Raw genomic sequence first — 139871 nt, forward strand, 5'->3', positions numbered from 1 at the left:
GAAGAGCAGGCAGAAATTGTGTATTGCGCACAAAGGAGGACGACCTTTCCCTCGACGCGGGTCAAGAGGCAGATCTTCCCTTTGAGAAGATCAAATCATTTGCGAACCGATCTAGGTTCGTAACATTACCCAACCACACAATCATCTTTATTAGAAGTGAGATATTCTAAAAAAATTTATTAGAAATTTTTTCTATGGAAAATGAATTTATCAGCACTTGGCTAGGCTAACTCATTTTCTATGGACTTTTCCGATAAAAAGTTTTCCTTGTCTTCAACGAAAATTGCAAATCAACTAGATCGTGGAATATTTATTTTCAATCAAGAATTTATTTTCTATAAAATTCTTTTCCCCGGGTTTTGTTATTAGGAAGGCTCCCGAATTCCTTCTATTTGTGGCAGAAAGAAAGAAAGTGAAGCAAGCCGCACTACAAATCAGGATCGGCAACGCTCATATGAATGAACAAAATAATGTTCCAAAATAACCTTCATGGCTAGACATAAATGAACAAAATTATGAAGGTCATTTTTGTACATTGGCACATGATCTAAAATAATGTTCCATCTCAGTGTTGAATGATGAAAATGAGCATGAACAGTCCAATTAATAAATAGACAGTGAATTAAAGTTACTTGACGCCAGTTGGAAAGAAATCATTTCTCCGACCACTCAAAAACCTATGAATTCTCCTCTGTTTCAGCACTAAGCTTGCTGTGGATTTCCAGTTTAGGGGTTTTTGGAGAAAGTGGAAATGTTTTCCAGAAGATTTTGGCTTGTTTTGATTCTTGCTCTGAACTGCTTTGGAGTGTTTGGATCTGGACCTACTCTCGTGCATAACGAAGGTAAGCACAAGAGAACCTATTTTTTCCACTCTTTATCAGTATCTTCTGGGTTACGATTTCATATATACTTGTTTGAAAGGTCTGAAAGATTTTGTTTTTTGTTAGGTGGATAAGAAGATTTTTTGTTTCCCTCAAAAATAGGGAATTCTTTTTATGTGTTGGAAGCATTTCAGAAAACAATTGAAGTCCAATAAGTTTTCTTCCTTCTTTCAAAAACCGCAGTTAATTCTTACTTATAATTAAGAACATAAAGAAGATGCTATTTTTATCTCTTTCTACAATTGCTCTGTATCTTTCTATGTTTATCTTTTTTGAGTGTTCTGTGTATAAACACTCATTAGGCTCTATGTAATTCAATTCAAGATTAATAGAAATCTTCTATTTCATCAGTAAATGCCTAAATTTGTGTGTGCCAGTACTAAATCCTCGAAAAGTCTCTAATAACGCTGAAACAACCAATAACTCCAAAAGCTTAAGCAGTTGGTGAAGGCAATCGCCGGTAAACCATGCGCATCGGTTTGCTCTGATACCATGTGAATATTTTATTATTATTGATGACATACGGTATCCCCACCCCAATTTTTATCGTCCCTACGGATGTGCGCAATCACCCATAAACCATGCGCATCGGGTAAGCCCGGGCGGATTCGAACTTGCGTCAATGGGGAGCATACCATGACTTAAAGCCAAAGAGCCACACCCGTATTGGTTTTTACCATTGCGCCACGAAATTTACCAATTACTCCAAAAGCTTAAGCTGTTGGAGAAGGCGTTATTTAATCTTCTATACTTTAACAATGACATTCTAGGATGTTCTCCAACCATTGGCTTTTCTACTTGTTAATGCAGTGGAGACTCTTCAACAAATCGGCAAGACACTAGGGAAGACGAATTGGAATTTCAATGTGGAGTCTTGCAGTGGAGAATCGGGTTGGATAACCCCTGGCGCAACCAAATATTACAATAATTCTGTCATATGCAACTGCTCATTCGCCGACAATACCTCCTGTCATATCATAAGCATGTAAGTTTTCTTTAGCTTCTCATTCGTCTAATTATTATTAGAAATGCTAAACTGAAGGGCGCCCATGTGAAAACTTGGTCATACAGACCCCCCATTGGATCCACGCCACCCAAATGCATTTATCATTCTTTTAATTTTGTATTTTTCATTGCCGTTATAAAATGCATTTTGGTTAAGGGCATATTTGGCAACCATGCAAAATTATTTCATGGAATATTCATGGGCCCAATTATAAAAAAAGGGGCATAGAAAGAGAGGGGAATCAATCTACTGATTACGGCCTTTATTCTTATTGCCATTACGCCCCCTTCCATATTCCCGTGAGTTACAAACGCACACTCCCAAACTGTTACAATAAGGCCATTGTGGCCACTTACCATAACATCTCCCACTTGGCCACATTGGCTGAGTAAATTCCTTTATATTTCTGGTTGGGATATTTCTCCCAAACACTTTTCCTTGACTTAGACATTTCTAAGTCCCACTAAGCTCACATGCTCAATGAATTCCGCAAGCTGGGATATTCCTCCCAAACACCTTTCCTTGACTTAGACATTTCCAAGTCCTACCAAGCTCACATACTCGATGAATTCTGCAAGTTGGGATATTCCTCCCGAACACCTTTCCTTTGACTCAAATATTTTCGAGTCCCATAAATCTATACGCTTAATGAATTTTCGCACGAACTCCTTTTACCTAAGGATCAGCAACTCCCTCTGGGCTGTTTCTCCCAAACAATTTTTCTCGACTTAGATATTTCTAAGTCCCATCAAGCCTACATGCTTGATAAAAGATTTCGCATGAACTCCTTTCGTCAAAGGATTAGCAATCATGTTACAGCTAGGTATATAAGTTACTTTCATTTCCTCCTTCTCCAATATATGGTGATATTTCACGCGTATATATCTTCCTTTAGATCTATTCGCTCCGCTGTATATCAGGCTTATTACCGTTTGATTATCACAATATAACTCTACTAGTTCATCAACCAGACCAAGATCCAAATTGACAAAAAATTGTCTAATCCAGACGGCATGAGTAGTCTCCATGCTATAGGCTATGTACTCAGTTTCCTGTTTGTATCTCACCGCACAACCATGTTTCTTGCTAGATCAAGAAATAGCCGCTCCTCCAAATATAAACACATGTCCGGGAGTGGACCTACTGTCAGAGTAACCATGAACTTCACGCTTTTCCACTTGAAAACACAATTTGAAGTGCTTGGTTCAGTTAATGTATTTCATTATTCTTTTCACCGCTTCCCAATGAGCAGGGCCGGGATTAGTATCTACTTACTAGACTCACCGGATAGGCCAAATCCGGTCTAGTACATAACATCACATACACGAAGCTTCCAACCACTTGAGCATACTGACCATTAAGTCTTTCCTGTCCTTCACCTAGACATTGACTTATGGACAATCTCATGTCTACGGTCTACCACGTCTATGCGGGATTACAATTTCGCATTTGAAAACGTTTGAGTATTGTATTCAAGTACATTTATTGATCTAAACACAACGTTTTATTCTTCCTGTCCCTAGTGACTTTAATCCCGAGCACATATGATGCGTCTCCCATGTCTTTCATCTCAAACCTTACGCTAAGTTCTGACTTAGTTCTATCAATCATTTCTAAGTCATTTCTTGCTAGGAGTATATCATTCACATAGAAGGACACGATTGTAAACTTACTCCCACTTTTATGGATATATACACAATAGTCTAACTACAAAGCCAAGTTCAAGAATAAACCGGTGAAACATCAAATACCATTGACGCAAATATTGTTTCACCTGAAAAACCCTCAGGTTGGTTCACATAAAGAGTTTCCCTCAATTCTCCATTGAGAAAGGCAGTATTTCATCCATCTGGAAAGTTTTTTTTTTTTTTGGTGAGTAATCTGGAAAAGTTCTATGTTCAGATGAGCCACCAATTCTAGTATAATCCTTATTGAGGCAACTTTGGCAACTGGCGAGTAAGTTTCTTGATAGTCTATGCCTTTTTTTTATGTAAACCCATTTGCAACTAACCAGGCCTTGATGGTGTCAATGGACCCATTAGACTTGTACTTCTTTCTTAGCACCCATTTATACCCTACAACATTTCTGCCTTCAGGTAATTCACATAGATCCCATACCTGATTCTTTTTAATAGAATCAAATTCATCTTTCATGGCCTTTAGCCATTCTTCTGACTCACGTGGTTTAATCGCTTCATCAAAGTTCATGGGATCTATAATCTCATATGTGTCTTAAGCTGCCAAATAGGCACATTCCATACACATATTAAGGTAATAGTTGTCTAAATAAGATGATGGTGCCTTTGTTCTCTTGTTGCCAAACAACATGGGTTCTTTGTTAGAAATTACTGATTCTGTAAGTACACTAAGTGTACTGACATACAATGTTATACCTAGTGCCTTTCCCAAAAATACCTTGGGAATACAGGAGTGCGATAGCACAAAGAGCAGAAGCTGAGTGTGCTTCATTGTGAGGCATGGTGAGGAGACACTGACAAGGCTTTGCTGTACCAACGGCACGACTAGGAGAGGTCGAGCAGGCTTTGGCATTCTAGTGGCCTAGTTTTCACTCCGATCACAAAGCACCGTAGGAGATAAGAGACAACAAACCCAAGGAAAAGTCTAGGAATTGAGTATCTGAGTTGATTAGAGGCGGATTTGCATGATCTACGGCCGGGATCACGGTTTCGTTCGGATAAGAATCGGGCCTTTTAAACTGGATTCGTTAACCTGTACTTCACAGTAGAGGCGATAGCGTCCTGCGTATGTGATCCGAAGCTTGTGACCTGTGCCGGTGTCTTGCAAGTAGAAAATCAATCGAAAATGATGGATCGGTGCTGGGCTCTTATACCAATAAAGGAATCTGAGAACTGATAAGAAGAAGAAAAAGATTTTGCAATGAATGGGGGCTACATTGGCAATCCTCAGGGAGTTTCCTTTTAGTTTTCAAGGCATATCAATCTACCGAGTACCGATTCATCCTGCATTCCAAACGCACATACTCCCCAACCGTTACAATAAGGCCATTGTGGCCACTTACCATAACAGAGACATGATGCGACAGAGTGGCAAGAGTATGGAGGGAGCCTTTAAAATCCCTGAAAAACAATGAAAACTAATTCGCTACTTCGGGAACTAATTTCTGGTTGACAATCTGAAAGGTTGGTTAAGAAGTTAAAGAGAGGACCTTCTGCCATGGATATTGTCTGATGGACAATCCATATCTTATAGATGATGGTTACATGGATGAAAAAAATGCAAATGCAAATTGAAAATAAAATGAGAGAAAGGAGAGGGAGGGGCTTTGCGTTTCTTCCAATAAGGAGCGTTTGTGTGACAGTGGCAAAATGCTCATTTGAATTGAATGAATTGAAAGGGGATGAAGAGGGTCTTTTTTACAGAGCTTTCCACATGACGTTGGTCATCACGACCACTCACAAAAGCCATTCAGCACACCCCGACTCGCCCGCTCCCACTGTTTCAGTGTGACGGTTAGGGAAACCGGTTATAGTAGATGCATGTAACATATACGCTAGTTGGTCTCTTCTTTGTTAAAAAAATGATTTTTTTGGTTGGTAAAAAATGATTCCTAGTCCTTGGTACAATGATGATCTTGTTCTACTGGGCTTGTTCGTTCTGAATTTTGAGTCCAATAATCACTTTTGAACTTAAAATCAATCCTCAAAGTCTAAAGCAACGGCCCTTAGAATAAGAGCCTAATATACTTGTGGTGCCCCATGCAGCATAATATACTTGTGGTAGCCCATTAGATCAACACATTAATTCACCATACAGGACTAGGGTGTCTCATTCGTGCTTTGTGCTTTGTGCTTTGGTCGTTGTTTGTGACCTTGAGGCCACAGGTTCCATCCAGCTTACCCACCCAAAAAAGGAGTGGAAATGTAGTAGTTATTAGGAAAAGACAAGCAAGAGGGGTGGAACACATTGAAAAAGAGGGTGTGTGTGGAGATATGGTTTTTATTTTCTCGAGAAATTATATAGCGGACGACCGTATTGAAGTCCCCAAAAGCAGTGGGGCCCACCTAATTTGGGTGATCCAAACCATTCATTTGTTGGGCCCTGATGTAGATAAGGTGTGCCTAGAAAATCTTCTCCATTGGATCATCCCAGGCCTCCAATTCCCGGAGGTTTAAAATGGACGGTACAGTATGGAAGTCTGGGAGGGTTTGGATCATCCTATGAAGAAGATTTTCTGGGCACACCGGTATAGATCACCCAAACAAGGTGGGCCCCACTGATTTTTTTTTGAGCTGCATGTGCATGCACGCCCAACTACCATACAAATTCTCATTTCTAAAAGTCCTGTTCTCTCTTTTGGACTGCAGAGTTCTGAAGCGTCAGAATCTCTCGGGCGTTCTTCCACCTGAACTCTCTGGACTTCCCTACCTTCAGGAAATGTAAGTTTCAATTACCAACGCCAACGGCTCACGTTAACTATTATTGACGCTTCACGTCTAAATTACGCCTCTAATGGGAAGCCCTTTTTTTTTTTTTTGCCCGTTAACAACTATCTTTCACTTTTGGACACAGTGATCTCTCTCGCAATTTCCTCAACGGTAAAATACCTCTCCAATGGGCCACCTTGCCTTTGCAGAAAATGTAAGCTTTTTAACTGCCTATTCCATGGTAAGTGTAGAAAATCATAAACCCACTTTTCTAAAGTTAACCAAAGGAATTTTTTTGCAGCGCTCTTCTTGGAAACCGCTTATCTGGGTCAATTCCAAAGGAAGTTGGAAATATTACCACTCTCAAAGAGCTGTAGGTTTTGATTCTTTTCACAAAATATCCGAATTTCTAACTGAATTTCAGCTGGCTCGGTTTACATTTCGAATTTAAAGGAGACTACTGGATTTTCAGACTCCTAGAAGCCAACCAGTTTTCTGGGGTTCTTCCTCCAGAGCTTGGGAATCTGACCAACTTAAAGAGACTGTAAGACCTTTTATTCTTCTTTATATTTGGTTATGCTTTCTGGGTTGAAGTCACCCTTAAAAGTAGGGTTGAAACTTGGGTCAGGCAGGTTGGGTTTTCCAAAACCCTACACTACCCGAGATATATCATCTAGGGTCGGGTCTAGTTTTTGATAGGAAAACCCGAGATTCATAAACCTGACCCTACCCAAGATAGTTTCTGGGTCAAGTTTTATTTTTTTAGCGTAGGATGGTGACTAATTTTAAAGATTGTAGAAAAAAGAAATCTTCATACCAAAAATCTCTTCATTTATGTCATCAAGTGTATAAATTTAAGGAAACTATATTTTCACATCACAAACATGATCTCAATGCAAACAATTATATCAATATATTGGCAAACAATTTGCTATGTTTTTAAGAAAGTTAAAGTACACCTATATGATGATTCGGGTCGGGTTTTGGGTTTTTTTCTTCTCTCTTTAAACCCGACCCTACCCAAGATTGAGTCGGGTTTTTCAATCTAAAACCCGGCCCAACCTAAAACCCAAGATTTATAAACTCAACCCATGTTATTTTTGGGTCGGGTCGATGCGGGTCGGGTAAAACCTGACCCAAGTTGCAAACTTATGTAAAAGCTAACCATTAAGGGGAGGGTGCCCTAGTCCTTATAAGCACTTCAACATCCATTCACTTTTCCGATGTGGGATCTTTGCTTTCGCACGGAACACCAAACAATCTCTACAATTTTGGCATATTTTTTACCGTTGAATGCCTTATTTTCATGCGTGCAGTTTGCTTTCCTCAAACAACTTTAGGGGAGAGTTGCCGAAGACGCTTGCTAGTCTCACGAACTTGAACGATGTGTAAGAACCTCTTTGGATTCCTCTAAAATCATTTGCATATAATCTTATGTGAAAATTATTTTATATATTATTATTTGTAAATAATTGTCATAATAGCTTTAGAAATGGTATAGTTAATGGCTTCCAAAGAGGTCTTAATGTCTCATTGGCAAATAAAATAAATAAAATAAAATAAATATTATTTGCAAATAACCGATTTTGGTGGCCTCCAAGCTTTTCTATTCTTTTCCTTTTACACACATTGTTCAAGCCTACAATTACTTCTTTTGGGGGCACCAATGCAGTAGGTTAAGTGATAACCACTTCACTGGAAGGATATCTGATGTCATTCAAAACTGGACAAAACTTACAACATTGTAAGCATTTCGTTCTTCTGCATTTATGAACTTTATTTGGGTAGAGGTTCTAAATTGCATTCTTTATCCCTTATTTTGTTCATGATCCATCATTGGCAGAGAATTATATGCAAGTGGCCTCGATGGACCTATTCCTTCTGCCATTTCTGTTATGCCTAACCTAACCACCCTGTAAGTAGAGCCTTCTGAGTTCATGTCATTAGTTGTTTTAAGTCTCAAGACGTTTCTCATCATCATGGGATAGGCAAAGAAAATTGAAGGGTTCTGATTTCTTTATAGTAAGTCTTGGGGAAAGTTTGATACAGGTCGATCAGTGACATAAATGGAACAGGGTCGGGTTTCCCTGATCTGGGTGAAAAGAAACTTTTGACGACCCTGTGAGTTATTGTTTAGCTTTAACATGTTCTATATAATTAATACCTTTTAAGCGTATTGACGTACATACATCTGATTCTATGTTGCAGGGTATTGAGGAATTGTAATATTTCTGGAGAGGTCCCTAAATATCTGGCGGAAATGCCACACCTGAGAACTTTGTAGGTCAATTATTAATGATAAGAAAAAGATCTTACTCAGTTTTGCACTTCTTGTCTAGTTGCTCTAGTGATTCTTTTGGGACAAAATTGTGATTTTTCTTAGCAGAGACCTCAGCTTTAACAAGTTGGTAGGAACAATTCCGAACCTTGAAGCACTGAAAGAAGTTGTTTTCATGTAAGACTTCTAATTTCTCAGAATATATGGTGACTGTTATGATTCTATTAAAAGCTGATGGTCGATCATTATGAATATACTATTTGTCTTTTGGCTTAGGTACTTCACCAGCAACTTGCTAACTGGGCCTTTACCAGACTGGTTGCTAAAGAAACCCTACGCTACGTATGTTTATCTTCCTTGATGTTTTTATGCCTATTGTTGGAAACTGGATCAAATTTCATATTTCATTTTCCTTACTTACCCTCACTTGAGATGCATTATGAACATGAACAAAATTACCTCACTTAAGATGCAAGAAGTAATAGGGACAAAATAACCCTATGATCGCAGCAAAAAATAAAAGAATAAGTGCCGAGAAACATACCTTTAATAATAATCACATCCTTTCATATTTGTATGCATGCTACATTTATAATGAGATATCATCTCTCTAATATGTACTCTTGGGTTTTGGTTTTTGTTAATCTTTCATGTATCCTGTTTGCTTAATGCAACTATCATTCTTGTCTTTTATGCACTTTTTTTTTTTGAAATGGCAGAGGTATATTATGAAAGGGGAGGGGACCAAGATGGACCCCACCCAAAATTCTTGTGATTTTTTGAAATGGCAGAGGTACAGTTGAAGACCTAAGTTCTTGTGATGGACTTCTCGATGAATGCATTTGGAACTTAATACTTAGAATTATCGAGTCAAGAAAACTACCCATCATATTGTTTAGGTTGTCAAGAGGCATGAAATGTGTGGCTAATGGGAAAGCACGGTTCCAATAAATTGTAAAATCTATAATAAGTATGCTAATGAGATTGAAGTGGACAATTTTTAGGAAAGGAATTCATGAATTAACGCCAGTATTCTCCCACTTGGTCCATATTGACACACATTTAAATTTTGAAAAGACACCTTGGAGTGTTAGATATTTATTTTGAAAAGACGCATGGCCGTACGATTTTGGAAAACCTTCAATCCCAAATTTCCTCAATCATTGTCCTTATTGTACGTCCTCATATTGTTTCTCAAAAGTACGAATCATAGTGGTGCACACCTCCAACCGGAAATGTTACCTTCCATGTATCACATACACCACTAATGTAAACTTTATGTGTGATTTAGTACTTTATTGAATAGGCCTGCAATGCCCATTTGGGTCCACCTTTATCTATCCTTATGGACAAGTAGACCTGGCAAACGGGGTGGGTTGGGTTGGGTTACACACGGGTCATGCGGGTTCTGGTCAAACGGGTTGGGTCAAAAATGACCCGCATCCCTACGGGTCAGCTCTTAGGTGACCCGCCCCCTCTGCAGGTGGGTTGCGTCAACCCGCAGGTAACCCACAATTTTTTGCCAAAGAGTATTTTTTTGGGTGAATAAGGAAATTATAACAACAAAAACAGAATAAGAGACTTAGAAAAAATGCCTGGAGTACCCCCATTTCAAACGAACCCTTGTCGCTTTTATACTAGGTTGCATTTCCTCTTAATCTAGACCGTCCATTTCTCTTTTTCTTTGATATGGATTTCTTCTCAATGAAGTAACACAAAATGCCTAGAGTACCCTCCAAAAGAGAGAAATCCCCTCTTTTATCCGAAAGCTGCCCTTTGTTGTGAGTTAGGAAATGCGGATGGTATCTACTCGAACCAAAAAAGAAAAAATGAAATGCGGGTATCTGCGGGTTCACCTGGCCCAACCCATGTTTTGACCGCGGGTCAATTTTGATGGGTCACTCAAATGCCAACACATACCTGCAAATTTACGGGTGGGTTGGGTCAACCCGCGGGCACTGGTCGATTTTGCCAGGTCCATGGAAAATCAATGGTTGAGACTTTGTACCTCAACCTAAAGGTTTTGGGTTCTATCCCAGCTTACCTACGAAAAAAAAAAACAATCATGATTCCCAACCTTTTCACAGACAATGTGATAGTCAATCTCAATATGGAGAATTATCGTATGAGATAGCCTGATGGCACTTTGGTTGTTAAGGGAGATAGCTTGGTGGCACTCTGGTTGTTAAGGGAGAAGTATATGATCTCAAATTAAGTTCTGTTGTAGTGGAAGCCATAGCTCTATATTTGGTCTCTTCATTGAATCTAGCTGCTATCATCTATTTCTTGCGGCTCTAGGAGATTATGTAACCATTCACTCAGATGCAAAACGTTGTGAATTATCTTCGTTGTGAATTATCTCCATGTGTCTGGATATCTTGCCCAATCAATATTTGAATAGCCATACTATGACAGTCTTCTCGTGATACACTTTATAAAGCAATCCATGGTCTATTATACCTGTAATATCCCTCATGATTCATTTCAGTGCTTCTAAGTGGCATAAATCATGTTAGTCCTCTTGAAGGTGAGATACTTAATGACTCCATGATGGGACCAACCTTCACCAAAAAAAAAAGAAAAAGAAAAGAAAAGAAAGGAAAAGGTGCACATTAGGAGTGCATTAGGGTTTTCTTTTACTCTTAGGGGTATAATTGTCAATTAATTTCATATGGGTATTTTTGTTATATAGAGTTTTCAATTTTAATGTAATTTTGAGGGTTTTAGTTGTTTATGTTAATTAGAAAGTGATCAATTATTTCTTTGTTTATGAATGTTGTTATTAGAAAGATTGACTTAGTTAATTGTTTTAAATAGGACTGTTAGTAGATTGTTTTGGGAGTCTTAGTTACGAAGTTTGTTTAAGAGTCTATAGCAAGTCGTTGTGGTGAAACCCTATATACTGTAAGGCCTAGGGCCATCAACGTCATGAAATGAAAGAATGAGAAAATAGTTTTTACAAGTCTGCAAATCGTGGATGTGATGTCTACTTCCCAAGGTGTGAGGTCTTGACCTTTTAGTGTGATGCCTTGGGTTTGCTAGTGTAATTCGAGCCAATACACCTATCCTTGATCTTATCCGGTGTGATGCCGTTGGAACCCCTTGGTGTAATGCTTTGGGTTTTGTTAGTGTGATGCGAACACAACTATCCCATTCATTTATCCAGTTTTTTCGAAGGTATTTGTGAGATCCCACATCGGAAAGGGAGGAAAATTTTATGGGCTATATCTGTGTATTCTCCCTCTCCCTGTGTGGACGCGTTTTCAGCATCTCCAAGGGCGCGGGCGAGTGGGTCGGGCACGGTTAGTGCTGCTGGAAAACAAGACCGGGGAGGGTGAGAGACCCAAAACCGGACAATATTTACAGAGTGGGGTCGGGGCGTGACAGTATTTGTATATGTTTTCTAGTTAGTTTTGTTTTATATGTGAGTCAATCCTGAATTCGATCTTTCTTTTCCTTGACCTTTTCCATTAGATCTCTAGTTTTCAACATCTAGGACAAAATCTTCTATTTTTTTCCCTATGAACTGTTTAGAATCCTTTTCAAACCCTACTATCAGTTCACAAACCTGAGTTTTCTATTCTTTATTATAACCTATTAACATGACATTCCTTACTTCTTCTATATTTTATTTTTTACTTCCAAGAAATGATGGTTCATAAGGCTTGCAGTGATCTTTCCTACAATAATTTTACTTGGGGAAGCTCTGGGCTATCTGATTGTCCACGAGAAAACGTGTAAGACTAGTTTTGTTTGCTTTAGTTTTTCCTTTACTTTGTGGCTTCATACATCTCTCTCTCTCTCTCTCTCTCTCTCTCTCTCTCTCTCTCTCTCTCTCTCTCTCTCTCTCTCTCTTGTACTACTGAAAATTTTCACTGTGTATCTACAGCAACTTATTTGAAAGCTTTTCTACGGGGAACAGTTCGTAAGCTTCTAAATCCCTTAATTTGGAATTTCAGTAGAAGTTGTTAGAGATAATTATTCGTGTTGTCTAACAGCTTCTTTTGTTTATTTGGAGCATTAGAACACTTATTTAAGTAAGATGCTATAATTCTCACCTGTTCTTGGCAACATTGTTGATGTAGAAATGGAGTTTTTCATTGCTCAAATACTACTTGTCCACAATGTAAGTATGCATCACTTTAAACTTTTCTCTTTGGTTCACAAGTATCTCTGGGTTTCTCTTTAATATTTCTTTCAAAGTATGCAATCAGCATCATCCATAATTGGACCAACCACAAATCCTATTAGGCTATAACTCACTCGATTCAGTTGAAGGGCCAAATGGGCAGATCGAGGTCCGATTAAGTGAAACATCAAAATCTAGGAAGATGATAAAAGTCGGGTAAATATACCGTAATATGGAAATCAACAGTAATCTTTCCACTTACCATTAAAAAAAAACAGTAATCTTGCCATTTGTAAAACAGAAGGGGTCACATTGATCCACAGTTTTTTTTCAAAAACTGTAACACAGAGATGAGAGAATGTGAAATTGTCAAAAAGGTCCAAAAAAGTCCCCCTTTCTCAATTGTCCATTCCTTTTATATTTACAAAAGCAAATAATCTTTAATAAATGACTCCTCCCACAAGCAACTACTGCAACCACCAATAAAAAGTAAAACTTAAGAAATCATAAAATCATAAACTACTAACTGATATCAGCTAAAGATAAGGATAAAATTAGAAAACGAAATCCTTCAGATAAGTAAGTCTCTTAATACGTCATTTTGGCTGGAATATCAGCAAAGGAGTCTCATCTGCATCAACTGTTCATACTTCATACAGAGTTTTTCTCATTTGAATATTAATATGGAGTTTTTCTCATTGTGGCAGATTATCATTCATTACATATAAATTGTGGTGGAGAGGAGGTAAAGATAAACAAGGACGCCACATATGAAAAAGATGACAACCTAGGTGGTGCTTCCAATTTTGTTTTAAGTACTATGAAAAATTGGGCATTTAGCAGCACTGGGAACTTCTTGGACAATAACAGGGATATTGACATCTACACAGCAACAACTAACTCTAGGCTTTATATGCCTCAATCAGAATTGTATACCACGGCACGCCTTTCTCCACTCTCCCTTACTTATTATGGACTTTGTCTGCAAAATGGGAACTACACTGTGAAACTCCACTTTGCAGAGATAATTTTCACAGACGACAAAACATATAGCAGCCTCGGGAAGCGTATATTTGATGTTTATATTCAGGTGGCTAATCACATTAAATAAAAGTTTTTCTTTTATTGTTCCAAATTCAGAATTGTTTATATTTGTGTACTGCAGGGAAAACTAGTACTGACAGATTTCAATATTAAAGATGAAGCCGGTGGTTCTAATAAGGCAGTCATCAAGACTTTTACTGTAAATGTGAGTAGTAACAGTTTGGAGATCCATTTCTATTGGGGTGGAAAAGGGACAACAAACATCCCTACGAAAGGGAACTATGGTCCTCTCATATCAGCCATTTCTGTGGATCCTGGTATGTTGCATGTTTTGTGTCAGAACCTTATTATTATTAATATTAATATTGTTTTTGTTTTAGTCAAATCAATGAGTAAAGACTAACTTGACCAGACTGGACATTTCTCCCTGTTTCGGCCGGAACTGACCGGAAAACACCGGAATGGACCGGAACAGGACGAAATCTCGGGAAAAACAAAATAAGGGGGTTGTTCTGTTTTCCGGACCGGAACGAAACATTTGGTTTGCTTCGACCGGAACGGAACAGAATTCATAACTATGTTTGAGCTCATAATCTGAGCTTGATGGTGATCCAATAGCTCTTCGTAAAGGTAAGAGTGATTGTATTGATCATTCTGTTTTCGAATTTTTTGTCTTATGATGGTCTTTCTTCAAATTATTTTCAATTTTCCTTGTCTATTTCTTCTTCCGTTCCTTTGTCTGATCCGAATGCCATGTCTCATCCTGGTTGGTTTATGGGTATGTAGGAGGAGATATCTGTTCTTTGCATGAATTAGACTTGTGAGTTAACAATTCTTCTTCCTGGTAAGAAGACTATTTGTTGTTAATGGCTGTATACTACTAAATATAATCCAAATGGCATCGTCGACTTCTTGGCATCACTCAATCCTATGGCATAGATTACTCCGACTTTTTTGCCTATTAGTTGAACTCCGTTTGATTTGTTATTTCTATGCCTTTCTTTACAAAGGACTTGCTGAAGAACTTTAAATTAAGCAACCACCTGGTTTTGTTGCTCAGGGGAGTCCGATAAAGTTTGTAGACTTCTCAAAGCTATATACGGGTTAAAGCATTCACCTGGAGCATGGTTCGACAAGCTTCGTCATGTTGTTACTTCGTATGTGTTATGTCTAGGTGAAGTTGAATATTCTTTGTTTGTTTGATATACTAAAGCTGGTCATATCATCCTTATTATTTATGTTTGATCCTTGCTGAGAAGATATTTCTCGGTTTTTCCACAACAAGAAACTAGATGATCAAGGTGAACTTTTTGATAACCCAAATATGTATAGACGGCTAGTTGAAAAATTCCTATACTTCACCATTACGAGGCCTGACATTTCCTTTGTAGTTGGTGGTGTTACTTTATTCATCCAAGCTCCTCAACTCCTTCATATGGAAATTGTTACTCGTATCCTAAAGTCTATCTCACTGATCGTGTCGACTTGTGACTGTTTGAGGAAGGTGGTTCTGAGGATCATATCCGCTAGGGCGTTAGGGCATGCAACCGATGTTGTACCTTTGTTCCAAGAAACCTTGTTACTTGGAGGAGTATGAAGCAAAGTTTAGATAGATCCAGTGCTGAAGCCGAATACAGGGAAATGACCATTACCACATGTGACAATATGGCTTAAGTATTTAGTGAGTGAATTCGGATTTTTCGTCAAAGAACATATGCAGTTATTTTGCGATAATCAAGCCACTACACGCATTTCCTACAACCACGCTTTTCATGAAAGCACAAAAGTCACAAAACATATTGAAAGATATTTTCATTTTATCAGATAGAAGGTTGCTTCCAAGATCATCTCTACTCCCTTTGTAAGATCCTCTAGTCAACTTGCTGTTATATTCACAGATACTCTTAACAGAGTTCAACTCGAGAAGATCGAGTCCAAGTAAGGGTATTAACGATATCTATGCTCCAACTTGAGGGAGAGTAGTAAAGACATGTTGGGTAGTATTTGTTTTTGAGTAGGGTCCACACCTTTGTTATTTCAATGGTTTTATTACTTTTGTGTTTAAAAAGGGGGAAGGGGGGTATTCTTTTACTTACACGTGTCACTCAAATTATAACCTTTTTTGAAGATTAAGAAAGTGACTCCCCACTTAAATTATAACTTAAATGACTTGTTTATGTGAGTGGGACTCATTCTCTTGGGCTTTGGGTTTTCCTCCCTTGCACACCATAAATAGAATTCGTGGGTAGGGTTTATCCTTTTTTTGAATGGCAGCAATTTATTAGTAAAAGAGAGATAAGGACCAAGATGGTCCACTACAAACTGAGGTGGCTTTTTACATGATCTCTTTACAAGGGGTTATCAGTCAAGAGCTCCAGCCCCTGACTATTTATTCCAAGGCGAACCAATCTGCCAGGATACGCTTTCCTTGAGATGGCCTTTTACGTAGTCCAAGTTAGGTATAAATGATATCTATGCTCCAAGGTGGCCTTTTACCTGGTCGAAGACTTCCTCTATAGCGTTAGCAAACCTCCAAGGATACGCTTTCCTTGAGGTCAATTACTAGATCATGTTTAGGGAGTCTCCTTCACAATGAGCCGATCTTGGTCCCCTATCTCTACCAAGCGAACCCCTGTCAAAAGTGTTTGCACCTCAGCATCCATTGCGTATGTAATTCCTAACGGACTGTACTAAGCTTTATTTGTGATGTCGTCCGACCTACGGAAGAGTCCTTGCTGTCCTGCTAGCTATGGGTTGCCAAGGCTAGATCCATTGAAGTTAAGATTAATTATGCTAGTGGGAGGAGAATTCCATCTGGGTGCAGTTTTGGTCTTGCACACTTTTCTGATCTTCGTCCATGATCTACGCATAGAGGATTCTAAAATCCCTCTAAATTCAAGAAGAACCGTAGACCACATGACAATAAGAGATGGTGATAGAAAGAATGAACAGAGAACTCCCCACCATGGTTCCAAATCCACACCCGCCTATCTTCTCGAGACCTCCTGATGTAGATCTCTTCCAAATCACCGGAGTTGAGCACTCTCTCGAATTATCTATTCGAGAAAGCTTTGCGAAATAGAACAACCCAGGTAACCTGAATCACCTGATATCCTTCCCTAACAAAAGAATTTAGCTATCCTATCCAGATCCAAGGAGACTGCAAGGGAACCTGATTTTCAAGCGGCTATTTCCGCACCACAGGTCGACCCAAGCTTCTAAACCCAGTACCCCCAAAGAATCCAGTTAAACCTTTCATAATATCTCTCCAAATCATTTCCCTGCTATCTTGTAAAGGTCTGTTTGTTGCCATCCCCCCAAACCTGCTCCATACTTAACTTGAACTACTCCCCTCTGAAGTAAACTTCTTTCCACTCCAAAACGCCAAAGCCATCTGTGGGTAGGGTTTCTCCTATAGCACGAAAACTTTCTCCTCCCATCTTCTCCTCTTCTCATCTCTTCTTGTTTTCCTTACATCTTTTACTTACATCTGTGGTGGGGGGTGGGGGGGGGGGGGGGGGGGGGGGTGTGCACGAAAAAAATTATCTCCTTAATTTTTTTTTCCCAGATAAGGTTAAATTTAACCTTTCAAAAAAAAAAAGGGTTAAATTTGGCTCTGCCAATTGAAGTCCAATCAAGTCTGGACAGATTCAAGGCTGCTTTCCAGATGGATTTGCTTCAATTTGATCAGTAAATTGTGTCAGACATGAAATTTTTTGTGTACTGCACTGTAATTGGATGAATCTTGTATGATCAATTACCCTAGGGGGGGGGGGGGGGGGGAGGGGGTGTGCACGAAAAAAATTATCACTTTAATTTTTTTCCCAGATAAGGTTAAATTTAACCTTTCAAACAAAAAAAAGGGTTAAATTTGGCTCTGCCAATTGAAGTCCAATCAAGTCTGGACAGATTCGAGGCTGCTTTCCAGATGGATTTGCTTCAATTTGATCAGTAAATTGTGTCAGACATGAAATTTTTTGTGTACTGCAATGTAATTTGATGAATCTTGTATGATCAATTTTTCTTTCACCAATCACCTCAATATTGTCACCTGATATTCTTTTTCTTCTTGCAGACTTTCCAATACCAAAAGACAAGAAGATTCCTTATGGTATTATAGCTGGGATTGCATCTTCAGTATTATGCCTTGTTTTCTTGGTTTTGAGCATACTCTGGAGAAAAGGCTGCCTGAGAACCAACACCAGAAGGGACAATGGTGAAGCTTAATCAAATGCTTTATTATCCACAACCATTAAAAGAAAAATTCATGCAAATTCTGCTAAGTTCTGTTCTCTAACAATTAGCTACCAGTGGCATCATCAGCAGTAAATTTTCTGAGCATGCTCTTCAATAACCCTGCTTCCCTTAATACATGATGATGGTCAAAACTTGTGTTTCACCGCATCTAGTATATTACATCATATCAGTATGTGAAGTATTTTTTCGATCATGTTTATTACTATATGCATCCACACATGCAGAAGGGATTGCTAAAATTGGCAATATAATTTAGACTACATATTTGAAAATAGGTGTCGTTTCTAAACTTATCTTTCATTTTTCCCGTGAAACATACAGATGAAATGATCAATTCTAGAACCCATGATGTAGCTCATGTTTTTTCACTATATAAAAATTGTGATTTCCCAATTATGGAATCTAATCACTACAAAAATATCAGGACATTCTTTCCTATTTTTAATATATCGATTTTGATGGAAAATCAAGATTATTATGACACCCTCTAAAGATCGTATATTTGTATCATTGATCTAGAAAAGCCAGGTTTATCGCGTTCTTTGAAAGGGGGGATGCACCAACCGTTTCTGAAAAGCTTTTGATCATATTATTTACCTAAATTATATTGTTTTACATTTATCTTATATTACATGCCTAATGGGAAAATATAAATATGCCATAGAAGTTGGGTCCCCTAGGAAAATATCCATGCGTATCTGTTTCCCCCTTGGTTGCTGAGATTCTTTTTTAGTCTAAAATTAAGTCATGCTAAATTAGATCATGCTTTCCAGCTACTTATCTTGTCACATGCCTTGGAGAGCTTGTTTTTTATTCACATTGTAATGAATAAATTATTGAATGCATCTCACTAGTAATGTGTTATTTATCTTCTTACTAAGAAATGCTTCATTGTCTAACTCTTCTCGGTGAACAGATCTCAGAGATTTAGATCTGCAAACAGGCTCATTTACATTAAGACAGATTAAAGCTGCCACTAACAACTTTGACATTTCAAACAAGATTGGAGAAGGTGGTTTTGGTCCTGTTTACAAGGTATTTTACCCCGGACTACTTATCAATATTACTTATTCAGATTAAAGTTTACATATCAGATATCTCATAACTACTTAAATGCAGGGTCTGTTATCAAATGGTACTATAATTGCAGTGAAGCAGCTTTCTTCCAAATCAAGTCAAGGAAACCGTGAATTTATCAATGAAATAGGCATGATTTCTGCTTTGCAACATCCAAATCTTGTGAAGCTTTATGGGTGTTGCATTGAAGGGAATCAATTGTTGGTAGTATATGAATACATGAAAAATAATAGCCTTGCCCGTGCCCTGTTTGGTAAGCTCACTGTTCTTTTGCTTGAATTAATTTTTTTTTCACATCAAGATTACATTGTCCAACTAAAAGGCATACCATGACACTTTTTTGTCAATTGTATGATTTATATAGGTCACAGAGAATGTCAATTGAAACTGGATTGGGCAGCCAGGCACAAGATTTGTGTTGGGGTAGCAAGAGGTTTGGCTTTTCTCCACGAGGAATCAAGAATAAAAATTGTTCATAGAGACATCAAAGCCACTAATATACTGCTTGATGAGAATCTTAACCCTAAGATATCTGACTTCGGTTTGGCCAAGCTTCGTGAAGAGGACAAAACTCACATTAACACTCGAATAGCTGGAACAATGTGAGCCCTCATTCTCTATTTTCCTCCTATTATTATCACTTATGGTAAGTGTAAGCTATACTTTTATCCTTTGTTAGTAATCATCAATTTATGGTGCAAACAAACAAGTTCCACTCTCTCTTTTTTGTTGATCTTTTGAATCAGCACTGGGTAAATTTGTGGAGCCTTGGTATCCATCAAAAAGTTCTCCTAGAGTAACTACGAGGTTAAGCCTGAGATGGAGAACCAAGGGGGGTAAGCCATGTTAGTGGATGGGCTATTACCTAGAGAAGCCATACAAAATGATGCATTGTCAAAATGAGGAAATTTGAAGGGAACTGAAATACCAGTCTCTTGATATCACTTATTTGACTCATTTCAGTTGTCTCCCATTTGGGTGGTCCACACTGGTCTGGAATTAAGCTCTTTACAATCTGGTTTCTTTGATCTGTAGATAGTCCCACATATTGAGAGGTTATTAGATACTGAAATTTACGCTTAATGGGAATTGACTTTGTTAGTTACTCTGTGCATACTAAGGAGCTGATTAGGATTGCTTTCCTTTTCTTCCAAAATTTGGCTATATCCTAAGGATTCTGTATTTTTGATTCATTGTATCAGAGGATTATACGTTCAACAAGTTCACAAATTTCAAAATTTGTTTTGGATTTTTTCAATTTCCATGATATTCTTTTGGCTTCTCAAAACACAAGAATTTTATGTAAAAACAAGGTTCTTGGTTCTATTATTCTATCTAGAAAGTATTTGATTTTCTGAACAGAATGGGCACATGTCATTTTATCCCTGATTGCAAGATCAATTGTCTTTGGCTTAAGTACCCATTCGTCTGACTGAATTGGCTTACTGTGATCACAAACAAGCATATAATTAACGATAGTATTGATATTGCAGAGGATATATGGCACCGGAATATGCATTACGGGGTTACCTGACTGACAAGGCAGATGTTTACAGCTTTGGAATCGTCGCGTTGGAAATTGTCAGTGGGACTAGTAACACAAATTACATGCCAAAGGATGATCAATTTTATCTTTTGGATTGGGTATTTTAGATCTCCACCCGAATCTTCACATTTTTATCAGTGTTTTAACTTTAAATTTCAACATGAGAAAAGTAAGTTACTAATTTACTCTGGATATTGCAGGCACTGGTTCTGAAAGAGAGAGGATGTTTAGAAGAACTAATTGATCCAAAGTTGGGATCTGAATTCAACAAAGAAGAGGCAATGGGGATGATTAATGTTGCGTTATTATGTGCTAATTCATCTCCCAAGCTTAGGCCTACTATGTCTGCTGTGGTGAGCATGCTTGAAGGGCGTACAACTGTTTATGAACAGATTTCGAGCCGCTCTAGCTTTGATTTGAGACTTACAGCCTCTCATAATTCTTATCAACAAATTGGCGAGAGCTCAAGTGAAAATCAGGCACTGGTTATGTCATTGCATGAGGCATCTCCCGGTTCTACTCCACCCGCATCCCTGTCTTATTAATCTACATTCTCAGTATTGTAATAACAGAGTTGGACGATTCTATATACTCGATAAAATATAACTTGGCAGACATATAAAGAGCACTCGGCTAGTGTTTCAGCTAGAGTTGCATCCCTTCTCAAGCTCTGGGGAGATCTTCAGGGTCTGGACGTGTGACTTGCCTCAGTTCTTTTGAGTAGAAATCTTTCAAGAACTTCTCAACGGTTTCCCTCCTGAACAGTGGAGGGTTTTGTGGGTTGGTCAGACTCCACGCGGGGCCAATCTCCGTCTTTAGATTGGGACTGTAGAATGTAGCAATAGAGAGCCTTTCTTGTGCTGAATTTACTGTTGCCCTGTGCTCCAAGCTGTGATAGACTCCATTGCTTACTATCTGCAACAACGTAGAAAGCAAATTTGTTTTGATCTGTAAACGCAAACCCAGATCAAATCATTAAAGATATAAAAGAGAGTAAAGCAGAAACCTCGAACATCACCACATTATCTAGGTAGCTTAAACATTTTTTCTGCATCCACATTGGAGGGGAAAATCTGATCCAATTTTGTTGGGAAGTAAGACCTTACCGTGTATGAATCAACAATTAAAACAACTAGTATATTCAAGTGTCTAAAAAAATAAATCACATCACAACTAAAGAAAAGAAAGATTAGAAAACAGAATACAGGATACCCTCAACTGAATACTGTACTACCCTGATGACCAGTCACAACAGAATACAGGATATAAATTTATTACAACACAAACAGTGGATGATTTCAAAGGGAAGGTGATTTTTTCGACCTCCCCCGCCCTAACGATTATGAGGCCCCCGTTTTAAAGTGAGTTGTGGCAGACTTTAATGCTTTTTGATGTCAATTCACATTACAGGGGGGTGCATAATCCTCTTTGGGGGGGGGGGGGGGGTGAAAAAATCATCTCCCTTTAAAAAATAAAAGAATGTTGTTTGATAAGATTTACCTCCAACATGTACCCTATGCTGACGACGAAGGCATTTGGGAATGGTTTAACAGGAACCCATAGCCCATCTTTCCTTATCTCAAGGCCTTGAGCTTCATTAACTTGAGGATGATAGTTAGTCCTGCAGCATCAGAGTGAGGTGTGAGGCCAACCACACGCTCTGGTTGAGGACATGGTGGATAATAATTCATTCTCATTCTTTGATACCCATCTTCAAACAAATCTCTCATTGCTTTAGTATCCATTGCTAGAGCTATGGCCATCATATCCAAGATAGTCATGGCCAGCTTCTGCAACTCCAACGCATAAGCCTCCAAAACCTCTCTACAATAGAAACAGAAACAATTGAGAATGCTCATTTAAAAACATGTGTCAAGAATCTATATAGACATGAGCTGACTATATTACAATAAGATGTCGACTCAGTTCAAAACACTTCCAAGTTGAGTCGACTCACTTGCAGAACCAGGCTATGATGGCCATTAATTATAAAGTGAAAATCCCACTATAAATATGGGTCTACAGTTTTTGAGATTTTATATGGTGTGTAGCAGTCTTTGTTTTTTTCTAAAAATTATTGTAGGGCCACAGCATAAACATAGCCTGTGCGCCAAATATTATTTCCTAGCCCTCCGATCTATAGGGGCAGGGGCAATGCCAGAAATTTTGCACAAGGGGGGCAAAAATTATAGTAATTTTTTTTCTCCAAACAAATGAAAGTAATATTACAGTTTCAAAAAAAAACCCTCTATATATTCCATCACCAGCGGCGTAAACATCACTTCGGCTAAAATGCCCTTGGCTATATATTTCAATCTTGTTCCGGAGAACAAAACATATTCAAGTGAGGAATGATAGAATGAAGTGCGGCATACAAAAACCAGCTACAAGGGCGCCTCCATTGGTCCAATCTTAAGAAAGTGAGAAAGTGGATCACTTTCTTAAGATTGGACCAATGGGGGCGCCCTTGGAGTTGGTTTTTGCAAGGGCGCCCTTCAGTCTATCATTCGTCAAAAAGTGGAATTTTAAATTCTCTTGCAAACCCCACTGGTGGAACAGGACCAATGTGCATTTATAACTTGTATAAGTCAAAGAACAATAAATGGATTCGGTGACATTCACCAATGGCGCGCCCTTTCATATGTTTTCTGCATTCGGTGACATTCACCAATAAAGGTATATTTGTTCTTTCCCAAAAAATTAAGGGGAGCAATTGCCCTCCTTCCCTTACAAGTGCCGTCGCCCCTGTATAGGGGGCTACACATTTTTGGGGCACAACCTATATACGGTTTGATCATCTTATAAAGTGGGCCGTATAGTACTTTAAAAAAAAAAAAAAAACCATAGACGGCCACACACCATATAATTTCTCATGGTTTAACCACTACAAATTGGATCTCAAGTGCATTAAAACTTAGTAAGTTCTTTTAGTTAGAAAGATATAGGTATACTAAAAAAAAAAATTCGTCAAGTTTCTATAGAGTCCCCACTGGGCCACTGGCGTACTCGAGTCGACTCGACTTGGCCCACATCCGAGTCGAGTCTTGTGTTTTTGAGTTTTGGAGCTAACCTGAATGAACGGGAAAGATTTTCAAATAGAATGGAGTTTCTGCTATGGGTTGGAAGGGTAATCAAATAAAAAATGTATCCCCAATCAAGTTTCTGCTCTTCTGAGACAACAAAGGCTTTCCATATCCCTGTACATCGTCAGGCTTCTGCGAAAATCTCCTTTTTCTTCCCTTGTAATTTTAAATTTTTTTTCTATATCAGACTTGATTCTCTCAATCAATGAATAGCTAACACCATGGTTTACCAACTGCAAAACATGAACAGGAATTATTACCATTTACCACTAACCAAATTTATCTGTACTTCAATATTTATTTACTGACCAATTCAATAATAAATTAATGTAGAATCTTTGGAGAAAGACCTGAAAGAAACCCCAATCTTTACAAGCGAAGTGTAATTTCTTCAATTCAGAAGGAAGGGATTCCCCTTGAAGCAAACTTTGCATGTCAATGGTTGGAATCGATGGAAGAGTAGTGGTTGCAGAGATTATTGGAGGGTCCTGATCTAGACTTACGTAGCGAGAAGGGACGGCAAGGATTTGATCTCTGGTCAGCTCTTGAACGCTGGGAACTGGCAGAGAACTTCCAAAGATCTCTAGCTTTGGTGACTCCATATCAAATGCAGAATGGGCAACGAGAGATAGGAAATGAGCGGGTGGCTCTAATGCCAGAAGAGTTTCTTTGGAATCCACTTCATTATTTCTATTGGCTGGGCTTTAACTTGTGCTTATTTTGTATTTTTGCAGATTTCAACCCTTCCACGCAAACTAGCAAGAAGTGTCACAATTGGATTACAACTTTTTGAGGTTTTTCTTGCAGCACAAACGACACAAATATCATTGTACAACTTTCGAAACTTTTTTTGACTTTTTCCTTTTTGTAGTTGGATTGTCATCTATCTCTAATTTTTTCCCATGCCTCTTCTTCCTTTTCCCACTTCTCAAAATCCAAAAAATGAATTGGGCCTTAATTTTTAGTCCAATAATCAGTTTTGGACTCGAATTCAATTTAAAAAGCCAAAACGAAGAGTACTCTAGGATTACAAAAATCAAGAATTCAGCTTCTTTGCCTCGTAGATTATTGGGGTAAGTAGTCAATAGGGAGGAGACAAGTATTGAATTTACTTGGAACTTTCCTCGCAGAATAGCGGTGAGTAGTATTTGGTTGTCAACCTCGAAAAGTAGTTTTTTAGGGAGATGATATTTTCACCCCCTGCATTACGCATGAGCTCCCCTTATAACGTGATTCAACGTGAACAGTGAGCAACTTTAATGCTTTTTTATATCAAATCACGTTAAAAAGTGGGGGCAGGGACCATTAACAATATTATAGATAAGAGAGAGATGGAAGAGAATGTGAAACAACCAATCACTCCAAAAGCGGCACTTGTGGCCCCTATTGTTTTGGGTTGGCCACTACGTGTTTACTTTTTTAATATCAAAGAGGTTTGAACCCAGTTAATTCCTCTGGTACCATGTGAAACAACTAATCTTTTATACTTTTACAGAGAGAGAGAGAGAGAGAGAGAGAGAGAGAGAGAGAGATGTGAAAACAACCAACTACTCCAAAAGTTTAAGCTGTGGGAGGAATGAATTATTAATCTTTTGTAATTTAACACTCCCCCCACGTGTGGCCCCTTTCTTTGGGTTGGCCTACATGTGGACCCACTTTTGGGTTTAGCCATTGCATGTGAATTTTGCTATCAAGGAGGTTTCAACCTAGGCATTTGCTCTGATACCATGTAAAACTACCACTTTACTCCAAAAGCTTAAGCTGTTGGGAAAAAGTGTTATTAATCTTTTGTACTTTAACGAGAGAGAGAGAGAGAGAGAGAGAGAGATGGAAGAGAACATGAAACAGCCAATCACTCCAAAAGCGGCACATGTGGCCCCTATTGTTTTGGGTTGGCCACTACTGTCTATTTTTTTAATATCAAAGAGGTTTGAACCCAGTTAATTCCTCTGGTACCATGTGAAACAACAAATCACTCCAAAAAGCTTAAGCCCTTGGAGAAGCCATTATTTAATCTTTTATACTTTAAGAGAGAGAGAGAGAGAGAGAGAGAGAGAGAGATGTGAAAACAACCAACTACTCCAAAAGCTTAAGCTGTTGGAGAAAGGCATTATTAATCTTTTGTAATTTAACACTCCCCTTCACGTGTGGCCCCCTTTCTTTGGGTTGGCCTACATGTGGACCCACTTTTGGGTTTAGCCATTGCATGTTGATTTTGCTATCAAGGAGTTGAACCTAGGCATTTGCTCTGATACCATGTAATGATTAAACAACCACTTTACTCCAAAAGCTTAAGCTGTTGGGAAAAGGCGTTATTAATCTTTTGTACTTTAACGAGAGAGAGAGAGAGAGAGAGAGAGAGAGAGAGAGAGAGAGAGAGAGAGAGAGAGAGAGAGAGAGAGAGAGAGAGAGAGAGAGAGAGAGAGAGAGAGAGAGAGAGAGAGAGCATCATTCCCATGAAATCCAAGCAAAATTCAACATTTTTTTTAGGGCGGGGACAAGGGTAACACATTAGAAGACATGCAATGATTAAACTGGTAGTCTTCAGGGACTTCAATGATATATTGGAAATCCAACAAGGAGCTTTGTTGATGTTGGGACCCAAATGCCAAGCAAATCCTGGTAGTCTCCTGACTTCTGTTGCAGCCAAACACTGATGGAAGACCTAATAAATCAGGGGGCTACAATCATTCCATCATGGTGTGGCTAATGGAACCAAATTTGTGTTCGTCGGTCAGAGATGCAAAGAACAAAGAATCAATGGTTTGAGAAAACTATTTATTACACTTTGCTAAACCGTTAGAACTTATAACATCATGGTGGGCATTGCAGCAGTATGCAAAAACTCTTGCTTCTTTTTGGGGGAAATGGTGAACTTTTATTACTAAGAACAGCCCTGACCAAGGCAGTCGAGGAGGCAAAATATATCATATGCAAAGGACGGGCGCGAAGGTGCTTTCTGCAAAGGAGGCTAGCAAATCCCTTATCATACACTTGCAAATATAAATAGCTTCCTTTTTATACATCTAATTTCTCATATGGTAACACACATTTAGGAAAAATTGGTAGACATTGTTGGGACCCGGGTAGAACTCACCATTAAAAGCTAGTTGTTAAGAGAGTGCCCTAAGTCCTTATAAACCCATCTACATCCATTCACTTGTCCAAAGTGGGATCTTTGGTTTTTGCGTGGAACCCCAACTCGTACAAAGAGAGCACGATTTTTATTTAGTGTTTGAAACTAAGCAGAAGACATACTCTCTTTCAAGACTATATAAGTTGGCATACATATATCCAGCACCATTTTTATTTACTTTTCGAAACAAAGCAAAAGGCATATTCTATTTCAAGACGATAAAAATGTATGCATCCTCAGCTAGTGTTTCCTCCCTTCTCAAGCCCAGGGGCAATCTTCACGGCCTCGACATGTGACTTGCCTATGAGTTCATTTGAGTAGAAGCCTTTGAGGTAGTTTTGCATGGTTTCCCTCCTGTACAGTGGAGGCCTTTGTAGGTTGGTCAGACTCCGTGCCGGACCGAACTCTGTCTTTAGATTGGGGCTGTGGAATGTAGCGATAGAGATCCTCTCTTTCTCTGAATTTACGGTTGCTCTATGCTCCACACTGTGATAGACGCCATTGCTTACTATCTGTTACAACTTTGAAAAATCTAGATTAGGCAGAGCAAATTTATTCCAGACTGTTATATAATCATTTATACCCATCCACCCCCCCCCCCCTTTGGGTTGGCCCCAAAGGTAGATTTTTAATACCAACGAGTTCTAGGTTTTTTTAATCCAGCACCTGCCGCAATGACGCAATCGCTCTCATACCATGTGAAACAACCGATTACTTGGGAAATTTTATCAGCACCACTGTATTTTGATGATCGCACTCCTCACTTTTTTAAAAGTACGGTATGGCCAGCACCGTAGGATGATCCAAACCGTCCATTAGATGGGCCACACCCAAAATAGGTTGTGCCCCAAAAATCATTTCCATAGGTTGATTCTAACCCTCCGATCTGTAGGGGGGACCGAATGATCCTAATACTCTATAGATCGGAGGGTTAGGATCAACCTATGAAAATAATTTTTGGGGCACAACCTATTTAGGTTATGGCCCATCTAATGGACGGTTTGGATCATCGTACTTTATTAAAGTGAGGAGTGCGATCATCAAAATACAGTAGTGCTGATAACATTTCCCTTACTCTAATAGCTTAAGTAGGGCTGCAACTTGAGCCGGGTTTTGCCCGACCCGCATCGACCCGACCCGAAAATAGCCTGGGTCGGGTTCAGGTTTCATGGGTTTCGGGTCGAGCCGGGTTCAGCATTCAAAAGCCCGCATGAATCTCGGGTCGAGCCGGGTTTGAAGGGGCCCGACCCGACCCGACCCGAGTTACATAAGTTATAGTATGTACATTTTTTTCTATTGTTAGTTAAAGGTTAAAGGGATAATTACATTTACACCCCCTCTAGTTTCTGACACATCCACTTCCACCCCTATAGTTTAAAACGTGACAAATACACCCTTGTAGTTTCAATTTGTTTAAGGTAGGCCCCCTCAGCTGAAGGTTCGTCCATAGATTGAAGGGTTAGGATGATCCGATGGAGCTGATTTTTTGGGCACACCCTATCTATGTCAGGACCCATTATTTGGATGATTTTTTGGTAGTGTTTGGATTCGGGTAGGGGCCCACATTATTTGGATGATCCAAAGCGTTCATTTGATGGGTCCTGACATAGATATGGTGTGCCCAAAAAATCAGCTCCATCGGATCATCCTAACCCTTCAATCTATGGATGAACCTTCAGCTGAGGGGGCAAACCTTAAACAAATTGAAACTACAGGGGTGTATTTGTCACGTTTTAAACTATAGGGGTGGAAGTGGATGTGTCAGAAACTAGAGGGGGTGTAAATGTAATTATCCCAATGTTAAAAGTGAAAACCCACGCACCCACTGTTACTGTATGTGAGTGTAATTTCTGCTTCTATGAGTTGAGTTGATTCAAGTGTTTGATTTAGCATTGTTTGATTGTAATTACAACATTGTTTGATTACAGCATTGTTTGATTCAAGTGTGATGTGAGTGTAATTACATCATTGTTTGATTCAAGTGTAATGTGAGTGTAATTTCTGCTTCTATGAGTTGAGTTGCCTTGCCAAACAAGAATTTTTCTTAAAAATTTGCGTCAACGTGAAAAAACCCGACCCGACCCGAACCGAGCCGAGATTTATCATGGGTAGGGCCGGGTTTGGGAATCGTGGGTTTTCCGGAAAAAAACCCGACCCGAGATATTTCTCGGGTAGGGTTGGGTTCTCCAAAACCCGACCCGCCCGACCCGCCCGACCCGAGTTGCAGCCCTAAGCTTAAGTGGTTAGAGTTGGTGTTATTTAATCATTTATATATATTTCAACAAAAGACAGAGAAGAGAGTAACACAGAAACATTTGAACAGTCGTACCTACGTGGGTCAACAATTTTCCTCTCCATCGTGACTCGGAACACAAACACAAGATGATTTAAAAAATAAAAGAGTGCTGTTTAATTTACCTCCAACACGTCTGCAAGGTTGACTACAAAGGAATTTGGGAGTGGTTTAACAGGAACCCAGATCCCATCTTTCCTTATCTCAAGGCCTTGTGCTTCATTAACTTCAAGGAGAATGGTTAGTAATCCAGCATCAGAGTGAGGTGTGATGCCAATCACACTCTCAGGTTGAGGACATGGTGGATAATAATTCATCCTCATTTCTTGAAACAAATTTTCAAACAAATCTCTCATTTCTTTAGGATCCATTGCTAGAGCTCTGGCTATCATATCCAAAAGAGCCATGACCAGCTTCTGCAACTCCAATGAGTAAGCCTCCAAAACCTCTCTACAATAGAAAAAGAAGCAATTAAGGAACACTCATTTAAAAACATGCGTCTAGAATCTATAGAGATTAGGCATGAACCGACTATATTCCTATAACACGTCGAGTCAACTTGAAAATCATCCAAATTGGTTTCAACTCACTTGCAGAACGAGTCCATAAGAGTTTTTTTTTTTAATGGCGAGGCCAGAATAGCTATTAAATTTTTTTTTTAAATCCCACTATAAATATTTGAACCGATGACTTTATATCTGAGGTCTAAGGTTTTTAACTAGGAAAACTTTAGTTAAAATGATACATACTTTATTTGAAAACTGTTTTCTAAATAATCTATTGAGTCCACAACAGATTGCTCGAGTTGACTCGACTCGGCCCACTTATGAGTCTAGTTTTTGAGCTGACCTGAAAGAAGGAGAGAGATTTTCAAATAGAATGGACTTTCTCCCATGGAATGGAAGGGTAACTAAAAAAAACATGTCTCCCCAATCAAGTTTCTGCTCCTCTGAGACAACGCAGACTTGCCCATATCCCTGTAGTTCGTTAGGTTGCTGTGAAAATTTTCTCTTTTCTTCCAATGGAAGTTCGAAAAAATCTTGTATCTCAGACTTGATTCTCTCAATCAATGAATAGCTAACACCATGGTTAACCAACTGTAAAACATCAACAAAAAATGATTACAACTTACCAATTTATTGTATTAGAATATTAATTTACGGATCAATTCAATAGTAAATATTAAGGTAGAATCTTTGGAGAAAAACTCACATGAAAGAAACCCCAATCTTTGCAAGCAGAGTGTAGTTTGTTCAACTCATCAGGCTGGGAATCCCCTTGAAGCAAACTTTCCATGTCAATGGTTGGAATCGATGGAAGAGTGGCAGCCGGGGAGATGACTGGAGGGTCGTGATCTAGTTGTATGTAGCGAGAAGGGACGGTGAGGATTTGATCTCTGACCAGCTCTTGAACGCTAGGCACTGGCAGAGAACCTCCTAAGCTCGCTAGCTTTGGTGACTCCATATCTAATGCAGAAGAGATAATGGGAGATAGGAAATGAGGGGCAGTTTATTTAGTGGATGTCCCTAGTGCCAGTTGGAAATAAAAAGAAGGGACAAAAGTTCTTTTCCACTTGAATGCTTGACAGCCAAGCTTGAGCCTTTTTTAATCTTTGCAAGCCAGATGCCACACAAACGAGTCTTATTTTTATAAAAATGATATCAACACTACCATGTTTTAATAATTGCACTGACTCTTCTTCTCCATTATTATTTAAAGGATTGCCGAAGGATATTTCCGTTCCCAAAAAACTCTCACAAGCCAATTAAAAAAGGGAAAATGACCAAATGAAAGGGCTATCTACTGACTATGACATTTGAAGAGGGGAGACTTGGAAATAACCAATCTATAGTGATGGTGACTGGTTTGCAAGGGTTTAGGACAAAAATACCCTCATTTTTAAAATACCGTCACCTCTCTCTCTCTCATGGGATGATCCCAACAGTCCATTAGAGGGCCACAATGCCCCCTTTCTCTCTCTCTCGTGGGATGATCCCAACCGTCCATTAGAGGGCCCCAATGCCCTCCTCTCTCTCTCCTGGGATGATCCCAACCGTCCATTAAAGGGCCACAATGCCCCCCTCTCTCTCATGGGATGATCCCAACCTTCCATTAGAGGGCCACAATGCCCCTCTCTCTCTCATGGTATGATCCCAACCTTTCATTAGAGGGCCACAATGCCCCTCTCTCTCTCTCATGGGATGATCCCAACCGTCCATTAGAGGGCCCCAATGCCCCCCTCTCTCTCTCATGGGATGATCCCAACCGTCCATTAAAGGGTCACAATGCCCCCCTCTCTCTCATGGGATGATCCTAACCTTCCATTAGAGGGCCACAATGCCTCTCTCGCTCTCATGGGATGATCCCAACCGTCCATTAGAGGGCCACAATGCCCTCTTTCTCTCATGGGATGATCTCAACCGTCCATTAGAGGGTCACAATGCCCCGTAGTTTCGTGCATCTCTCTCCGGTATCCTCTGATTCTGAGTGAACCTCCTCTCACAGGTAGGTAGTCTCTCCCTCTCAGTTGTGTAAACCATTGGTAATCCTAAATAAACAACTTATAAACACTCTAAAACCACTGCTAAGTTTATATAAACCACTTATAAACACTCTAAACCACTGATAGGCTTATATAAACTACTTATAAACACTTTAAGCCACTGATTACCCTATATTAAACACTTGTAAACACACTAAACCACTCATAGGCTTATATAAAACACTTATAAGCACTCTAAACCACTGTTTACCCTATATAAACCACTTGTAAATACTCCAAACCACTGCTTACCCTATATAAACCACTTATAAACACTCTAAACTGCTGTTAGGCTTACATTAACTACCTATAAACACTCTAAATCACTGCTTACACTGTATAAACAACTTATAAACACTCTAAACAACTGTTTACCCTATATAAACCACTTGTAAATACTCTAAATCACTGCTTACCCCTATATAAACCAGTGCTTACACTGTATAAACAACTTATAAACACTCTAAACCATTGTTTACCCTATATGAACCACTTGTAAAAACTCTAAACCACTGCTTACCCCTATATAAACCACTTACAAACACTATAAACCATTGCTTACATTGTATAAACAACTTATAAACACTCTAAACCACTGTTAAGCCTATATAAACCACTTGTAAACACTATAAACCACTGTTAGGCTTATATAAACAACTTATAAACACTCTAAACCGCTGCTAGGCTTACATGAACCACTTATAAACACTCTAACCCAGTGCTTACACTGTATAAACAACTTATAAACACTCTAAACAATTGTTTACCCTATATAAACCACTTGTAGATACTCTAAACTACTGCTTACCCCTATATAAACCACTGTTTATACTGTATAAACAACTTATAAACACTCTAAACCACTGTTAAGCCTATATAAACTAGTTATAAACAATCTAAACCACTGTTAGGCTTATATAAACAACTTATAAACACTCTAAACCATTGTTTACCATATATTATACACTTATAAATCCTCTAAACCACTGCCAGGCTTATATAAAATACTTATGAACACTCTAAACCACTGTTTACCCTGTATAAACCATGTATAAACACTATAAACCACTGATAAGCCTATATAAACCACTTATAAACACTCTAAACCACTTATAGGCTTAGATAAACCACTATTTACCCTATATAAACCACTTGTAAACACTCTAAACCACTGATAAGCCTATATAAACTACTTATAAACATTATAAAGTACTTCTTACCCTGTATAAACATGTATAAACACTCTAATCCACTGATAAACCTATATAAACCACTTATAAACACTCTAAATCACTGATACGCTTATATAAACCAATGTTTACCCTATATAAACCAGTTGTAAACACTCTAAACCACTGATAAGCCTATATAAACCACTTATAAACACTATAAACTACTTCTTACCCTGTATAAACCATGTATAAACACTCTAAACCACTGATAAGCCTATATAAACCACTTATAAACACTCTAAATCACTGATAGGCTTATATAAACCACTGTTTACCCTATATAAACAAGTTGTAAACACTCTAAACCACTGATAAGCCTGTATAAACCACTTATAAACACTATAAACTACTGCTCACCCTGTATAAATCACTTATAAACACTTTAAACCATTGTTAATCCTTATAAACCAATTATAAACACTCTAAACCACTGGTAAGCCTTAATAAATCACTACTGAGGATTCTTAACCAAAGAAGCTATATAAACCACTTATAAACACCCACTTCAGTAGTGGTTTATCGTAGTGAAATAGTAGTTTAACTTAAGAAATTAGTGGTTTACAGAAAAATAACAATGATTATAAAGTGGAAAACAGTAGTTTAACATGGAAAACTTTCATTCAAGTTTATAAACATGCCTTATAATTGAAAGAGAAGGGAGAGGGCTAGAAATACACACATTTCCATTGAATTGAGGCTTTGTGCAATGGAATGATGGTTTCTAGTGAAGATTTTTGCGATTTCGGAATCTAATAACGTTTTTTTGCAATAGTTATTCTAAATGGAGGCGTTTTCCAATGCAATGAAGGGTTAGGGAGGCTTTGACATCTAAAAATGAGGTTTTTAGCAATAGAATGGAGCTTTTGGCATCTAACAATGGAGGTTTTTGGGTTTCAAAAATGGAGGTTTTTGGTTTATTCATACGTACGTAGGTGAGAGAAAGAAGAAGAAGAGAGAAAAAGGTGGGTTTTGGGATTTGTATTCTAAATGTAATCATTTCAAAAAGGTGATTTGATAGAGAGAGAGAGAATCAATGGCATTTTAGTCATATGCACTCTTGATTGGTGATTTACAAAACACCCCTCTTCAAATGTCATAGTCAGTAGAAACCCCTTCTATTTGGTCATTTTCCCATTAAAAAAACATGGTTGCGCTAATATCATTTCCCATAATTTATTTTACTCTTTTTGAAAGGGTTAAGGTGAGAAATCATATTGCAGCCGACTGTGAAGTCCCATCAAGGTGCTACATCAAATGTACCACCCTTGTTATTTTTTTATCCAACATGCAGCATCTTAAAAAGTGGTGCGCTGCTGTTGGATCAAATATCAAGCATGGTACCATTTTGACGGGACTTGATGGTCGGGCACCATATAAAAACTAGGGTTAAGGATATGTCTAGGCAATTTTGTCAAAAGCTCGGGTTAATGTTGCCTTATTATGTGCTAATTCATCTCCCACACTTAGGCCTACTATGTCTGCTGTGGCGAACATGCTTGAAGCCGCGCCGCTCTAGTTTTGATTTGGAATTTAGAGCTGATAGTGAGCATTATCAACAAATTGACGAGAGCTCAAGTTCAAGTGACGATAAGGCGTTGGTTATGTCAATACATCAATCATCTTTTGGTTCTTCTCCACCCACTTCTGTGTTTGATGAATTTGGATCCTCATTATTGTAAATAACTGAGTGGGAAGATTCTCTCTCTCTCTCTCTCTCTCTCTCTCTCTCTCTCTATATATATATATATATATATATATATATATATGGATCTTCATTTTGTTATTAATCAATCTGAGTCTTTCATATTAGAGAGGATGGCTGATCTGCCTCAAAGGTGGTTCGGTGTGGGAACTTCCGTAGTTTATACTTGATAGTGTATTTTCTTGTTTTCCTAGTGGTAAAAATCTCAGATGAAATCTTCCGGCACTTGCTAGGAAAAGGCATTTTGAAGCTGACTTTTGCATGAGATAAGAGCCATGCAGGCCCCCCCCCCATTGACGGTTTTCGTGAGAATGGTTCACTGTTTGAGGATAAATTCACCCCCCTTTAATGTTTGTCTTTACCTTTAAAACTTAATGAAAACTGCAAGGGGGGTACCATTTCCCAAGTTTTAAAGGTAGTATTATGGGCCCGTTTGGATATCTCATATTTTGTATTTGGATTTGGAATTGAGTTTTTAACTGCAAAACGAATAGATCCGGCAGCTCATGTTGAGGGAGTTGAGAGAGAGGGAAGGGGGTACTTCCTAGTGTAGGGTAGATTTTGATGAGCAAAGAGGGTGAAGGAAACTGCCAGATCTGTGGATTTCCAATTTCTTATTTCCACAACAAATTTAGAAATCTGATTTTTTCCACTGTCAGCTGCTGAATTAAAAATCCAAGAATTTAATCCGATCCAAATTACAATGCAAAAAGGGCTGCAAATGTGAGAAATCCAAATCAAAATCTTCTCGGCATCCAAACGGGAGGTATTTTTTCCATTTGAAACAAAATCTTGATGTATTTACAGTAAAAATAAAGAATTTTCAATAGGGTGACGTCAACATTGATTAGCTTTGTTTTTAGGGAAGTGATATTATCACCCCTATTTCTTCATCGGGCGCCCCATGGAATTTTTTGGTAAAAGTTTTAAATGGAATATTAAAGGCATTTTTCTGTTTAAAATGACGTTTTGCTAACTATGGCCCAAATAGACGTATTTAGACTAAAAATAGTCTATCTTCAAAAGGCCGACATAAACATTGATTAGCTTTGTTTTTAGAGAAGTGATATTATCACACTTTTTCCTTCCCTTGCCCAGCTCATGGATTTTTTTGGTAAAAGTTTTAAACGGAGTATTGTAGGCATTTTTCCGTTTAAAATGACGTTTTGCAAACTATGTTTCAAATAGAGGTTGCTATTATTTATTTATTTTTTTGAATAAAGAAGTAGCTATTATATAATAGCAACATGAAGAGGGGGCTGATAAATTCACCCCCTTCTAGGATAAATTCACCCCTTTTACCAGTGGTCGACAACCCGTTCATCTCTCTCTGATAAATTCACCCTCTTCTAGGATAAATTCACCCCTTTTACCAGCTGTGGACAACCGGTTCATCTCTCTCTCTCTCTCTCTCTCTCTATGAACCTTTGGTGGGGCCTACCGGCTGAATTATTTAGATCCTTGAACAAGGTAGGCCCACCCTTACTTTTTTTCTCACAACCAGTACTATGTTGGATATGTCCAAACCATCTTAAGCTGTGCTCTCCCATCTTCTCCACAATTGGTGCCACCCCCACTTTTTTACGAATATCTTCATTTTTTATTTTATCTAACCTTGTGTGGCTGCACATCCATCTAAGCATTCACATATTCACTACACTCTTCTTATGCACATGCTGGTTCTTGGTGGCCCACAATTCTGAGCCTTACAACATGGTTGGCCTCATAGGTTTCTTATAAAGCTTTCCCTTCAACTTGGTAGGGATTTTACGGTCGTAGAGAACTCCTGAGACAAGCTTCCACTTCAACCAACGTGCTCTTATTCTATGCCTCCCTTCCTACGTGAGCATATATTAATAAAGCCTACCTTGTTTTAAGATCCAAACCATTATGTTGTTGGACTCTCCAATATTACTACACTTCACTTAGCTTTCCCTCTCTTCCCTCTCTCTAACACACACTCTCTACTTATTCCCCTATTCTCCGAGCCTATGCCGCACAACCAAACACTACATACCACTATTCTCCAATGTAATTCCAGGCAAATCCCGTGCTTGTGCTTGTGCTACATCCATGGGAGAGACATGTTAGTCCATCGTGCTGATAAGTTTTAAGTTGCTATTTCGTGTTTGTATTTTAGAGGTTCTGTTGAGTTAGGAGTTTGGTGGAGTTAGTTCTATGTTAGTTTTCCTTATTTTAGTTGGGCTGAAATGATTCCATGAAGTAAAAAAAGCATCTGAATTTTAGCATACGCCAGCGTGTAAAACAGGGAGGTCGATAGTTCTCTCGAAGCAACTCAATATTTGTCTTCTTGATTATTCAAGACACAGGGACGACTAGAAACAGCCAACCCGTACCAGTTTGTCTCGTCCCGTTTGATTACTTGTTCAACTACTCGAGAGTCGAGTCTATTCTTATCACCATTTCTATGGGCCAGCCCCCTCATTAATAAGCGTTGTTTATAGTAAAGTGATATTATCACCCCTTTTTTTTTCTCTTCTTTGATTATTCAAGACACATGGACGACTAAAAGCAACGAACCCGTACCAGCTTGACTCCTCCCGGTTGATTGCTTATTCCGCTACTCGAGTCTATTCTTATAAACTTATCACCATTTTTTCTTCTCTGGGCCAGCCCCCTCATTAATTAGCTTTGTTTATAGGAAAGTGATATTATCACCCCTTTTTCGTCACTGGGCCAGCCCTCTCTCGTGTATATATGACCACCCTTTTAAACTACAAGGGGGTGGCCCAAGGAAGAAGAAGGAACGGATATACCATTTCCCTTTTTTTAGTACCAGTCTTCCTGGAAATGGAGCTCAGATACGTCTGTTCATATTTTCTACAGCAACATTTAATTTTCCTAGAAAAATCATCAGTTTGGTTAGCGAAGGGGTCATTTGGAAGGCAAACGATACATTTACCCCGCTTTTCTTCCCGGGCCACTCCCTCGTAGTGTATAAAGAGTAGTCTTAATTATAAATACACTCGAGGCTGGAGGCAGGTGGCCGGGGGGAGAAAAGGGTGCGAATATTTCACTTCCTTAATGTTAAAACTTAGAATCCAGCGCATAAAATCTCATTTTATGAATAGCGATAGATACCTACGTCTTTTATCAACGACTCACTATCGTCCATTATTTCTTCAACCTCGCAAAAACTCATGAATTCTCCTCTTCTTTAGTTCTAAATTTTTTTTTGTTGAACTCCAGTTTTGGGGATTTAGGAGAAGACCTACCAAAATTGGAAAATGTTTTCCAGACGATTTTGGCTTGTTTTGATTCTTGCTCTGAACTTCTTTGGAGTGTTTGGATCTGGAGCTACTCTCGTGCCTAACGAAGGTAAGCACAAGAGAACCTTTTTTTGTTTGAAAGGTCTAAAAGATTTTGTTTTTGTTTAGTGGCTAAGAAAGATTTTATGTTTCCTCCAAAAATAGGGAATTCTTCTTATGTAATGATTAAAAATAATGGAAACATTTCAGAAAACAATTAAAGACCAGATAATTTTTCTTACTTCTTTATACAATTGCTCTTATCTTTCTATGTTTATCTTTTGAGTGTTCTGTACAAGCACTCATTAGGCTCTATGGAATTAAATTCAAGATTGATAGAAATCTTCTATTTGATCAGAAAATGCCTAAATTTGTGTGTGCCAATACTAATTCCTCGCAAAGTCTCTAATGACATTCTATGATGTTCCCCAACCATTGGCTTTTTCTACTTGTTAATGCAGTGGAGACTCTTCGACAGATCGGCAAGACGATAGGGAAGACGAATTGGGATTTCACTGTAGAGCCTTGCAGTGGAGAATCAGGCTGGATAAGCCCTAGGACAACCAAATATTACAATAATTCTGTCACATGCAACTGCTCATTTGCCAACAACACCACCTGCCATGTGGTAAGCATGTAAGTTTTCTTTAGCTTCTCATTTATTATTTGGAGGAATGCTAAACTGAAGGGCTCCCTTACTAAAACTTGGTCGTACAGATGCCCCATTGGATCCACACCACCCAAATATATTTATCATTCCTTTAATTTTGTATTTTTCATTGCCATTAAAACATGCAATTTTGTAACGGCATGTTTGGCAACCATGAAAAATTATTTCATGGAAAATTCACGGGCCCAATTATAAAAGAGAACCATATAAAATTATTTCATGTATTATATGGTGGCTGGTCGTGCATGCACGTGCAGTCCCAAAAAACAGTGGGGTCCATCTTGTTTGGATGATCCAAACCATTCATATGTTGGGCCTAGCCCTCTGATTTCTTTGGATGTTCCTAGCCCTCTGATTTGTGGAGGTTTAAAAAGGATGGTACGGTATTCAAACCTCAGAGGGTTAGAATCATCCTGTGGAGAATATTTTATGGGCACACCTATCTACGTCAAGGCCCAGCAAATGAATGGTTTAGATCAACCAAACAAGGTGGGCACCACTGCTTTTTTTTTTGAGCTGCATTTGCTTGCAAGGCCGGCGACCATAGAAATTCTCCTATTCCCTCTTTCGTTTATTTGTCCGTGCGGGCAGTGTCGCCCTTGATATTTCATCCAACAGCACCATATTTTTTAAGAGGCTACTGTTGGATCAAGATTCAAGGGTGGTACCGGACTTCACGTATAATTTCTCGGAGAAAACGCATAGTGTAAGCCTTTATAGTACCGTATTTTTCTAAAAGTGTTGTACGGCCTGCACCATAGGATGATCCAAACCGTCCATTTGATGGGCCACAATGTAAATAGGTTGGGCCCAAAAAAATTATTTCCAAAGGATGATCATAGCCCTTCGATCTAGAGAGGAAATGAATATTATGGCTACCTCTATAAATGGGAGGGTTGAAATCATCATAAGTAAATAATGTAAATAGGTTGGGCCCAAAAAACTTATTTCCAAAGGATGATCATAGCCCTTCGATCTAGAGAGGAAATGAATATTATGGAAACCGGCCTCTATAAATGGGAGGGTTGAAATCATCATAAGTAAATAATTTTTTGGGCACAACCTATTTATGTTATGGCCCATCAAATGGACGGTTTGGATCATCCATTGGTGTAGGCTCGTATAGTACTTTTAGAAAAATAAGGGACCATAAGGGCTTAAACCATATATTTTTCTCTTGTTTACTTAGAAGAGGCGACTCGTGCTAGATTGATGGAGTAAAAAGAAGTAGGGGCGGACTGAGAACAACTTGGGTAGAAACTGTGAGGAAAGACTTGATAGCTAGGAACATAACAGAGACCATGACCTTGGATAGGATAGGATAGGCTGGAAGAAAATGAATGCAGAATAACCCAAATAATAGAGCCGTTAGAGAAGAACCCGAATAGAGCCATATGAGCCATTTAGCCGACCCCAACTAGTTTGGGAAGGCTTTGTTGAGTTGAGTTACAAGCGATTGTGTGGTGTAGGGTGTATTTCTAAAAGCTCTTTTCCCTCTCATTTGGACTGCAGGGTTCTGAAGCGTCAGAATCTTTCGGGCGTTCTTCCCCCGGAACTCAACGGACTTCCTTACCTTCAGGAAATGTAACTTTCAATTACCAATGCCAACAGCTCACGTTAACTTTTATTAACGCTTTACGTCTAAATTACGCCTCTAATGAGAAGCCCTTTTTTTTGCCCTTAACAACTTTCTTCCACTTTTGGACGCAGTGATCTCACTAACAACTTCCTAAACGGTACAATACCTCTCCAATGGGCCACCTTGCCTTTGCAGAAAATGTAAGCTTTTTACCTGCCTATTCAATGGTAAGTGTAGAAAATCATAAACCCACTTTTTTCTAAAGTTAACAAAGAGATTTTTTTTTCGCAGCGCTCTTATTGGAAACCGCTTATCTGGGTCAATTCCGAAGGAACTTGGAAATATTACCACTCTCAAAGAACTGTAGGTTTTGATTCTTTTCACATAAATTTAGAATTCCTAGCCTAGTTTCATTTGGGTCCGTTTACATTTCGATTTTAAAGGAGCTTACTGAATTTTCAGGGTCCTAGAAGCCAACCAGTTTTCAGGGGTTCTTCCTCGAGAACTTGGGAATCTGACCAACCTAAAGAGACTGTAAGACCCTTTATTCTTCTTTATACGCGGTTCTATTTCTGGGTAGAAATCACCATTAAAAGTAAGATTGCATATATTTTCACATCACAAACATGATCTCAGTGATAACAATTATATCAATATATTGGAAAATAATTTGGAATGTTATTCAACTCAACTCAACTCAACAAAGGCTTTGTCCCAAACTAGTTGGGGTCGGCTAAATGAATCATTTAGAAAAAAATTCATGAAGAAGGTAAAAGGAATCTACCCGGCTCTAATCTTGGTTCTAGTTGGGTTCTTCTACGTGGATCATTTTATTCCATTATATCCTATCCAATGTCATGTTCTCTGTTATGTTCCTAGCTATCAAGTCTTTACTCAATGTTTCTACCCAAGTTGTTTTCGGTCTTCCCCTACCTCTTTTTACTCCATCAATTTAGCACGAGTCGCCTCTTCTCACTGGAGCATCCAAAGGCCTACGTTGGATATGTCCAAACCATCTTAGGTGGTGCTCAACAATTGGAGCCACCCCACCTTTTTATGAATGTCTTCATTTTTAATTCTATCTAGCCTTGTGTGGCCGCACATCCATCGAAGAGATGTTATTCAAGAGATATTTAAAAAAGTCATAGTCCACCTATATGAATTGGGTTGGGTTTTGGATTTTTTCTCTTAAACCCGACCCTACCCAAGATTGAGTTGGGTTTTTCAATCTAAAACCCGATCCAACCCAAGACCCAATATTTCTAAACCCGACCCGTGTTATTTTTGGGTCTGGTCAATGCGGGTTGAGTAAAACCCGACCCAAGTTGCAACCTTACTTAAAAGCTAGCCATTAAGGGGAGGGTGCCCCAGTCCTTTTAAGCACTTCAACATCCATTCACTTTTCTGATGTAGGATCTTTGCTTTCATGCGGAACACGTAACAATCTCAACAATTTTGGCATATTTTTTATCATTCAATGCCTTATTTTCGTGCTTGCAGTTTGGTTTCCTCAAACAACTTTAGGGGAGAGTTGCCGAATACACTTGCTAGACTCGCGAACTTGAAGGATGTGTAAGAACCACTTTGGATACCTCTAAAATCATTTACATATAATCTTATATGAAAATTATTTTAAATATTATTATTTGCAAATAATTGTTATATTATCTTTAGAAATGGTACTGTTAATGGCTTCCAAAGAGGTCTTGATGTCTCATTGGCAAATAAAATAAAATAAATATTATTTGCAAATGAGGGCCAATTTTTGGTGGCCTCCAAGCTTTTCTATTCTTTTCCTTTTTCATGCATATTGTTCAAGCCTACAATTACTTCTTTTGGGGGCACCAATGCAGTAGGTTAAGTGATAACAACTTCACTGGAAAGATATCCGATGTCATTCAAAACTGGACAAAACTTATAACATTGTAAGCATTTTGTTCTTCTGCATTTATGAGCTTTATTTGGGTAGAGGTTCTGAATTTCATTCTTTATCCCTTATTTTGTTCATGATCCATCATTGGCAGAGAATTATATGCAAGTGGCCTGGATGGACCTATTCCTTTTGCCATTTCTGTTATGCCTAACCTAACCACCCTGTAAGTAGAGCCTTCTGAGTTCATGTCACTAGTTGTTTTAAGTCTCAAGACGTTTCTCATCATCGTGGGATAGGCAAAGAAAATTGAAGGTTCTGATTTTTTTAATAGCAAGTTTGGGGAAATTTTGATACAGGTCGATCAGTGACATAAATGGAACAGGGTCGAGTTTCCCTGATCTGGGTGAGAAGAAACTTTTGAGGATCCTGTGAGTTATTGTTTAGCTTTATCATGTTCTAGAGAATTAATACCTTTTAAGCGTATTGATGTACATACATCTGATTCTATGTTTCAGGGTATTGAGGAATTGTAATATTTCTGGAGAGGTCCCTAAATATCTGGCGGAAATGCCACGCCTGAGAACTTTGTAAGTCAATTATTAAAGCTTAGAAAAAGGTCTTTCTTACCCAGTTTTATGCTTCTTGTCTAGTTGCTCTAGTGATTCTTTTGGGACAAAATTGTGATTTTTCTTAGCAGAGATCTCAGCTTTAACAAGTTGGTAGGCACAATTCCAAACCTTGAAGCGCTGAAAGAAATTCTTTTCATGTAAGAATGCTAATTTCTCAGAATATATGGTGACTGTTATTATTCTATTAAAAGCTGATGGTCAATCATTATGAATATATTATTTGTCTTTTGGTTAGGTACTTCACCGACAACTTGCTATCTGGACATTTACCAGACTGGTTGCTAAAGAAACCCTACGCCATGTATGTTTATCTTCCTTGATGCTTTCAATGCTTGTTGTTGGAATCTGGATCGAATTTCATATCTCATTTTCCTTAATGACCCTCACTAGGGATACATTATGAACATAGGCAAAATTACCTCACTTAAGATGCAATAAGTAATAGGGACAAAATAACCCTATGATCGCAGCAAAAAATAAAAGTATAAGTGCCTAGTAACATACCTTTAATAATTATCACATCCTTTCATATTTGTATGCATGTTACATTTATAATGAAATATCATCTCTCTAATATGTACTCTTGAGTTTTGTTTTTTGTTAATCTTTCATGTATCCTTTTTGCTTAATGACATTATCATTCTTATCTTTTATAAACTTGAATACCTAAGTTCTAGTGATGGACTTCTCGATGAATGTATTTGGAACTTAGTACTTAAAATTATTGAGACAAGAAAACTACCCATCATGTTGTTTAGGTTGTCAAGAGGCATAAAATGTGTGGCTGATGGGAAAGCACGGCTCCAATAAATTGTAAAATCTATAATAAGTATGCTAATGAGATGGAAGTGGACAATTTGTGAAGAAAGGAATTCATGTGGAGGAGTCTAAACTCAGTTTCTTCATTCTTCAAAAGAACATAATACAATGGATAAATAACTAAAATACCTCTACTTATGATTGTTGACCATTTCTAACACTCGTCCCCTCAAGTTGAAGTGTTCCTTGGAACATGTTTAGATTATCTACCAAGTTATGGTGTGGCAGTCTATAGTAAGGTCCTTCGTAAAAACTTCATGACTAGTTACAAAACTAGGATAAACTTCACTGTAGAAGAATAAAGTTTTTAGGGTGATGCCCAACTTATGTATGTTGCATGTTTTTCTTTTTTCTTTTCCTTTTCTATTATATTTAAGTGATGAATTTACGGGTGTAATTTCCTTTTTTTTCTTGCTCACTTGAGCTTAAGTGATGTTGGCCACTTAAGTGAGTGGGCCTCAATTTCGCGAGTTAGGGTTTTCCCTCTTGCGCAAATAATAAAAGATAAAAGTCACAGGTTTATGAATAACTCAATCATACAAACACTTTTCTCTCCTTCATCTCTTCTTTTTACACTTCTCTCTGCTCATCCCTAATTCTATATTACTCCTCTGTCCTATTTTGTTTTGTTGTCTACCATGGGTTAGAATATAACATGATATCAAACGAGGTTCTTATCTAGATCTAGATCCGAACACTAAAAGTGGGAAGCGACAAGCTCTAAAGGAACTAAAGAGTAAATGTGTGCCAAGCGTCAAAGAAAGTAAACATTGAGCATGTAATAAGCCTCATTGGAAGCGAACAAGAAGTGCATAAAAAGAATAGGTTGTGGTGGGTAAGGAAGGGTTAATATAGGTAAAGATTACAAGTAGAAAGAAGACTTCACACCTAATTAGAAAAAATCAACATAATTTTCATTTAAAACTTAATATAAGTTTTCAATTTTTTAATGCACTCTTTTTTTAAATACGCTCCTTCGACAGTATCAAAAGGAAAAAATATCCTTTTAGGAAGAAATTACAACTTAAACAGGAAGCGTACTTTCAATTAAGAGGAAACACGTAGGAAGCGCCCTTCCCCTAAATTTGGGAAGCGAGAAGAACTTAGCTTCCTAAGCGAGTTTTCAGGGCTTCCTAAGCGAGTTTTCAGGGAAGGAAGCTTCCCGTCCAACTAGGAAGTTTCCTGCTGGATCTTTATCGTTATTTTGGTTCCTCTAGCCTTGGTTTTGTGCACTAGTTTATATGTGTTTGGATGGGGGTGTTATGAGTTACGAGACCGAAAAGAAAATTTTAGGGATCATAGAATTACTAATTTGAACAAGATGCTCTAATGCTGTTGAAATTTCACCATTGAAGTCTCTAAATGATTTCTTCCACATTTTATAACCTATTAACACGACAGTACTTATTTCTTCTATATTTTATTTTTTACTTCCAAGAAATGATGGTTCATAAGGCATGCAGTGATCTTTCCTACAATAATTTTACTTGGGGAAGCTCTGGGATATCTGATTGTCCACGACAGAACGTGTAAGACTAGTTTTGTTTGCTTTAGCTTTCTCTTTACTTTGCGCTTTAGTTTTTTATTTACTTTGCAGCTTCATACATATGTTCCTCTCTCTCTCTCTCTCTCTCTCTCTCTCTCTCTCTCTCTCTTTTGTACTACTGAAAATTTTCACTGTGTATCTACAGCAACTTATTTGAAAGCTTTTCTACGGGGAACAGTTCGTAAGCTTCTAAATCCCTTAATTTGGAATTTCAGTAGAAGTTGTTAGAGATAATTATTCGTGTTGTCTAACAGCTTCTTTTGTTTATTTGGAGTCGTAGAACACTTGTTTAAGTATGATGCTATAATTCTCACGTGTTCTTGACAACATTGTTGATGTAGAAATGGAGTTTGCTCAAATACTAAATTTCCTTGTCCGCAATGTAAGTATGTAGTCTGGAATTAGAACATGATGCAGTACTTTGAACTTTTCTCTTTCGTTCACAAGTCTCTCTGGGGTTCTCTTTGATGTTTCTTTCAAAATATGCAATCAGCATCATCCACAATTGGACCAACCACTGATCCTATAACTCAGTCGATTCAGTTGAAGGGCCAAATGGGCAGATCCAGGTCAGATTAAGTGAAACACCAAAATTTAGGAAGATGATAAAAGTGGGGGAAATATACCGTAATATTGAAATTAACAGTAATCTTGCCGCCAAAAAAAAAAAAAACAGTATTCTTGCCACTTGTAAAACAAAAGGCATCATGTTTCTAAAATTTGAGCTAAATGCAATTTAAAATAGCAAAACTATGCTCTGAACTCTTGCTACAAGCCACAAAATGATCCATTTTAGAAAAATGATCAACAACCACAAGGATAGAATCGTTACCATACTTGGTCCCAACACAAGAACCATGGAAACATCTTCCCATGGAGCATCGGGTTCAGGCAAAGGTGTGTAAAGACCTGTGTTCTGAGAATGAGCCTTTGATATGTGATGTGTCCTGCATCTATGAACGTATTGTATGACATCCATTCGCAATTTTGGCCAATAGAACTTATCTTCATTCAGAGCCATAGTTTTGCCACGGCCAAGATGTCCTCCAAGGCCACTCCCATGTTGTTATGCGATAATGGCTTGTCTTAGTGAACAATCTGGCACTCAAAGTCTGCTGCCCTTGAATAAATAACCCTCTCGTATGAGAAAATCACCTATTGGTTCATACTGGCAAGCTTCCCAAACGTGGCCAAAATCTGTGTCATTATCATACAATTCCGTCAAGAGCTTGAAGCGATAATGGTGACTCCCATAGTGCTAAGCAAGAGTGCCCTCTTACTCAATGCATCTGCTACCACATTTTGACTTCCCGCCTTGTGCCGAATAACAAAGTCGAAGAGTTGTAGAAACTCCACCCACTTAGCGTATCTTCGGTTAAGCTCTTGTGCCATCACGTTCTCTCAACTCCCACTGTCAATGATGAGAGTACATATCTTGCCATTGGACGCACATCTTGTATGGAAAATATTATGCCACAACCAATCTGGCTTTTCTTCAACTTTGGATGTATTCATAGCATGCCGAATAACTAACTCCTCGCCATGATCACTCCAAGTGATCTCGTCACTCTCATCATCATTATAATCATCAAAGTGTGGTTGTTCATCTAGAATATTCGCTTCGGTAAACTTATCAACTTCTTCGACCAAGTTCACGTACCTTCGATTTGGGCACTTTGTCGTTATATGACTGAAACCCAAACACTTAAAGCACTTAGATGCCCCACTGGTCTTTGGCTGGTTGGAAGGGTTAGAGTTCTGACTAATATCTCTTTGGCCTTCATCCCATTTGTCACACTCTCTACGATCGTTTCACTGTCGAAACGAACTAGTATTAGTCGCAGAAATTGCATGTCGCCTTGAGTGCTGCTTTTTTTGCTTCTTGGTGGTAATGGCCAGCTTGTACACATCGTTGTAACTCAATAGGGTTGTAAGGTCATCACACCCCGAATATCCTTCTATAAGCCTTCCAAATAGCGTGCAACAGTTTGCTCTTCAGGCTCGGTTACTCCGCAACACATTGTAAGTAAATCGAACTCCTCTCTGTAGTCTTCCATGGTCCGATTTCCTTACCGAAGATTATACAATTTTGTGTAGTTGTCTTGAAGGTATTTTCCAGGCAAGAACTTCTTCAACTCCTTCATCTTTTCCCAAGAGCTGATCTTCTCTTTTCCCAATCTTTCGCTACTGATCTTTAATTGTTCCCACGAAGCCGAAGCACGCTTTTTCAACTTGATAGATACAATCTTCACTTTCAAACACTCGTTCAACCGTGTTGAGCCAATCAATGAACTCATCGGTTTGAATCTTTCCTCAAACTCCTGTATATCCACCTTCATATCAACATCACGGTAGGGCTGATTAAGACCCATCCGATCTTGAACTCCCATTTCAGTTGCCTCGTCTTGTGGAGCACAATGATAAAAAAAAATGTTAATATCCTTCGGGACGAGACTATCGTCATTGCGATTCAGAGTTTTGAAATGCGCTAGACATTCCGTAAGTTGGTGGACTTGTCTCCCTAAAATTTCGACTTTGTTGGCTTGGTGATCTGGATGAGGAGCCTCCATAGGAACACCTTGACCGCGCCCACGATTGTTTGCCATGGTAGTCGCCTCTTCACAACAAACACCAAGTATCAACGGTAGCTTTGATACTAAATTGAAGCAACAGAATAAGGAAGATTAGCAAACCCAGAATCTAACATAAAATTTTTGTACTTTGATTCACGGCTTTTTTCAAAAACCATAACACAAAGATGAGAGAATGTTGAATTGTCAAAAACTTCTAAAATGTCCCCCCTTCTCAATCGTCCATTCCTTTTATATTTACAAAAGCAAAGAATATTTAATAAAAGACTCCTCCCACAAGAAACTATTGCAACCACCAATAGGTGGGGTGGTTGCAACCACCAAAAACTTCTAAAAAGTCCCCCCTTCTCAATCATCCATTCCTTTTATTTTTACAAAAGCAAAGAATCTTTAATAAAAGACTCCTCCCACAAGAAACTATTGCAACCACCAATACTCAACTCAACTCAACTAAGCCTTTGTCCCAAACTAGTTGGGGTCGGCTACTGCAACCACAATCAAAAGTAAAAATTAAAGAATCCTAAAATCCTAAACTACTAACTGATATCAGCTAAAGATAAGGGTAAAATTAGAAAACAAAATCCTTCAGATAAGTGGGTCTCTTAATACGTATTTTTGGCTGGAATATCGGCAAAGGAGTCTTATCTGCATGAGCTGTTCATATGGAGTTTTTCTCATTTGAATATTAATATGGAGTTTTCTCATTGTGACAGATTATCATTCATTGCATATAAATTGTGGTGGAGAGGAGGTAAAGATAAACAAGGACTCCACATATGAAAAAGATGACAACCCAGGTGGTGCTTCCAATTCTGTTTTAAGTGCTATGAAAAATTGGGCATTTAGCAGCACTGGGAACTTCTTGGACAATGACAGGGATGTTGACATCTACACAGCAACAGCTGAATCTAGGCTCGATATGCCTAACTCAGAATTGTACACCACAGCACGCCTTTCTCCACTCTCCCTTACTTATTACGGACTTTGTTTGCAAAATGGGAACTACACTGTGAAACTCCACTTCGCAGAGATAATTTTCACAGACGACAAAACATATAGCAGCCTCGGGAAGCGTTTATTTGATGTTTATATTCAGGTAGCTAATCACATTAAATAAAAAAATTTCTTTTATTGTTCCAAATTCAGAATTGTTTATATTTGTGTACTGCAGGGAAAACTAGTACTGAAAGATTTCAATATTAAAGATGAAGCCGGTGGTTCTAATAAGGCAGTCATCAGGAATTTTACTGCAAATGTGAGTAGTAACAATTTGGAGATCCGCTTCTATTGGGGTGGAAAAGGGACAACAGGCATCCCTGTGAAAGGGACCTATGGTCCTCTCATATCAGCCATTTCTGTGGATCCTGGTATGTTGCATGTTTTGTGTTAAAACCTTATTATTAATATAGTTTTTGTTTTAGTGAAATCAACGAGTAAAGACTCCCTGTTTCGGCCGGAATAGACCAGAACTTTCCGGCTGGAACAAGACGGAATCTTGGAAAAACAAAATTACGCGTGGGTGGGGGGAGGGGGTTCTGTTTTCCGGACCAGAGCGAACATTTCGTTTGTTTTGTATAGAACCGAATTCATAACTATGTTTGAGCTCATAATCTGAGCTTGATGATGATCCAATAGTTCTTCGTAAAGGTAAGTGTGCTTGTATTGATCAGTCTATTTCGAATTTTTGCCTTGTGGTCTTTCTTCAAATTATTTTCAATTTTCCTTGTCTATTTCTTCTTCCGTTCCCTTGTCTCATCTGAATGTCATGTCTCATCCTGGTTGGTGTATGAGTATGTAGGAGGAGGCTATTTGTTGTTGATGGGCGTATGCCATACTGCTAAATATAATCCAGATGGCATCATCAATCGTCTCAAAGTGAGACTTGTTGCCATCACTTAATCCTATGGCAAAGATTACTACGACTTTTTTGCCTATTGTTAAGTTGAACTCCATTTGATTTGTTATTGCTATGTCTTTCTTCACAAAGGCCTTGCTGAAGAAGTTTAAATGAGGCAACCACCTGCTTTTGTTGCTCAGGGGAGTCCGGTAAAGTTTGTAGAATTCTCAAAGCTATATATGGGTTAATGCATTCAATTCGTCAGGTTGTTACTTCGTATGTGTTGTGTATAGGTGAAGTTGAGTATCCTATGTTTGTTTGACATACGAAAGCTGGTCATATCATCCTTATTATTTATGTGGATGGCATCGTTGTCATAGGGAGTGACCCGTTTCGAATTGACAGTTTGAAGAATTTCTTGAAGCAAAGAGTCTTCATCAAGAATTTGGGACACCTTCATTACTTTCTCGGCATTGAAGTCACACGGTCTAAAGTTTGAATAAATTTATCTCGGTGGAAATATGTCCTAGATTTTTTTAATCTGAGGCATGCCCTATTGGGTACGAAACTAGTTGACTCACCTCAACTCTACTCAACTCAACTAAGATTTTCTCCCAAACTAGTTGGGGTCGACTAATGAATCCTTTAGAAAAGTTACACGAAGAAGGTGAAAGGATCTATCTGGCTCAAATTGACCAAGTCTAATCCTGACACTAGTTGGGTTCATCTACATGGATCTTTTTTTTCCATTCTCTCCTATCCAAGGTGATGTTCTCTTTTATATTCCTAGCCATCAAGTCTTTCCTCATTGTTTCTACCCAAGTTGTTTTCAGTCTGCCCCTACCTCTTTTTACTCCGTCAACTTGGCACGAGTCACTTCTTCTCACTGGAGCATCCAAAGGCCTACGTTGGATATGCCCAAACCATCTTAAGCATTGCTCTCTTATCTTCTCCTCAATTGGTGCCTGCCCCCACCTTTTTACGAATGTCTTCATTTTTAATTCTATCTAACCTTGTGTGGCTGCACATCCAACTAAGCATTCGCATCTCCGCTACACACCCATGAATCCTAAATGCCTAACTATTGTTGTGCAAATGCCTTGTATTCTGGCATTATACAAACCCTGACAGACTAATGTATGCGGGTAGCTAGGTTTTCTTTGAGTTTCTTAGCCTAGGAGACTTTTGTAGCCCAAACACCGAAATAGTGAAAACTCTTCTCTCGTGGATGTAAGCACACTACCGAACTACATAAATCTTGTGTTTTCTTGTGTGACTGTGTTTCTTTGCATCGTTTCTTGCCGTTTTGCTGCACAATTTGATCCTTGTTTGAGAAGATATTTCTCGGTTTTTGTTTAACAACAAACTAGATGATCAAGGTGAACTTTTTAATAACCCAAATATGTATAGACCGCCAGTTGAAAAACTTCTATACTTCATCATTACAAGGCCTGGCATTTCCTTTGTAGTTGGTGATGTTATTTTATTCAACCAAGCTCCTCGACTCCTTCATGTGGAACTTATTTTATTCAACCAAGCTCCTCGACTCCTTCATATGGAAGTTGTTACTCGTATCCTAAAGTATATCAAAGGAGCACTAGGAAAGGATATCTTGAATAAAGCAAATGGACATCTGACTGCGGAAGCCTATTTTGAAGCGGTTTGTACTAGGTGTCCCCTAGATAGAAAATCTATGAGTGGATGTTGTACCTTTGTTCCAAGAAACTTTATTACTTGAAGGAGTATGAAGCAAAGTTTAGATAGATCCAGTGCTGAAGCCGGATACAGGGAAATGACCCTTACCACATGTGATAATATGGCTTAAGCATTTAATGAGTGAATTTGGATTTTTCGTCAAAGAACATACTCAGTTATTTTGTGATAATCAAACCACTACGCACATTTCCTACAACTGCGCTTTTCATGAAAGGACAAAACATATTGAAATATATTTTCATCTTATTAGATAGAATGTTACTTCCAAGATCATCTCTACTCCATTTGTAAGATCCTCAAGTCAACTTGCTGTTATATTCACAGATACTCTCAATAGAGTTCGACTCAAGAAGATCCAGTCCAAATTAGGTAGAAACGATATCTATGCTCCAACTATGCTCCAACTTGAGGGAGAGTAGTAAAGACATGTTGGGTAGTATTTGTTTTTGAGTAGGGCTTTTGTGTTTAGAAGGGGAGGGGGTATTCTTGTACTTACACCCGTGTCACTTAAATTATAACTTAAATGACTTGTTTATGTGAGTGGGACCCATTCTTGCGGGCTTTGGGTTTTTCTCCCATTCACAACATAAATGGAATTCGTGTGTAGGGATTATCCTTTTTTTTAATGGCAGCAATTTATTAGTAAAAGAGAAAAGGACCGAGATGGTCCACTACAAACCAAGGTGGCCTTTTACCTGTTATCTTTACAAGGAGTTATCATCCAAGAGCTCCAGCCCCTGACTATTTATTCCAAGGCGAGTCAATCTTCCAGGGTACGCTTTCCTTGAGATGGCCTATTACGTGGTCCAAGTTAGGTATAAATGATATCTATGCTCCAAGGTGGCCTTTTACCTGGACGAAGACTTCCTCTACAGCGTTAGCAAACCTCCAAGGATACGCTTTCCTTGAAGTCAGTTACTAGATCACATTTAGGGAGTCTCCTTCCACAACGAGCCGATCTTGGTCCCCCTATCTCTACTAAGCGAATCCCTGTCAAAAGTGTTTGCACCTCCGCATCCATTGCATATGTAATTCCTAACAGACTTTACTAAGCTTTTTTTGTGATGTCATCCGACATACAGAAGAGCCCTCCCAGGTCTAGCCATGGGTTGCCAGGGCTAGATCCATCAAAGTTAAGCTTAATTATGCAAGTGGGAGGAGAATTCCATCTGGGTGCAATTTTGGACTTGTACACTTTTCTGATCTCCATCCATGATCTACGCATAGAGGATTCTAAAGTCCCTCTAAATTCTTGAAGAACCATAGAACACATTGACAATAAGAGAGAAGATTTGTCACTAGAGAGACTAGGGTGACACACCATCGAATATGCACTTGTTCATCTCTCTCTCTCTCCAAATCACCTAAATCACTGCCAAAAGGGACAAGGACCACATAATCCGTTCCCTTTTGGTCCTGGCCTAAAAGACCATCGCTTGAAGAGATCGACAATGTGCTCTAGAAAGACGCAATGCACCACTTCAAAGAGCGACAAGGCAAAGGACCAGATCTCCCCGGCCACTAAATAGTAAATGAAAATATGATTAACAGATTCACCTGCCTTTAGACAAAGGGCACTATGATCGATGATGATTCTCCTTCAACCGCATAAGTGATCTACCGCCAGGATATTGTTGAGGCACGTCATGCAAGCAAAGGTGCAGACTCTCGGATGGTCCAAAATCTTCTGATCCGAAGGTGACAAGAGATGGTGATAGAAAGAATTCTCTTCCAATTCACCCAGCAGTTGAGCACTTTGTCGAATTATCTATTAGAGAAAGCATTGCTAAATAGAATAACCCAGGTAACCTGATATCATTCCCTAACAAAAGAATTTAGGTATCCTATCCAGATGACTTCAAAAAGATCCGTGAATCTGATTGTCAAGGGGCTATTTCCGCACCACAGGTCCCACCCAAGCTTCTAAACCAAGTACCCCTGAAGAATCTAGGTAAACCTTTCATAATATATCTCCAAACCATTTACCTGCTATCTTGTAAATGTCCGTCTGTTGCCAGCCCCCCAAACCTGCTCCATACTTACCTTGAATTGCTCTCCTCCGAAGTGAACTTCTTTCCTCTCCAAAGCGCCAAAGCCATCCGTTGGTAGGGTTTCTCCTATGACACGAAACTTTTTCCTCCCATCTTCTCCTCTTCGCATCTCTTCTCTTTTCTTCTTCTCTTATTGTTTTCATTTTCTTAACTTTTACACCTTTAGTACAAGAATAATTTATTTTTGTGGATGAGGTTAAATTTGGCTCTGTCAATTGAAGTCCAATCAAGTCTGGACAGATTCGAGGCTGCTTTCCAGATGGATTTGCTCCAATTTGATCAGTATATTGGGTCAGACCTGAAATGTTTTGTGTACTGCACTGTAGTTGGATAAAAGATCAATTTTTCTTTCGTCAATCACCTTAATATTGTCACCTGATATTCTTATTCTTCTTGCAGACTTTCCAATACCAAAAGACAAAAAAATACCTACGGGTATTATAGCTGGGGTTGTAGCTTCAGTATTATGCCTTGTTTTCTTAGTTCTGAGCATACTCTGGAGAAAAGGCTGCCTGAGAACCAACTCCAGAAGGGACAAAGGTGAAGCTTAATCAAGTACTTTATATCCACAACCATTAAAAGAAAATTCATGCATATGCTGCTAAGTTTTGCTCTCTAACAATTAGCTACCAGTGGCATCATCAGTAGTCAATTTTCTGAGCAAGCTCTTGAATAAGCCTGCTTCCCTTGATGCATGTTGATGGTCAAAACTTGTGTTTCATCCCATCTAGTATATTAAATTGTATCAGTATGTGAAGTACTTTTTTTTCCATCACGTGCATTACGGTATGCATCCACACATGCAGAAGGGATTGCTAAAATTGGCAATATAATTTAGACTACATATTTGAAAATAGGTGTCGTTTCTCAACTTATCTTCCATTTTTCCCATGAAACATACGCATGAAAAGATCAATTCTGGAACCCATGATATAGCTCATGTTATTTTGCATTATATAAAAAATTACGATTTCCCGATTATGAAATCTAATCACTGCTAAAATATCAGGACATTCTTTCCCATTTTTTATGTATCTAATGGAAAATCTGTGTTATTATGACACCCTCTGAAGATTGTATCATTGATCTAGAAAGGCTAGGTTTATCGCATTCCATTTCTGAAAACCTTTTGATAATGTTATTTGCCTAATAATATATTGCTGTACATTTATCTTCTATTGTATGCGTAATGGGAAAGTATAAATATGAGATAGTAGTTGTGTCCCCAAGGAAAATAGCCATGCATATTTGTTTACTACTTGGTTGCAGAGATTCTTTTTTAGTCTCAAATTCGGCCATGCTTTGCAGCTACTTATCTTGTGACGTGCCTTGGACAGCTTGCCTTTGGTTCACATTGTAATGAATAAATTATAGAATGCATCTTACCGGCAATGTGTAATTTATCTTCTTACTAAAAAATGCTTCCTTGTCTAACTCTTCTCGGTGAACAGATCTCGGAGGTTTAGATCTGCAGACAGGCTCATTTACATTAAGACAGATTAAAGCTGCCACTAACAACTTTGACATTTCAAACAAGATTGGAGAAGGTGGTTTTGGTTCTGTTTACAAGGTATTCTACATCTGGACTACTTATCTTGATCTATTATCTCCTTTGAATTTAACTTATTCTGATTAAGCTTATATTAAATATCTCTTAACTACTCTAATGCAGGGTATATTGTCAGATGGTACTATAATTGCAGTGAAGCAGCTTTCTTCCAAATCAAGTCAAGGAAATCGTGAATTTATCAATGAAATAGGCATGGTTTCTGCTTTGCAACATCCACATCTTGTGAAGCTTTATGGGTGTTGCATTGAAGGGAATCAATTGTTGGTAGTATATGAGTACATGAAAAATAATAGCCTTGCTCGTGCCCTGTTTGGTAAGCTCACTGTTCTTTTGCTTGAATTCATTTTTTCTCACATCAAGATTACATTGTCCAGCTAACAGGCATACCGTGACATTTTTTTTGTCAATTCTATGATTTATAGGCCACAGAGAATGTCGATTGAAACTGGATTGGGCAACCAGGCACAAGATTTGTGTTGGGATAGCAAGAGGTTTGGCTTTTCTCCACGAGGAATCAAGAATAAAAATTGTTCATAGAGACATCAAAGCCACCAATATACTGCTTGATGAGAATCTTAACCCTAAGATATCTGACTTCGGTTTGGCCAAGCTTCGTGAAGAGGAGAAAACTCACATTAGCACTCGAATAGCTGGAACAATGTGAGCCCTCATTCTCTATTTTCCTCCTATTATTATCACTTATGGTGAGTATCAGTATACTTTTATCCTTTGTTAGCAATCATCATCTTATGGTGCAAACAAACAAATTCCACTATCTCTTTTTGTTGATCTTTTGAGTCAGCTCCGGGTAAATTTGTGGAGCCTAGGTATCCATCAAGTTGTTCTCCTAGAGTTGCTACGAGGTTAAGCTGAGATGGAGAACGGAGGCAGTAAGCCATATTAGTGGGGAGGCTATTGCCTAGAGAAGCCATACAAAATGATACATTTTCAAAATAAGTAAATAGAATGGAATTGAAATTCCAGTCTCTTGATATCACTTATTTGACTTCTTGATATCACTTATTTGATTCCTTTCAGTTGTCTCCTATTTTGGTACACTGGTCTGGTATTAACCTCTTTACAATCGGGCTTCTTTGATCTGTAGATAATCCCACATATAGAGAGGTTATTAGATTCTGAAATCTACATTTAAAGGGAATTGGCTTTGTTAGTTACACTGCATACTTTGGAGATGATTAAAGATCACGATTGTTTTCGGGCAATGATATTTTCACCCCCCTGCAGTATGCATTCACCCCACTTTTAATGTGATTTGACATAAAAAAGCGTTAAAGTTGCCCACTGTTCACGTTATAAGGGGGGCGAATGCGTACTGCAGAGGGGGGGGGGGTGAAAATATCATCTCCCTTGTTTTCTTATTCTTCCAAAATTTGGCTATATCCTTTTCTTTGGTATTCACTACTGATTCAATATTTTCGATTCATTGTATGAGACGCTTAGATGCTAGACAAGTTCACAAATTTCAATTATGTTTTGGATTTTTTCAATTACGATGATATTATTTTGGTTTCTCAAAACACAATAATTTTGATTCTCTAAGTAAAAACAAGGTTCTTGGTTCTATGATTCTATCTAGAAAGCATTTGATTTTCTAATCAGAATGGGCATATATCATCTTATCCCTGATTGCAACATCGATTGTCTTTGGCAAAAGTACCCATTCGTCTGACTGAATTGGCTTTACTGTGACTACAAACAAGCATAGAATTAATGATAGTCCTGATATTGCAGAGGATATATGGCACCAGAATATGCATTGCGGGGTTACCTGACTGACAAGGCAGATGTTTACAGCTTTGGAATCGTCGCGTTGGAAATTGTCAGTGGGACTAGTAACAGAAACATGCCAAAGGATGATCAATTTTATCTTTTGGATTGGGTATTTTAGATCTCCACCTAAATCTTTGCATTTTTATCAGGGTTTTGCTTTAAACTTTACAATAGAAAGTAAGTTACTAATTTACTCTGGATATTGCAGGCACTGGTTCTGAAAGAGAGAGGATGTCTAGAAGAACTAATTGATCCGAAGTTAGGATCTGAATTCAACAAGGAAGAGGTGATGGGGATGATTAATGTTGCGTTATTATGTGCTAACACATCTCCCACGCTTAGGCCTACTATGTCTGCTGTGGTGAGCATGCTTGAAGGGCGCGCAATTGTTCAGGAACAGGTTTCAAGCCACTCTAGCTTTGATTTGAGACTTAAAGGCTCTCGTAAGCTTTATCAACAAATTGGAGAGAGCTCAAGTGACGATCACACACTGGTTATGTCATTACATCAGGAATGGCATGGTTCTTCACTACCCACATCCATGTTTTTATGAATCTGCATTCTGAGTATTGTAATAACAGAGTTGGAAGATTCTATGTATTCAATACAATACAAGTTGGCAGAGATATAAAGAGCACTCAGCTACTGTTCCCTGCCTTCTCAAGCTCAGGGGAGATCTTCATGGTCTCGACGTGTGACTTGCCTCAGTGCTTTTGAGTAGAAATCTTTCAAGAAGTTCTCAACGGTTTCCCTTCTGAACAGTGGAGGTTTTTGTGGGTTGGTCAGGCTCCCCGCAGGGCCAATCTCCGTCTTTAGACTGGGACTGTAGAATGTAGCGATAGAGACCCTTTCTTGTGCGGAATTTGCTGTTGCCCTGTGCTCCACGCTGTGATAGACACCATTGCTTACTATCTGCAACAGCATAGAAAATCCCAGATGAGGCAAATCAAATTTTTTTCGATCTGTAAACGCAAATCCAGATCAAATCACGGAAGATATAAAAGAGAATAAAGCAGAAACCTCAAACGCCGCCACATTAACAAGGTGGTTTAACATTATTTCTGCCTCCACGGAGGAAATGAGCATTGTTGAGAAATACGACTGGCAAAATCTGATCCAATCATGTTGGGAAGTAAGGGCTTCCCAGTGTATGAATCAACAATTAGAGCAACTCATAAATGTGTTTAGGCCACACCACAACTAAACAAGGCAAAACCAGAAAGCGGGAACAATAAAAGACAATCAAACCATAAAACCAAAATTTACAGGAAAAACCCTTCAATGTGACATGTGACTAATTGGAGAGATCCACTAAAATAAGAGTCCACTAAAATACGAGTATTGCACCATTTTTCGTTTCAAGTTCTTTGCCCAAAGCTTGAGGTTTACAACCAATATAGAGAAAACAAGCTAAAAAGATACATGATTATCTCAAAAATCACTTTTCTCTCCCTATGAAACACCAAAATAAGCCTTCCAACGAGTTGGAGATGGTCCACTATGCAACCACAACAATACATACTTTCCGAGTAGAAAATTTGGAGGTTGAAGAGAGAGAACTTGCTAAAGCACTGGCGCTACCCTGTGAGGATAGCTCTGATGCAATCTACTCTTCCTCTTCTTCAACATGCTTCAAAGCGGGATTGATTTGGCTTCCAAATGGTTGCATAACCCTCTTGAGAATACACCAAGAAAAAACACACTTTTTCTTCTCTCCTTTCTCTCACTCGTTTTGGTTTTCTTTTCTTCAAGAATACACTATGAAAAATACACTTTTTCTTCACTCACATCAAACACAAGTTTTCTCCCCCCTTAACCTTTTTCAAAGAGGATTCTTGTCTCCTATTTTCTTTCCGGGACAAGATGTCTACGTCCATAGGGTGAGATCTGATCTTTCACTATGAAAATGAAATTATACAAGGATTACATCAGAATTAGGCCAAAAGCCATAAATTGTGACCCCTAGCTTTGGACACCCCCCATCTTTCTCTATCCTAGACATATTAGATAGCATAGAATAAAAAAGGAGGGTCACCTCTTCTTACTTATGTTGGAAACAATAAGCCCAATTCCAACAATCTCCACCTTGGCTTGTTTGGGTGCGACCATGAAGAATTTTTGTTGGCATCTCCACTCGTCTATTGTTGCTGCAAACTACATTAGCCTTCTAAAATTCAACTACACACCATTGAATCATCCTGGTTCTAAATCCACCTAACTTGATTAACACGGCTAATGCACATATGTAGCTGCACCGAGTCAACTTGGAGAGGGACCTCAATCCGTCCTCCCACCAGTAAGAACTGTTACCTCCTCACTATCGTCTATAGCTTGGAAACCTGTCTTAACACGAACTACAAAAGAGACCATGTGTGCACACACTTCACTTAGTTTTTTTTATCAAACATCGAGGCACTAAGAACATCATCTATCACTATGTTCCTCACCAGATGATACAAACTGTCAGAGTTTTCTCCCTTCATCAGAACCATACAACTTGTGTGATTTTCATGGCTCCACTTGCAACTAAATACCTACAAGTCCTAGAATCTAGCTGGTCTAATGACGCTAAATTCCACCGCATTTTTGGGACATATGCAACACTATCCAAAGTGCGCACTGCTTCATCAAACATTTTAATCTTCACAATCCTAAATCCCATGATGTTGTAAGTCAACCTGTCACCTAATACCGTCACACCTGCCTGTTGTCGTGGAACATATCAAAATATTTCTTCATGGATCGTACATGAAATGAGCACTCTGAATCTAGAATTCATTGATCATCAAAAGTGTGATTACCTATTAAGACTGTGAGAACATCTTCAACAAGTTGCACTGCTCATTTGTAACTGTCACCACCGAATTTCCAGCACCATTGTCCGACTTGTCAGCTTGCTTCAAACTATCCGGCTTGGCATGACCATAATCTTTACAATAGTAGCATTGCACCCTTTTTCGCTCACTGTGGATGTCATCCTGCAGATGACCCTTTTTTTCTAATCACTCAGATGCTCTCCTAGAGTTGCTATGAGGTTAGGTATCCATCGAGATGCCCTGCTAGAGTTGCTATGAGGTTAAGCCTGAGATGGAGAACGGAGGGAGTAAGCCATATTATTGGGGAGGCTATTACACGGAGAAGTCATACAAAATGATACATTGTCAAAGTGAGTAAATTGAAGGGAATCGAAATACCAGTCTCTTGATATCACTTATTTGACTCATTTCTTGATATCACCTGACTCATTTCAGTTGTCTCCTATTTGAGTCCACAATGGTCTGGTATTAACCTCTTTACAATCGAGTTTCTTTGCTCTGTAGATAATCCCTCGTATAGAGAGGATACTGAAATCTACATTTGATGGGAATTGGCTTTGTTAGTTACTCTGCATACTTTGAAGCTGATTAAAGATCAGGATTGCTTTCATTATCTTCCAAAATTTGTCTGTCCTATTCTTTGGTATCCACCAAGGATTCCGTACTTTCATATATTCATTGTATCAAAGCCTTATATGTTCGACAAGTTCACAAATTTCAATTATATTTTGGATCTTTTTCAATTACCATGATATTCTTTTGGTGTCTCAAAAAACAAGAATTCTATGTAAAAACAAGGTTCTTGGTTCTATGATTCTATCTAGAAAGTGTTTGATTTTCTGAACAGAATGGCCATATGTCATTTTATCCCTGATTGCAACATCAATTGTCTTTGGCTGAAGTACCCATTCGTCTGACTGAATTGGCTTACTGTGACCACAAACAAGCATATAATTAACGATTAGTCCTGTTATTGCAGTCTTGCAGAGGATATATGGCACTGGAATATGCATTGCAGCGTTACCTGACTGACAAGGCAGACGTTTACAGCTTTGGAATCGTCGCGTTGGAAATTGTCAGTGGGTCTAGTAACACAAATTACATGCCAAAGGATGATCAACTCTATCTTTTGCATTGAGTATTTTAGATCTCCACCCAAATCTTCACATTTTTATCACTGTTTTAACTTTAAACTTCAACATTAGAAAAGTAAGTTACTAATTTATTCTGGATATTGCAGGCACTGGTTCTGAAAGAGAGAGGATGTTTAGAAGAACTAATTGATCCAAAGTTGGGATCTGAATTCAACAAGGAAGAGGCGATGCCTTCCTTTGTAGGCTCTTAGTTGGCGACAATTCGCTAAACTTTGACTCGAGATGCAGCCGTCAGCTACTCTTCTATTCTTCGGTATGCTCCTCATGTTTCCCGCAAAGGGATTGATGTTCGTATACAAGCTAGCTGATTACTACTATTCACCTGATGCATGTCTAAGCGGATGATCCCACTCGCTGATTGCTCGGCAGGTGGAAATTTTTGTAGTTTATTGTGTCTTTTTTTCTTTTCCTATAGATACAATCAGAAAATTAGGCCATGTGAAAAAAAAAAAATTCAGGGATTATTAGTTTGCCAAGTGGTGTGAAAGGGGTAAAAAGAGTGGGAGCGGGTGAGAATTGAGAGGGCAACGGTGAAGAGATGGTGCTAAGTTGTTGAAAAATAAAAATAAAAACTCTATTTTTAGTTTTTCTTTTCCCTTTTTTTCAGCCACTTCTCACTCTCTCGTCACTCATTGCCTCACTTATACCACCTGATAAACTATTATGACATGGAAAAAATTTCAATTGGGTCTTGCAATTGGGTCTTTGTGATTACAGGTTGAATGTCTAATTGTGTTCGTTCCTCTGGAGTTGCAATCAATTTTTGTGTCCATGATGGTGGCTCTAGCTAGAAAGAGTCCATGCTTTTCGCTCCCATCTGACCATTTTTATTCAAAGTGAAGATACTAGCGAATTTTAGATTAGAGATCCCATTTGCATGATCAAACGAGCAAACAATCAATGGTTAGAGAAAAAACTATTTATTACCCTTTTCCAAGCAGTCATAACTTAAAACTATCCGATCATGGTAGCAGTGTGCCAAAATCTAGCTATCTAAATGGCAATCAATTTTTAAATCAAGGACTCAGGAAAAATGTCATTCAGAAAAACTTTCCTAGGCTTATTTTTCCCCACGATTTAGAGGGAAATGATATGATTTTGGCTTATTTAGGGTGATATCATTATAAATTGAAGGCCCCTCTAGATAAACCTTGGACTGCATTAGTTTCATTTTTGTGCGTGCGCGTGCGTGTGTTTGGAAAAAATTTTCTTTTCCAAACTTCTCCAAAAAAATAATACTTGCAGTCCAAACAGGGCCTAAAGGGGAAATTACTAAAACCCCACTTGGCAAAGTTTTCTAACTAAAATTTCTAAATTTTTGTTTAAAAATTCCTTTTACCATTGATCATAAAAGTTATTTTGTGCGTGGTTATTCTTATTGGCTCCATTTGGTTGCAGAGAAAGAGGTGGAAGTCAAATCAAGCTTGGTGTCCTCATCAGAACTCATGGGCAACTGTTTGTTTTTCACAATTATCAAATATAGCCAGTGCCATTATTCTTTTTTATGTGATACAATTTTATCATACACTTGCAAATATAAAGAGCAGCCCTTTTATATAACTACCAAAGGTCAACGTCACCTTACACTTATGCCAAGTAGATGGTGGAGAGCTGGAATAGCAATTCACAAACCACTCTAAGAAATTTGTTCAGAACACACGCATTTAGGAAAGTTGGTAAACATATAAAGAGCACCATTTTTATGTAGTTTTTGAAGCTAAGTAGAAGGCATTCTCTTTCAATATGATATAAGTTGGCAGACATATAAAGGGCACTCAGCTAATGTTGCCAGCCTTCTCGAGCCCAGGGGAGATCCTCATGGTCTCGACGTACGACTTGCCTTTGAGTTCTTTTGAGTAGAAATCTTTCAAGATCTTCTTGACGGTTTCCCTCTTGAACAGTGGAGGATTTTGTGGGTTGGTCAGACTCTGTGCAGGGCCAATCTCCATCTTTAAACTAGGACTGTAGAATGTAGCAATAGAGAGCCTTTCTTGCGCTGAATTTACTGTTGCCCTGTGCTCCACGCTGTGATAGACACCATTGCTTACTATCTGCAACAATGTGGAAAGATCCAGATTAGGCAAAGCAAATTTATTTCATTCTAACACCCAGATCAAATCACAAAACAAAAACTATAAGCAGAAAACTTGAACACCACACCACGTTATCTACTAGGTTACTTCGCAATCTTGTTGGGAAGTAAGGCCTTGAATAGTAAGGCCTATGTGTATGAATCAACAATCAAAACAACCCATAAATTGGCTCATGTCTATGCAGGGCATGATCATATCTTTGCAATGGTAACATTGCACACTTTTTTCAGTGACTGTGAATCTCATCTTGGTTGCTATTTTAAAATTAATTTCCTGTCAGATGACCGTTTTTTTTCTAATTATTCTTGCATTCTTTCCTACACTTACAAGCTGAATGAAATCCTAATCGAACAGTGGTGGTCCACCCACCGATTGTTGCACTGATCGCGAACCTTGATCATTGATCACATAAGCCACCTATCGATCTCAAAATATTCAGATAAAACTTGTGAATGTCAATCACCTATCAAATCCCACTAATGCCTGTTAATGTTGATCCACACTAAATAGAATCACTAATGGCAACCAACAAGTAGATTGACGCTCTCCACCTCCAATTTTCTAGAAACCCACAAACATGGTCTTGTTTGATGAGGACCAGATCAAGATTTTAAAACTATATCATTTTTTTAATAGACAATCTCTCTAACCACGATTCAACTACGCCGTCATCCACGATCCTTTTAACCATGACCCAATTGACAATCGCTCCAACCACCGCTCCTGATATCATTTGTTGAGAAATCCGATTGGAAAAATCCGTTCCAATTGTGCACAAAGAAATAAAAAGATAATCTAAATAGGGTCTAAATATACAAGACATATTCACAAGATAAAGATGGTTCGGCCAAGATGCCTAGAACTGTTAACCCTAAAATTACTTTTCTCAAAAATCCAAAACTGTAAACCCTAAAAATACTACTCTCAAAAATCCTTTTGGCTGTTCTCTCCATCACTACTCTCAAAAATCAAAAACTGTAAATCCTAAAATTAACAAAGTCTATCCCCAACTGAATACTATACTACCCTATGACCAGTCACAACATAATACAGGATATAAATTTATTACAACACAAATAGTGGATGATTTTAAAAAAAAATGAAAGTTGTTTGATATACCTCCAACATGTCCCCTATGTTGACTACAAAGGCATTTGGGAGTGGTTTAACAGGAACCCATAACCCATCTTTCCTTATCTCAAGGCCTTGAGCTTCATTAACTTGAAGGAGGACAGTTAGTCCTGCAGCATCAGAGTGAGGTGTGAGGCCAACCACACGCTCTGGTTGAGGACATGGTGGATAATAATTCATTCTCATTCTTTGATACCCATCTTCAAACAAATCTCTCATTTCTTTAGTATCCAATGCTAGTGCTCTGGCCATCATATCCAAGATAGCCATGGCCAGCTTCTGCAACTCCAACGCATAAGCCTCCAAAACCTCTCTACAATAGAAACAGAAACAATTGAGGAACGCTCATTTAAAAACATGTGTCCAGAATCTATATAGACATGAGCTGACTATATTACAATAAGATGTCGACTCTGTTCGAAACACTTCCAAGTTGAGTCGACTCACTTGCAGATTATAAAGTGAAAAACCCACTATAAATATTTGGACAGAAGACTTTATATCAAAGGTCTATAGTTTTTGAGATTTTATATGGTGTGTAGCAGTCTATGGTTTTTTTTTTTTAATTATTGTAGGGCTACAGCATAAACATAGCCTGTGCCCCCAAATATTAATTCCTAACCCTCCAATCTATAGGGGGACTGCACATATTTGGGGCACAACCTATATACGGTTCGATCATCTTATAAAGTGGGCCGTACAGTACTTTAAAAAAAAAAAAAAAAAACCATAGACGGCTACACACCATATAATTTCTCATGGTTTAACCACTACAAATTGCATCTCAGATGCATTAAAACTTAGTAAGTTATTTTAGTTATAAAGATATAAGTATACTTTCTTAGAAAATTTTGGTCAAGTTTCTATAGAGTCCCCACTGGCTTACTCGAGTCGAGTCGAGTCGACTTGACTCGGCCCACTTCCGAGTCGAGTGTAGAGTTTTTGAGTTTTGTAGCTGACCTGAAAGAAGGGGAAAGATTTTCAAATAGAATGGAGTTTCTGCTATGGGTTGGAAGGGTAATCAAATAAAACATGTCTCCCCAATCAAGTTTCTGCTCTTCTGAGACAACAAAGGCTTGTCCATATCCCTGTACATCGTCAGGCTTCTGCGAAAATCTCCTCTTTTCTTCCATTGGAAGTTTGAAAAAATCTTCTATCTCAGACTTGATTCTGTCAATCAATGAATAGCTAACACCATGGTTTACCAACTGCAAAACATGAACAGGAATGATTACCATTTACCACTAACCAAATTTATATGTACTCCAATATTAACTTACTGACCAATTCAATAATAAATAAATGTAGAATCTTTGGGGAAAGACCTGAAAGAAACCCCAATCTTTGCAAGCAGAGTGTAATTTCTTCAATTCAGAAGGAAGGGATTCCCCCTGAAGCAAACTTTGCATGTCAATGGTTGGAATCGATGGAAGAGTGGCGGTTGCAGAGATTACTGGAGGGTCCTGATCTAGACGAACGTAGCGAGAAGGGACGGTGAGGATTTGATCTCTGATCAGCTCTTGAACGCTGGGCACTGGCAGAGAACTTCCAAAGATCTCTAGCTTTGGTGACTCCATATCAAATGCAGAAGAGGCAATGAGAGATAGAAAATGAGAGGCTGTTATTTAATTGATGTCTCTAATGCCAGAAGAGCACGAAAGTTAAAAGGCTCTCTGGAAGCCACTTTGGCTGGACTTTAACTTGTGCATATTTTGTATTTTTGCAGATTTCAACATTTCCACACAAACTAGCAACAAGTGTCACATTTGGATTACAACTTTTTGACGATTGAGGATTTATTACAGCAGAAAAGACACAAATGTCATTGTATCATTTTATAAACATTTTTTGACCTTTTCCTTTTTGTAGTAGGATTCTCATCTCTCTCTCTCTCTCTCTCTCTCTCTCTCTTCTTCCTCTTCTCACGTCCTCAAAATCAATTCTCAAAATCCAAAATGAATTTGGCCTTAATTTTGAATCCAATAATCAGTTTTGGACTCAAATTCAATTTAAAAATCTAAAACAAAAGGAAATGTTTCATTTCTTCAATGTGTAAGTGTAACTTTTGGAATTTCTCTTACACTTCCTCTGATCATGCATGAGATGATTACACGAAGAAAAGACCGGATCTCAATTCTTTCCTTCATTTCCTTTTTTTTTTTTTTTATTGCTTCTCTCTGACCATTGAATCCTATTGAATCGATTATTCTTAATAAGTAGAGTTCGTATAAACTGATTTCCATTGTAAGTCCAAAACCTATTATTCGACTCAAAATTATTTTTAAATCTGAGTCCAATAATAGGTTCAGGGCTGACAATTGATTGCCATAATCTGAAACAAACATGGCCTAGAAATGTAGCGAGCTGGATATTTATTTATAAAGAGATTTTCCATTTTAGGGAGTTTACTTTACCGTGGAACCCCCAACACATAGAAAGAGCACCTTTTTTATTTAGTTGCTGAAACTAAGCAGAAGACATATTCTATTTCAAGACTATATACATTGGCGTACATATATAGAGCACCATTTTTTTTTTAGTTTTTGAAACAAAGCAAAAGGCATATTATCTTTCTAGACAATATAAATGTATGATCCTCAGCTAGTGTTTCCTGCCTTCTCAAGCCCAGGGGCAATCTTCATGGTCTCGACATGTGACTTGCCTTTGAGTTCCTTTGAGTGGAAGCCTTTGAGGTAGTTTTGCATGGTTTCCCTCCTGAACAGTGGAGGCCTTTGTGGGTTGGTCAGACTCCGTGCCGGACCAAACTCTGTCTTTAGATTGGGGAAGTAGAATGTAGCAATAGAGAGCCTCTCTTTCTCTGAATTTATGGTTGCTCTATGCTCCACACTATGATAGACGCCATTGCTTACTATCTGTTACAACTTTGAAAAATCTAGATTAGGCAAAGCAAATTTATTTCGGACTGTAAAACATAAACCCAAATCAAATCACTAAAGATCTCTAACAGCTTAAGCAACGCTTTTAGAGTTGATGTTATATAATCATTTATACATCAAGCCCCCCCTGCGTATGGTCCACCTTTTTTGGGTTGGCCCCAAACACGGATTTTTAATATCAATGAGTTCTAGGTTTTTGAATCCAGTACCTGCCACAATGAGGCAATCGCTCTCATACCATGTGAAACAACCAATTACTCTAATAGCTTAAGTTGTTAGACTTAGTGTTATTTAATCATTTATATTTGACAGAGAAGAGAGTAACGGAGAAACATTTGATCAGGACAATACCTACATGGGTCAACAATTTTCCTCTAATCCTCTCTATCATGACTCGGAACACAAACAGTAGATGATTAAAAAAATAAAAGAGTGCTGTTTAATTTACCTCCAACACGTCTCCTAGGTTGACTACAAAGGAATTTGGGAGTGGTTTAACAGGAACCCAGATCCCATCTTTCCTTATCTCAAGGCCTTGAGCTTCATTAACTTGAAGGAGGACAGTCAGTCCTGGAGCATCAGAGTGAGGTGCGAGGCCAATCACACTCTCAGGTTGAGGACATGGTGGATAATAATTCATCCTCATTCCTTGAAACCCATCTTCAAACAAATCTCTCATTTCTTTAGGATCCATTGCTAGAGCTCTAGCTATCATATCAAAAAGAGCCATGACCAGCTTCTGCAACTCCAATGCGTAAGCCTCCAAAACCTCTCTACAATAGAAAAAGAAGCAATTAAGGAACACTCATTTAAAAACATGCGTCTAGAATCAATAGAGATTAGGCATGAACCGACTATATTCCTATAACACGTCGAGTCAACTTGAAACTCATCCAAATTGGTTCAACTCACTTGGGGAATGAGTCCAGAGGAGCTTTTTTTTTATAGCAAGTCCATAATAACTATTAAAAAAATTTTAAAAAAAAATCCCACCATAAATATTTGAACAGATGACTTTATATCTGAGGTCTAAGGTTTTTAACTAGGACAACTTTAGTTAAAATGATATATAACTTTATTTGAAAACTGTTTTCTCAAGAATCTATTGAGTCCACACCGGATTGCTCGAGTTGACTCGACTTGGCCCACTACTGAGTCTAGTTTTTGAGCTGACCTGAAAGAAGGAGAGAGATTTTCAAATAGAATGGAGTTTCTCCTATGGAATGGAAGGGTAACTAAATAAAACATGTCTCCCCAATTAAGTTTCTGCTCCTCTGAGACAACAAAGGCTTGCCCATATCCCTGTAGATCGTTAGGTTGCTGTGAAAATTTTTTCTTTTCTTCCAATGGAAGTTTGAAAAAATCTTGTATCTCAGACTTGGTTCTCTCAATCAATGAATAGCTAACACCATGGTTTACCAACTGCAAAACATAAAAAAACAATGATTACAACTTACCAATTTATTGTATTAGAATATTAATTTACAGATCAATTCAATAGTAAATATTAAGCTAGAATCTTTGGAGAGTCACATGAAAGAAACCCCAATCTTTGCAAGCTGAGTGTAATTTCTTGAACTCAGAAGGCTGGGAATCCCCTTGAAGCAAACATTCCATGTCAATGGTTGGAATTGATGGAAGAGTGGTGGCTGGGGAGATGACTGGAGCGTCGTGATCTAGTTGTATGTATCGAGAAGGGACGGTGACGATTTGATCTCTGACCAGCTCTTGAACGCTAGGCACAGCCAGAGAACCTCCTAAGATCTCCATATCAAACCCAGAAGAGGCAATGAGAGATAGGAAATGAGGGGCAATTATTTAGTGGGTGTCTCTAATGCCATTGAAGACTAGTCTACCTAAAGAGAGATTCCCATATATGCCTTGTGCAATGGACGCTAGCAAATCCCTTCCAATATTATATATAATTAGAGCTGAGGTTGATAAATAAACAGAAGAGTACAAAAGTTCTTTTACACTAGAGTGTAGAAAACAGCTACTATATTTCTATTACCTTCTAGTTTCCTCGCTAGATGCCATTACTCCCCATGCTAGATGCCACACAAATGAGTCTTATTTTCAATAAAAAAAATATTTTTCTCTTTTTTAAGATAATGTCTAGGCAATTTTGTCAAAAGCCATATTGCAGCTCGTTTTCAGGAAGATCAGCCACATCTTAGCAGAATTTATCTAATTCGTTTAGGGTCTGCCCATTTGGATACCTCCCATCTTGTATTTGGATTTGGAATTGAGTTTTGAATACAAAATGAATAGGCAGCTCATGTAGAGGGAGACGGAGAGGGAAGGGGGTACTTCCTAGTGCAGGGGAGAGGTTGAGGAGCAAAGAGGGTGAAGGAAACAGCCACTTCACATCTGTGGATTTCCAATTTCTTATTTCCACAGCAAATTTAGAAATCTGATTTTTTTCAATGTCAGCTGCTGAAATAGAAATCCAAGAATTTGATCCGATCCAAATTACAATGCAAAAAGGGCTGCAAATTTGAGAAATCCAAATCAAAATCTTCTCGGCATCCAAACGGGCCCTTAATCCATATGAGGTGGTTGCTTTCTTCATCCGAAACTGCTGAGACATTTCCCGTTGGAAGCCACTTTTTATATAGGGATTTGCTAGGCACGGCATACTTTTACGGGAGAGAACAGCCAAAACAGGCTCACTTTTTAGCAGTTTTTTTCTCATTCATTTAAAATCATCCGAGGTAGCTGTTCTTTTTATGAAAGATAACTAAATTAAGAGCATAAAAAGAGATTACAGATGTGAGAGAGAGGGTCCAGAATAAAGTGTATCCCTTAATGCCCCCAATTTAACCAACCAATCAGCTAGATAGTTGGCACTACTACAAGGGATATGAACAAAAGAGAGAAAGCTGTCATTACACATAGAACTAATCTCATCCAAAAACCTAGCTAATCTCCATGGACCAATGGTCGATCCTTGAACCCAAGAAGTAACATTTGAAGAATCCCCTTTCCATCTCTAGCTTGTCTTCCATTTGATCCCTAAATAAGCACATGCCGAAGTGAAGACTACGAATCTCCGCTTCAATAGAGTCCGTTATTCCAATCGGCCCAGTTGGAAGTCCACTAGATCGAAGGTCACGATCACCTTACACGTGTGCCAAGCACATAGTGGTGAACTTGGATCATAAACCACTTGAACGAGCCGTCGTCACAAACACATATTCAGGAAAATTGGTAGACATCTAAAGAGCACCCTTTTATTTAGATTCTGAAACTAAGCACAAGATATATTCTTTCAAGACTGTAAGTTGGCAGACCTATAGAGAGCACCGTTTTTATTTAGCTTTCAAAACTAAGCAAAATATCTATTCTCTTTCTAGACGATATAAATTATATCCTCAGCTAGTGTTGCATGCCTTCTCAAGCCCGGGGGAGAGCTTCATGGTGTCGACTTGCGACTTGCCTTTGAGTTCCTTTGAGTAGAAATCTTTGAAGTAATTCTCCACAGATTCCCTCCTGAATAGTGGAGGCTTTCGTGCGTTGGTCAGACTCCGTGCGGGGCCAATCTCCATCTTCAGATTGGGACTGTAAAATGTAGCGATAGAGAGCCTTTCTTGTGCTGAATTTACTGTCGCCCTGTGCTCCACGCTGTGATAGACCCCATTGCTTATTATCTGTCACAAAGTAGAAAAATCCAAATCAGAGAAAGCAATTTTGTTTAGAACTGTTAATGAAAATTCCAGATCAAACCAGAAAGGCATCAAAGAGAATAAATCAGAAATATAGAACACAACAATATCTACATCAGTCACAAATTTGTCTACACGGGAAATGAAAAGATTTCAACTATATCTGTGTTGGAAATTGTAAATCAAAATCAATGTGCTTGGTTTTGTGGAAAGTCTTTGCAGACTTCTAGGTTAGTTATTATGTACGGATAATGTAAGTGTCATTTGTGTTCTCTCCTTAATGCCTTGCTAGAATATCAAAGAGTCAATGGGAAATTCCTATGAGCTTGTTTAGGATTTATAAAGGACTCATGAGACTAGAAAAACTCTTTAATGTATTTGCTATTTTAGGAGTGTCTTAGGTCTATAAGTATAGAGTCATTGTTGTAGAGATTGTAAGCTTATTAGAAAGAAGCTTCAAGGACTAAGGTTCAAGGGAGAAGTGTAGAGATTTCTTGTACGTGTCCTGATATATCAAAGTCCTTTATTTGGTGTTACATTTGTGTTTTGGTGGAGCTCTACACGGGCCTTTGGCCATGTATCTCCCGACCTCCCTTGCCTTGCTCTTATGATCACAACACGACATTATCGATCTATCTAATTCAGGCAAACAATATGAGATTAGGGTCAATAGCTTTTCTCCCCTTCAATACTGTTTGTTTGACTCAGAACCCAAAACTGTAACCCTAAAACGAAACTGAAATTTCAGCCGAAATTTCGGACGAAATCTAATTAAATCAAATAAAAGAATATTTTATCTGGTACAGAATTTTGGCCGAAATTTCAAATTTTTGGCCAATATTAAATAATTAATAAATATAGAGATTTTTGGGTGAAATCCCTTAAATTTCAGGGAAATTTTCTGGATAAGCGAAATTTCGGTCGAAATAAAGTTTCAGGTATGTGTGATTTCGGTTTCGGTCTCCTCCGAAACCAAAAATTTAAGACCAAAATTTAGGATTTCGTCGAAATTTAAAACCATGGTCACGACTAATTACAAGAAAGAAATCCATTACAGCACAAGGGTGAATGATTAAAAAAAGAACAAGAAAGATTGTTGTTTAATTTTACCTCCAAGATGTCTGCTATGTTGACTACAAAGGCATTTGGAAGTGGTATAACAGGAACCCAAATCCCATCCTTCCTTATCTCAAGGCCTTGAGCTTCATTAACTTGAAGGAGGATAGTTAGTCCCACCGCATCAGAGTGAGGTTTAAGCCCAATGACACGCTCAGGTTGAGGACATGGAGGATAATAATTCATCCTCATTGCCTGATACCCATCTTCAAACAAATCTCTCATTTCTTCAGTATCCATTGCTAGAGCTTTGGCCATCATATCCAAAAGAGCCATGGTCAGCTTCTCCAACTCCAATGCGTAAGTCTCCAAAACCTCTCTACAATACAGACGCAAGCAATTAAGGAAGACTAATTTAAAAACATGCGTCTAGATTATTAGTGAAAGGAGGCATTAGCCGACTGTATTACTATTACACAAGTCAACTCAGAACTCATCCAAGTTGGCTCGACTCACTTGCATAACGAGTCTATACTCGACAACTGTCCAAATGTAAAAACAAAAAGAAACTATAAATATTTGAACATGTAACTTCATATGGTTCTTAAACTTCTACAATTTGCATCTTATATGCATCTTATATGCATTAAAATTTTCACAAAAGCAATTTTGCAGCCCCCGTTTTTAGGGTCGAATTGCCACCTAATATAAATTAAATGAATAAGACAAATTCAGCTGTGATGGCTCTCCTCTCTTTAAAAAGAGGGGCCACTAAATGGTTTTGTGCAAAATTGCTTAGACACTACTAATTGTAGAGACAACTATATTTTATGAGTGTTGGGAAAGTTTGTAAAACCACTATTGAAGCCTCTGTTTTTTCAGGAGAGAAGTGCCACCTGATGAATCAAATGAATAAGACAAATTCAGGTACGAGTTGGCTCTTGTCTTGAAAAAGAGGGGTAGCAAAATAGCTTTCTAGGAAATTGCCTAGACAATTCCATACTTTATTAGAAAATTTTGCTCGAGTTAATAAGTAGTCCACAAAGGCTTGTTCTTGTTGACTCGACTCCACCCACTTCCGAGTCGAGTCTGAGTTTTTTGAGTTTTTGAGCAGACCTGAGAGAAGGAGAGAGATTTTCAAATCGAATGGAGTTTCGGGTATGGGATGGAAGGGTAACCAAATAAAACATGTCTCCCCAATCAAGTTTCTGCTCCTCTGAGACAACAAAGGCTTGGCCATATCCTTGTAGATCATTAGGTTGCTGCGAAAATCTCATCTTTTCTTCCAATGGAAGTTCGAAAAAAACTTGTATCTCAGACTTGATTCTCTCAATCAAGGAGTAGCTAACCCCATGGTTTACCAACTACAAAACATCAACAAAAAATGGTTACAACTAACCAAATTTATTGGATTCAAATATTAATAAATGAGCAATTCAATAGTAAATTAAGGTAGAATCTTTGGAGCAAAATTAACCTGAAAGAAACCCCAATCTTTGCAAGCAGAGTGTAGTTTCTTCAATTCAGAAGGTTGGGATTCCCCTTGAAGCAAACTTTCCATGTCAATGGTTGGAATTGAAGGAAGAGTGGCAGTTGCAGAGATGACTTGAGGGTGTTGATCTAGACGTATGTAACGAGAAGGGACGGTGAGGATTTGATCTTTGACCAGCTCTTGAACGCTAGGCACTGGCAGAGAACCTCCTAAGCTCGGTAGCTTTGGTGACTCCATATCAAATGCAGAAGAGATAAAGAGAGATGGGAAATGAGCAGCAGTTTATAAAGTGGATGTCCCTAGTGCTAGTTAGAAATAAACAGAAGGGACAAAAGTTCTTTTCCACTTGCGTGTTTGACTGCCAAGCTAGCCTTTTTTATCTTTGCAAGCCAGATGCCGCACAAATGAGTCTTATTTTTATAAAAATGATATCAACACTACCATCTTTTAATAATTGCACTAACTCTTCTTGTCCTTTATTATTTAAAGGATTGTCGAAGTTTTGGAAAAGTTTTCTATGTTTTTCTACAAAACAACAGTTGAAAAGTAGCTTTTCTACGAAACAACCGTTGAAAAGTACCAAAATATAAAGGGCGCTGATATTTTCCCCGCATTGTAGGCTATTTTCCCCCCTTCGACGGCTGGCTAACGTTAAACGTTAGGATTACTTTCCCACCATTTGACCGGTCTCTCTCTCTCTCTCTCTCTCTCCCCAGACACACAACAGGAACAGTTGGTGGGCCCAACAGAAACCGCTGGTGGAATGGTGGGCCTATCTTTAAACAACGTAGGCCCCGCCCATACCACTGTAGGATAATCCAAACCGTCCATTTTATGGGCCATAAACGTAAATAGGTTGCGTCCCAAAATATCATTTCCATAGGCTGATCCTAGCCCTCCGATCTAAATAGAAACTACATCTTATGCAACCTCTATAGATTGTAGGGTTTTGATCATCCAATGATTTTTGGGGCACAACCTATTTACATTGTGGCCCATCAAATGAATGGTTTGGATCATTCTATGGAGTTGGTCGTAAAGTAACATTAAGGCCCGTCCACAACATAGGACGATCCAAGCCGTCCATGGTTTGGATAAACCTATGGAGTTGATCCTACAATAACATTAAGGTCCAATCGTAGGCCCCACCGATTTTTTTTCAAATTGAAGCATACCGTCCACAACATAGGATGATCCAAGCCGTCCATGCTTTGGATCCTCCTATGGTGTGGTTCGTACAGTAACATTAAGGCCCAATTTAGGCCCCACCCATATTTTTGAAAATGAAGTGTACCGTCCAGACCATAGGATGATCCGAGCCGTCCATTTGATGGGCCATAACGTAAATGGGCTGTGCCCCCAAAAGGGTTGGCCCATCAAATGAATGGTTTGGATCATCATGTGGTCGTACAGTAACATTAAGGCCCGTCCACAACATAGGATTATCCAAACCATGGATGGCGGGGTCTACGTTGTTCAAAGATGGGTCCACCATTCCACCAACGGTTTCTGTTGGCCCACCAACTGTTCCTATTGTGTGTGTGGAGAGAGAGAGAGAGAGAGAGAGAGAGAGAGAGAGAGAGAGAGAGAGAGAGGTCAAATGGTGGGAATACGTTAGCCAGCCGTCCGCGGGGGGGGGGGGGGGGGGGGGGGGGGGGAGAATTATCGGCGCCCAATATAAAAATAAAGTAGGACAATGATACTTTTCATGGATCATGAGATTGGTTCATTGCACGAGCATGAATTCTCCACTTTTGATGTTTTCCATTACCTTTGAAACTCAAAGGAAAACGTCAAGGACTCAAGGGGGGTGATTTTATCCATCAAGGGGGGAAATTGGGAAAATATCACTACCCTAAAATGAACCCTAACTTGAAATTCACACTAAAAAAATAGAGTTCATTTTTCCTTTCTCTGGAAACTACTCGCCCCTCCCACTCCCATGGCCCCACCATCCCAACTCGGCAACTCTCAAGCCGTTCGATTCAACTTCGCCACTCCCACTATCATCTAAGAAGTAAAGAAGAAGAATAAGGAGGAGGAGGAGGTAAGGGCAGATTTTTTTTCCTTTTTTCTTTTATTTTTTGTATTTCTAAAGACTACAACATTTGATTGATGAGATTTGCCCTAGATATTTATGATAAAATCCTAGAAATTTACGGAATCGGATGGCGGATCAATGGATTGACTGATAGTTTGATTACTTACATTGAAAATGATATATTTTGTAGCATTGATAATGAAACAATCATGCATTGCTTTGAGAACATAATCGACTCATCGAGGACAACTGATGTGAGTTTTTCGTTAACAAAGTAATTTTTTTTGAATTAAATATATTATCTTACTTATCTATAAATCCTGGCTCCGCCACTGTGAGAAATTACTTGGCAGCCGACTGTGAAGTCCCTGATGTACCACCCTTTATATTTAATCTAAAATGCAGCATCTTAAAAAGTGCGCTGTTCGGACGGGACTTGATGGTCAGGCACCATATAAAAACTCGCGTTAAGGATATGTCTAGGCAATTTTGTCAAAAGCCATTTGGTACTTTGGTAGCTCACTTTTGTCGAGAGAACAGCAGATTTTGTCTTATTTATCTGGTTCGTGTGGGGTGGTTTTTTCTCCGCCCCAAATTTCACAGAAAGACTTTTCGCGGATGACTTTTTCAAGAGAGGACTCACACGAGCTCACTTTTAACCAGTTTTTGTCTTATTCATTAATTCATATAAGTGGCTGTTCTCCGGCAAAGTGACCCGCGAAATGGCTTCCTGCGAAATTGCCTAGCAAGTCACTATTTGTAAATTCTTATTAGGTGAAAATCCACAAATCTTAAAAATATAAGGTCCTTAATGGGTATAAAGAAATTTATATCTATGATATATTTAATAGGTGTAAAGAAACTCACTTGTATACGATATTTATTAGTTATGAGGGAATTTAAATGTATATGATATTTAGTCACAAATTGATGGCATGGCCTGATCTGCAAAATTCACTCAAATGTGACTGCTCTATTTGTAAATTATTAAATTACAAGACTGTTTTTGCAAATAAAGCAAAGTAGAGATTTCTTTTGCAAAAAAACCCCCTTTTTGTTTTCTCTTTTTCACTGCGAGTCTTCTTGTTTCTCCTTGAATCGTATGTAAGTCTTCCTCTATTTCATAGTGGCTCCTATTAAGGTTGTTAATTGTTACAACAACTATGCTTGCATATGTACATTTTCTTTTAATTTGTTAAAAAAGTCCTAAAGAGGACAGGTTTTGAGTAAGAAATACAAAAGGTGGGTTTTTCTCTTTTATTAGAAGAGAGCTCACGCTTGTGGGTTTTGTTCGTGGATTGCTTCGTGAACGAAGTTGTACTCGTTTCTATTGGTAGTGAAAAAGGACAAAAAGCCATACGCTCGTGGACATATTTCATCCCTCTATTGTTTTTTAGTGGGAACTGCTTGGGCTGTTGCAACCAATTGGCTTATGTACACAGTTTTTCATTTTGTGAGAGGGTTTTAGCAGTTATTTTTTAGTTATGTTTAGTGATGTATTGTGATTTCAAATATGGGAAGTGATATTTACTCCCCTTTTGATTACCAGGGAAACCCAGCACCGGCAATCAAACCCACTGGATTCTTCTGACGTCGAGTACTTTAGCTCCCCTTTAGTCATTGATACACTAACGCGCTGGGTGGCCCTTGTAATCAACAGCGGCGTAAATATCACTTTCCTTCAAATATTAGTAGTGTTAGGTAGTTAAGCGCATATTTTTATGGAAAACACTTTGAAAACGGGATTCTGAATATTGGCGTATTTAGTGTGGCCCACATTGGTGGGACTCACTTTTAAGTGAAAGCATTGGCTTTTCTATTTTCCTAGTGTTATTCACAAAAGAAGTCTTAAGAGATAAATCCAATTGTTTTGAAACTCTAAAACACGTGAGTGTTTGAAGTGTGGAAGGACACAATTCGTATGTACCGAAATCTATAAATATGGGTGTCGTTTGATGATAACAATCCCATTTGTTATAGCTAAAGTTCCATCATAAAGAGGGTCTCTAATCTGAGGGAAAAACTTGTGCATGCGATTCCATTGATCGAACCCTAAGGTCTTCTTAAGATTAGAAGATCTCTTAGCGCAGCGGAGATCGTGGTTTGCCAAAGCGCGCAGTAAAGATCGTGTTCGTGATCGTGGTTCGCCAGAGCTCGAGAGATTTGTGATCTTCAACTCTAATCACCATGGTTCCATGTAAGTTCCGCATCAATTACAAATTATGAAGTAATATGGCATGACATGACCATTGATTTGACTATTCTCCATGTGTATTTATTGCATTGTGGGGATTTGTGCTCCCCTCCTTTTGTCTTTTAGTGGACATGCCCATTTTTTTATCCAAAACGGAATCCTGCTTTCCTAGCAGTGCTCTATTTTTAATGTGAATCACTTGTAAAAGCACATGCACATTGTACTGGGGTTCTCTTCATATTTTCCTACAATTTTAAAATTTCACAAAAGAGAAACTCCTTTTATTTAGTCTTTGAAATTAAGCAAGAGACATGTTGTCTTTCTACACAGGTAGAAATATATCAACACCCTCAACTACTTTTGCCGGCCTATGCAAGCCCACTGGTTAACTTCATGGTCTCGATGTGTGACTTCCCTTTGAGTTCCTTAGAGAAGAAGTCTCTAAAGAAATTCCCTCCTGTTTCCCTTCTGAACAATGGTGGCTTTTCTAAGTTGGTCAGACTCCTTGCCGGGCCGAACTCTCTCTTTAGATTGGGGCTGTAGAACGTAGCGCAAGAGAGCCTTTCCTGCACTGCATTACTGTTGCTCTGTGCTCCACACTCTGATAGGCCCCATTGCTTATTACCTGCCAAAGCATGGAATTATACAGTAAGAGCAAAGCAAGAAGATGATTAAAAAGAAAAAAAAATTCTTCAATTTACCTCCATAATGTCTCCTATGTTGACTATAAAGGCATTTGGGAGTGGTTTAACTGAAACCCACATCCCATTTTTCCTTATCTCAAGGCCTTGTGCTTCATTAACTTGGAGGAGGATTGTCAGTGCAAAAACATCGGAGTGAGGTGTGAGACCAATGACACGCTCGGGTTGAGGACATGGGGGATAGTAATTAAACCTTATCCTTGATTCCCATCTTCAAATAAGTCTTTCATCTCCTGAGTATCCATGTCCAGAGCTCTTGCCATCATCTCCAAAATTGCCATGGCCAACTTTTGCAACTTTGATGTGTAGTCCTCAAGAATCTCTCTACGATGGAGAAAGAAGCAAGTTTATCAGCACAACCATGTTTTGATATTTGCACAACCAAGATTTGATGTTTGCACCAACACATCTTATCTTTTATTCTTTAAAGAACTGTCAAAGGTTATTACCGTTCCCAAAAAGCTGACAAGCCAATTAAAAAGAAAAGACAAGCTGCATTTGTGCAATTATTAAAACATGGTTGTGCTCATATCATTTCTCGAATATACATGGAGTAGAATTCAAAATAAGAAGGCTCTGTTTGATTTGGACTTTGAGATCCGATTGTGAGTCCAAAACCGATTATTGGACTCAAATTTACGTTTAGGCTCTGTTGGTTTAGGTCCGGTTGTTTTGAGATTGAGTCAAATAAAAGGTTTGGAACTCATAATGAGTTGTCAAAATCTAAAATGAAGAGGGCCTTAGATATTGACAACTAATTGTGAGTCCAATACCTAATTTTGAGTCCAATAATTGGTTTTTGCACTCATAATCAATTCTCAAAATCTAAAACCAATAGAGCATAAGGGGACATAGGAATATATTGTTAAAGTATAAAAGATTTAATAACACCTTTTCCGACAACTTAACCTTTTGGAGTAATTGGTGGTATCAAAGCAATTTCTCCTTCATGTTAAAAATCCACATGTAATGGCCAACCCAAAAGAGGGGCCACATGTGCCACGTGTAGGCCAATCCTTAAAAAAAGGGGTCACACATGAGGGGGAGTGTTAAAGTATAAAAGATTAAATAACACCATCTCCAAAAGCTTAAGTAATTGGTTGTTTCACATATATAGGGAATACAATTCTAAATAAATATAACAAATGCCCTTAAAAAAAGGGAAGTGATATTTACGCCCCTTTTGATCACCAGATCACCAGGGACACCTGACGCGTATCAATGACAAAAAGAGGCCTAATGTACTTGATGCCAAAAAAATTCAGGGGCTTTGATTGCAAAGTAGACTGTCAATGGTTGCCCCTAGTGATCAAAAGGGGCGTAAATATCATTTCCCTAAAAAATTATGTATCTAAACTCCTTAGACAGGAAGAAGTATATAGCTGACCTGCAAGAGGGAGTGAAATTTTCAAAAAGAGTAGAGTTTCTTAGATGGGTTGGGAGGGTAATCAAATATAACATGTCTGCCCAGTCAAGTTTCTGCTCTTCAAACACAACGAGGATTTGTCCATATCCATGTAGATCGTCAGGCTTCTGCAAAAATTTCATCTTTTCTTCCGGCGGGAGTTTAAAAAAATCTTGCACCTCGGACTTTATTTTCTCGATCAATGAAAAACTCACACCATGGTTTATCAACTGCAAAGCATCAATAATTCGTATTAGAAAATTTTGCCATTTAAGTGCTGAACATTTTGGAATTACTGAACGGGTACATTTTTGGTCAAATGACTGCAGGAGTCCGCCATAAATCAAACATTAATCAGTACATAATAACCCTTTAATTTAGGGAAATGATTTCAGCGCTCCAATGTTTAGATAAACATGCGCTTACTAGTTTGTCGTGTAGTATTTAAAAGGTTTTAAGATCATTTTGAGAACCGTAATTTCCTCTGACATCCCTTTAAATACTGCACGACAGACAAGTGGAGCGCATGCTTATCAAAACACTGTAGCGCAGGAATCATTTCCCATCTATTTTGTCCTCTCTCTCTCTCTCTCTCTCTCTCTCTCTCTCTCTCTTTTAAGTGGTCAGATTCTCAAATTATTATCATTATCTAATTGAGGAAATAGTTTGTGAGCAGCTGCTCAGATAAGCTCAGATAAGCTTGTCTGAGCAGAGCTCACAAACCATGGGGGCCCACATTTTGGGGGTGATCCTAAGCATTCATTTGGAAGGCCCCATCATGGATGGGGTGTATACCAAAAATCAGCTACATTGGATCATCTTAGGGTGTCCATTTGTAGAGGGAAAATGGACATATACTATCTGTCCACAAATCTGCCCATTTTTTCCCTCCACAAATGGAAGGGTTAGGATGATCCAATGGAGCTGATTATTGGTTCACACTCCATCCAAGATGGGGCCTTCCAAATGAATGCTTAGGATCACCCCCAAAATGTGGGCCCCTTATGGTTTGTGAGCTCTGCTCAGATAAGCTTATTTGAGGAGCTGCTCACAAACCATTTCCTCTATCTAATGTTGTTATATCAAGAAATATCAAGCTAATAAATAACTCATTGATTAATAAAACGCAAAATCTCGGGAGAAAGACCTGAAAGAAACCCCAATCTTTGCATGCAGAGTGTAATTTTTCCAATTCAGAAGCCATGGAATCTCCTTGAAGCAACCTTTGCATGTCGATGGTCGGAATCGATGGAAGGGTGGCATTTGCAAAAATGGCTGGTGGGTCTTGACCTACGCGTATGTAGCGAGAAGGAACCGTGACGATTTGATCTTTGACCAGCTCTTGAACACTAGGCACTGGCAGAGAACTTCCAACCATCTCTTCCTTTGATGAATCACGAGAGAGAGAGAGATAGAGAGAGAGAGAGAGAGAGAGAGAGAGAGAGAGAGAGAGAGAGAGAGAGAGAGATTGCACACATTCCCTATTTTGATGAACAGAGATAGTTATCTCTATATACCTAATACAATAAGCTGGGATGAAAAGAAGAGAGTTTTTTCCATTTTTTTGAAAATCACATGAGAATTACACGTCACATTTTTTGACTTTTTTGAACAAATGCACCCATTCAACTCATATAATTTCAATCCTACCTCCCCTTTATGCTTTTAACAAAGGCACCCATTAAATCATATAATTTCAATCCTACCCTCTCCTTTATGCTTTTAACAAAGGCACCCATTAAAGCCATATAATTTCGATCTTACCTCCCTCCTTTATGGTTTTTTAATTAAAAAACTATAGGGTGATCTTGACCATCCGATTTAAGATAAGAGGAATTATGGCAACATCTATAGATTGGAGGGCTAGGATCGGCCTATGGAAATGATATTTGGGGCACAACCTATTTATGTTGTGTTCCATCACATGGACGGTTTGGATCAACCTATGACGTGGTCCCGTTGGTTTTTTAATAAAAAATCTATAGGGTGATCTTAACCATCCGATTTAAGAGGAATTATGGAAACATCTATAGATTGGAGGGCTAGGATCAGCCTATGGAAATGATTTTTGGGGCACAACCTATTTATGTTGTGTTCCATCACATGGACGGTTTGGATCAACCTATGACGTGGTCCGTACAGTTCTTTGTCGGCCCGTGCATCGCACGGGTTTTTTACTAGTATACTATATAGCAGAAGAGAAAAGAAGATAATTTTTTGATTTTTTTCAAAATTCTATGAGAATTACACATCACTTTTTTGACTTTTTTTAACAAATGCACCCATTCAACTCACATATTTTCAATCCTACCCCCTCCTTTATTCTTTTTAACAAAGGCACCCATTAAAGCCACATAATTTCAATCTTACCCCCCTCCTTTATGGGTTTTTAATAAAAAAATCTATAGGGTGATCTTAACCATCCGATTTAAGAGGAATTATGGAAACCTTTATAGATTGGAAGGCTACGATCAGCCTATGGAAATGATTTTACGAGCACCATGTATTGATGTTGTGTTCCATCACATGGACGGTTTGGATCAACCTATGACGTGGTCTGTACAGTTCTTTGTCGGCCCGTGCATCGCACGGGGTTTTTTACTAGTATATATATATAAGAGGAGTAAACAAATAGTACAAACAAAAATCAATTCTTACGTCCTCAAAATCAATTCTCAAAATCAATTTCTCTTTTTCCCTTCCCTCTTCTTCCTCTTCTCAGGTCCTCAAAATCAATTCTCAAAATCCAAAATGAATTTGGCCTTAATTTTGAATCCAATAATCAGTTTTGGACTTAAATTCAATTTAAAAATCTAAAACAAAAGGAAATGTTTCATTTCTTCAATGTGTAAGTGTAACTTCTGGAATTTCTCCTGCACTTCCTCTGATCATGCATGAGATGATTACACGAAGAAAAGACCGGATCTCAATTCTTTCCTTCATTTCCTTTATTTTTTTTAATTGCTTCTCTCTGACCATTGAATCGATTATTCTTAATAAGCAGAGTTCGTATAAACTGATTTCCATTGTAAGTCCAAAACCTATTATTCGACTCAAAATTATTTTTAAATCTGAGTCCAATAATAGGTTCAGGGCTGACAATTGGTTGGCATAATCTGAAACAAACATGGCCTAGAAATGTAGCGAGCTGGATATTTATTTATAAAGAGATCTTCCATTTTAGGGAGTTCACTTTAGCGTGGAACCCCCAACACATAGAAAGAGCACCTTTTTTATTTAGTTGCTGAAACTAAGCAGAAGACATATTCTATTTCAAGACCATATAAATTGGCGTACATATATAGAGCATCATTTTTATTTAGTTTTCGAAACAAAGCAAAAGGCATATTATCTTTCTAGACAATATAAATGTATGATCCTCAGCTAGTGTTTCCTGCCTTCTCAAGCCCAGGGGCAATCTTCATGGTCTCGACATGTGACTTGCCTTTGAGTTCCTTTGAGTAGAAGCCTTTGAGGTAGTTTTGCATGGTTTCCCTCCTGAATAGTGGAGGCCTTTGTGGGTTGGTCAGACTCCGTGCCGGACCGAACTCTGTCTTTAGATTGGGGAAGTAGAATGTAGCAATAGAGAGCCTCTCTTTCTCTGAATTTATGGTTGCTCTATGCTCCACACTATGATAGACGCCATTGCTTACTATCTGTTACAACTTTGAAAAATCTAAATTAGGCAAAGCAAATTTATTTCGGACTGTAAAACATAAACCCAAATCAAATCACTAAAGATCTCTAACAGCTTAAGCAACGCTTTTAGAGTTGATGTTATATAATCATTTATACATCAACCCCCCCCCCCCCCCCCCCCCCCCCCCGCGTATGGTCCACCTTTTTTGGGTTGGCCCCAAATACGGATTTTTAATATCAATGAGTTCTAGGTTTTTGAATCCAGTACCTGCCGCGACGAGGCAATCGCTCTCATACCATATGAAACAACCAATTACTCTAATAACTCAAGTTGTTAGACTTGGTGTTATTTAATCATTTATATTTCAACAAAAGACAGAGAAGAGAGTAACGCAGAAACATTTGATCAGGACAATCCCTACATGGGTCAACAATTTTCCTCTATTCCTCTCCATCATGACTCGGAACACAAACAGTAGATGATTAAAAAAAGGGCAAATGATTAAAAAATACAAAGTTTTATGGAAATTGTTAATAAAGGGTAGTGATTTGAAAATTATAAAATAACGGGTGTGAGGTGAGAGAAAATGTGTTTGAAGACAAATATACCCTTTTGTAACTTATTTTTTCTTACTTTCGTTTTTTACCTTTTACACTGTTTTTTTTTTTTACCTTTCTCTTCTCAGACGAGACTTCTCACCGTCGGTGGAGAAACGAGACGGTTGGGAGAGGAAGATTACTAAAATATCCTTCCATCCATTTAACCTCTCGTTTTACCCTTTCACCCTCTTTTACCCTTTTTCAGTTGTTTTCTCCTTTTTTCACTCGTTTTTTTCACTCGTTCTCTCCCTTTTACCTCGCCGGAAAATACTATTCTTGCCGGAAAGCTTGCATACGCGTCGGAAAGTGTAGCTCCTCTTGCCAAAACCAGTACTTCAACTCTCCAAGGTATTTTTTAAACCATTTAATGTAGGGTTTCATTTTTTGGGTTTTCTTCTTGGGGTGTTGGATATGAAATACTTTGAACCATTATTGAAATTGTATAAAGCTATAATTAGTTCTTGTGTTAGGGTTTCAAAAGGTTTGACTTGATTTCTCGTTTATCCATGGTTTGCAAAGGGTTTCATTTTGTTGATTTTCGTTTTGTTAGGGTTTCGATGGATTGAAAGAAATAAATTTTAGAAACCAAATTAGGGTTTCATTTAGGGTTCGAAAGGGTTCCATTTGTTTTGAAAGGTGTAACTGTGGTTTGTTAGGATTTCATTCAGGATTTGTAGGTTTTGAAGGGTTTCATTTTGGTGGCCAAGGGTTTTATTTTTGTTTTCAAAGGGTTTCATTTGATTTTGTTGGGAGAAGGACCGTAATCAATTTTGTTTTGCACTCTTTTGACAGAAGGGAAAGAGGCATAACCATTTATTTTGGGATTTTTGAGACTTTCGAACCCTTGAAACCAGTAAGTATGGTTTCAAGGATCCTTGTAAGCAGTGATTTTCATTCCAACTGTCTAATAGTGTGTTTGAAGTGGTTCCAAGTCTGAAAATAGTGGTTCCTATTGTTCCTAAAATAGTGGTTCCTATTGTTCCTTCTGTGGAAATAATTATCCCAATTGTCAATTTTGGTTCAATTGTGGTTCTAACTATTTCTGGTTCGAACCCTTATATTTGTGGTTCCAAGGATTGTTACGTCTTTCTCTTGGATTTTCCTATGGTGAAAATGGCTACTTCGAGAGGGCCAACCTCCACGAAAGAGTATACTTTTTAGGAGAAGAAAGTTGTATGTCTTTCATTCATGAGAAAAGAGTTTAAGTAGAATACAATTCTCCAAATGACAAGTACGACAACTGACTCCACGTACTAGTAATAGGACTCCATAACTGACACCACAATGACTCAAAACAAACTCCATTACATACGTTGGACTGACCCTATAGAAAATAACGAAATAACTGGTACAGATTGTGCACGTAACACTCCCCTCCACTTCAAGCAACCTTGTCCTCAAGGTTTGAATCTGAAAACCTCTTCAATAGATCATGGTAGCGCTCCCATGTTGCATCTTCAACTTCAGCTCCTTGCCATTTCACTACCACTTCAGTCATGGTTCGATTCCCATGGTTCAGAACTCGACGATATAAGATGATTCGAGGTTGAGGTTGGATTAATCCCTCATAAGTAACTGGTGGCAGCGAGGTCTGTGTTGGAATGCTCTCTCTCAACTTCTTCTTGACCAAAGAGACATGAAAAGAAAATACTGGGTTGACTGAAGAAGGTCAATGGCCTCCATTCTTGCATGAGGACACCACCCACCCCTTTTCCTGAAGCATCACAGTCAATGGTGAAAGGTTTTGAGAATTTGGATAGAGCCAACACTGGGGGTTCAGCCATTGCCTTTTTGAGGTCTTCAAAAGCTTCCCTTACTACATCGGACCATTTGAAAGAATCCTTTTTTAGCATAGCCGTCAAAGGTGCTGCGATTTTACCATAATCCCTTATAAATTTCCGATAATACCCACCTAACCCCAAAAACCCGCGTAATGGTTTAGTTGAAGTAGGTAAAGGCGAACTAAGTATGCAAGAAATATTGTTTGGGTCAGCAGGTACTCCTTCTCTTGATATTACATGACGAAGGTAGTCCACTTTGTCACAACTGAACCTACATTTAGAGTCCTTTGCATAGAGCTTGTGAGATCTTAATAACTCCAAGGTGGTACGAAGATGTAAAAGGTGTGCATCCCATGATTGGCTGTACACAAGTAAAGTATGTCGTCAAAGAAAATGAGAATAAACTTGCGTAGGTAGGGTTTGAATACCTCGTTCATCAAACCTTGAAAAGTTGATGGTGCATTGGTGAGCCCAAAGGGCATTACAAGGAACTCGTACTGGCCTTCATGAGTCTTGAAGGCTGTCTTAGAAATGTCGTTGGGATGCACTCGAATCTGATGGTAGCCTGAACGAAGGTCAAGCTTGGAGAAGATTGTGGCACCATGCAACTCATCCAACAATTCTTCGAGAGGGTGGAGGAATCAGAGTTCGACAAAGAATGTATTCCCAATCACAAAAGACGAGATGAATCAAGTGTTAGGGTGGAGGAATCAGCGTTCGACAAAAAACCATCTTTAATGAACATTTTGAAAAAGAAGAGAAATTTACTACAGAAAGCTAGAAATTGTCTTTGAAGATGATGATGAGAGATGTGTAGGAGAAAAATCATTTGTTGTTTTGATGTGTTTCTTTCACTCTGCATGAAAATAGCAAATATCCGAGAAGATCTTATGGCCGTGGTTGTGGATAAAAATAAAGTGACAGAATTACTGACGAAGGTGAAGCTCTGGGACTTTGATCTGTCAATGAATCTACAATTTTTTATCAGAAAGGCATGGCACCTAAGTAGAAGGTTGTAGAAAGGATGAGTCATGAATCATTAAATCGGATCCGGAGAAGGAGATGTTCAAGGAAACCATGGAACAAGAAATGGACAAAAATTAGGGGGGGTGGAAACATGGAAAGAACCTGTAATCGACGCACTCACACTCAACTTTGAACCACTACGTAACCACATTTTCTACCCCGGAACCACATTTCATACACCGGAATCACTAGGGAACTACATTTTATAACCCGCAACCATTACGGAATCATATTTTATACCTCGGAACCACTAGGGAACCACATTTTCTACCCCGGAACCACTACGGAACCACATTTCATACACCGGAACCACTAGGGAACTACATTTTATAACCCGCAACCATTACGGAACCACATTTTATACCTCGGAACCACTAGGGAACCACATTTTATACCCCGCAACCACTACGGAACCACATTTCATGCCTCGGAACCACTAGGGAATCACATTTTCTACCCCGGAACTACTACGGAACCACATTTCATACACCGAAACCACTAGGGAACTACATTTTATAACCCGCAACCACGACGGAACCACATTTTATACCTTGGGACCACTAGGGAACCACATTTTCTACCCCGGAACCACTAAGGAACCACATTTCATACACCGGAACCATTAAGGAACCACATTTTATACCCCGCAACCACTACAGAACCACATTTTATACCTCGGAACCACTAGGGAACCACATTTTATACTCTGGAACCACTAGGGAACCACATTTCATACACCGGAACCACTAGGGAACCACATTTTATAACCCGCAACCACTACGGAACCACATTTTATACCTCAGAACCACTAGGGAACCACATTTTCTACCCCGGAACCACTAGGGAACCACATTTCATACACAAGAACCACTAGGGAACCACATTTTATAACCCGCAACCAACACGGAACCACATTTTATACCTCGGAACCACTAGGGAACCACATTTTCTACCCCGAAACCACTAGGGAACCATATTTTCTACCTTGGAACCACTACGGAACCATATTTTATATACCGGAACCACTAGGGAACCACATCTTATTTCCCGGAACCACTTGAAAACCACATTTTATACGTCGGAACAACTAGGGCACCACATTTCATACCCCGGAACAACTAGGGAACCATATTTTATACCCCGAAACGACTACGGAACCACATTTTATACCTCAGAACCACTACGGAACCACATTTTCTATCCCGGAACCACTAGAGAACCACATTTCATACACCGGAACCACTAGGGAACCACATTTTATAACCCGCAACCACTACGGAACCACATTTTATACCTCGGAACCACTTGAAAACAACATTTTATACGCCGAAACCACTAGGGCACCACATTTCATACCCCAGAACTACTAGGGAACCATATTTTATACCCCGGAACGACTACAGAACAACATTTTATACCTCGGAACCACTAGGGAACAACATTTTCTACCCCGGAACCACTACGGAACCACATTTCATACACCGGAACCACTATGTAACCACATTTTATAACCCGCAACCACTACGGAACCACATTTTATACCTCGGAACCACTAGGGAACCACATTTTCTACCCCGGAACAACTAGAGAACCATATTTTCTACCCTGCAACCACTACGGAACCATATTTTATGCACCAGAACCACTAAGGAACCACATCTTATTTCCCGAAACCGCTTGAAAACCACATTTTATACGCCGGAACAACTAGGGCACCACATATCATACCCCGGAACCACTAGGGAACCATATTTTATACCCCGGAACGACTACGGAACCACATTTTATACCTCAGAACCACTACGGAACCACATTTTCTACCCCGGAACCACTAGGGAACCACATTTCATACACCGGAACCACTAGGGAACCACATTTTATAACCCGCAACCACTACGGAACCACATTTTATACCTCGGAACCACTTGAAAACAACATTTTATACGCCGGAACCACTAGGGCACCACATTTCATACCCCGGAACCACTAGGGAACCATATTTTATACCCCGGAACGACTACGGAACCACATTATATACCTCGGAACCACTAGGGAACCACAGTTTCTACCCCGGAACCACTACAGAACCACATTTCATACACCGGAACCACTAGAGAACCACATTTTATAACCCGCAACCACTACGGAACCACATTTTATACCTCGGAACCACTAAGGAACCACATTTTCTACACCGGAAACACTAGGGAACCACATTTCATACACCGGAACCACTACGGAACCACATTTTATAACCCGCAACCATTACGGAACCACATTTTATAGCTCCGAACCACTAGGGAACCACATTTTCTACCCCAGAACCACTACGGAACCACATTCCATACACCGGAACCACTAGGGAACAACATTTTATAACCCGCAACCACTACGGAACCACATTTTATACCTCGGGACCACTAGGGAGCCACATTTTCTACCCCGGAACCACTACAGAACCACATTTCATATACCAGAACCACTAGGGAACCACATCTTATATCCTGCAACCACTATGGAACTACATTTTATACCTCGGAACCACTAGGGAACCACATTTTCTACCCCGGAACCACATTTCATACACCGGAACCACTAGGGAACAACATTTTATAACCCGCAACCATTACGGAACCACATTTTATACCTCAGAACCACTAGGGAACCACATTTTCTACCCCGGAACAACTACGGAACCGCATTTTATACACCGGAACCACTAGGGAACTACATTTTATAACCCGCAACCACGACGGAACCATATTTTATACCTCGGGACCACGACGGAACCTAACACAGGAACTAATTATAGCTTTATACAATTTCAATAATGGTTCAAAGTATTTCATATCCAACACCCTAAGAAGAAAACCCAAAAAATGAAACCCTACATTAAATGGTTTAAAAAATACCTTGGGAGAGTTGAAGTACTGTTTTTGGCAAGAGGAGCTACACTTTCCGGCGACAAGCTTAACTTTCCGACGCGTATGCAAGCTTTCCGGCGACAATAGCATTTTCCGGCGAGGTAAAAGGGAGAGAACGAGTGAAAAAAACGAGTGAAAAATGTATAAAACGACTGCAAAATGGTAAAAGAGGGTGAAAGTGTAAAACGAGAGGTTAAATGGATGGAAGGGTATTTTAGTAAACTTCCTCTCCCAACCGTACCTAACAGCCCTTTTCTGATGAATTTTAAAACCCCACCCTTCATTCACAATTTCACAAAAGCTTTGCATTTTTTTAATAATTTGCCCTTAAAAAAATAAAAGAGTGCTGTTTAATTTACCTCCAACACGTCTCCTAGGTTGACTACAAAGGAATTTGGGAGTGGTTTAACAGGAACCCAGATCCCATCTTTCCTTATCTCAAGGCCTTGAGCTTCATTAACTTGAAGGAGGACAGTTAGTCCTGCAGCATCAGAGTGAGGTGTGAGGCCAATCACACTCTCAGGTTGAGGACATGGTGGATAATAATTCATCCTCATTCCTTGAAACCCATCTTCAAACAAATCTCTCATTTCTTTAGGATCCATTGCTAGAGCTCTAGCTATCATATCAGAAAGAGCCATGACCAGCTTCTGCAACTCCAATGCGTAAGCCTCCAAAACCTCTCTACAATAGAAAAAGAAGCAATTAAGGAACACTCATTTAAAAACATGCGTCTAGAATCTATAGAGATTAGGCATGAACCGACTATATTCCTATAACACGTCGAGTCAACTTGAAACTCATCCAAATTGGTTCAACTCACTTGCGGAATGAGTCCAGAGGAGCTTTTTTTTAATGGCAAGTCCATAATAACTATTAAAAATTTAAAAAAAAAAATCCCACCATAAATATTTGAACAGATGACTTTATATCTGAGGTCTAAGGTTTTTAACTAGGACAACTTTAGTTAAAATGATATATAACTTTATTTGAAAACTGTTTTCTCAAGAATCTATTGAGTCCACACCGGATTGCTCGAGTTGACTCGACTTGGCCCACTACTGAGTCTAGTTTTTGAGCTGACCTGAAAGAAGGAGAGAGATTTTCAAATAGAAGGGAGTTTCTCCTATGGAATGGAAGGGTAACTAAATAAAACATGTCTCCCCAATTAAGTTTCTGCTCCTCTGAGACAACAAAGGCTTGCCCATATCCCTGTAGATCGTTAGGTTGCTGTGAAAAATTTTTCTTTTCTTCCAATGGAAGTTTGAAAAAATCTTGTATCTCAGACTTGGTTCTCTCAATCAATGAATAGCTAACACCATGGTTTACCAACTGCAAAACATAAAAAAACAATGATTACAACTTACCAATTTATTGTATTAGAATATTAATTTACAGATCAATTCAATAGTAAATATTAAGCTAGAATCTTTGGAGAGTCACATGAAAGAGACCCCAATCTTTGCAAGCTGAGTGTAATTTCTTGAACTCAGAAGGCTGGGAATCCCCTTGAAGCAAACATTCCATGTCAATGGTTGGAATTGATGGAAGAGTGGTGGCTGGGGAGATGACTGGAGGGTCTTGATCTAGTTGTATGTATCGAGAAGGGACGGTGACGATTTGATCTCTGACCAGCTCTTGAACGCTAGGCACAGCCAGAGAACCTCCTAAGATCTCCATATCAAACCCAGAAGAGGCAATGAGAGATAGGAAATGAGGGGCAATTATTTAGTGGGTGTCTCTAATGCCAATGAAGACTAGTCTACCTAAAGAGAGATTCCCATATATGCCTTGTGCAATGGACGCTAGCAAATCCCTTCCAATATTATATATAATTAGAGCTGAGGTTGACAAATAAACAGAAGAGTACAAAAGTTCTTTTACACTAGCGTGTAGAAAACAGCTACTATATTTCTATTACCTTGTAGTTTCCTCGCTAGATGCCATTACTCCCCATGCTAGATGCCACACAAATGAGTCTTATTTTCAATAAAAAAAATTTTTTTCTCTTTTTTAAGATAATGTCTAGGCAATTTTGTCAAAAGCCATATTGCAGCTCGCTTTCAGGAAGATCAGCCACATCTTAGCAGAATTTATCTAATTCGTTTAGGGCCCGCCCATTTGGATACTTCCCAATTTGTATTTGGATTTGGAATTAAGTTTTGAATACAAAATGAATAGGCAGCTCATGTAGAGGGAGACGGACAGGGAAGGGGGTACTTCCTATGCAGGGGAGAGGATGAGGAGCAAAGAGAGTGAAGGAAACAGCTACATCTGTGCATTTCCAATTTCTTCTTTCCACAGCAAATTTAGAAATCTGATTTTTTTAATGTCAGCTGCTGAAATAGAAATCCAAGAATTTGATCCGATCCAAATTACAATGCAAAAAGGGCTGCAAATGTGAGAAATCCAAATCAAAATCTTCTCGGCATCCAAACGGGCCCTTAATCCATATGAGGTGGTTGCTTTCTTCATCCGAAATTGCTGAGACATTTCCCGTTGGAAGCCACTTTTTATATAAGGATTTGCTAGGCACGGCATACTTTTACGGGAGAGAACAGCCAAAACAGGCTCACTTTTTAGCAGTTTTTTTCTCATTCATTTAAAATCATCCGAGGTAGCTGTTCTTTTTATGAAAGATAACTAAATTAAGAGCATAAAGAGAGATTGCAGATGTGAGAGAGAGGGTCCAGAATAAAGTGTATCCCTTAATGCCCCCAATTTAACCAACCGATCAGCTAGATAGTTGGCACTACTACAAGGGATATGAAAAAAAGAGAGAAAGCTGTCATTACACATAGAACTAATCTCATCCAAAAACCTAGCTAATCTCCCTGGACCAATGGTCGATCCTTGAACCCAAGAAGTAACATTTGAAGAATCCCCTTTCCATCTCTAGCTTGCCTTCCATTTGATCCCTAAATAAGCACATGCCGAAGTGAAGACTACGAATCTCCGCTTCAATAGAGTCCGTTATTCCAATCGGCCCAGTTGGAAGTCCACTAGACGATATCTATTCTCTTTATTTAGCTTTCCAAACTAAGCAAAATATATATTCTTTTTCTAGACGATATAAATTATATCCTCAGCTAGTGTTGCATGCCTTCTCAAGCCCGGGGGTGATCTTCATGGTGTCGACCTGTGACTTGCCTTTGAGTTCCTTTGAGTGGAAATCTTTGAAGTAATTCTCCACAGATTCCCTCCTGAATAGTGGAGGCTTTTGTGCGTTGGTCAGACTCCGTGCGGGGCCAATCTCCATCTTCAGATTGGGACTGTAAAATGTAGCGATAGAGAGCCTTTCTTGTGCTGAATTTACTGTTGCCCTGTGCTCCACGCTGTGATAGACCCCATTGCTTATTATCTGTCACAAAGTAGAAAAATCCAAATCAGGGAAAGCAATTTTGTTTAGAACTGTTAATGAAAAATCCAGATCAAACCAGAAAGGCATCAAAGAGAATAAATCAGAAATATAGAACACAACAATATCTACATCAGTCACTAATTTGTCTACACGGGAAATGAAAAGATTTCAACAATATCTGTGTTGGAAATTGTAAATCAAAATCAATGAGCTTGGTTTTGTGGAAAGTCTTTGTAGACTTCTAGGTTAGTTATTATGTATGGAAAATGTAAGTGTCATTTGAGTTCTCTCCTTAATGCCTTGCTAGAATATCAAAGAGTCAATAGGAAATTCCTATGAGGTTGCTTAGGATTTATAAAGGACTAATGAGACTACAAAAAAGTCTTTAATGTATTTGCAATTTTAGGAGTGTCTTAGGTCTATAAGTATAGAGTCATTGTTGTAGAGATTGTAAGCTTATTAGAAAGAAGCTTCAAGGATTAAGGTTCGAGGGAGAAGTGTAGAGATTTCTTGTACATGTCCTGATTATAAAAGTCCTTTATTTGGTGTTACATTTGTGTTTTGGTGGAGCTTTACACGGGCCTTTGGCCATGTATCTCCCGACCTCCCTTGCCTTGCTCTTATGATCACAACACGACATTATCGATCTATCTAATTCAGGCAAACAATCTGAGATTAGGGTCAATAGCTTTTCTCCCCTTCAATACTGTTTGTTTGACTCAGAACCCAAAACTGTAACCCTAAAACGAAACTGAAATTTCAGCCGAAATTTTGGACAAAATCTAATTAAATCAAATAAAAGAATATTTTTTCTGGTACAGAATTTTGGCCAAATTTTCAAAATTTTGGCCAATATTAAATAATTAATAAATATAGAGATTTTTGGGTGAAATCCCTTAAATTTCAGGGAAATTTTTTGGATAAGCGAAATTTTGGTCGAAATAAAGTTCGGGTATGTGTGATTTAGGTTTCGGTCTCCTCCGAAACCAAAAATTTAAGACCAAAATTTAGGATTTCGTCGAAATTTAAAACCATGGTCACGACTAATTACAAGAAAGAAATCCATTACAGCACCAGGGTGGATGATTAAAAAAAGAACAAGAAAGATTGTTGTTTAATTTTACCTCCAACATGTCTGCTATGTTGACTACAAAGGCATTTGGAAGTGGTTTAACAGGAACCCAAATCCCATCCTTCCTTATCTCAAGGCCTTGAACTTCATTAACTTGAAGGAGGATAGTTAGTGCCACCGAATCAGAGTGAGGTTTAAGCCCAATGACACGCTCAGGTTGAGGACATGGAGGATAATAATTCATCCTCATTGCCTGATGCCCATCTTCAAACAAATCTCTCATTTCTTTAGTATCCATTGCTAGAGCTTTGGTCATCATATCCAAAAGAGCCATGGCCAGCTTCTCCAACTCCAATGCGTAAGTCTCCAAAACCTCTCTACAATACAGACGCAAGCAATTAAGGAAGACTAATTTAAAAACATGCGTCTAGATTATTAGTGAAAGGAGGCATTAGCCGACTGTATTACTATTACACAAGTCAACTCAGAACTCATCCAAGTTGGCTCGACTCACTTGCATAACGAGTCTATACTCGACAACTGTCCAAATGTAAAAACAAAAAGAAACTATAAATATTTGAACATGTAACTTCATATGGTTCTTAAACTTCTACAATTTGCATCTTATATGCATCTTATATGCATTAAAATTTTCACAAAAGCAATTTTGCAGCCCCCGTTTTTAGGGTCGAATTGCCACCTAATATAAATTAAATGAATAAGACAAATTCAGCTGTGATGGCTCTCCTCTCTTTAAAAAGAGGGGCCACTAAATGGTTTTGTGCAAAATTGCTTAGACACTACTAATTGTAGAGACAACTATATTTTATGAGTGTTGGGAAAGTTTGTAAAACCACTATTGAAGCCTCTGTTTTTTCAGGAGAGAAGTGCCACCTGATGAATCAAATGAATAAGACAAATTCAGGTACGAGTTGGCTCTTGTCTTGAAAAAGAGGGGTAGCAAAATAGCTTTCTAGGAAATTGCCTAGACAATTCCATACTTTATTAGAAAATTTTGCTCGAGTTAATAAGTAGTCCACAAAGGCTTGTTCTTGTTGACTCGACTCCACCCACTTCCGAGTCGAGTCTGAGTTTTTTGAGTTTTTGAGCAGACCTGAGAGAAGGAGAGAGATTTTCAAATCGAATGGAGTTTCGGGTATGGGATGGAAGGGTAACCAAATAAAACATGTCTCCCCAATCAAGTTTCTGCTCCTCTGAGACAACAAAGGCTTGGCCATATCCTTGTAGATCATTAGGTTGCTGCGAAAATCTCATCTTTTCTTCCAATGGAAGTTCGAAAAAAACTTGTATCTCAGACTTGATTCTCTCAATCAAGGAGTAGCTAACCCCATGGTTTACCAACTACAAAACATCAACAAAAAATGGTTACAACTAACCAAATTTATTGGATTCAAATATTAATAAATGAGCAATTCAATAGTAAATTAAGGTAGAATCTTTGGAGCAAAATTAACCTGAAAGAAACCCCAATCTTTGCAAGCAGAGTGTAGTTTCTTCAATTCAGAAGGTTGGGATTCCCCTTGAAGCAAACTTTCCATGTCAATGGTTGGAATTGAAGGAAGAGTGGCAGTTGCAGAGATGACTTGAGGGTGTTGATCTAGACGTATGTAACGAGAAGGGACGGTGAGGATTTGATCTTTGACCAGCTCTTGAACGCTAGGCACTGGCAGAGAACCTCCTAAGATCGCTAGCTTTGGTGACTCCATATCAAATGCAGATGAGGCAATGAGAGATGGAAATGAGCAGCAGTTTATAAAGTGGATGTCCCTAGTGCTAGTTAGAAATAAACAGAAGGGACAAAAGTTCTTTTCCACCAAGCTAGCCTTTTTTATCTTTGCAAGCCAGATGCCGCACAAATGAGTCTTCTTTTTATAAAAATGATATCAACACTACCATGTTTTAATAATTGCACTAACTCTTCTTGTCTTTTATTATTTAAAGGATTGTCGAAGGATATTACAGTTTCCAAAAATATTCTCACAAGCCAATAAAGAGAGACAAGACAAGCTGAGTTAGTGCAATTATTAAAACATGGTTGCACTAATATCATTTCCCATAATTTATTGTTACTCTTTTTGGTATAAGGAGTTTGTCTTCTCTTCTATATATATTGATTGAAATGCTGGGCAGCAATGAACGTCCAGATTTCACTTGTTTGCAGTGTTTTTTTACTTGAAGATTTAATAAGAGAGGGCAGATCCATATTCGGTATTTGCGTGTGGACGATGGATGGATGGACCCATTGGACCGACAGTAGCTGTTGTTGGATGATAGGATTTCCGCACATTGCTAATTGGATTCGATCCAACTTCAATTTTAGATCAAGTGGTATCATAGCCTGCCACTTAGAGTACCCAACATCCAAACCCCATTTTGGATCATTAATTTTGGGAAATGTTATGAGCACTACTGTATTCTGATGATCGCACTCCTGACTTTATTAAAAGTAAGGTATGGCCCGCACCATAGGATGATCCAAACCGTCCATTAGATGGTGCACACCCTAAATAGGTTGCGCCCAAAAAATCATTTCCTTAGGTTGATCCTAACCTTCCGATCTGTAGAGGTACTGAATGATCCTATTCCTCTATAGATCGGAGGGTTAGGATCAACCTATGGAAATGATTTTTGTTGTGCCCCATCTAATGGATGGTTTGGATCATCGTATGGTGCAGGCCATACCATACTAATAAAATGCAATTTATTTTGGCTACCGATGTTGGCACTACGATTTTTTGATAATTGCATACGCTCATTCACTCAGCTTGTCTTTATTATTTCAACATCCGTCAAAAGGTTATTATAGTTCCCAAAATGCTCTCAGAAGCTAATTAAAAGGAAAAGACAAGCTAAGTCTATGTTTGGGGGAATCTTATAGCCGATCCACAGAGTTTCTAGTAGTTTTCTTAAAAAAAACACTTAAAAATATACAAAACAATGGCATTGATTAACGGGGCGAGGCGGGGCGGGGCGGGGATGGAGGGGACAACTTCATCCCCTTCCCGCACCGGAGAATTTTTAAAATCCCCTTCCCCTTACCCTTCCCCTCTCAAATCGGGGAATCCCCGGGGCAGGGCGGATCCCCGCTTTTTCTGGTGAAATTGCCAGCCCTAGAAATTATATGGGACCGACCGTGAAGTCCCACCAAGGTGGTACATCAAACGTACCACCTTGATATTTGATCCAACATGCAGCATCTTAAAAAGTGTGCTGTTGGATCAAATATCAAGCATGGTACCGTTTTGAAGGGACTTGATGGTCGGCACCATATAAAAACTCGGGTTAAGGGTATGTCTAGGCAATTTTGCCATAAGCCATTTGGTGGCTCACTTTTCTCGAGAGAACAGCCACCTGGTAGCAGATTTTGTCTTATTCATTTAGTTCGTGTGTGAGGTGGTTGTTTTCTCCTCTCCCCCCCCAAATTTCACGGAAAGCCCTTTCTCGGATGACTCTTTCAAGAGAGGAGCCACACGGGCTCACTTTTAACCAGTTTTTGTCTTATTCATTAATTCATATAAGTGGTTGTTCTCTCGCAAAGTGACCCGCGAAATGGTTTCCTGCGAAATTGCCTAGCAAATCCCTATTTGTAAATTCTTATTAGGTGAAAATCCACAAATCTTAAAAATATAAGGTCCTTAATGGCTATAAAGAAATTTATATCTATAAGATATTTAATAGGTGTAAAGAAATTCACTTGTATACGATATTTAATAGTTATGAGGGAATTTAAATGTATATGATATTTGGTCACAAATTGATGGCATGCCTGATCTGCAAAATTCACTCAAATGTGACTACTCTATTTGTAAATTATTAAATTAGAAGCCTATTTTTGCAAATAAGGCAAAGTTGAAGATTTCTTTCGCAAAAATACCCTGTTTTTTCACTACGAGTCTTCTTGTTTCTCCTTGAATCGTATGTAAGTCTTCCTCTATCTCATATTGGCTCCTATTAAGGTTGTTAATTGTTATATGCTTGCATATGTACATTTTCTTTTAATTTGTTAAAAAAGTCCTAAAGAGAACAGGATTTGAGTAAGAAATACAAGAGGTGGGTTTTTTCTCTTTTATTAGAAAAGAGCTCACGCTTGTGGGTTTTGTTCGTGGGACTGCTTCGTGAACGAAGTTGTACTTGTTTCTATTGATAGTAAAAAAAGGAAGAAAAGCCATACGCCCATGGACATAGTTCATCCCTGTATTGTTTTTTAGTGGGAACTGCTTGGGCTGTTGCAACCAATTAATTGGCTTATGTACACAGTTTTTCATTTTGTGAGAGGGTTTTAACAGTTATTTTTTAGTTATTTTTAGTGATGTATTGTGAATTCAAATATGGGAAGTGACATTTACTCCCCTTTTGATTACCAGGGACACCCAGCGCCAGTGTTCGTGGCAATCAAACCCACTGGATTCTTTTGCGTCAAGTACTTTAGCCCCCCTTTAGTCATTGATACACTGGCGCGCTGGGTGTGATCCCTAGTAATCAACAGGGACGTAAATATCACTTCCCTTCAAATATTAGTAGTGTTAGGTAGTTAAGCACATATTTTTAAGGAAAACACTTTGAAAACGGGATTCCGAATGTTGGCATTTTTAGTGTGGCCCACATTGGTGGGACTTACTTTAAGTGAAAACCTTAGCTTTTCTATTTTCCTAGTGTTATTCACAAAAGAAGTCTTAAGAGATAAATCCAATTGTTTTGAAACTCTAAAACACGTGAGTGCTTGAAGTGTGGAAGGACACAATTCATGTGTACCGAAATCTATAAATACGGGTGTCATATGATAATAACAATCTCATACGATATAGCTAAAGCTTCATCATAAAGAGGGTCTCTAATCTGAGGGGAAAATTTGTGACTGCGATTCCATTGATCGAGCCCTAAGGTTTTCTTAAAATTAGAAGATCTCTCTTGCTCGTAGCGCAGCGGAGATCGTGTTCGTGATCGTAGTTTGCCAAAGCGCGCCGCAAAGATCGTATTCGTGATCGTGGTTCGCCAAAGCTCGAGGGATTTGTGATCTATCTTCAACTCTAATCGTCATGGTTCAAGGTAAGTTCTGCATCAATTACAAAGTAATATGGCATGACATGACCGTTGATTTGACTATTTTCCATGTGTATTTATTGCATTGTGGGGATTTGTGCTCCCCTCCTTTCGTCTTTTAGTGGACATGCCCATTTTTTTATCGAAAACGGAATCCTGCTTTCCTAGCAGTGCTCTATTTTTTAATGTGAATCACTTGTAAAGCACATGCACATTGTACTGGGGTTCTCTTCATATTTTGCTACAATTTTAAAATTTCACAAAAGGGAAACTCCTTTTATTTAGTCTTTGAAATTAAGCAAGAGACATGCTGTCTTTCTACACAGGTAGAAATATATCGACACCCTCAACTACTTTTGCTGGCCGATGCAAGCCCACTGGTTAACTTCATGGTCTCGATGTGTGACTTCCCTTTGAGTTCCTTAGAGAAGAAGTCTCTAAAGAAATTCCCTACTGTTTCCCTCCTGAACAATGGTGGCTTTTCTAAGTTGGTCAGACTCCGTGCCGGGCCGAACTCTGTCTTTGGATTGGGGCCGTAGAACGTAGCGCAAGAGAGCCTTTCCTGCACTGAATTTACTGTTGCTCTGTGCTCCAGACTCTGATAGGCCCTGTTACTTATTACCTGCCAAAGCATGGAATTATACAGTAACAGCAAAGCAAGAAGATGATTAAAAAGAAAAAAATTCATCAATTTACCTCCATAATGTCTCCTATGTTGACTATAAAGGCATTTGGGAGTGGTTTAACTGAAACCCACATCCCCTTTTTCCTTATCTCAAGGCCTTGTGCTTCATTAACTTGGAGAAGGATTGTAGGTGCAAAAACATCGGAGTGAGGTGTGAGACCAATGACACGCTCGGGTTGAGGACATGGGGGATAGTAATTAAACCTTATTCCTTGATTCCCATCTTCAAATAAGTCTTTCATCTCCTGAGCATCCATGTTCAGAGCTCTTGCCATCATCTCCAAAATAGCCATGGCCAACTTTTGCAACTTTGATGTGTACTCCTCAAGAGTCTCTCTACGATGGAGAAAGAACCAAGTTTATCACTACAACCATGTTTTGATATTTGCACAACCATGATTTGATATTTGCACCAACACATCTTATCTTTTATTCTTTAAAGAACTGTCAAAGGTTATTACCGTTCCCAAAAAGCTGACAAGCCAATTAAAAAGAAAAGACAAGCTGCATTTGTGCAGTTATTAAAACATGGTTGTGCTCATATCATTTCTCGAATATACATGGAGTAGAATTCAAAATAAGAAGACCTGTTTGGTTTGGACTTTGAGATCCGATTGTGAGTCCAAAACCGATTATTGGACTCAAATTTACGTTTAGGCTTTGTTGGTTTAGGCCTGGTTCTTTTAAGATTGAGTCGAATAAAAGGATTGGAACTCACAATGAGTTGTCAAAATCTAAAATGAACAGGGCGTTAGATATTGACAACTAGTTGTGAGTCCAATAATCGGTTTTTGTACTCATAATCAATTCTCAAAATCTAAAACCAACAGAGCATGAGGGGACATAGGAATATATTGTTAAAGTATAAAAGATTTAATAACACCTTTTCCAACAACTTAACCTTTTGGAGTAATTGGTGGTATCAAAGCAATTTCTCCTTCATGTTAAAAATCCACATGTAATGGCCAACCCAAAAGAGGGGCCACATGTGCCATGTGTAGGCCAACCCTAAAAAGAGGGGCCACACATGAGGGGAGTGTTAAAGTATAAAATATTAAATAATGACATCTCCAACAGCTTAAGCTTTTGGAGCAATTGGTTGTTTCACATATACAGGGAATACAATTCTAAATAAATATAACAAATGCCCTTAAAAAAGGGAAGTGATATTTACGCCCCTTTTGATCACCAGGGACACCCAGTGTCAGTGTATCAATGACAAAAAGAGGCCTAATGTACTTGATGCCAAAAAAATTCAGGGGCTTTGATTGCAATGTAGACTGTCAATGGGTGTCCCTGGTGATCAAAAGGGGCGTAAATATCATTTCCCAAAAAAGGGAAGTGCATCTAAACTCCTTAGACAGGAAGAAGTATATAGCTGACCTGCAAGAGGGAGTGAAATTTTCAAAAAGAGTAGAGTTTCTTAGATGGGTTGGGAGGGTAATCAAATATAACATGTCTGCCGAGTCAAGTTTCTGCTCTACAGACACAACGAGGATTTGTCCATATCCTTGTAGATCGTCAGGCTTCCGCAAAAATTTCATCTTTTCTTCCGGTGGGAGTTTAAAAAAATCTTGCACCTCGGACTTTGTTTTCTCGATCAATGAAAAACTCACACCATGGTTTATCAACTGCAAAGCATCAACAATTCGTATTAAAAAAATTTACCATTTAAGTGCTGAACGTTTTGGAATTACTGAACGGGTACGTTTTTTGTCAAATGACTGCAGGAGTCCGCCATAAATCAAACATTAGTCAGTACATGATAACCCTTTTATTTAGGGAAATGATTTCAGCGCTCCAATGTTTTGATAAACATGCGCTTACTTGTTTGTCGTGTAGTATTTAAAGGGGTTTAAGAGCATTTTAAGAACCGTAATTTCCTCTGACATCCCTTTAAATACTACACGACAGACAAGTGGAGCGCATGTTTATTAAAACAATGTAATGCATAAATCATTTCCCATCTATTTTGTCCTTTTTGTTTTGAACTCTCTCTCTCTCTCTCTCTCTCTCTCTCTCTCTCTCTCTCTCTCTCTCATAACATTTAAGTGGTCAGATTCTCAAATTATTATCATTATCTAATTGAGGAAATGGTTTGTGAGTAGCTGCTCAGATAAGCTTATCTGAATCTTAGAGTCTACATTGGATCATCTTAGAGTGTCCATTTGTGGAAGGAAAATAGACAGATACTGTTTGTCCACAAATCTGCCCATTTTTTCCCTCCACAAATGGAAGGGTTAGGATGATCCAATGGAGCTGATTATTGGTTCACACTCCATCTAGGATGAGGCCTTCCAAATGAATGCTTAGGATCACCCCCAAAATGTGGGTCCCCCTATGGTTTCTGAGCTCTGCTCAGATAAGCTTATTTGATGAGCTGCTCACAAACCATTTCCTCTATCTAATGTTATTATGTAAAGAAATATCAAGCCAATAAATAACTCGTTGATTAATAAAACGCAAAATCTCGGGAGAAAGACCTGAAAGAAACCCCAATCTTTGCATGCGGAGTGTAACTTTTCCAATTCAGAAGCCATGGAATCTCCTTGAAGCAACCTTTGCATGTCGATGGTCGGAATCGATGGAAGGGTGGCACTTGCAGAAATGGCTGGTGGGTCTTGACCTACACGTATGTAGCGAGAAGGAACCGTGATGATTTGATCTTTGACCAGCTCTTGAACACTAGGCACTGGTAGAGAACTTCCAATCATCTCTTCCTTTGATAAATCGAGAGAGAGAGAGAGAGAGAGAGAGAGAGAGAGAGAGAGAGAGATGGCACACATTCCCTATTTTGATGAACAGAGATAGTCATCTATATATATATATATATATATATATATATATATATATATATATATATATATATATATATATATATATATAGAGTAAACAAACAGAACAAACAAAAAGAACAGTTTTTTTTTTTTTTGATGGCAAGCTGGGGTTAGGCAGAACCCGACCAGGTGCATTAGATAGAAATATAAATAAAGGGAAACGATAAATGAGGCCCTTTTGTTTACGTGGGACAGTTATCTCCAGGGTATGTGGCAATCAGACCCATTGAATCCTTACCACATGAAGTACATCAGCCCTCTGCAGTCATAGATACACTGCTGAAAAAGGGGCGGATATATCATTTCCCTTTAATGAAATGTCCATTTCAGTCGAAAAATGTGTGAAATAACCAATTACTCCAAATGCTTAAGCTATTAGAGTTGGTGTTATCTAATCATTTATACTTTAAAAGGGCTCCTACTCAACGATCCATACATAGAAGACTAAAAAAGTCTGAAGACATTTACCAAGGGCAGCAAAATAACCAAGGTTGGTGCCACGAATTGAAGCAATTCAAGATCCCAATTAAGGTGACTTAGTAGGTCCATCAAAAGCACTAATAAGGGCACAATAGCAGAAAGACTAACACTCCCACACGTAAGTGGCTCCTCTTCTTTTTGGGGGGTTGCCCGTATACGTGGTACATGTGACCCCTCTTTTGGGTTGGCCAAACCCAGGGTCTACTTGAGGCAATACTTCTGACTCTGTGAAACAACCAATAACTCCTAAAGCTTTAGCTATTAGAGTTGGTGTTATTTGTTATACTAGCATGCTTGTTTTATAAGAAAAATGGCAGACCACAGTCCTTATCTGGTTGAAGCAATTCTTCACATGATTTCACGGTCATAATGAAATATTAGGCAAGGCGGCCAACTAATAGGCAACCGTTTTTAGAGTATTAGGCAACCGCTTTTAGAGTTGGAATGATATAGAAGATGCATCAACTATATCTGGAGCTAGAATGCCTGCTTTTTTAAGGTTTGGGTTGGAATTTAATGGTGTTAGGTTTGGTAAGGCGGCCAACTATTATAAGGGATTTGCTAGCTTCCATTGCAAAAGGCATTTCACGGATGGTCTGTTGCATGTGAGAGCACCCACAGGCTCGCTTTTCAGCAGATTTTGTCTTCATTCACGAGGTGGCTGCTCTCACATGCAACAGACCATCCACCAAATGCCTTCCACAATGGACGCTAGTAAATCCCAATAAATAATGGCAGGCAAGTAGCAACTTATTACAGTGCCGAATCCATCCCTCCAATTTACAATACCTACGATGGCCAGCATTTATTTGTTTCCAAAACGTATAATGGGGCCCACCTTGTTCGAAGATCCAAAACGTTCATTTTGATTGCCAAAACATAAATAGATTGGGCACCGAAATCATCCCCAAAGGATGATCCTAACCCTCTTATCTGTACTGTTCGTCTACAGATCAGAGTGGTTTGGGGATCAACCTGTTTTTTCATTGGGGCAATCCAAATGAACGGTTAGGATCTTCAAAGAACAAAGGCCCCACTATATATTTTAAAAAATATGTGCAAATACGTATAAAAACTTACACAGTAGTACTTTTCACATACAAAAAAACAGATTCAAAGGGACTTTCGTTGAAGAAAACTTTTTTAGAATCAGGAGTGTTAATTAAGGGTGCAACTCAGGTTGGCTTCAGGTTGAATTATCCCAGCCCGGGTTGAGTACAGCTCGGGTTCGGGTTGAGGGTTTGGGCAACCCAACCCGAGTGAAACCCGACATTTTTTATCGAATTTTATTTTTTGTATGCTTAAAAACTCAGGTCGAGTCGGGTTTGGGTTGGGAAAAAGGGTTCCTCGGGTCGGGTCGGGTCGGGTTGGAAATCGGGTAAGGTTGGAAAAAAGGGTTCCTTGGGTCGGGTCGGATTGGGTTGGGTTGGTCTCAACCCGACCCAATCCGACCCGAGTTGCACCCCTAGTGTTAATGGACCACACTTTGATGGATCCAAAGGATCCGATCGTCAATAGATAAAATTTGGGCGGAGAAAAAGCCACAAAAGAAAGGCATTTATCAATGTCATCAATTTCAACAGGGTCGTCACCGAAAAATTTGCCGTTCCATTCAACCTATCCAATGGCCATCAATGCGTCAACGTCCCAATCATTTCAAAAAGACACAACAAAGGAGCTCACAATACAAAGTAAGAAGGTCACTGATATGAAAGGGATTTTTCCTTCAACTGTTCAGTTAGAGACGAGCCAGGAAGAAACTGCGATGGATCTAGGAAGGAAGAGCTTGCTCGATCACTCACACAATCATCGGATCTCACTTCATAAGGATAGCAAGCCAAAATTCAAGATAGAGTTCAGGGCCAAATTTCCAGATGTGAGCCTTGAGGACAAGGCCGTTGCAAGGGGGTTGGATTGATATGAGTCTTTAGCCAAAGTTCAAGATAGAGTTCAGGGCCAAATTTCCAGATGCGAGCCTTGAGGACAAGGCCGTTGCAAGGGAGTTGGATTGATATGAGTCTTTAGCCAAAGTTCAAGATAGAGTTCAGGGCCAAATTTCCAGATGTGAGCCTTGAGGACAAGGCCGTTGCAAGGGGTTGGATTGATACGAGTGTTTCTTTTGGTTGACCAGATTGAATAAGATTTAGTCTCTTAAGCTAGAGTAGTAGTGTATTAGGATGTCTCTCAGGTTAAGTCGTTGGGTTCGGTAGAGAATTAGTAGGAATAATTGATGAGGTGGATAGTACGAGTCTATCCAGAATAAGAAAAAGCTTATCAATATGGACGCTCTCTATGTATTTAAAAACACTTATTCAGTAAATGGAAAACACCTAGCAATTGTTATTTTTGTGTTCTTATTATTAGGAGAGTAAAGGCTCCTCTCGAATAGAGCCTATTTCCTTCATCTTCCGCACTTCATCTTCAAGATTGAGCGAATAAGGAAAAAAGAACATTACAGAGAACCTCCTAAGGTCACTAGCTCTGAGGCCTCCATTGGCAAAAGTAAAGATGACAATAGATGGAGAGCCGTGTGGATTAGTTATGTAAACGGAAATGATATATTCGCCCCTTTTTCTTCCTCAGGCCACATTTTTCTTACAAGCATCTAAGGGGTGCAACTCTGGTGAGGTTGGATAGGGTTGAGACCAACCCTAACCCAACCTAAGATAGCATTCCCTCAACCCTAATCCAACCCTCGAGCCTCGGGTCAAGGATGGTCAACCCTAACCCAACCCGCTTCTAAATCTCTCAACCCTAACCCAAACCATCAAATATGTTTTTACCAAATCGGGTCGAGTTGAGTCAGGTTGGGTTTGGGTTCACCTAGGGCCAAACAGAAAAATGCAAGGAAAACAAAACATAATCCTAAGAAAATCATGATAAAATTAGAGGACGGAGGTCGGGTTGGGTTGCCAAGGCCGCCCCCGACTTACCTGATACACGTGAAGAGTGGGTCGTTGCTTGTATCCGTAGGGACTAGTCCTACTCCCGAAGGGGGTGGGGACACTCCTACGTCAACAAAAAAAAAAAAAAAAAAAGGCCGCAACCATAACCCAAGCCAAAATTAAACAGGGTTGACTTTTCCCCAACCCTAACCAACCCAACCCCAAGAAATGCCAACCCAGCCCTAGTCAAAATAGGGTTGAACCCGTCGGGTTCGGGATGAGCCGGTTTAGCACATGTTTTTCTTGTAAATCACTTGTAAGCATCTACAAATATACACCCAAGATCATACATTTCTAAAATTTCGCAAGTGTTTTCCATTTCACAAAGAGAAACCCCTTTTATTTAGTTTTTGAAATCCACCAAGGGACATGTTCTCCTTCAACACGGGCGGGTATAAATGTATGACACCCTGTGTTGTGAAAAACCCAACTCAACACTCTCAAGTCTCAACTACTGTTGCCTGCCTAATCAAGCCCACTGGTTAACTTCATGGTCTCGATGTGTGACCTCCCTTGGAGTTCCTTAGAGAAGAAGTCTCTGAAGAACTTCCCTACTGTTTCCCTCCTGAACAATGGTGGTTTTTCTAAGTTGGTCAGACTCCATGTCGGGCCGAACTCTGTCTTTAGATTGGGGCTGTAGAACGTCGCACAGGAGAGCCTTTCCTGCACTGAATTTACTGTTGCTCTGTGCTCCACACTCTGATAGGCCCCGTTGCTTATTACCTGTCACAGCATGGAAATATACTGTAACAGCAATGCAAAAAGATAATTAAAAAGAAAAAAAATCCTTCAATTTACCTCCATAATGTCTCCTATATTGACTATAAAGGCATTTGGGTGTGGTTTAACAGAAACCCACATCCCATTTTTCCTTATCTGGCCTTGTGCTTCATTAACTTGAAGGAGGATTGTAAGTCCCACAACATCGGAGTGAGGCGTGAGACCAACGACACGCTCAAGTTGAGGACATGGGGGATAGTAATTCAACCTTATTTCTTGATACCCATCTTCAAATATGTCTTTCATTTCCTGAGTATCCATGTCCATAGCTCTCGCCATCATCTCCAAGATAGCCATGGCCAATTTCTGCAACTTTGATGACTACGCCTCAAAAATCTCCCTATGAGAGAGAAAGAAGCAAGTTACGAATGATATTTGTGAAACTCAGATCTAAGGTTTGATGAAGATGCAAATAAACAGAGAAATCAGACAAAATACACCAATAAAAAACCATGGTGACTCAAAAGCTTACAATTTCATTAGTAAGATACAGTCTACAATTACATTTTACCATAAGGGTCATTGGAATATACGTGGAATAGAATTTGAATCAATAAGGCCCTGTTTGTTTTGGATTTTAAGTCCAAAAATCGGTTTGGCACTGACAATCGGTTGTCATAATCCTAAGGTCCTGTTTGCCATAGGCCCTGCCATAATTTTGGGCCAATAATCGGTCAGGGCCCTCACCATCGGTTGTCACAATCTGTAATGAACAGGGCCTTAAGATTGTGACAACCTATTGTGAGTGCCAAACCAATTATTGGACTCAAAATTATGTTTAAATTTGAGTACATTAATCGGTTTGACATTCACAATCAGTTGTCATAATCTCAAGCAATGGCCATGTTCATTTTATATTATGACAGTAGATGGTCAGTCCATTACCTATTATTGAACTCAAAATTAATAGGTATTGGACTGACAATCGGCTGTTGTAAACTAAAACGAACTGGCCAATAATTGGTTTGGACTCACAATCGGTTGTCAAAATCTAAAACGAACATGGCCTTAGATATTGACAACTGGTTGTCAGTCCAAGTCCTAATTTTGAGTCAAATAACCGGTTTTTTTACTCAATCAATTCCCAAAATCCAAAATAAACAGGGCCATAGGAATTTTCAAAAAGAGTAGAGTTTCCTATATCACTTAATCGGTAAGATTCTGAAAATCAATTACCGATTAACTCTCTCTCTCTCTCTCTCTCTCTCTCTCTCTCTCTCTCTCTCTCTCTCTCTCTCTCTCTCTCTCAATCGGTAAGATTCTCAAAGTATCGTGTTAAAAGTATAAAAGAGTAAATAACATCATCTCCAACAGCTACTCCCCCCTCACGCGTGGCCCCTCTTTTTTTAAGTTTGGCTTAGATGTTGCATGTGTGACCCCTCTTTTGGGTTGACCATTGCATGTGGATCACGGGTTTTTGGGTTTTTGGAATCAGAGTTGTTGCCTCATGACAGGTCCTAGGTCTGAAAGCCAATAACTCCTTGGTAATAAAAATACACATGTAGGGCCAACCCAAACCACTTGTACAACCAACCCAAAAAAAAGAGGAGCCACATGTGAGGGGGAATGTTGAAGTATAAATAATTAAATAACACCAACTCCAATCACTTAAGCTGTTGGAGTAATTGGTTGTTTCACATGGTATCAGAGAAAGGTCCTGAGTTCAAAACTCCTATATTAAAAATTCGCTTGTAATGGCCAGCGTAAATGAGGGGCCATATGTGCCACGTACGTGTAGGCCAACCCTAAAAAAGAGGCCGCACGTGAGCGCGAGCGTAAAACTATAAATGAATAAATAACATCATCTCCCACAGCTTAAGCTTTTGGATTGTTTCACATATTATCATTATATAATATTGTTATATATATCAGGAGATATCTAGTTCATAATAACTCTGATTAATTAATGTAAAATCTCTGGAGAAAAGACCTAAAAGAAACCCCAATCTTTGCAAGCGGAGTGTAGTTTCTCTAGTTCAGAAGCCATGGATTCTCCTTGAAGCAACCTTTGTATGTCGATGGTTGGAATCGATAGTAAGGTGGCACATGCAGAGAAATGGCCGGTGGGTCTTGATCTTCACCGTATGTAGCGAAAAGGGATTGTGGCCATTGACTCTCTAACCAGCTCTTGAACACTAGGCACTGCCAGAGAACCTCCAATCATCTCTACCTGTGATGAATCCATGGCAAAAGCACAAGTGGCAGAGACAGCAGTATAGAAAAGATGGAAGGCCAAATTCCCCATTTTGATGAAGAGAGATAGTCATCTATATATAAGAAGAGCTAACATTTACAAACAAATAGGACAAACAAAAACATGTATAAGGTTAATTTCAATGGTGCGAGTTCCGGCAATCCAGGTCCGGCAGGAGTGGGAGGGGTTTGTCACAATAATAAGGGGGATGTTGTGTGGGCATACTACGGCTCTATTGGTGTCTCTAATTCCTCAGAAGTGGAAGTGAGGGCGGCACATTTTGGCATTTTGAATATTGATAGAAGGTTGATAGATCAGACAATTGTTGAGCGAGATTCGTTAAATGTGATTCGTTGGTTGAAAGGTGGGGTGGCTCCTCCATGGAAATTTCTTTCCATTTTTGTGAGATTGAGGACTTAACTGCGGGGTCCGCTATCGGCTTTCAGCATGTTAGAAGATCGGCAAATGATAAGGCGGATGAGCTAGCTAAGCGTGGTGTTTCTGGTGGTTCTATTATGTGGTTCGACCACCTTCCTCCCTGAGGAGGGGTTTTCTCTGTATTTTGTTTTTTCTTCGTTCCTGTTTCTTTCTTACTTCCTATTGTCAATATGGGTGGTCCATCTTCGCCTCCTTAATTTGCTATGATATATAATTATTGCCATTTAAAAAAAAAAACAAAAAGAACAGTTTTCTTAGAGTTGGAATGAAATGGAAGATGCATCAAATGATGAGAGTGATAGTGACTGGAGCTATAATGCGTGCTGTTGATCTTGTTTGTTTAAGGTTGCCATTAATGGCGTTAGATTTCGTAGGGCGGCCAACAATTACCAAATAAATAAAGGACAGACAACTAGCAACTTATTACAGTACGGAATCCCTCCCTTGGGCCACAAACATTTTATGACATAGGGTATCCACACCCCAATTTTTAGGGCGAGACTATTCCCTACGAGTGCACTCAATCACCCGTAAACCACATGCAATCACCCGTAAACCACATGCATCGGGTAAGCCTGGGGTTCAATCGCGTCAATGGAGAGCATACCCATGACTTCAAGCCAAAGAGCCACACTTGGACCAGCAATTTATTACAATACCAGCATGTATTTTTCCAAAATATAGTGGGCCCCACCTTGTTCGAAGATCGAAACCTTTATTTTGATTTACAGTGTACCTTTCTTTCCTAGTGATAACCCCTTTTATTTCATTTCGTTTGATTTATGGTAATACTCTCTTCAGCTTTGTTAACTTACCAACTTCTCCAAAAGCTTAAGGTTTTGGAGAAAGGTGTTATTTATCTTTTATACTTTAACACTCCCTTGCAAGTGTGGCCCACTTGGCAAACACGTGGCACATGTGGTCCCACTTTGGGCCAACCATCGCATGTGGATTTTTGCTATCCGGAAGGTTTGAACTCGAGACCTTTGGCTTTGATACCATGTTAACTTACCAACTTCTCCAAAAGCTTAAGCTTTTGGAGCCTTTTGGAGAAAGGCGTTATTTATCTTTTATACTTTAACAAGCTTAAATATTATATTGTTTTGATAAGTGAATACTCTATGTTAATACATATTAGACCAAGTTGCAGCATATTTGTGTTATATTTATTGCTTCATTAGAGTTTTTATATGATGGCCGACTGGGTAATTTACAAGGGCTAGGTGGTCACCGCCTTTGCTATTTTGAAGGTCGGGCATCATATAAATTCTCCTAATATTATATTATATTTTTCTCTCTCTTTAAATAGACCATTGGTACAGTCTTAAGGTACATCAATGATTATGACTCTTTGTGGACTCATTAATTGTAATTGTTCATAAAGTGTCGGTGGTGCGATCTTTTGTTTATAATGATACATTATGATGGTACATATGGTATATGTTGACCATTCATATTCCTTCTTTATGTTGTGGCCCAACAAATGAATAGCTTAGATCATCCTATGAAGCAAGCGCCACTGATATTCTGAAAAATAATGGACTACACTCGCACTTAAAATATAAAATTTCATATATAGATACTTCTAAAGTCTATGAGCTATTATGCATCTATAATATTATATTTTATTAAAATTATAACGTGAATTGAAGTAGAACAGAATTACATGAAAAATGTCATAGCTAGCAGGCCTTAGCACCTGTCAAAGCCCCTTCAAAATAACAACAGAGGCAAAGTAGTTCATATATCTAAAGGAATCAATGATGACCAATTTATAAGTAATTAACTGTATCATGAAATAGAACATTCGCATGATAATGGGTCTCCAATTTATCATGCGCGCTTCTCTAAATTTTTGTAGAGGCTCATTTGCTTAGCTAGTTCTCTTTTCTTTTTCTTTCGTCCATTGATTGGCAATAACCCAAAAACACTCCCACTCAAACAATCCTAATTATTACATTAGAGGTCTCTTACCCATTAAATGTGGACATCTCTGAGCTATTAATCATCCATTTGAATGACTCTAATTAGATAATGCCAGATAATTAGCCATTTTGGTCTCTAATTACTCAAAATCCAAAAGAAACTTTTCGAATAATAAGTCAACTTAAAAAGTATAGCTTCATCTTCCAGAAATTGAACAATTTAATTATGGTGGAAGAGAGGTGAAGGAAGAAGTCAAGGAAGCACTTCTATTAGCCAACCAGAAATTGGAAATAGATGCTGCTTCAATACCAAACCTTAACCAAAATAAAGACATTCAACATGATTGCTAGACATATATATAAAGAGCAACTTAAGAAAAAGGCATGTTCTCTTTCAACAAGTATTGCCTGGATTTTCAAGCCCACGGGCTATCTTCATGGTCTCCACTTGTGACTTCCCTTTGAGTTCCTTAGAGAAGAAGTCTTTTAAGAACGCTTCCATGGTTTTCCTCCTGAACAGTGGAGGGTTTTCTAAGTTGGTCAGACTCCGTGCTGGGCCGAACTGTGTCTTTAGATTGGGGCTGTAGAATGTTGCGATAGACAGCCTCTCTTTCACTGAATTTACGGTTGCCCTATGTTCCACGCTGTGATAGGCCCCGTTGCTTATAATCTACCAAAAATATACAAGGCAAAGCAAATTTATTAAAAAGCAGAAGGTGATCCCAAAAAAAAAGAGAGAGAGAGAGAGAAGAAGAAGAAGACACTACAATATTTTAGTTTTAGAGGAGTGAAGTCCAGTATTTTTCGAAAAGCAAGTGGGGCCCACTTCATAGGATGTCCAAACCGTTCATTTGTTGGGCCCCAATGTAAATAGGCTAGGCTCTACATTGTAGATTATTTCCATAGGATGATCCTAACCCTCCCACTTTATAAGATGATGTCCACACTAGATCAAACTTAGCTGTTCCGGGAGTTTACTTAAGCCCCCTTTGGATTGTAGGAAGAAAAAAATTTGCCGAAAATATTTTTTATTGCATTTGAAGGATATAGAGGGAAATGATATAGTGATAACTAATTTAGAGAAATGCAATTAAAAATTGAAGATCCATCTATATATAACATAGAACAGTGGTGGTTCAAGCAAGTTTTTTCATTTAGAAAAGCAAGAAATTCTTCCAAACTTGCCCTTTCCTGTAAATGCCTTATAATAAATCTCTTTATAGCTATTAAAGTTGTTATATATGCAAATTCTAAATACCTATTGCATATGGTCTGTCGCATGTCAGACCAGCCACCTCGTGAATGATGGCAATCTACTTAAAAGTGAGCCTATGTAGCTGGTCTGACATGCGACAGACCATCTACGAAATGCCTTCTATAATGGTCACTAGCAAATCCCCTGAAGGAATCCACATGTTATTATATTATGGGATTTGCTAGCCTTCATCGCAAAAGGCATTTCGAGGATGGCCTGTTGCATTTGACAACAGCCACACATGCTCACTTTAATCACACACACAAAAAAAATGAAAACAAAGAAAGGTGTCACCAATCAAATCCGTTGTTGAACGTGTCCATATCAAATCCGTTGTTGAACGTGTGGGCAACCAGTAATTGCAGCAGGTCCCATCATAATTAAAACCGTTGATTTTTGTTTTCATTACATCCCCAAAATCAACGGTCTTGATCGAAAAAGTATGAAGTATGTTTATTTGATTATTAAGGTAGGGATTTGCTAGATATCTTAACAATGGACATGGGGATTTGCTAGGGACCATCATCACAGAAGACATTTGGCGGGCCTGCTGTTGCATGGGAGAGCAGCCACCTCAGATGAATTAAATGAATAAGACAAAATCTGTTGAAAAGTGAGCCTGTGTGGCTGCTCTCACATGCAACAGCCCAGCCGTGAAATGCCTTCTGGATGCATGGGCCCTAGCAAATCCCATGAACATGTATTATGTTTATGCATAGTGCATCTGTTTTCTTGTGTAGTTTATTTTACCTCCACAACGTCCCCTACGTTGACTATAAATGCATTTGGGAGTGGTTTGACAGGAACCCACATGCCATTATTTCTAATCTCGAGCCCTTGTGCTTCATTAACTTGAAGAAGGATTGTAAGTCCTCCAGGATCAGAGTGAGGTGTGAGGCCAACGACTTTCTCAGGTTGAGGACATGGAGGATAGTAATTCATTCTCATTCCCTGATAACCATCTTCAAACATCTCTCTCATCTCCTCCGTATCCATCTCTAGAGCTTTGGCTATCATCTTCAACACAGCCACGGCCAACTTCTTCAATTCTAATGAGTAAGCCTCCAAAATCTCCCTACAATGGAGAAAGAAGCAAGTTAAGAAATGCCCATTATTGAGAAAACATAAATACTCTATAGAGAGAGAATGTGTTGGGGTTCCATGCTAAAAGCATAGATCCCTACGTCAGAAAAGTAAATGGATCTGGAAGGGCTTCTAAGGACTCGTGCACCCTCTCTTTAATAGCTAGCTTTTAAGGGTGAGTTATACCTGGGTCCCAATAAGTGGTATCAGAGTTGGGGGTGTGGTAACCCAGGGACCACCCTAGAAGACGGTGAAAATCCTTAGGGAAGATCTCTTAGTTCCCACATTGCTTCCGTGTGAAGGGAGGGGGTCCATGTGAAAAACATACATCCCACATAGGTAATGTGAATAGATGTGGAAGGGCTTATAAGGAATTGGGCACCCTCCCTTAGTGGCTAGCTTTTAAGGGAGAGTTGAAACGGGGTCCTAACAAGGAGATATAAGCTGACCTGAAAGAGGGAGAGAGACTTTCAAATAGAGTAGAGTTCCTTTGATGGGTTGGGAGGAGAACCAAATAAAACAAGTCTGCCCAATCAAGCTTCTGCTCTTCTGACACAACGAAGGCCTGCCCGTATCCCTGTTGATCATCAGGCTGCTGAGAAAATCTCTTCTTTTCCACCAATGGGAGTTTGAAAAAATTTTGTATCTCATACTTTGTTTTCTCAATCAAGGAATAACTAACACCATGGTTTACTAACTGCAAAACATTTGACAAAAATTATTACCACTACCAAAATTTATTAACATTTGATAATTTATAAACTCATTGGTTAATATTAATTAGAAGTATGCTATTAAAATCTTTGGAAAAAGACCTGAAAGAAACCCCAATGTTTGCAAGCAGAGTGTAGTTTCTCCAATTCAGAAGGGAGGGATTCTCCTTGAAACAACCTTTGCATGTCGATATTGGGAAGCGATGGAAGATTGGCAGTTGCAGAGATGGCTGGAGGGTGTTGATCTAGACGTATGTAGCGACAAGGGACGGTGACGATTGGTTCTCTGACCAGCTCTTGTACACTAGGCACTGGTAGAGACCCTCCTAAGATCTCTAGCTGGGATGACTCCATTGCAGAAGCAAAAATGAGAGAGAGAGAGAGAGAGAGACTTAGTTTGCCTTAACGGGGTTTGAGTTGAGTTAGGGAAGCCCGGCCATTGTCTTATATAGGTTAGAGATGGGTGGTGGAAAAAAAATTCAAGGAATTTTTGTTTACACAAAGGTGAGAGAAGGGTAGAGAGGGCACCCATCAAAAAAAAAAAAAAAGGGGGTAGAGAGGGCTTTTGAGAGAGAGATTTTAGAAGCTGTGAGTGAAGTGGACACGTGATGGGGTTGGTAAACAAAGAAAAAAAAATCCATGTTTAAAATAGAATTTTTTTCTTCCCCTGTTTTCTAACCCCATTCAATGGAATTTGTTTTCATGGTTGCCGAACATGTCCTTAGAACAGCACGTTACATTCTTTTCTTTTCTTTCTTTTCTTTTTTTTTTTTTTAAATGAAGCACGTTACATTCTTATAGATTGACTTCTTATATTATATTGCTAAAATAAAAGGGCCAGCTTGAAACAGTGTAAGTCTAAAATTGACTGTGCACATGATTTGGAAGTTACTTTTAGGCTCCTTCCCAAAAGACACTTATTGTGCCGAATTGCCTTAGTTTACAGTATCAGGGCTATTGACCGACAGACAAACATATAGCCGGCCAAGTGGCATTGAGATACCTCGATCAGATTATTGTAATTTAGGATTCCAATAAGGGCCCGTTTGGATACCTCATATTTTGTATTTGGATTTTGAATTGAGTTCTCAATACAAAATGAATAGATCCGCCAGCTCATGTTGAGGGAGACTGAGAGAGAAGGGGGTACTTCCTAGTTGCTACTGGAGTGGAGAGGTTGAGAAGCAAAGAGGGTGAAGGAAACTGCCAGATCTGTGGACTTCCAATTAGTTATTTCCACTGCATATTTGGAAATCTGATTTTTTTTCACTGTAAGTCGTTGATTTGGAAATCCAAGGACTTGATCCAGATCCAAATCACAACGCAAAATGGACTGCAAATGTGAAAAATCCAAATCAAAATCTTCTCAGCATTCAAACGGGCCCTAAAAGAAGATAAAGTGTTGATTTTTGTAGACCTTTTTCTTACAAATTGGCTGCTCATGATTTGGGATGAGAGTACCAAGATCATGTGGGTCATCTCATAAAGTTCTACAAGATCAACGGTCTTGATCTTATATGCATGCCCTCTATGCCCTTTTGTAAACTCTTGTAAGAGATTCTATATTTGTATTTAAGAGTTTTTGCCAATAAATTCCTAATTAGTAAAATATTTTTCAGTTAATTATTAAAAATTATATATCATCTAAAAAGTTAGAGAGTGTAAATAGTATCTTCCAAAACATCGATAAAACTGAATTTTCGTTCAATTCCATTTTCAATTATTTTTGAAATTATAATTTATCCTTAAATATTTTATTAAGTTACAAAATATCATCTGTTGGAAAAGAAAATCATGTTCATTTGATTATATTCCTCTTCCACTTTCTGTCCGAGTCGATGTCCACGTGAATGCCCACTTTCTTCTTATGAATTGGAGAAGTGTTTTTTTCATGGCACTTGCTAGGCACTTTCGCGGAGACCCATTACACTGGCTTCTGCCTGATAGCTGTACTCACATGCAAAAGCCAGCTCGGAAATGGCTTTCCGTGAAATTGCCTACCAAATCCCTTTTTTTATATTGAGTTAAGAGATTCTCTCACATTTTTCTTTCTTGGGATTTGATAGGCAATTTTTTTTTCATTTGAAATGGTAGAATGATTTCATTAGATAAGGGAGCGGGCCGAGGAGGACACGAGAAACAATAAAAATAAAGACACAAAAAAACTCTCAAAGAGGGAGGAAGTCAAACTACTCCAATGTCATACGACTAACTCAAGAATCCGCCTCCCCATTGGCAGATCTCCTCACGTGATTGAAGACAATAGCAGAGCCCGAGATTATTAGATCATCTATGAGATTATTAGATCATCTATTTCATCACATTTTGCCGCGACGACCTCATATGAATTAAATGAATAAGACAAAAACAGCTAAAAAGTTTCACTCCTACAAAAATATGCCGCGAAATGCTCATCTTTGATTGACGGGTGAGGATCATCTATGCCCATCTTTGATTGAAGGGTGGGGATCATCTGAATGAACGGAGACTAGAGATGCGTGATGTCACAGTGGGCCCACATAATTAATAGTCCCACCTGGATTAACACCCCATTAGCCCCTCCTTAAGCATACAATCAGTGGACTTTTTCGAAAGGGAAAATGATTTATTAAGAAGAGGAGAAATTACATGGGGGTATGAGTGGCTTTACATGTTTTATGTTTTGAAAAAAAAAAGAAAAAAACCACTGAATCATAGCCCAAAAACAGAACATAAGCAAAGATTTGAATCCGTATATGCCGAATCTGAAGTTCAAGAGGTAGAATAAGTGTGCCCCCATAAAAACGAAATAAAATTATAATTTTGCTTGTGTATTACTTAAATTATATGTATAAAAAAACTGATCTTATGAATAGATTAAGAACACCAAATAGTATATATACAGAGTACAGGAGAAGCTATAACTCAATTGCAGGTGATTTGCCTTCGTTTCGTCATCTTTTCAATATTGTCCAAAACCAATGCTGTCAAGTTCACATCCTCAAATCCAAGATCAAGGCCAATTCTGAGAAGAAATATGAAATTACTTTTAGTATCTTATTGATCAAGGACGATAAAAAACTGGAATGAATTTTTCCAGCAGCCTTTCTTAAATTAATTTCACTTCCCAGACTTAAGAGAAAAATCTCTAAAATGAAGGATAAGCTAGAATTTCTTACTTGGGATCAAGTGTTATCTTTTGAATCTCTCTGATAGCCGAACTGGCTGCGTATAAAGACATCTTCCCTACCTGCAGTAAAAATCATAAGAAAAAAAAACATGAACTTCCCTTCGGAGAAAAAAGCAAGGGTCTGATTACTAAGAGAAAGCCGTATTGCCTGACCTCCAATATCTGAAGTTTGGCTTCATGATCATCAGGAAGGCAGCGGATTTCTTGAGCCATACGTACAGATTCCCCCAAGCTCTCAGGAGATAAGAAATCCAGACTTAGCTGAACTGATGACTGAAAATTCAACCATGGAAAGAAAGAAAGAATTAGTAAGCATATCACGCAAAAGTTCAGATAGAGAATGCTCTCTCCCTGTGATTCTAAAAAGACACACGCTCCTGAAATTAATTGACTAAATTTTCCAGGTACAGTATCTCCTTAGGCTTTCTGTTGGATTTGAATTTCCAATGCATGGTTTTGTCATAATCCAGAGACTTGGTGTCAAGAAACACCAGTTAATAGATTAAATTTTGAAGTTTGGTATAGTGATTCCCTGGATAAGGCTTCCGGGCAGTGGTGGAATTTAAATGTACCTTGTACTGAACATAAGACTAGCTAGTCCCCTACAGCTTGGCACAGGGTAATGGCAATAGTGGCATTTAAAGTACGTAACATATATGACTAGCCTGTCCCCAATGGCTTAGCATGGGATAATGACAAGTACAGTCTACTTTTTTCGTTCTGCCAAGCACGTATGCCTCTCCTACACCGCAATGGACTTGCCACTTCACCAATAGGTAAAATAGCATAAATGAACATGTTTAACCATCTGGAAAATGAAGTGGGTTTTGTATTGATAATAGTAGTTTATAGTGATAATAAAGAATTTTTTGGAAAATCATAAGAAGCAATAAGCAATTACAAGAAATTCAAAAAAAAAAAAAAGCAATAAGCAATTACAATAGAAGTACAGCTTGCCCAATTGCCAAAACTGGCCTTGAAATTCTATACCTACAGAGTCAGCCAAATCATCGCACTTGTATCTATGCAGCCTAGGAGTCTAGTGTTTCTTCAAGGATTCTTGAATTCGGTAATATATTTTAATCAATTTTAAAAATTTAGTAGTCCTACATAATAATATGATCTTAACATGTAATATATTTTGAATTTTAATAAATTAAGTAAATGAGATGTTTTATTTTCATATAAAAAGCAAATTCCAAAGTGTCCGAAAAAAGTACTTGTAATAATAAAATGATAATGCCAATCACTTCGATCCGGTACACACAATAATCTGGATTTATTCATATACTATTTTTTTGTAAGGAATTAAAACAAATTAATAAATCCAATTTAATTTGTAATTTGATTCGGATGCCCATTCAGAAGAGTCCACATAACCTATAGCCAGAGTCTATTAGCTGTTTCCCTCCTTTCCTGCCAAGATTGGAAATCTTGTATTTTACATATCCATATGATCCAATTCCTTGGGTTTCCAAAATAGTGCAATACTCTCAACTCAACTAAGCCTTTTGTCCCAACTCAGCTAATGAATCCTTCAGAAAATTTCATGAAGAAGGTGAATGAGTCTGCCCGACTCAAATACTAAGTCTAATCCTGACACTAGTTGGGTTCATCTACATGGATCATTTTCTTCAATTCTCTCCTATCGAAGGTCATGTTCTCTGTTATGTTCCTAGCCATCAAGTCTTTCCTCATTGTTTCTACCCAAGTTGTTTTCGGTCCGTCCCCTCCTCTCTCTACTCCATCAACTTGGCACGAGTTACTTCTTCTCACTGGAGCATCCAAAGGCCTAAGTTGGATATGCCCAAACCATCTTAAGTGGTGCTCTCTCATCTTCTCCTCAATTAGTGCCACCTTCACCTTTTTACGGATGTCTTCATTTTTCATTCTATCTAACCTTGTGTGGCCGCACATTCATCTAAGCATTCGCATCTCCGCTACACTCATCTTATGCACAGGCTGCTTCTTGGTGGCCCAACATTCTAAGCCGTACAACATGGCTGGCCTCACAGCTGTCTTATAAAACTTTTCCTTCAACTTGGTAGGTATTTTACGGTCGCACAAAACTCCCGAAGCATGCTCCCACTTCAACCAACATGTTCTTATTTTGTGGTTAACATCCTCTTAAATCTTTCCTTCCTTATGTAGGATTGAACCAAGATAGCGAAAGCCGAATGATATCCCTCTTAGGTACCTCTTGTCCAGTCATATTTACTACATCCTCGCCCCGCCTCCTTACATTACTAAAGTTGCACTCCATATACTCTGTCCTAATCCTACTCAGTCTAAAACCTTTGGATCCCAAAGTAGTTCTCCACAACTCAAACTTAGCATTATCTTCTGCTTTCGTTTTGACAATTAATACTATGTCATCTGCAAATAACATACATCACGGCACATCATCCTGGATACCCTCTGTAAGTTCATCCATAACTACCGTAAAAAGATAAGGGCTTAGAGCGGATCCTTGGTGCAGTCCTATTGTAATTGGAAACTCACTAGATGCACCATCCATAGTTCTGACACTAGAAAATGCTCCATCGTACAAATCCTTAATCACATCAACATATTTAGTAGGCATTTTTTTCCTTTCAAGAACCTACCAAATAACACTCCTGGGAACCCTATCATACACTTTCTCCAAATCAATGAAAACCTTATGATGGTCCTTTTTATTTTCACTAAATCTCTCCATTAACCGCCTAATCAAGAAGATAGCTTCCATAGTCGATCGTCCGGGCATGAAGCCAAACTGATTCTCTGACACCTTAGTATCTTTTCTTAGTCTATGCTCAATTACCCTCTCCCAAAGCTTCATAGTGTGACTCATTAGCTTAATTCCCCAATAATTGGTGCAACTCTGAATATCTCCTTTATTCTTATAAATAGGTACTAATGTACTCTTCCTCCACTCATCAGGCATCTTCTTAGTCTTTAAAATATTGTTAAATAATCTAGTTAACCAAACCAAACCCACATCACCCAAGCATCTTCAAGTCTTAATAGAAATACCATCAGGCCCCATAGCCTTATCTAATTTCATATTTTTCATAGCTACTCTTACCTCTGATGTTCGGATTCTACAAACAAACCTCCGATTTGTATCATCAAAAGCGTTATCAAGTTCTCACAAATTCACTACGGGTTCTCCATTAAACAACCTTATTGAAGTAACTTCTCCACCTCTCTTTAACCTCGTTTTCTTTTACTAATAATCTTTGATTCTCGTCTTTGATGCATTTCATATGATTCAAGTTCCTACGCTTCCTTTCTCTCATCTTAGCAAGCTTGTAAACATCTTTTTCACCCTCTTTCGTTCCTAACCTGTGGTACAAATCCTCATAGGCCTTGCCTTTAGCTTCCCTTACTGCCTTCTTTGCTTCTTTGTTAGCCAATTTCTACTTCTCAAAGTTCTCCTCATTTCTACAATTATGCAAACATTTATAACACTCCCTTTTAAACCTAATTGCCTTTTGGACCTCTTCATTCCACCACCATGTATCTTTACACAGCAGCCCACTTCCTCTAGATTCTTCGAGTACCTTTCTAGCTACTTTTCTGATATAACTAGATATCACATTCCACATAATATTAGTTAGGAGTGCAACTCGGGTCGATTTTTCGGAATTCGGGTTGAGCTTTTACCTTGAAATCGGGTCGGACTCAACCCGACCCGACCCAAGTTGCACCCCTAATATTAGTCCCTTCGTAACGACTCCAAGGTCCTTCTTTAAGCAGTCTATCCTTAAGCATATTTAGTTTTTCCACTTTGAGATTCCACCACCCGGTCCTCGGCTGTCAAACATCTCTATCTTTTCTCTTTCAACGTTTAATGCATATATCCAACACCACCAGCCTATGTTGTGTGACTACACTCCCCGCGTATGACTTTACAATCTTTACACGTAGCTTTGTCCTCTCTCCTAGTGAGGATAAAATCTATCTGGCTACAGTTGGTTCCACTACTAAAGGTTATCAAGTGTGAATCTCTTTTCTTAAAAAAAAAAAATTGTTAACATCAAATCATGTGCCACTGCAAACTCCAAAATATCTTCTCCTGCCTCATTCATATTGCAAAAACCCAGTCCTTCATAAAGCCTCTCAAAACCTCCACTAGTTCTTCACACATGCCCATTTAAATCTCCTCCTATAAATAACTTCTCTCCAAGTGGTATTCCTTGGACTACTTCATCCATATCCTCCCAAAATTTCCTCTTGACAGAGTCATTTAATCCTATTTGAGGGGCATACTCACGAATAACATTAATCATCTCTTCACCTAATATTAATTTAATTAGAATAATTCTATCACCCATCCTTTTAACATCATTTCTTAGGCTCTTACCTATTATAATCCCTACACCATTTTTATTCATCTCCTTCCCTGTATACCATAACTTGAAACCCGTATTTTCTATTTTCCTAAATTTTTCTCCTACCCATTTAGTCTCTTGAAGGCAAGCTATATTAACTCTCCTTCTACTCAACTAATTCCCTCAGCTTACCTGTTAGTGAACCTATGTTCCAACTGGCTAAACAAATCATTTCCGAAATAGTGCAATGAGAAAGGGGGAGATAGACGGCTATAATTTTCAGGCAAATCAAATCCTCAAAAGCCACCAATTAACTGATTTTAGCACTAAGTTGTCCAAGATATATGTGTAAGTAGCTGAGAAATTTCAGCTACAGGATTTCTCTTGCCATGTTACATTCAAAGGCTCGAGAGAATTCCAACTAGTGCTGATATTTCATTTTTCATTTAGAACTTTAGAATTATGATTCTAATTTTGGAGTTTATCAGTATCAATGGCCTCACCTGGAGATTTCTAACTTGGAAAGGGCATCCAGCGGGGATGAAAACAGCCTCACCGACATGCTGTTCGAACGTCCATGGTTCTATTTCTGAAGAAAATCAGCATTATTAGTTAGAAATTTAAAAAGTATTGGTTAGATTGTAAAAAGGCAAACGAAAAAATGGCAAAGATCTTGAGGATTTTTAACTAAAATGGATAGAAATAATGCGAAAAAAATTTCTTTTTTCCCCATAATCATCTCCAAGAGAAGGCCAAAGATACCTATAAAACCTTTGCCTTTTTAACCCCTAAAAATGAAAAATGCCAATGTTAACGTTTCCCCTTACTGAACTCATCCTTCAATGTTCTTTTATGATCTTTATTGAGGAAAACAGCTTGATCATAAACAGGATGCATAACCTGAGATCCAAACAATAATACTAACATTAAACACTTAAAAACAAAGGAATTATGTAAACTCAATATGTATGCAAATACATAAAAATGAAGCAATAAACTTACTGAATCAATTGGGTGAATAGTATCACTCCTAAATTCACTCCAATGAAGTCTCAAATACTCATTCAGCTTTGGTACATCCTGCTTACGGAAAATATCCCAAATAGCTCCAGCATGAGCTTTTTCTGATATAACATCCTCAATCTCCTTGTCCAAGTGGGAATAACCCACTTCCATCTGTCCACCTGAAGGGATTTCGATCCCATTACATAGTGGGTCCTCCATGATCTCATCGTCTTTACCATTTGGTCCCACACCAGATTCATTCTGTTCGTGATCATTAGCTGTCAAATCAAGTGACTTCTCCCTCTCATCCAAATTTCTTTCAGGTTCCACTACATGTGCATCACCAATTGATTCTTCTGCATTGGGTTCCCTAAAATCTGTCTGCATCTTTTCAATCTTTGCCCGCTGCCAACCTTGAAACTTCACTTCAGATGTGTGCATCAAAAGGTAAACCTACATAAAATTCAGAATACCAAACTTTGTTAGTATTTGCACTGCCAACTGCCAATGAATCTCCGAAATTAAAGTAAACCATAGATGAAGCAGGAGTGTACTACGATGCCTTGGAAATTCAAATAACCAAAACTGCTGGTTTTCCATCTTTTGTTAGGTGGTACAAAATAATTTGGTTATAACTAAAGCTTAACAACTATAATGTGACAGCAACGACACTTGACACATGTTCAGTTCATAGGACACAATTTCATTCTTGGTGTAACAGATGCACACTTTCAAAAGATTCGTTATTCAAAAGTTAGAGAAATCCTAGCCCTTAGTGACTTGGTAAAACAATTTTCTTGTGAACATACGGGTTTTCCTTTTTTTATTGTCGCAATTTCTTAATATAATCATGCACAGAGGCATATATATGTGTGTGCATTGCTTTTTCTGTTCAGCAATCGGATCTCATTTTAAGGCATTAAAATGTTTACTTAAGTGCCAGTCACTTTTGCTATCAATTGTAAATACAGTGCAGGTAGATTTTTTATTTCTCCTTATGATAGAATTAGAAACAAAGATTTTTCTGAACAAAGAATAAGTTCACAAGCCATATACAAAAACCAAAGAACAGAAGAGGAACAGAAACTGTGAAGGAGGAAGAAACAAAGACAACCATCAGCATCATAGAAAACCAAAAACACTAAAAGTTGAGTTTTAAAGTATATTTTTACGCAGAAATCTACAAATGAAATAGTTTCTAACAAAAGTAATAACCAAACAAAAAGATCCATCTCACTTACTCTAAAAGGCAATTCCTTTTCCCTTTTCTCTATTGAAACAGCAATAGAAGTTAATTAAAAGAAGAGCAAGAACAAGACAAAGATTACATCAGAGGCAGAGATTGCCCCACTACAAGAACATCTCTAGTCATTCCTTTAGCAAGGACATCTGAATATTGTTGCATCTCTAAGAAAAAAAACTTGAAGCCTCAATACGTATGTACACATTTAGTTAACAATTTTTGTCAATTTCCACAGACCCACACTCTTCCGAATTGCCCATCAAATTGCATTATTTGATCTCCTTGAACCTGTAATCTACTGCCCAACTCCTTAAAGAGACGTAATAGTGTGAGAAGTGCTCTAGCCTAGGCCTTGTTATTTTTAGGGGCAGTAGCATCCATCTTGTTCTCCCTCCCTTTAGAAATTTTACCTTCAAGGATCTTTTTCGCTAAAGAAATGTTTCATTGACACTCCCCAAAACTCCTTCCTTGCCCAAGCCCAATTTACCCAGAAGAAAATACTTAAAATCCCCTTCCCCATTGGAGCAACTTTATCCTCAAAGGTAAGCTGATTTCTCTCCTTCTAAATAGACCACACCACAACATGAGGCGCCATCTCCAAAAAGTAACCAACCTCTATCACCAAAGTGTTGACACTTCATCCTTCAAGAAGATCGAACCATGTAAGAACCCTGCACCAAATCTTTCAAGCAATCTTAAAGTGAACTAAAATATAACTAGAAGTGATGTAGGACTGATTAGGGAAGATGACTTGAGTCTGTTGATTTTAATCACAGCAGGGGGTTTACAGGATAATAGGCTAGGGATTGGGTCTAATGAAGGGGTAGAGGGTCATGTAATAAGGAAGCATGTTAAAGGGTATGGGAAATCAAGTAGGGGGAACACACTTGTGACAGGTTTTGAGCCTGTGATAAGTGAACTGTTGGGACTGTTGTAACAGGTTTAGGGACTGTGGTAGCAGATCTGTGGAATGGTATGGTTGGGCTGGTTAGAGATGGACTGAATTTGGATGATTGGACTGTTAGGACTGGTCTGGATTCGTAGGTGGTAGGGGCTGATCTGGGAATTAAAGGTTGCAAGAATAGATCTAGGGCTGGTCTGGGAATTTCACACGATAAGGAAAGATCTGTGAATTACAACAGATCAACAGAAAAAAAAGTGTTGGGTTTCTTGGATTCGAGGGTCAGAATTGGAGGTTGGTTAGGGAATTTAGATGGGATTTCAGATTTAGGGGACAAATTTGGTGATCAATGGGGGTGACCAAAGAACAGACCACTGGGGGAGTGGATTAGGATTGTTCCTTCGATCTGTGAACAGACCAAGAACAGTTCAAGAAAGGGTCTAGAGTTAGGCTGTCGGCTGTGCACAGGGCAGGAAATAGGTACCGAATGGTGGGGGGAAGAAGGGTGCCGATCAGCTGGTTGGATGACAAGTTCTTGAACATTAAACACAAAGCAGGGTGTGGGAGATCAAGACTGAAATCAAGAACTAGGGGGCGGGAGGAGGAAAAAGAGAACCTAAAACCACTTTAGGGTTCCTAGAAACTCACCTACGTTGCAGCATCACACTCTAAAAGCATGCAAAGGCAGCAGCAAGCAAAGCTTTCAATTCAATCAATATTCTAGATTAAAAAAGGGGCCAAAGGCATTACATATATAGACTTTGGACTAAGACCAACTGGGACACTTGACAACTTTAACATGGACTCTTGGTTGCTAGCACTTGGACTTTTGTTCACTTAAGGCTTGGACACTTAAATCACTTTTCGTACTACTTGATAGGCGTCACTTTTGTAAGGTATTCACCTAAGTGACTAAAGTGATTTTATAACAAAAAGAGTGAAATACGCCCTATAACTTAAAAGGACTTATATAACACCCTAAAACTAAATGAAAGACTATTTTAACACCAGTGATGGCCCCCATCTTCCTAGTCAAGTCTTCGACTCTCGTAGAGGATGGTCCCCATCAAGAAGACTCCTCTTCCTCTTTACTCGCCGCCACACAATTATTAAGTATAATTTTCTTCCTTTTGAATATATCAAAGCCTGATACGTATTGTTTTTGCCACCAGCTGATATGGTGACCAATATGGATAATCATGTTCCATAGTGTCATCCATGCGAAACCTTGAACCCTTGGAGAAACCATGCTTTACCATATTCTACCCCAAAATGTCATTTGATCCATTCATCTCCCTTAGAACAGCAAAGAAAGATTGTAGCCAAAGAGTAGCATGCATAGCCTACAACCCTGACTCTTCGATCTTTTATCAAACTGGGAGACAAAGACCTCTCCTAGCATGCCAAAGAGGGGCAATAAACAATGGAACTCATCATCTTTAGGATTATTAAACGATACCCAACCTCAGAACACTTTCGCTCATAACATTAAGAAATCTTAACCCATTTTCATTGGGCAATCTGATGGAGGCTCGGGAAAGCCCTAGCATAACAGGACTCTACCAATCCAAAGATCTTCCCAAACCATCCCCCCACTCCCCCACTCCCCTCAGCCTATACCTAGTGCCTGACACCAACTAATCCCTAACTTGATGGAATCCAGTACAAACAATTGTAGGAAATTTTAAAATCAGACTTGATGTAGGACTTATGGTGTGATTAGCAATCTTTAGGGCAGATTCGAACTACCCAGGAATTCAAAAGAGTCCAGATCTGTTCGTAATTCTTAAAACTCAACTCAACTCAACAAAGCCTTTGTCCCAAACTAGTTGGGGTTAGCTAAATGAATCCTTCAGGAAAAAAAATCACAAAGAAGGTAAAAGGAATCTAAACAGCTGTAATCCTGGTTCTAGTTGGGTTTTTCTACGTGAATCATTTTCTTCCATTCTATCCTATCCAAGGTCAAGTTCTCTGTTATGTTCCTAGCTATCAAGTCTTTCCTCACCGTTTCTACCCAAGTTGTTTTCAGTCTGCCCCTACCTCTTTTTACTCCATCAATTTGGCACGAATCGCCTCTTCTCACCGGAGCATCCAAAGGCCTACATTGGATATGTCCAAACCATCTTAAGCGGTGCTCTCTCATCTTCTCCTCAATTGGTGCCACCCCCACCTTTTTACGAATGTCTTCATTTTTTATTCTTAAACAATGATCCTAAATCTGTTTGTAATTTTTAAACAATGATCCTAATTCTCGAGATTAGATGATAGCCAAAAAGAACAAAAATCAACCAAGATCTAACCATAGGATTGGAATCAAGATTAAATACTCAAAAATTGAGAGAAAACGTTGGAAACAATCCCAGTCAAGGAATAAAATTGGAATTTTAGAGATGTGAGGATTGGAAAGAAGGCGGCAATTGAAATTAAAAAGGGGTGTACAAATACATTTGATGGACAAAAGAAAAGAAGATAAATCACCAAGGTATCATATCAAGTTTACCTAGGACATCACACTACTAGGGTTGTCGAGGCATCATTCCAAGATGTTGAAGGACATCACGTCCAACGCTGCACAAGCAGCTAGTACATTCTCATTCATCCATAAGAATAATGAATGTAGGCCTAGGAGTTTTTTTATGGTGTAAGGCCTTACAACAATACGGTAGGGGTACCACCCTTGATATTTGATCCAACGGCAGCTCACTTTTTGAGGAGCTGCTGCTGGATCAAACATCAAGGGTGGTACTTCTGACGTACCACCTTTACGTGTTTATAAAGCCTTCCATCATATAATTCCTTGTAGGACTAGAATATATACACTCCTTTCTTTACTTGCGTAGGGAGTCTCCTTCCCAAATTGGAAACCAAAACTCCACACAATCTAAAAATCCTTCCCATCCCCCCGAGGGGTTTACAAAAACCAAAAGAAAAGGAACATTGTCCCTTTCAACTGTTTGACCAAAGTTAAACAGTCTGTTAAAGTATAAAAGATTAAATAACGCCATCCCCAACAGCTTAAGGTTTTGGAGTAATTGGTTGTTTCACATGGTATCAGAGCAAAGGTCATGGGATCAAAACTCCTTGATATTAAAAATCCACATGTAATGGCCAAACCAAAAAGAGGGGCCACGTGTAGGCCAACCCTAAAAAGAGGGGTCACACGTGAGGGGAAGTCTTAAAGTATAAAAGATTAAATAACGCCATCTCCAACAGCTTAAGCTTTTGGAGTAATTGGTTGTTTCACACAGTCAAAATGACATATTTGCCCCTCTCCCCTCTAGAAGCTTCAATTCGAGGCCAAGTGGATGGATGTGCCACGTGGGCCCCACTTGAGCATATGTTGGCACGACTTCGCTTGAATTCCTTTTTCTTCACATAGATGGTCCCAATCACAGTCCCTCTGAAAGATTAAGCACCACAACCAATATCTGGTTCGATTCCAATTCTACTCACATTACCAACAATGCAGCAGATTGTTTCCTCTCTCCAACCAAAAGCAAGTGGCTTGCTTGTCCCTCTCGTTCATCTTCAAACAGACCAAAAACCCTCCCTAATTAGAGTGGAGCACAGAATCTTGATGTTGAGATGGTTGACTCCAAACTAGAGATTGCTGGTAGGTTTAGGAGTTGAGCGGGTCTCCAACCAAGTCTAACCTTCTAAAATTTCATGCACATAATATGCATGCGTAGTGTATAAATATTAGTACGTGGATTATCATTTCCATTATAATATATATATATATATTACTTGATGTAGGTCAGCACGTTTTTTCGAAAGACAGTCTAGAGAAGGCCTTGTATCAACCTCAAGGAGACCCACAACCAGGTCTCCAACCAAGTCTAACCTTCTAAAATTTCATTCACATAAAACGCAATCATAGTGTATAAATATTAGTATGTATGTGTAACACTCTTTTACTTTAAGATGCAGCATCAAGAATTTTACTGCACAATAGAATGTGGGATGTGGTTTAGTTCAACATGTTCCTCTCCGGCCACATGGTCGACCTTTTTCCACATGCGGCAAAATGAAATTCATGTATTGCAAACTCTGAAATGAGATGGGTTAAAAACCAAACCCAAAGGTAAAAGGACATCAAGTTTGATTTCTTTAATATAGGAAATCAAAAATTCTAATCTTGAATATAAAAATTGATATGTCGGAAGATTCGTTGCCAAGGAAAAGGTAGCACGAACTGCAGATGATGTCATGACATAAATATACAAAATGAAGATGAAGATTGCTGAACTTCTTTGTTAATGCTATCCAGTGTGGATGAGAAAGTACATCTGTAATGGAGAGATTTGCATCATCCCAATGAATGAAGAAATGGTTTAATAAACATAAATAATTTCTATGATATAAATATGGAGTCCATTAAATTTTTTGGAGGTCAAAAAGAACAAGCAAGAGAGCATGTTGAATGTTTTTGCGAATGAGGAACAAAATATCTTATAGACTAAAAAACAGATGATCAATCTAATGTAATGGTTCCTATTCAAAAACAGCGAAAAATAATAAATTGTATCCACAAAACCAATTCATGCATGACTAGTTAGCGGATAACTCTTCCTTGAACATGCAACAATGAATTTGAGATGTTTAGTTATGAAATGTCAACATAAAAATAGGCAACATGAAAGAATCACCAGGCACCTACCACATCACCCATATTGACACGGAGATTGGTCACAGAATCTCCTCTACCAAGATCTTCAGATGCCCCATAAGCAATAGAAATTCTAGGTCCGACATCAGCCTGCAGGGGATCATGAGGTAGCTTTGCAGCTAGGTTTAGAAGGCCCCATTTGGAATGAATATACTCTAGCAATGGCAATTTACAAATAAATTCAGGTCTCTGGTACAATAGGAACTCTTCCAAGGCACGGGGAGACGGCCAGTCCTTCAATTTTAACATTTCTGGCCAACCATTTTCGTGGATGCGTCCCTCTGAATATCCTTTGATGAACTGACTAAGTTCAATATCAACCTATCATATGTGAAAATATTATTAGAAGACAATCCAAACGTTCAAATCATAGAGCAATGGACAATCTGCAGTTGGAACCAACAGGCAATGACGCTGAGTACAAAGGCAATTGTGGAGGCATACCTCAGACCAATCTAAGCAATCAATGGCCTTCAAAAGTCTGTCATCTTCTTTCATTTTCTCATCTGTAGTTTCCCGAATTCCTCTCCATATAGCCATGGGATCCCAGCTAGAAGCCAATAAGCAATCAAACATATCCTTAACAATAATAGGCTCACTCCTAAGCCAATGCTTTTGAAAATGGCCAATGCCCTCAAGTTTGATATCATTGGATGAAGGACAATATAGAAAATTGTCATCGCTATCCTCTTTGTGAGAGGATTGACAAAGCTTAGAGTCACGTAGCCCAACAGATTGAGAAACCGTTTCCTCCAAGCAAGAAATGCATGTCTGAGAACTGTCCATATTATAGACCTTGCAACCATTAACCAATTCTTCTGCATTTCTCACCAATTTTGCGACCCAGTTCATTTTAAAAATGCGCCTTAGAGCTAATGACCGGCAGCCACAGCCACCAGACTCCTTTGGGGGGCATGGGATACTGCCATCACTGTTGGCTTTCCAATCACGAAATAGATGAGACAAATTTAAGTGTTTACCACCTATTCTTGTTTCAGATGAATCTGTTTGCTCTGTCACAATGGCCCCATCTTGGCTTCTTTCGAGAAACTGACTTTCTGCTGGTTCCCCTTTGTCAGCACCAATCAGAGACGCTTGTCGAAGATCCCGACAACAAGTGAGGCATAAGTCATACAAGCACTTTGCGCAGTGCCAATGATAATCAACAATGGGTATTCTACAGCAATCACTGCACAGTGCACACACACAGAATGTGAGAAATATAGAGTCACCAAAACATGGAGCTTGTTCACATGCTTTAACAGCCAACAAAGATAAATGGATGCATGGATGCGTTTTGCAAATAAAAAAGGACAGGAAGGATACCAACACATCTGTTCATCTGCATGCAACTTTGCTCTGGGAATATCTGTTCTGGTTCCTGGTGAGAAAGGCATAAGTTGGACAGACTATGCATAGCACTCCTCTTTGTGAGTGTAGTAAGTACATTTATACATACATATATATGGGTAGTGATAAATTCACCACCTTGAAAGAAGAATACACCCCCCGTATTTCTGTTAAAGGGGGTGTATTGTTCTTTCAGGGGGGTGAATTTATCACTGCCCATATATACATATATATATATATATATATATATATATATATATATGAGAAAAGTCTTGGTGCGCTTAAGTGGTTATAACGCCTCCCATTCGTTTAAATGTTTGGTCCCGCTTAAGCGAACCAATGGGAGGCATTATAACCACTTAAGCGCACCAAAAAAACGTATTCCTCTCTCTCTCTCTCTCTCTCTCTCTCTCTCTCTCTCTCTCTATATATATATATATATATATATATATATGTATATATATATATATATATATATATATATATACTAGTAAAAAATCCCGTGCGATGCACGGGCCGACAAAGAACTGTACGGACCACGTCATAAGTTGATCCAAACCGTCCATGTGATGGAACACAACATTAATAGGTTGTGCCCCAAAAATTATTTCCATAGGCTGATCCTAGCCCTCCAATCCATAGAGGTTTCCATAATTCCTCTTAAATCGGATGGTTAAGATCACCCTATAGATTTTTTATTAAAAAACCATAAAGGAGGGGGGTAAGATTGAAATTATGTAGCTTTAATGGGTGCCTTTGTTAAAAAGCATAAAGGAGGGGGTAGGATTGAAAATATGTGAGTTGAATGGGTGCATTTGTTAAAAAAAGTCAAAAAATTATCTTCTTTATATATATATATATATATATATATATATATATATATATATATATATATATATATATATATATATATATATATATATATATATATATATATATATATATATATATATAATTTGTGCAATAGTGTATTATGACCATTAGATATCTCTTACCATGGAGCCTGGTCTCCACCTCTAGCTCAAAGGACTGCTCAGAATGAATTTGCTTGAGTACAGGAAGAACTAAGGACAGGAGGCAGTGGAGATACTGCAACTTATCTCTGCCAGCTATCTCCCGTATCCTAACCTGCAACCAACTACATTCAACAACAGATTTCTACAATAACAATGAAAAGCATTATTGTCAGCTTTAGATTAGATAATGACAGTCTTAGCAATCAAAAAGTCAGTTTACTGATATCTTCCAGAAAGTTGATAATGAGTAATGGAAATTCAGAAGCATAGACCCATTAACATCAGAAGAAAAAAAAAACCTTAATCAAATTATCTCCACGTAAGCACACTTTACAGTTACAGGTCCCACGGCATACAGGACAGGCCCTTCGGATTCCATCTAATGGGATATCAGGGTACCTGAGAAGTAAGAAGTGAAACACATAATCAGAATAGCCCTTGATCCAACACCCATTCATCAAAAGAAAGAATACAGAAAATATAGTATCCTTCAATCCCATAATGTATTACAACCATACCATTTAGAAATGCATCCATGACAATAACCTTTCCTATCGCATCTCAGACACCAGATAACAGCCTCTCTATCATTTCTCCGACACTGATGACAAGTCTGCCCACCAGGCTCCCCAGAAGAATCACTGCTTTTAGGAGAATGATCCTGGGATGTCACAACACTTTAATTTGGTTAAGAACTTAAGATGGTGAAAAATGAATTTTCTTTATGACAAATAATAAATTATAATAAAGGCAGATAAAAATGGTTTAGCATAAATCGTAACACCACTCACCCCCTGTGAAATGCCATTAGAGATCTTCTGAGTTCTAATTCTTAATGAATCCGAAGCCGAAGGGGGGGTCTTAGAATCCGATTTGGTTCGGTTCTCATCAATCTGTGCAGCATCTCTTTGGGAGCCATCATTTGATTTCTGATGATTGCGCGAAGAAAAACTTCTCATTGTCAGAGTCTCAGGAGAATACAAAGGTTGGTTTTTGGGCATCTTGTCCTTATGCTTTTTCCCAGCAGAGGAAAATTCCACACCCTTTGTGCTCAAGAGAGGTACGTCTACTTCATCGTACTTACCGTCAGAGTACACATCACTTTCATCAACAGATCTTCTTTTGGCCTTCTTTAGACTCGCTCTTAGTGCAGAATTTGCTGCTCTCCTCTTTGCCTGAATGTAATGCTTTTCGCAAACAGTCTTATCTGGCATAGACAATGCACTGCATCTCCACTGCTTTCCATCTGACCTCTTACAACGTAAATCCTCCGGGATGCCCACATTATCCTCAATATTACCCGACGATCTTGGAAGATCCATTATCCTAGCACGCAAAATAGTAAATATTTAATACCAAGTGAAAAATAAACCGATTACATATTCTGGTAATTGGAACTACAAATGTTACAGTAATTTGGAACCATGCATGCACCACATCACCGCACAAGACACCAGCACAGCATAACACCAACTTACAGCCAAATTGATAAAGTCCTTCAAGCTCAATGTCAACCACCTCTACGGATCACAAAATTTATGTAGGATTAAAATTTTACCCATAATCTAGACAAAGGGCAACTCATCAATGAGACCAACCTGCCAGAGTATAGCCAAAAAAAAAAAAATCTCAATTAAGGAGGGAAAGCATTTGGTATCAGAACGCCAGAGTAATAGCCAAAAAATTTATTTCTCAATCAAGTATGTCTCGCGTGTGAAAGGCCTTGACCTAATAGAAAAAGAAACAAAAGGAACAAGGAAAAAAGAAAGCAGAATGCCAAGGCAAAACCAAGAATACTGTCAACAGAAAAATTTTCTATTGGCAAAGCTAAAAAGAATGCACACACACACACACACACACACACACACACACACACTATAAATCACAGCTCTATAGAAAAGAAAGATTGGTCTTTTGAGGAAATTACTGTTACAGATCGAGGCAAATTATTTTCAAACAAGACTATGAAGAGAATTCGTGGATAATTTTGGAAACACCGAAGACTTAAACCTGAAAATCATGGCATTTCAGTCTTTGAAATAAGCACAAATATGTAAAGAAAGCTGGAAAGATGTTGTTTAATTTTTATCAGCTACTACTTCCGCTTACCACATCTTTATCCATGAGTAAAACGACACTGACAGTGTCCACAGGACACTTCAGGACTGTGTGGATCGATGTTCAAAACCTCACACCCAGAAAAGAACTCCCCAAAGTAAAACCAAGTCAACAATTAATGCAGAGAGTTTTCATTTGACTCAGGTAAGTCAAAGGAGTTTTTCTTATCTTGGTAGGGCCAAATCTCACACAACTAAGGAGAGTTAATGATTGGAGCGATGAGTCTTCAAACAGGTGCAGGATTATAACGTGTATGTTCGCTTCCTAAACAGCCTTTGGCCACCTCCAGCCATTTACAGCTCGTCTTGAAACAAGAAACCCCAAAACTAATTCCTACACAGAGCCAAATATATCACGAGCCTTTTAGGGCATGTTAGCATGTGCTAAAGAATTTTTCTTTTGATCTTTTTACCCTGGGAAAAATTTTCAACGAGGAAACAAAACCTTTCAACTGATTGGTTTACATCCTTATATTTCCTGGGATTTAATTCTGCTGTTTGATTAGCATAGCATTGGTAGAATTTTCATTTAGAATTATCAAATAACAAAATAAACTTCTTTTCTATGTAAGACAGTATTATGATGCTACTTTGTGCATATTAATTGATCGTGCATCCAATCAGTGTGTAACTTTATACATAATAAACTACTTGTGCATTTTTAAAATATTAAATGTGGACAAAATTTGGGTATGCAGTATGCATATTAATAGAACCCTATCACTATTTACACGAATCTAAGAAATTGGAAGAAAAAAACCCAAAGAACATACCTTTTCATAGATTGGGTTGAAGGAAATCAAATTGCGAGGAAGGATAAAGATTGCCTATCCTGCAAAATAAGCACCAATAGTGAGTGGCAATTTGTGAAGTTGATAATGTATATAAGTAATATACTACAACTAAAAAAATGCAAATTTGTGAAGATACCAATAATGTTTGTCTTTGAACACCACGTTTCATTGACAACAAATAAATCGTGACGAATGTTATTAAAAACCGCATCCCCTGACATCGTTTGACTTTGAGTTCTAAAAACTCAAATTCAACTCAGCTTGCTTCTAAGACAGCTTAAGAACCCAAACTCAAACTCAGCTCCTGAAAGCATGTTTGCATGATTATCCCCTACTTATCATAAAAGGAAGTTTTTTTTTTTAATGATACACTTGTCATAAAAGGAAGTATACATCTTGTCATGCTATTTTTATCTGAATTTGATACGGACTGTATGTGATAAGTGACTGCTTTTCAATAGTTGTCTTATTTTTCTTTTAGTTAGAGTATGCTACTGTTAGTAAATACTGCAGACAAATTTGGATGTTCATTTTATTAGGCATTAAGTTTGTGCCAGGTTTCATCTTTGTCTTCATCACCAATGGAAGAGAATAAAAAAAGAAACTACTCTGTCAACTAGTGGAACTGTAAGAGGCATGTCTCTTTTTTTTGTCTGTTTTGAAAGATGATAAAAATTAACTGAAAATGAAACAGAAAAAGCAGCAGGCTACAAAGAGGCAGAGGTTGTCAGTCAACTAAAACAGCCCTATTTACAGATTCATTCGACTATATTTTTCTTAAATGGCTGACGTCCATTCCCATGATTAGGATTCAACATCCTTTAATGTAGTTTTGGAAGTTCATCAATCCTAGCTTATTGCAGATAAAATCGGCAGTGCTAACTCAGAATACCAAGAGGGCCACAAACCATAAAGAGTCATTTTTTCTTTTGATGTTATAAACATAGATTGGTTTAAAATAACTCTTTTCTCAACCAAAAGAGGATTGCAAATACGTATATATAAGGGAGAGAGGGAGAGGGAGAGTGAACAGATGGACAAGCAATTGCCAATCGGTGACAGATTACTTTATTTTTTAGATGGAACTATACCTCTTAGGATTAATACAAGCATATGATAACAACATAAAAAGCTTTATGCTAAGGAAACACTTCACCATTAAATTGTTTCCAACATTAAAAAAATTACAAGTTAAAGATTTCAAGGGAAAAGATAAAAACCTTTCCTACAAATACTACAGCTTCAATGCAAGTAATTGCAACTATACACCACAGAGTTGCAATGTTTGCATATGTGATAGAGATAAAAAAAAAAGGTTTTTTTTTTTTTTTTTTTTTTTTTTTTTTTTTTTTTTTTTTTTTTTTTTTTTTGGAAATGAGATTTAAAAAAAAAAGTTTCTAAGAATGGAAATTTTAGAAAAATAAATTTTCAAAGCATAAATTGAAGTAATTTTTTATTTTTTTTTGACAAGTGTAAATTTGGTATAACTTACAAGTGGAAAAGAAGATGAAGCAATAAAAAGAGGATTTCCGATAAAAAGGAGCCATATTCCAACACAGAAATGCAACCTTTAAAATTGCAAAGGTAGCATAAACAGCAAGCTTCAAAAATCGAAACACAGAAATGCAACCTTTAATATCAACCGAAACCCACAAGTTTCAGACCAAATATATGCCATGAAAAGCAATACAATTCCAGCACAACTAATTAAAAATGAATTCTCAACTAATATAAATCAGATTGTAGGCTTTTTTTTCTTTTTTTTTTGCATGGCATATATTCGTTCCTGCCATGCATTGACATGCCATTATAGCAAAAATTCAAGCATAACTGAATTAATTTCAATTCTCAATAGAAAAAAAAAAGAGCACTGAAGCATCACATTAAAATCCATTGCGAGAAGAAACAAAATAAACAAAAGCCAGTGATTATTAAAGCCTAAAATCTGAAACATGAGAATCAGCAGCTTGCATGACTGAGATGCAAAAAAAAAAGGAAAGACAATGAAAAATATAAACTAAAAACATGGAAGCCTGCAATTTGAAGCACCATTGTATATCAAGATGTCTACCACGAAAATCTGCAACTTCAGAGATTAAAATCCAAGCATTATTATAGAACATAAAGTCTCTTCAATTTATAGAGAAAATTAAAAAATAATGAAAGCCACATTACAATTTCAAAAAAAAAAAAAAAAAAAAATGAAAGCCGTTCCTAGTCTTCCTTTCAGATCATTGAAAGAAAAAAAGTTAACCGAACCTTTGATATCTGAAGACTGATATTTTGCAATGGAGAGAGAGAGAGAGAGAGAGAGATCATTCACCATTAACCGATCATCTGGCAGTAGATCCAGAAGTTGTCGAAGAGTGAATGAGGGTGTAGAAACTTGCAGCCATCAGTTCTCCCATGAAGATTTTCCACTGGAATATCAGGGGTTTGGGGTCTCCTAAAAAAGGCTCATGTGAAAGAGATGATTTTTCAGCACAGGCTTGCTATCTTCTGTACACAAGAGCTGAGATTTATGGGTATTTCTCAGAGAAGCAGGATTCGTACCTGGAGTTGGGGATTCGCGAATCCCCGAATCGCGAATCCGAACCGTGATTCGATTCGAATCCCCGATTCTGGGGAACCCCGATTCCCAATTTTGGAAACCCCGATTCCCAATTTATGAAAACAACGATTCCCACTTTATAGGAACCCCGATTCCCAGGCGATTCCCTGCGAATCCCAACTCCCCACGACTCTCAGCGATTCCCCGGCGATTCCCCGACGAATCCCCGGCGAATCCACGTCGACTCTCTGGCAAACCCACGATTCCCGCTTCCCACCATCCCAGGAGCCGTCGATTCCCGCTTTCGAATCCCGAATCGAATCCCGCTTTCGATTCCCGCCTTGGCAACCTTGGTATTTCTACGTCTGTTTGAGGGAGTTGGGATGCAAATCGAGTTTAGATTCACTTCTCTGAACTCAATTAGGGCATCCGGGAGTATTCTTGTGGCTTACGATGGAACTTTGATTTTATTGGAGGAAGAGGTAATTGATATTTATGCAGTTTTTATCAGGGCTGCAACTTGGGTCGGGTAAAACCCGACCCGAAAATAACATGGGTCGGGTTTAGAAATCATGGGTCTTGGGTAGGGTCAGGTTTTAAATTGGAAAACCGGACTCAATCTTGGGTAGGGCCGGGTTTAAAGAAAAAAAACCCCGAACCCGACCCGACTCATATGTGTGTCCAGTGACTTTCTTAAATATCTTTTGAATAACATAGCAAATTATTTTCCAATATATTGATGCAATTGTTTTCATTGAGATGATCATGTCTGTTATGTGAAAGTATAATGTCCTTAAATTTATACACTTGATTACATAAATTTAGAGATTTTTAGTGTGAAAATTTGTTTTTTTTCTACAATCTTTAAAAGTAGTCACTGTCCTACGCTAAAAAATGAAAACCTGACCCAACCCGACCCAAGAAACTATCTTGGTTAGGGTCGGGTTTACGAATCTCGGGTTTTCCTGAAAAAAATTAGAGCCGACCGCCCGCCCCGAGATAATTCTCGGTAGGGTAGGGTTTTGGAAAACCCGACCCACCCCACCCGACCCAAGTTGCACCCCTAGTTTTATCCACCGAAGGCATTTAACGGCAGCTCGCAGTGGCCTTGTCCAACAGTTTATGGGCCAAATGTATCTTCCTTCCGGCCTAGCATGTGGGCTGAGCTAAGATAATCCATTATTTTGCTATGTAGGGTGAGATTTTAATTTTGATGATCCATTATTTTGGTGTGTAGGGTGAGATTTTAATTTCACTTCATTCGTGAGCGCACTCGTAGTTCTCGGAATTTTTCCACCATGACGGCTTTTTTGGACTTTATTAGCAAGAATGCCTTGGTGGATTTAGCTGCATTTTTTCAAGGCTACGCAATTTCTGTTCTCCAGAGTGGGCGGAATGGAATTATGCAGAGCGACTCCGCTTCATTTCGAAAAATAGTTCTCCCGACAATTCTTTTGTTAGAGATTTACAGAAATTAGTGCAACAAAGCATGTCAAAGAACGTCATTCTCCACATTTTGTCAACGTTTTTTGTTCTCCGCAATAAAAAAACCCATAAGTACTGTGAAAATTGTTTAAGAACGTAACCTCTGCCGTTCTCAGGGGCCCAATTCACTTGGGAGAAGAATCAGCCCAAAACCAGATTGGATAGATCCTTGATTTTCCCTACTTGGAGTTCTTTGTTCCCTAATATTATTCATGTTGCCCGTCCCACTCAGATCTCTGATCATCGCCCCATCCTCCTTGACACGAGGATTGGATCTTAGGGAGCCTTTGCCATTAAATTTTGAGTTGGCTTGGCTTGAGGAGCCAAATCGGTGTTTCAAAATGTAAATGCAGGTCAAAACGTGACCAAATCAAATCCAAGTTGACTAAAAAGGACACAGGCAAGTACATGGTTGATGCAGCCGAGAACCTGGCTGATGCAGCCGAGTACATGGTTGACGCTTTCGAGTCTTCGAAAGAGTGAAAGGGGTTTTGATTGACTTTGTAGGGCAAAATGCAGACTCAGACAAGAACGTGGCCAAGGTAAAAAAGAGTCAACAATGACGTGGGGGAGTTTTGAAACTATGAGCCAAATATAAAAGAGAAATTAATTGGGGGAGGGCGGATGTTGGGGCGGTAGTGCAAGAGCTGGTGGATATTCAATTCGAGAAAAGGTTTAGATATGTGAAAGCTAAGCTTGACTGTGGACTACAACGGAGAAAGGATTAGTGGGGCATAGAAAAGTTGACCTCCTAAGAAAGATTAGCAATATTGCTAGTAAGGAGGAAATTGAGACTCTCAAAAAAGAAAATTTATAAAAGAGTAGGTATTAAGGAAGAGTATAATCACATTATTTGGCAAGTGGATGTCACTTGCAGACAAAGGTTTAGGCCCAAATGGTTAAGAGGGTGACAAGATTATTGCTATTATCAGAGTATCGCTAATGCTGATAAGAGAACCAATTGAATCCACTCTTTATTGCTTCATGGGGAGCGATGCGATGCGATGAGATGCTTCCATCTCAGCTGAGGTGGTGTCATTTTATCAGCATCTTTATTCTTATGAGGGAAGATTTCTTCCTTCCCCTTGGGGAATTGAGTCTGGGTAGATTGATGCAGCTTCCAAAGACAATTTACTGTCAGTTTGGTGAAGAAAAATTTAGGATTGCTCTTTTTTATGAAAGGACCGAGCAACAAGCCCATATAGTTTTCCTTTGTCATATTTTCACACCCTTGTTGGGACTCAATTATAGGAGATTT

The 139871-nt window shown here is 38.6% G+C and overlaps 12 protein-coding genes and 2 pseudogenes across 24 annotated transcripts in view; 2 read left to right on the forward strand and 12 right to left on the reverse strand.

The window, feature by feature from the left end:
- Positions 1–417: 417 nt before the first annotated feature.
- LOC143860341 (putative LRR receptor-like serine/threonine-protein kinase At1g07650) lies at positions 418–57209 on the forward strand. The gene is made up of 41 exons (XM_077370927.1): positions 418–842; positions 1692–1866; positions 6234–6305; positions 6439–6507; positions 6595–6666; positions 6766–6837; positions 7610–7681; positions 7966–8037; positions 8137–8208; positions 8343–8414; positions 8502–8573; positions 8677–8748; positions 8848–8913; positions 12243–12308; positions 12461–12496; positions 12657–12697; positions 13408–13790; positions 13866–14061; positions 14805–14918; positions 17820–17960; positions 18918–19036; positions 19121–19331; positions 19443–19680; positions 20572–20722; positions 20825–21166; positions 21239–21321; positions 42360–42431; positions 42519–42590; positions 42698–42769; positions 42868–42933; positions 44915–44980; positions 45143–45178; positions 45339–45379; positions 48302–48684; positions 48760–48955; positions 53592–53732; positions 54644–54762; positions 54865–55075; positions 55185–55422; positions 56515–56662; positions 56762–57209. Exons 1-41 carry the CDS (start codon positions 752–754, stop codon positions 57104–57106), a joined length of 5376 nt encoding a protein of 1791 aa, XP_077227042.1. The 5' UTR covers positions 418–751; the 3' UTR covers positions 57107–57209.
- Positions 19412–24476, reverse strand: LOC143860182 (oxoglutarate-dependent flavonoid 7-O-demethylase 1-like; annotated as a pseudogene). The gene is made up of 4 exons (XR_013239626.1): positions 24058–24476; positions 23695–23940; positions 22125–22448; positions 19412–21539 (listed from the first exon to the last, which is right to left on the reverse strand). The product of XR_013239626.1 is annotated as an oxoglutarate-dependent flavonoid 7-O-demethylase 1-like (transcript).
- LOC143860180 (protein SRG1-like) lies at positions 26913–30682 on the reverse strand. Its single transcript, XM_077370741.1, has 4 exons — positions 30349–30682; positions 29986–30233; positions 29262–29586; positions 26913–27355 (listed from the first exon to the last, which is right to left on the reverse strand). The coding sequence occupies exons 1-4, from the start codon at positions 30598–30600 to the stop codon at positions 27080–27082; spliced, it is 1101 nt and encodes a 366-aa protein (XP_077226856.1). The 5' UTR covers positions 30601–30682; the 3' UTR covers positions 26913–27079.
- Positions 37453–42246, forward strand: LOC143860183 (Leucine-rich repeat (LRR) family protein). 3 transcript variants are annotated; one of them, XM_077370745.1, is made up of 9 exons: positions 37453–37951; positions 38360–38509; positions 40064–40135; positions 40262–40330; positions 40422–40493; positions 40593–40664; positions 41631–41702; positions 41984–42055; positions 42155–42246. In XM_077370745.1, exons 2-9 carry the CDS (start codon positions 38505–38507, stop codon positions 42228–42230), a joined length of 510 nt encoding a protein of 169 aa, XP_077226860.1. In that variant the 5' UTR covers positions 37453–37951; positions 38360–38504; the 3' UTR covers positions 42231–42246. The 3 variants fall into 3 exon arrangements, with proteins under 3 accessions (XP_077226860.1, XP_077226859.1, XP_077226858.1); XM_077370743.1 differs by having other exon boundaries at positions 37468–37951; positions 38343–38517; XM_077370744.1 differs by lacking the exon at positions 40064–40135 and having other exon boundaries at positions 37454–37951; positions 38343–38517.
- Positions 57210–62058: 4849 nt separating the features above from the next.
- LOC143860181 (protein SRG1-like) lies at positions 62059–65468 on the reverse strand. The gene is made up of 4 exons (XM_077370742.1): positions 65073–65468; positions 64708–64955; positions 63736–64060; positions 62059–62574 (listed from the first exon to the last, which is right to left on the reverse strand). The coding sequence occupies exons 1-4, from the start codon at positions 65322–65324 to the stop codon at positions 62299–62301; spliced, it is 1101 nt and encodes a 366-aa protein (XP_077226857.1). The 5' UTR covers positions 65325–65468; the 3' UTR covers positions 62059–62298.
- A 711-nt stretch (positions 65469–66179) lies between these two features.
- Positions 66180–68553, reverse strand: LOC143862470 (oxoglutarate-dependent flavonoid 7-O-demethylase 1-like). Of its 2 annotated transcripts, none has more exons than XM_077373519.1 (4): positions 68178–68553; positions 67762–68066; positions 67093–67417; positions 66180–66620 (listed from the first exon to the last, which is right to left on the reverse strand). In XM_077373519.1, the coding sequence occupies exons 1-4, from the start codon at positions 68412–68414 to the stop codon at positions 66345–66347; spliced, it is 1143 nt and encodes a 380-aa protein (XP_077229634.1). In that variant the 5' UTR covers positions 68415–68553; the 3' UTR covers positions 66180–66344. The 2 variants fall into 2 exon arrangements, with proteins under 2 accessions (XP_077229634.1, XP_077229635.1); XM_077373520.1 differs by having other exon boundaries at positions 67819–68066; positions 68178–68551.
- Positions 68554–69429: 876 nt separating this feature from the next.
- Positions 69430–73121, reverse strand: LOC143862032 (oxoglutarate-dependent flavonoid 7-O-demethylase 1-like). The gene is made up of 4 exons (XM_077373022.1): positions 72843–73121; positions 72482–72729; positions 71420–71744; positions 69430–70294 (listed from the first exon to the last, which is right to left on the reverse strand). The coding sequence occupies exons 1-4, from the start codon at positions 73092–73094 to the stop codon at positions 70019–70021; spliced, it is 1101 nt and encodes a 366-aa protein (XP_077229137.1). The 5' UTR covers positions 73095–73121; the 3' UTR covers positions 69430–70018.
- A 4321-nt stretch (positions 73122–77442) lies between these two features.
- Positions 77443–80576, reverse strand: LOC143860343 (oxoglutarate-dependent flavonoid 7-O-demethylase 1-like; annotated as a pseudogene). Its single transcript, XR_013239684.1, has 4 exons — positions 80346–80576; positions 79181–79428; positions 77794–78117; positions 77443–77717 (listed from the first exon to the last, which is right to left on the reverse strand). The product of XR_013239684.1 is annotated as an oxoglutarate-dependent flavonoid 7-O-demethylase 1-like (transcript).
- A 1761-nt stretch (positions 80577–82337) lies between these two features.
- On the reverse strand, positions 82338–90985 carry LOC143862722 (protein SRG1-like). Of its 5 annotated transcripts, XR_013240450.1 has the most exons (6): positions 90612–90985; positions 90196–90500; positions 89528–89852; positions 89157–89238; positions 85661–85840; positions 83029–85579 (listed from the first exon to the last, which is right to left on the reverse strand). XR_013240450.1 is itself a non-coding variant. In XM_077373802.1 (4 exons), the coding sequence occupies exons 1-4, from the start codon at positions 90846–90848 to the stop codon at positions 82579–82581; spliced, it is 1143 nt and encodes a 380-aa protein (XP_077229917.1). In that variant the 5' UTR covers positions 90849–90983; the 3' UTR covers positions 82338–82578. The 5 variants fall into 5 exon arrangements, 2 of the variants coding, with proteins under 2 accessions (XP_077229917.1, XP_077229918.1); XR_013240448.1 differs by lacking the exons at positions 83029–85579; positions 85661–85840 and adding an exon at positions 82718–82854; XR_013240449.1 differs by having other exon boundaries at positions 83029–85840.
- Positions 90986–91856: 871 nt separating this feature from the next.
- On the reverse strand, positions 91857–95377 carry LOC143862723 (protopine O-dealkylase-like). Its single transcript, XM_077373804.1, has 4 exons — positions 95077–95377; positions 94716–94963; positions 93654–93978; positions 91857–92529 (listed from the first exon to the last, which is right to left on the reverse strand). The coding sequence occupies exons 1-4, from the start codon at positions 95326–95328 to the stop codon at positions 92254–92256; spliced, it is 1101 nt and encodes a 366-aa protein (XP_077229919.1). The 5' UTR covers positions 95329–95377; the 3' UTR covers positions 91857–92253.
- Positions 95378–98917: 3540 nt separating this feature from the next.
- Positions 98918–102156, reverse strand: LOC143862719 (protein SRG1-like). The gene is made up of 4 exons (XM_077373798.1): positions 101831–102156; positions 100731–100978; positions 99359–99683; positions 98918–99284 (listed from the first exon to the last, which is right to left on the reverse strand). The coding sequence occupies exons 1-4, from the start codon at positions 102131–102133 to the stop codon at positions 99009–99011; spliced, it is 1152 nt and encodes a 383-aa protein (XP_077229913.1). The 5' UTR covers positions 102134–102156; the 3' UTR covers positions 98918–99008.
- A 3918-nt stretch (positions 102157–106074) lies between these two features.
- On the reverse strand, positions 106075–108634 carry LOC143860344 (protopine O-dealkylase-like). Its single transcript, XM_077370930.1, has 4 exons — positions 108471–108634; positions 106862–106883; positions 106408–106710; positions 106075–106332 (listed from the first exon to the last, which is right to left on the reverse strand). The coding sequence occupies exons 1-4, from the start codon at positions 108632–108634 to the stop codon at positions 106075–106077; spliced, it is 747 nt and encodes a 248-aa protein (XP_077227045.1).
- A 2482-nt stretch (positions 108635–111116) lies between these two features.
- On the reverse strand, positions 111117–114506 carry LOC143860493 (oxoglutarate-dependent flavonoid 7-O-demethylase 1-like). Its single transcript, XM_077371170.1, has 4 exons — positions 114100–114506; positions 113734–113981; positions 112952–113276; positions 111117–111616 (listed from the first exon to the last, which is right to left on the reverse strand). Exons 1-4 carry the CDS (start codon positions 114349–114351, stop codon positions 111341–111343), a joined length of 1101 nt encoding a protein of 366 aa, XP_077227285.1. The 5' UTR covers positions 114352–114506; the 3' UTR covers positions 111117–111340.
- A 2198-nt stretch (positions 114507–116704) lies between these two features.
- Positions 116705–139871, reverse strand: part of LOC143860491 (JmjC domain protein JMJ24) — a 29615-nt gene continuing 6448 nt past the window's right edge. The window contains exons 2-16 of one of the 4 annotated variants that reach the window (XM_077371168.1): positions 134557–134615; positions 133225–133264; positions 132458–132992; positions 132185–132327; positions 131966–132065; positions 131646–131808; positions 130627–130681; positions 129745–130489; positions 129292–129621; positions 122485–122940; positions 122310–122382; positions 121986–122071; positions 117320–117439; positions 117156–117226; positions 116705–117001 (exon numbers count right to left, since the gene is read on the reverse strand). In XM_077371168.1, coding sequence (XP_077227283.1) covers positions 116902–117001; positions 117156–117226; positions 117320–117439; positions 121986–122071; positions 122310–122382; positions 122485–122940; positions 129292–129621; positions 129745–130489; positions 130627–130681; positions 131646–131808; positions 131966–132065; positions 132185–132327; positions 132458–132988 — 2973 coding nt within the window. In that variant the 5' untranslated portion in view covers positions 132989–132992; positions 133225–133264; positions 134557–134615 and the 3' untranslated portion in view covers positions 116705–116901. Of the gene's footprint in view, positions 117002–117155; positions 117227–117319; positions 117440–121985; positions 122072–122309; positions 122383–122484; positions 122941–129291; positions 129622–129744; positions 130490–130626; positions 130682–131645; positions 131809–131965; positions 132066–132184; positions 132328–132457; positions 132993–133144; positions 133265–134556; positions 134616–139871 lie in introns of all 4 variants that reach the window. The other 3 variants (XM_077371167.1, XM_077371169.1, XM_077371166.1) reach the window with 3 other exon arrangements.

Source organism: Tasmannia lanceolata, unplaced genomic scaffold (assembly GCF_043159265.1).
Source record: "Tasmannia lanceolata isolate RefF3 unplaced genomic scaffold, GAP_Taslan_0.1 ptg000037l, whole genome shotgun sequence".
NCBI classification, from domain to species: domain Eukaryota; kingdom Viridiplantae; phylum Streptophyta; class Magnoliopsida; order Canellales; family Winteraceae; genus Tasmannia; species Tasmannia lanceolata.

What these genes read in the sequence shown, in the direction of transcription:
- LOC143860341 (XM_077370927.1), top strand. Translation starts at nt 752, where the DNA reads ATGTTTTCCAGAAGATTTTGGCTTGTTTTGATTCTTGCTCTGAACTGC. An exon ending in ATGCCTAACCTAACCACCCT is followed by an intron (nt 8,209 to 8,342) that starts GTAAGTAGAGCC and finishes AGTTTGATACAG; the next exon opens with GTCGATCAGTGACATAAATG. An exon ending in AGCCATTTCTGTGGATCCTG is followed by an intron (nt 48,956 to 53,591) that starts GTATGTTGCATG and finishes TTCTTCTTGCAG; the next exon opens with ACTTTCCAATACCAAAAGAC.
- LOC143860180 (XM_077370741.1), bottom strand. Translation starts at nt 30,600, where the DNA reads ATGGAGTCACCAAAGCTAGCGAGCTTAGGAGGTTCTCTGCCAGTGCCT. An exon ending in AAGATTGGGGTTTCTTTCAT is followed by an intron (nt 30,234 to 30,348) that starts GTGAGTTTTTCT and finishes GATGTTTTACAG; the next exon opens with TTGGTTAACCATGGTGTTAG. An exon ending in AATCTCTCTCCTTCTTTCAG is followed by an intron (nt 29,587 to 29,985) that starts GTCAGCTCAAAA and finishes TTTCTATTGTAG; the next exon opens with AGAGGTTTTGGAGGCTTACT.
- LOC143860183 (XM_077370743.1), top strand. Translation starts at nt 37,861, where the DNA reads ATGTTTTCCAGACGATTTTGGCTTGTTTTGATTCTTGCTCTGAACTTC. An exon ending in TACTCTCGTGCCTAACGAAG is followed by an intron (nt 37,952 to 38,342) that starts GTAAGCACAAGA and finishes TTGTTAATGCAG; the next exon opens with TGGAGACTCTTCGACAGATC. An exon ending in ACCTTGCCTTTGCAGAAAAT is followed by an intron (nt 40,331 to 40,421) that starts GTAAGCTTTTTA and finishes TTTTTTTCGCAG; the next exon opens with CGCTCTTATTGGAAACCGCT.
- LOC143860181 (XM_077370742.1), bottom strand. Translation starts at nt 65,324, where the DNA reads ATGGAGTCACCAAAGCTAGAGATCTTTGGAAGTTCTCTGCCAGTGCCC. An exon ending in AATCTTTCCCCTTCTTTCAG is followed by an intron (nt 64,061 to 64,707) that starts GTCAGCTACAAA and finishes TTTCTATTGTAG; the next exon opens with AGAGGTTTTGGAGGCTTATG. An exon ending in ACATAGGGGACATGTTGGAG is followed by an intron (nt 62,575 to 63,735) that starts GTATATCAAACA and finishes ACATTGTTGCAG; the next exon opens with ATAGTAAGCAATGGTGTCTA.
- LOC143862470 (XM_077373519.1), bottom strand. Translation starts at nt 68,414, where the DNA reads ATGGAGATCTTAGGAGGTTCTCTGGCTGTGCCTAGCGTTCAAGAGCTG. An exon ending in AAGATTGGGGTTTCTTTCAT is followed by an intron (nt 68,067 to 68,177) that starts GTGACTCTCCAA and finishes TATGTTTTGCAG; the next exon opens with TTGGTAAACCATGGTGTTAG. An exon ending in ACCTAGGAGACGTGTTGGAG is followed by an intron (nt 66,621 to 67,092) that starts GTAAATTAAACA and finishes AAGTTGTAACAG; the next exon opens with ATAGTAAGCAATGGCGTCTA.
- LOC143862032 (XM_077373022.1), bottom strand. Translation starts at nt 73,094, where the DNA reads ATGGAGTCACCAAAGCTACCGAGCTTAGGAGGTTCTCTGCCAGTGCCT. An exon ending in AAGATTGGGGTTTCTTTCAG is followed by an intron (nt 72,730 to 72,842) that starts GTTAATTTTGCT and finishes GATGTTTTGTAG; the next exon opens with TTGGTAAACCATGGGGTTAG. An exon ending in ACATAGCAGACATCTTGGAG is followed by an intron (nt 70,295 to 71,419) that starts GTAAAATTAAAC and finishes ACTTTGTGACAG; the next exon opens with ATAATAAGCAATGGGGTCTA.
- LOC143862722 (XM_077373802.1), bottom strand. Translation starts at nt 90,848, where the DNA reads ATGGAGATCTTAGGAGGTTCTCTGGCTGTGCCTAGCGTTCAAGAGCTG. An exon ending in AAGATTGGGGTCTCTTTCAT is followed by an intron (nt 90,501 to 90,611) that starts GTGACTCTCCAA and finishes TATGTTTTGCAG; the next exon opens with TTGGTAAACCATGGTGTTAG. An exon ending in GAGTCAACTCGAGCAATCCG is followed by an intron (nt 89,853 to 90,195) that starts GTGTGGACTCAA and finishes TTTCTATTGTAG; the next exon opens with AGAGGTTTTGGAGGCTTACG.
- LOC143862723 (XM_077373804.1), bottom strand. Translation starts at nt 95,328, where the DNA reads ATGGAGTCACCAAAGCTAGCGATCTTAGGAGGTTCTCTGCCAGTGCCT. An exon ending in AAGATTGGGGTTTCTTTCAG is followed by an intron (nt 94,964 to 95,076) that starts GTTAATTTTGCT and finishes GATGTTTTGTAG; the next exon opens with TTGGTAAACCATGGGGTTAG. An exon ending in AATCTCTCTCCTTCTCTCAG is followed by an intron (nt 93,979 to 94,715) that starts GTCTGCTCAAAA and finishes TCTGTATTGTAG; the next exon opens with AGAGGTTTTGGAGACTTACG.
- LOC143862719 (XM_077373798.1), bottom strand. Translation starts at nt 102,133, where the DNA reads ATGTGTGCCATCTCTCTCTCTCTCTCTCTCTCTCTCTCTCTCTCTCTC. An exon ending in AAGATTGGGGTTTCTTTCAG is followed by an intron (nt 100,979 to 101,830) that starts GTCTTTCTCCCG and finishes GATGCTTTGCAG; the next exon opens with TTGATAAACCATGGTGTGAG. An exon ending in AATTTCACTCCCTCTTGCAG is followed by an intron (nt 99,684 to 100,730) that starts GTCAGCTATATA and finishes TCTCCATCGTAG; the next exon opens with AGAGACTCTTGAGGAGTACA.
- LOC143860344 (XM_077370930.1), bottom strand. Translation starts at nt 108,634, where the DNA reads ATGGGGAATTTGGCCTTCCATCTTTTCTATACTGCTGTCTCTGCCACT. An exon ending in ATCCCTTTTCGCTACATACG is followed by an intron (nt 106,884 to 108,470) that starts GTGAAGATCAAG and finishes ATGTAATTGTAG; the next exon opens with ACTGTATCTTACTAATGAAA. An exon ending in ATATAGGAGACATTATGGAG is followed by an intron (nt 106,333 to 106,407) that starts GTAAATTGAAGG and finishes ATGCTGTGACAG; the next exon opens with GTAATAAGCAACGGGGCCTA.
- LOC143860493 (XM_077371170.1), bottom strand. Translation starts at nt 114,351, where the DNA reads ATGGAGTCATCCCAGCTAGAGATCTTAGGAGGGTCTCTACCAGTGCCT. An exon ending in AACATTGGGGTTTCTTTCAG is followed by an intron (nt 113,982 to 114,099) that starts GTCTTTTTCCAA and finishes AATGTTTTGCAG; the next exon opens with TTAGTAAACCATGGTGTTAG. An exon ending in ACGTAGGGGACGTTGTGGAG is followed by an intron (nt 111,617 to 112,951) that starts GTAAAATAAACT and finishes TATTTTTGGTAG; the next exon opens with ATTATAAGCAACGGGGCCTA.